Source organism: Panthera tigris, chromosome D1 (genome assembly GCF_018350195.1).
Source record: "Panthera tigris isolate Pti1 chromosome D1, P.tigris_Pti1_mat1.1, whole genome shotgun sequence".
NCBI lineage: Eukaryota > Metazoa > Chordata > Mammalia > Carnivora > Felidae > Panthera > Panthera tigris.
The window spans coordinates 21,833,702-21,962,395 of record NC_056669.1 but is presented as its reverse complement, the minus strand read 5'-3'; the positions used below and the strand labels follow the sequence as shown (position 1 = coordinate 21,962,395).

Here is a 128,694-nt window from a genome sequence, read left to right as displayed (position 1 = left end):
TTCAGATGATGGAAATGTCTAACAGTTTCATTAACTAATGACTGCTGTAGATATCTGGTGGGGGGATAGGCAGTTGCAAAGAACCTAAGCCAAGAATTGAGTGAAAATTTCTACCAAGGGTGATCTATCTCATCGTGGGGCCCAAAAGGGATGACAACTTATATGGTACAATACCAAACTGTCTTACTCAAAAGGAATCAATTTGACTTCTCCTTGGCATACCCCTCTAATAGCGGTCAGTGAGAGCAAGACCAGACATGGACTATTCATTTCCACCTTAAAACAGCTTTAAAACTTTGGGGTGCCTGGGTGGCTCAGTTGGTTAAGCGTCCAACTTTGGCTCAGGTCATGATCTCATGGTCTGTGAGTTCAAGCCTGCGTCTGGCTCTGTGCTCAGAGCCTGGAGCCTGCTTCGGACTCTGTGTCTCTCACTCTCTCTGCCCCTCCCCCCACTTGCATTCTGTCTCTCTCTCAAAAATAAATAAACATAATTTAAAAAACACATAATAAATAAATAAATAAATACATACATAAATATATAAATAAATAAATAAAAATCTAAGTCAACATATTCAAAGTCGTTTGCCTGTCAGAATGGGCCTAGCATGCCAGGAGAGCATTTCCTTTATCTTCCTCAATAATATTTCCAATCTCCCAAATCTTTTTTTCAAAGAAGCATGGAGAAATGCCCCACCAAGATGGGACACAAAACAAATTATGCTCACTACACCTAGTGGGAAATGAAAAGAAATATTTTGCCTCCAAAAACATAACCTAAGTAAACATGGTAAAGTAATACCAGATACCCCCTTTATCACACCTGAAGTGGTTAGGAGAGATGAAAGCAGCAGTTTCTAGCCTCTGCGCCCAGTGGGTAGTCAATAAAGTTGCTGACAATCTCATTCCTGCTATCAAAAAAGGGCTAACTAGGTAAGGGCGAGGCCTAGACAATTAAGTTATGTACTAAAGCAATATACTACAACGGTGCAAGAGGGAGAACACAGAGTTTACTAAAACCAAAGCAACTGGAGCAAGCTGTTTTGGTTGGACTGCCTAGGAAAATGTATCATGCACCAGTTTTTTACTGCCGGAAAACTAGTACGTGAATATCCTCCGCTACTACCATATTCCTGAAGTGGCCTCCATCATATATGTGTTCCATCGCTTGGCACGGATTCTGTGAACCAATAAATTCCTGTCTTGGGAGCAGCACAGCGGGATTGCGCTCCTCTTGCTGCACGTATACCCATACTTTCTTGCTCTTCTTCCACCTGCTCTGCCCCCCTAGTCCGCTGGGACCTATCGAATCTGCATCTACTCTGACAAGGTCGGTGGTGGAGTCGGAGTGGAGGAGAACGAACCTGCCCTACCCTCGCCTCACTGTCCACGAGTAAAACCTACACTAGTGCAAGCTCAGCATGAAGAGCAAATGAAATGGAAACCCTGAGAGTGAGGTCAAAAGTATAAAACGTAATTACTAAGTCCATACAATGTTAAGCACTACAGGAGAGATTAAAGGTCACTTAGTATAACTCTCTTATTTTATAAAAGAGAATACGATAGTCCAGAGAAATTAAATTATTTGTCCCAAATTACAGTAGCAATGAGAAAATAAAATACAAAATAAAATGATGTCCAAAGACCTTTTGGGTAAAGATCAAAAACATTAGGTAAAACTACTAATCACGTAGAAATACTTGGAATTTTTAAAGGACAAAAATGTTCATTCATTTTACAAACATTTACTGAGAGCCCATTATGTGACAGGCATAGTCTTAAGAACCGGGGATGAACCATTGAATAAGCAAAAATCCCTGTCTTTGTGGAGTATACAATCCAGCAGGGAGAGAGAGAAAATAAACATTAAGTAAAATATATAGTATGTCATGCAGAAAGAAGTATTAGGAAAAAAGGTGAAGCAGAGAAAGGGGATAAGGAATACCTGGGTGTGGAGGTGGTCAGGAGGGTTGATTTTAAAATAAGATGGTCAAGGGTGCCTAAGTGGCTCAGTTGGTTAAGCATCCAACTCTTGATTATAGCTCAGGTCATGATCTCACAGTTTGTGAGTTCGAGCCCTGAGTCCAGCTCCACGCGGGCAGTGCAGAGCCTGCTTGAGAGTCTCTCTCTCTCTCAAGAACAAATAAATAAGGATTTAAAAAAAAAAAAAATAAGATGGCCAAGGGTCCAGAAGGCCCTTTAAGAAGATACATTTGAATAAAGACTTAAAGGAGGTAAGGAAGTTAGCCAAATATTACCTGAGGGAGAAGTGTCTCCATGTAGAGCAAACAGCAAATTAAAAAGCCCTAAAGCAAAAGTGTCCCTAGACTGTCCTAAGGAATACAAAGATGAGCAGAATGTGCAAAAACAAAGAGCAGTTGGAGATAAAGACTCAAAAGGGATTAGGACCAGATTTTTTACGGCCTTGTATGACATAATAAGGACTCTGGCTGAAATTTCCCGAATAGCCAAAGGGAACTGTGAGCAGAGGAGTGATACAATCTTACTTTTTCTGAAAGGACTGCTCTGGTTGTGGTACTAAGAACAGTCTGGAAGGGGCAAATATAGAAACAAGATAACCAACTAGGAGACCATCACAATAATTCAGGAATGATGATGACTCAGATCAGGGATGCAGTGGGGCAGATACTGAGAAGTAGTTGTATACTGCATACATTTTCAAGGTAGAGCCAACAAGAAGTTGCATAAGAAAGACACAAGTAAAGGTTGACTCTATGCTTCTCCTTCTTCTTCTTTTTTTTTTTTTTTTTTTTTTTGGCTAAAAAGATGGAGCTGTCATTTGCTGAGATGGAGAAGACTGAAGGAACAGATTTTTTTGTTGTCGTTAGGGGGTATGCATATGTGTGTGTGAAAGGTGGAGACCAGAAGGTTGGTTTTTGGATGTGTTAAGTTTGGTTGCTGTACTGAGAAAGTATACAAAGTACAGGCAGAGAGATTACTTAGGAAACTCTTACAGTAATCCATGAGAGAGATGCTGGTGGTTTGGACCAGGCATCTGGCAGGATAAGGAACATGAACGGGAGATACATTTTGAAGGTAGAGCTGACACAATTTGCTGAGGAAGTGATGAAGGATGAAAATGAGATAAAGACAGAGGCAATGATTTCTTCAAGTTTCTCGGCCTCAATAAATAGATGGGACATGGGAATTGACATGGGAAAGATTGCAGAAGGAGCAAATTTGAGGGAGGCCAACGATGTGGAAATGTCAAGTAAGCAGTTGGAGTTGTTAACAGTTTGATTTCAGTGAGAGGTCTGGACCAGAATATAAATTTGGGAGTATGTAGATAACATTTAAAACCATCAGGGGCGCCTGGGTGGCTCGGTTGGTTAAGCGTCAGACTTCGGCTCGTGTCATGATCTTGCGGTTTGTGAGTTTGAGCCCTGCATCAGGCTCTGTGCTGACAGCTCGGAGCCTGGAGCCTGCTTCCAATTCTGTGTCTCCTTCTATCTCTGCCCCTCCCCCACTTGTGCTCTGTCTCTATCAAAAATAAATAAATGTTGGGGCGCCTGGGTGGCTCAGTCGGTTAAGCGTCCGACTTTGGCTCAGGTCACGATCTCGCGGTCCGTGAGTTCGAGCCCCGCGTCAGGCTCTGGGCTGATGGCTCAGAGCCTGGAGCCTGTTTCCGATTCTGTGTCTCCCTCTCTCTCTGCCCCTCCCCCGTTCATGCTCTGTCTCTCTCTGTCTCAAAAATAAATAAACGTTAAAAAAAAAAATTTTTAAAAATAAATAAATGTAAATTAAAAACAAAAAACAAAAACATCAGACTAGGGGTGCCTGGATGGCTCGGTCGGTTGAGCGTCCAAATTCGGCTCAGGTCATGATCTCACAGCTTGTGGGTTTGAGCCCCTTGTTGGGCTCTGTGCTGACAGCTCAGAGCCTGGAGACTGCTTCCGATTCTGTGTCCCCTCTCTCTGCCCTTCCCCTGCTCGTGCTTGGTCTCTCTCTCTCAAAAATAAACATTAAAAAAAACTTTTTAAAAAACTATCAGACTAAAAGAGATTACCAGAAGAGTAAGTGTAGGTAAAAAAGAAGTCCAGGGACTGAGCCCTGTGACACCCTAATATTCAAAGATGAGGAAAACACAGCAAAAAGAAATGAAGAAGAAATAACCAGTTGAGTTGGAAGAAAAATCAAAAGCTTTGGTGTTGTAGAAGCCAGGTGATAAGAAACTTCAAAAAAAAATGTTTAATTCTGTTGAAAGGTCAAGAGGAAGTATGAGAATGAATGACCATTGGATTTAACAATATGGAAGTCATTGGTGACTCTGAAAAAAGCATCTTCATTGGAGAGATGAAGGCAAATGTCTTGCTAGAATGCATTCAAGAGAGAATGTGAGAACAGGAGGAGGAGGTAGAGACAACTCAAGGAGTTTTGTCAGAAAGAGAAGCAGAGAAGGCTGGTGGTAGGTAAAGGGGAAGGCAGGGCGAAGAAAGATAGGTTTTCTTCTCTCTGGTTGGTTTTAAAGATGGAAAAAATCACAGCAGCTTTATATACTGATAGCAAGACTAGGAGTGAGGAGAAAATTATGATGCAGAAGACAAGGCAGAGAAATGCTGAGGCATTGTTTCCTTAAGTAGGTGGAAGGGAACTGGATCTAGCCACAAGTCAGAGCAGGCCTAAGATAGAATAAAAGTTTATCCATATTAAGAACTAAGATACACAGGGGCGCCTGGGTGGCGCAGTCGGTTAAGCGTCCGACTTCAGCCAGGTCACGATCTCGTGGTCTGTGAGTTCGAGCCCCACATCAGGCTCTGGGCTGATGGCTCGGAACCAGGAGCCTGTTTCCGATTCTGTGTGTCCCTCTCTCTCTGCCCCTCCCCCGTTCATGCTCTGTCTCTCTCTGTCCCAAAAATAAATAAAAAACGTTGAAAAAAAAAAAAAAAAAAAGAACTAAGATACACAGGTAGGTAGGCAGGTAGGTAGGATGGTGGGAACTTGGGGAACCTCCCTTTGACAGCTTGTTTTTCCAGAGATACAGGAAGCATTGTCACCACCTGGTAAGTATGAGGGAAAACCTAGAAGAAATTTGAGGAGAATAAAGAAATAATTATCTAAGAAAGTTCATTCTTACTCAGTTGTTTATTTGAAATGTCTGCCACCTACCCTATTTGAATTAGTGGGTCCAAACTTAATACCCCCCTCCCCTCCCAGAAATCAAAATCTATCTCACTTAGGCTCACTTCTTACATCCAGGTCTCTTCATTTTTATAGGTCCTTCTCATTTAGAAACCTTGTAGAATTTGTCCATCCAACCATGAGTTCACAAACTTATAAATTAGCAAACTCTTAGATTCCAAGCTTCTTTTCAAAGTGCATTCATCCAATTTAAACAGGATTTGCCACACTACCATCAGTAAGGGTTATGAGACTCAGGCTTCCTCCTTGGTAGCTGCTAGCTATCCCAGCATTCTCTAACCCCACAGAAATAAATCATTAACACTGTTTATACATGACCAAATTACAACGCAAAAACATATTCCTGCTCAGGGGAGATTTATGTTCATAGACTGAACCTAGAGGAAGAAGACTGGAAAGTTGCTTAATCTTATGCAAGATTTAATCCCATTATCACTTCACTGTGAACTTGGTGTCAGACACATCAATTCACCTATCTCAGATAACCAAACTAAAAAAAAAAAAAAAAGAAAATAGAATGAACAAGCAAAAAGCTTGTAGTACAAGACCAAATAGGTAAGAACTAATACAACTTATCCTAGCAGTAAAAGGTTGGTCTGACATCTGAAAACCAATTATTGTAATACATTTTATTAAGTAGAGAAAAAAAAGACAAAAAACACACAATAATCCTAATAGATGCAGAAAAACATTTCACAACATTAAATACTTTTTCAGGATAAAAACTAGTAACAAAAGGTAACTTCCTCAAACTAATAAAGGGAATTCAGGGACCCTTTATTAAAAGCTTTTATTAAAACTCACAGCAAACATCACACATAATGATGAAAGACCAAATGTTTTCCCCCTAAGATTAGAAACAAGACAATGATGTCCACTCATCATTCCTATTCAACATGGTACTAGATGTTCTACCCAGGGCAATTAGGCAAGAAAAAGAAATAAAAGGCATCCAGATCAGAGAGGAAAAAAGCAAAACTATCTCTATTTGCAAATGAGGAGATCTTACATATTAAAAAATCCCAAGAAACCCCCCCAAAACTACTAAAAGTAAAAAAGAGTTCAGGAAGGTTGCAGAACACAAGAATAATATACAAAAAATCAATTACATTACTATACACTTGCAATGAACAATCTGCAAATAAAATTAAGAAAATAATTCTATTGAAAATAGCATCAAAAAGAATAAGATACTTTGGAATAAATTTAACAAAGTAAGTACAAATTTTATGCTCTAAAAACTACAGAACATTGTTGAAAGAAGTTAAGACTTAAATGAATGTAAAGATATCTTGTGTTCATGAATCACAAGGTAATTGCTCCAAAAGTGATCTATAGATTCAATGCAATCCCTATTAAAAAAAAATCTCAGCTAGCTTTTTTTGCAGGGGGTAATCTTAAAATTCATATGAAAAATGCAAGCGACTCAGAATAGCAAACCAATCTTGAAAAAGAAGAACAAAGTTGGAAGACTTCCACTTCCCAACTTCATAACATACTAGAAAGCTACATTAATCAAGACAGATTGTACTGGTATAATGATAAACATATAGATTAATGGAATAGAACTCAGTTCAGAAATAAACCCCTACCTTAATGGTCCACTAATTTTTGACAAGAATGTCATATCAATTCAACGGCACAAATGATAATTTTTTTGAACAAATGGAGCTAGGACAACTGGATATCCTCGTTCAAAAAAGTGAAGTTGGACCCAGGTCTAACACCTACACAAAAATTAACTCAAAATAGATCACAGACCGGGGCGCCTAGGTGGCTCAGTTGGTTGAACATCTAACCCTTGGTTTCAGCTCAAGTCACGATCTCACGGTTTCTGAGTCCAAGCCCTGCCATCGGGCTCCATGCTGACAGTGTGGAGGCTCCTTGAAATTCTCTCTCGCCCTCTCTCTGCCTCTCCCCTGCTCACTCCCTCTATCAAAATAAATAAACTTATAAAAAGAAAAACAATAGATCACAGACCTAAATGTAAGAACTAAAACTATAAAACTCTTATTAGAACACACAGGAATAAATCTTTGTGACCTTGGATTAGGTATCGGTTAAAGAAACAAAAGAAAAACAAAAGAAAAAGTTTAAATGAATTTGAGTTCATCAAAATTAAAAACTTCTGTGTGGCAAAGAAAATCATCAAGAAAGTGAAAAAAAAATCTCCAGAATGGGAGAAAACCTTCACTAATCATATGTCTGATAAGAGACCTATATAGAGAATATACTAACACTCATAACTCAATAATCAAAAGATAAATAACCCAAGTACAAATGGACAAAGGATCTAAAAAGACAGTTTTCCAAAGAAGATATACAAATGGCTGATAAGCACGTGAGATGCTCAACATTATTAGCCACCAGGAAAATGCAAATTAAAACCACTGTGAGATACCACTTCACACCCAGTGGGATGGCTATAATCAGAGACAGATAATGACACATGTTGGTAAATGTGAAGAAATCTGAACCCTTATCACCATAGGTAGAAATATAAAATGGTATAGCCAGCCACTTTGGAAAACGGTTTTCAATTCCTCAAAACATTCAACATAGAGCTACCACGTGACCCAGCGTATTCACTCCTAGGTATACACCCAAGAGAAATGAAAACATATGTCCACAGAAAAATCTGTAAGCAAATGTTCATAGCAGCGTTATTCATAATAGCCAATTAGGAGAAAGAGCCCAAAAGTTCATCAAGCGATGAATGCGTAAAATAAAATGTGGTATCCATAGAGTGGAATATTACTGGGCAACAAAATGCAATGAAGTATTATACTGATACATGCTAAAACATGGAAAAAATCTTAAAAACATTATACTAAACATGGGGCGCCTGGGTGGCTCGGTCTGTTGAACATCTGACTTCGGCTCAGGTCATGATCTCACGGTTCGTGAGTTCGAGCCTCGCGTCAAGCCCTGTGCTGACAGCGCTGACAGCTCAGAGCCTGGAGCCTTCTTCAGGTTCTGTGTCTCCCTCTCTTGTTCTCTGCCCCTCCCTCACTCCTGCTGTCTCTCACAAATAAAGAAACGTCAAAAAAAAAAAAAAAAGAAATTATACTAAACAAAGACTCCAGACACAAAAATTATATATTGTATGATTCCATTCTTATGAAAAGTCCGGAACACGTAAATCTATCTATAGAGACAGAAAGCAGATTGGTGATTGCCAAGGGCTGAGGGAGGAGGGAATGGGAAGTGACTGCTAATGGGATGGAATTTTCCTTCTTAAAATTTTTAACTGTGGTAAAAAAACAAAAACAAACAAACAAAAAACTGCACATAATCTAAAGTTTACCATTGTCATTGTTTTTAAGTGTGTGCACGCTGTGTTCAGTCATGTTAAGTAGATTCACACGGTTGTAAAATAGATCTCCAATACTTTTTCATATTGTAAAACCGAAACCCTACGCATTCAACAACTTTGCATTTCCTCCTCCCCCCAGACCCCAGCAATACTATTCTAGTTTCTGTCTTTATGAATTTGACTAAGTTCCTCATATAAGTGGAATCATACTGCATTTTTCTTTTTGTGACTGGTTTACTTCACTCAGCATGTTCGTAGGGCTCATCCATATTATATCATGTGGTAGTACTTCTTTCCTTTCTAAGGCTGAATAATATTCCATTGTACGTATAGACCACATTTTGCTTATCCATTCATCTGTCGACAGACACTTCTTGGGTTGCTTCCACTTCTTGGCCACTGTGAGTAATACTGCCATGAACATGGGTATGCAAATATCTGTTCGAGATCCTGCTTCCAATTATTTCAGATATATACTCAATAGTGGGATTGTTGGATTATGGGGGCATCTCTTTAGAATGACGAAACTATTCTAAAATTTGACAGTGGTGACACTTGCACAATCCTAGAATATACTAAAAACCACTGAACTGCACATTTCAAATGAGTTAATCACATAGTATATGAATTATATCTCAATAAAACTGTTAGAAATACAACTCTTAACGGCTGAATCATGGATACAAATACTTAAAGATTTTGACTGAACTGGATTATTAATCTGGTTAAATAACCAGTCAATCTTGTCATACAGGTAATTTTGACCCTTATTTTTGATGACCTGGCTTGATGTTTAGGAGTTTTTTGAGATGTAACCTATGTGCTTCTTCAACACTGATCATTAGAGAAAGTTGGAAAAAGAAATTCTCAGTACCTTTAATTCAATACTAAACCTTTTCATATTTTGTGTCAGGAAATCAGTGATGAAATAACAAATTCACACTAACTATAGAAATTTTTACTTCATCTGCTCTGTAGATATGCCATTCTTCACATTTTTAAAAGATAGGGAAATAAGGCAGGACCTTTACTCACTTTGACTTCAGATTTACTTTTTGAAATGTCACTCACAATTATTTCACATAGAAGAAGCTCAAAAGACAGAGGGTTTATTTACCTTGTTTTTACAGTACAAAATTATAAAATTATAAAGTACTATGGCCAATGGCACTGAATGGGGAAAGAGGCAATAAGTTTAAAAGCCAGGAGAGAAAAGTCTTGAGGAAAACAAAATGTGCATCAAATTCAGATTCTTCTCATCTCTAATCGCTATATATAACTAGAACAGCTAACAGGAATGTAGATGGCCACTGATGCTCAGAAACCCATTTCATCATCTTTTCTGTTTTATCTAGACATTTCCAGTTTTGTCAAGACTCAAAGAAACAGTTTTAAAAAGGCAATAAATGAGATAATCTCAATGATTTCTCATGATCTCTTCTGATCAGAGCAGAGCTAAGTAAAAAAACCTTACTGGTCTAACTGATCATTTTTTAAAAACAAGAGACTCCGCACAGTTCACGGCAAAAACACAAGCTTGGAAGCCAGCTTTCAATTTCAGCCCCAAGCACAGACTGAAACAATGGTAATGATCTAATTATAGAGACGGTTGTTACGTGGGACAGTCTTTCTTTCTAGATTACATATCTTATACACTTTATCAGTTTTTCCTAAATAATCTCTCAGGGTTGGTTTTAAATGAAGACTGAAATACTAACAGTTGGATTCAGATTCTCATTACACATTTTTCAAAGTCCGTCTGTGTGCAGAAACCAAATTATGCATGGCGACTCGAAGAGCTGAGTTCCCCACAGGGATATCACAGGAGTTGATGACCGAATGTAGTGCCCGGGTATATGCTGCAAATAAAGATTTGCACGGTGATGAAGTCAGTCAGATTCTCCACTACTCTCCCCACTTCCTTCCCATTAGTACTGCTTCTCTACTAAGTCTCATAGGTATTAACTTTGCCTACTCATTGAATACATATTTATCGAGTACTTAGTACATGCCAAGCACTCTGTGAGGACAGAAAAGATAATGAAGAGGATGGACACAGAGATAATTAAGTTTCAGGGTAATACTTTCAAACCAGAGGCATATACAAAATGTTGTCACATAATGAATTTCAGAATGAATGAAAACACATCCGGGAAGAGGGAAAAGATTTCCAGAAGTAGTAACACTTAAGACGGTCTAGGAGGATTAATAAGAGTAAAGGAAAGGCGGCCTTCCGGGCAGAAAAATAGATGGCACAAAAGGTATAAAAGAAAGCGATGTGTACTGGAAGTAGCAAGTCTGATAAGGCTGGAGTGTCACCTGGGGCCAGAGAGAAAATATGCTAAATATGGCATGCATTTCGTACTGTAATGGTGAACCCTAGAGGTTTTAGAAATAGAGGAATGGCATGATAAGATCTGTGTTTTTAAAATTTAACTCACAGAATTGATTAGGAACTTGTATCACACAGACAGGGCAGGGGGAATACAAATACTGGCAGTATTTTTGGTATGCACACGAAGCCTACACAATCTCTACCCTATGTAATAAATAAATATATTTAAGGACAGCCAGGAAACAGAAACATTGGTGACAATAATAAGGACTCTGTTTTTCTCTAGCTGGGATTCCTGAATATAGAGCTGATACTGGTCCTCATTTTCCTCAGTGTCACCTGGCAGAAGTGGCAGTCTAATGTGGATACAGATGGTAATAAGTCTATGTTAAATAACATTAAAGTATTTGGGCAGTAGGGAATGTAACTGGACAGAGGCCTCACTTCGATGGCCCTAAAACACAAGCTCTCATTTCTTCATTCACAGGAGGACCTGGAATCCAAGTCTCCCTACGGTGGAACGGAAATATTTTCCCAGCATAAATGGAGACAAGAAGGTAACAGATTTCAAAAAGGATTTTAACTCACTATAATTATTTTTATTGTCTCAAGAGTTGCTTTGTAAAGGAGTTATAACAGTCACTGACATCTAGTAAACAACCAATGAATGCTAAATTACTACAATCACTACATTTATTGTTTGTTTGTTTGTTTGTTTCATTGCCACCAGGCCCCAACCCTTCCTTTAAGAAGCTTACCTCTAGGGTTTTTATAGAAAATACAATTGTTGGCACAGGTATCAGGATGCGCATCCCAAAAATCAGGACCACAACAGCATAGTGGAGGTAAAGTAATATTATACAGCTGCATTTTCTCCTGGATCTGGGCTCTTAGAGCTTCCGTATATCTATATAAAGATAACAGTAAGATCAGGCAAAGTGAACCACTAGGAAGAGAATGAGCAGGAGTCCTTATTTCACCAGCTTTCACTAGTAAAATTATTTCACATCTCCATGCCTCAACTCTTCCTCTTGTACTGGGAAATAGCACGGGAGGAAATACAGTGCTATTCCGCTAGAGCAGAGCCAGGACTTCATGCAGAACTTTTCAAAATACCTTTGGCATTCCTTCTCTCTCTGTTGTTGTTTTTCTCTGGCTCCTTTTACTTCCTCAAGCTGTAGCTGGGCTATTTTCTCACTCATCTTCTCTCCTGAACATGGCTCTTCGTGGAAGTTCATTCTTAGTATCCTCTGCTCCTCAGCGTAACGTTGCTGCTCTTTCTTTTTTTTAATTCTGAGAATAAAATAACATGGTTAGGAATTTCATAAAATCATTATTTAGAACTAGCTACTAGAACCAAATAACTCAAAGAATTCCCAGAAACAAGGGAGTCAGGAAATCAGTTTAGCACCCCTAGAATAGCCTCAGAAATTCCTGCTGGCTGATTTGAGTTTATCTTATAGCTCACATAAATATGTAACCTCTCAAGTGGCAATGACCATTGGTTACAAATAAAAAAGTGTTTCTGGGGGGGTGCCTGGGTGGCTTAGTCGGTTAAGACACTGCCTCTTGATTTCAGCTCAGGTCATGATCTCACAGGTTTGTGAATTCAAGACCCACACTGGGCTCTGCACTGACAGTGAGGAGCCTGCTTGGGATTCTCTCTCTGTCTCCCTCCCTCTAGGCCCCTCCCTCACTCTTCTCTCTCAAAATAAATAAACTTAAAAAAAAAAGTTTTCCTGTAAGAATCCAATTACAAAAGCATTCTTTCCTTAAACAGCCTAATAAATAGATAGATAAATAAACCAAACAATCAACCAGACAAAATCCAAAAACAATGGCTTTTATGGCTCTCAACATCAGGCACTGAGAAACAGTGATTCTTGACAAATGGCAAACAAATGAAGTGAGCCCTTTAACTGCCCAAGCCTTGAAAGTCTCCAGGCAGTGGCACAGGGGTGGGAGTGTTGAGGTAGAGCCTGGTGGACTGAGTTGAGAAGATACAGCTCACAGTCCAGGGACACAAAGGCAACTAGAGTTCGTGAGACAGAATACCAGAGAGGAGAAAACCCAGAGATCTACAGAGGTCTCCTTCTAATACACAGCAGAGTACTGTGCACATATTGGAAGAGAGAACCTGAGGTTAGGGACAGAATCATCAGAATGACTAATAAGGGAGAGTGCCTTGTGCTCACACAGAGCTGGGAACAGTGCCTGTTCCTGCCACTCAGACATGAAAAACTCATAATGCACAGGGCACTGGGTAGAGTTTTCAGGAAGATCTTACCTCCACAGTGGGGAATAACGATTAGTCCCAAACTGAGCACTGATCCAGACACAATCTAATAAATTATAAAAGCAAAGCTCTAAAGTAATTTAACTGCATCCCAGAACAAAGCTCAGAAAAATGTATATGAATACAAAGATATTCAGCAACCAACAAGGCAAAATTTACAGTGTTTGACATCTAATTCAAGATTACCTGGCATGCAAAGAAGCATGTTTATGTTTTAAAAGAAGCTTATGTTTTCCTAAATATACTCATAATTAAGAGAATAACCAATTAAAACCAACTTAGCACTGAGTTATTAGAATTAGCACAGAAAACCGTTAGTTATTATGACTATATTTTATATGTTCAAAAGTCAGGATATAAAAAGGACAAATCAAACTTCTCAAGATGAAAACTACAATTCCTGAGATGAAAAATGCACTGGAGAACAAGCCTAGATCTAATGGAATCAATAATTAATAACATTTCAAAACCAAAAACACCAAGCCCACATGGGTTCACCAATCACAGAAGAAATTATACCAATTCTCTACAACCTCTTTCAGAGAACAGAAGCAGAAAAAAATATTTCTTAACTCATCCTATGATGCCAGCATTACCCTAATACCAAAACCAGACAAAGATATTACAGGAAAAGACAACTAAAGACCAATATTTTTCATGATCACAGAGACAAAAATCTTCAAAACTATTAGCACATCAAAACTAACAATGTATAAAAAGAATTAGATGCCAAGACCAAGTGAGATTTATCCCAGGAATGCAAGGCTGGTTCAACATGAAAAAAAATCAATTAATGTCATGTATCACATCAAAAGACTAAATAAGAAAAATCACATGACCCTATAAATAAATGGAGAAAAAGCATTTGACAAAATCCAACACCATTTATGACGATACTCTTGGTAAACTAGAAATAAAAGGAACTTCCTAATCTTGATAAAGACTATCTACCAAAAAAACCTACAGCTAACATCACACTCAATGGTGAGAAACTAAACACTTACCCACGAGGATCAGGAACAAGGCAAGACTGTCTCCTCTCACCACTCCTTTTCAACATGGTACTAAAAGTCATAGCTAGTGCAATAAGATAAGAAAGGGAAATAAAAGATATAGAGATTGGGAAGGAAAATAAAACTATCTTTGTTTCCAGATGACATGACAGTCTATGTTCTTCCCAACCTGATCTATAGATTCAATGAAATCCCAATAAAAATCCCAGCAAGTTATTTTATAGATATTGACAAACTGATTCTAAACTTTATATGGAAAAGGCAAAATTCCCAGAATAGCCAACATAATATTGAAGGAGAAAAACAAAGTTGGAAGACAGACACTATTCAACTTCAAGACTTATTATAAAGGTACAGTAATCAAGACAGTGTGGTATTGGTAGAAGAACAGACAATTAGAACAATCGACACAACACAGAGCCCAGAAATAGACCCATCTAAATAGAGTCACTTGATCTCTGACAAAGAAGCAAAGCAATGCAATGGCACAAAGACAGTCTCTTCAACAAATGGTGTGGGAACAACTGAATATCCATATGCAAAAACTCAATCTAGACGTAGAACTTACACTCGTCACAAAATTAACTCATAGAATTAAATATAAAACACAGAACTACAAAGCTCCTAGAAGATAACTTAGGAGAAAATCTATATGATCTTGGATATGGTAATGATTTTTCAGATACAATACCAAAGGCACGATCCATTAAAGAAATAACTGATAAGCTAGGCTCCATTAAAGTCAGAAACTTCTGCTCTGCAAAAGGCATTGTCAAAAGAATGAGAAGTCAAGCCACAGGTTGGGAGAAAATATTTGCAAAAGATATCTGATAAAAGACCATGAACCAAAATATACAAAGAACTCTTAAAACTCAACAATAAGAAACCTGATTTAAAAATGTGCCAAAGACCTGAACAGACACCTCAGCAAAGAATATGCCCAGTTGGCCTTGAACAACACTAGTTTCAACTGCATGGGTCCACTTTGATATGGATTTTTTTTACAGTACAGTACTGTAAATGTATTTTTCTTTCTTATGATTTCCTTAATAACATTTTCTTTTGTCTACTTTAGATATATATACCATATAAAATATGTGTTAATCAACCGTTTATGTTATTGTGAAGGTTTTCAGGCAACAATAAGCTACTAGTAGTTAAGTTTTGGGAGAGTCAAAAGTTACATGTGGGTTTCTGACAGTGTAGCATGTTGCTGCCCCTAACTCCCATTTTGTTCAAAGGTCGTATGATTATGGGATCATGCCTTAGTGATGAGTGAGTGAGTGAATTGTTGGCTGACAACTGACTGACTGACTGACTGACTAAATGGTGAGGTTACCCTTCGGTGAGCATTAACATGGAAGATAAATATTTTCATATCTTCTGCCTGGAAAAAACTATACATTTACCTCTTCCCCAGATCTCCTTGTCACCAACTTTCCAATAATGTTCCTTTCAAGTCCCCTGAGACCATCCAGCCAAATAACTGAGCACAGCCCATGGATCAGCATGGATTCCTGCCTCTATAAGCATAAGAGTTTAGGTTGAGTGAACAGTAATATATCTTAGATGACCAAAACAGAGTCATAATGGCCCTTCAATCGATTCTCAGACTTGAGCCAATTTATAGACCAAGAACCTCTTGAAGTGGAGTCCAGGCTTCCTTGAGGAAGGACCCTGCTACAATGCCAGAATTTTATACTGTTAATCTTTCTCTCAGTCTTCCACAAGGGAACCATGATCTATTATCCAAATGCCAGAGGTCTCTATGAGTCAGACTATTGTGATTATTGCTTTGGCTCAGTTATCCAATTACAGTAACCACATCCCTCTTTTCTTGTTGATTAAGTACCTGCCATTCCAGAGTCCCATTATCCTCATTGCATCAGGAATCCCAATTTGGTGGTTGCAGTTCCTACTGTAATGTTTGACCTACAGAGAAGGGTGACTACAGAACTCTTCAAAATTGCTGAGGCTCCCCTCACAAGTTTTTCACAGTGGTGGTGAAAGGTGTGTCCTCTTGACCACCCTCCCAGAGCTGGTGAACAGGTCTTACATGGTAAGTTCATTCTAACGTACCAGTCTCTCTAAGCTTTCGGGTACCTTCCTCTACAATATGCCAAGGAGGTTCTGGCATTTAACTTCATTTCGTATAGGCCACCTTTGGGTCCATGGTTTAGTCAACTAACCAACATATTAAAGACTCTTCTAACCCCTCAATCTAAAAGACTGAATTTGGAGTCTCTGCTGAGTGGGCACAGACCAATAAATTCTGCCTGATCCAACTTGATATTCCATCTACTATGATCCTATCTTTTTATGACCTATTCTACATGTATTCTCTAGATTTCTATACATATAAATTCTTTTTGGAGTGTAGTGTATCTCCTCATAGGTCATACTTTGTATCTTACTTGGGGACTGCTGGGACTTGAGTCTAGTTATAGGTTGAGAAACTAAGAGTGCTGGCAGGGGTAGCAAATTAATATAGGCCCAAATCAGGGCAGAGGCTATGGGGATGGGTAGCAGGGTCTGATGGTTAATTTTATGCATCAACTTGATTTCACGGACCATGGGGTGCACATTATTCAGGGGACCTCTGTGAAGATGTTTTTGGATGCGATTAACATTTAAATCAGTAGACTACATAAAACAGACTGCCTTCTCTAATGTAGGTGGGCCTTGTCCAATCAGTTGAAGGACTAAATAGAACAAAAAAGGCTGACCCTCCCAATAGTAAGAGGGAACTCCTCCTGACCCTGGATGCTTTGAGCTAAGACATTAGTCACATCCTGCCTTTAGACTAAAACTGAAATAGTGGCTTTTCCTGGGTACTGAGCCTGCCAGCCTTTGTGTGTGTGTATTTTAAGTTTATTTATTTAAAGTAATCTCTATACCCATTGTGGGGCTCGAACTCACGACCCTGAGATCAAGAGCTGCATGCTCTACCAACTGAGTCAGCCAAGCACCCCAAGCCTGCCAGCCTTTGAATGGCAACTATATCATCAGCAATCCTGGTTCTGACTACAACTAAACCATTGATTCTCTTGCATCTCCAGCTTGCAGATCTTGGGACTTGTCAGTCTCAGTAATAATGTGAGCCAAATCCTTACAATAAATCATATGTATACCACACACACACACACACACACACACACACACAAACACACACACACACACACACACACACACACACACACACACATTTTTGGTTCTGTTTCTCTGGACAACCCTAACTAATACAGAGGGAAAGAATGAGAAGGACATTAAGGAGAAAGAATGAATAAGTCTTAGCAACTGATAAAATATAGATTTGGAGGACAGGGGAAAGAGAGAGAAGATGACTCAACCAGAGGATTGTGTGCTTGAGATAAGTGAAGAGGACAAATAGATTTGAAGAAGAAGACAGTGCATCTGACTTACCCAGCCTGAGTTTGAAAGGCATGGGCTACACCCAGGGGTAGATGTACAGGTTCCTGGAGGGAACTTGGGACTTAGTTTTTGGAAAATAGTTCTAGTCATGAGACAACAATGGGAGTCATCTCTACAGAGAGAGTTGAAATTTTAGTGAATGAGACCATGTAGATTATTTCAAAGAACCTAACCAGCTCCAACTCTCTATAATGAGTTTGAATTCTGGGATTATAACTGTCCTGGTTCCAATATTCTTTTTATTTTTAACGTTTATTTATTTTTGGGAGAAAGGCAGAACATGAGCAGGGGAGGGGCAGAGAGAGGCAGACACGGAATCTGAAGCAGGCTCCAGGCTCACAAGCCACGAGATCACAACCTGAGACAATGCTGGATGCTTAACCAACTGAGAGCCACCCGGGCGTCCCTTCAATATTCTTAAAGGTATCTTGGTACCTAAGCCTTTCAAAAATTACAGAGTTTATATTGCTGATTAGTGGTTCAGAGACCACTGCTGGAATCCCTCTCAGAACATCCCTGCTAGATGGTCACCCTGTATCTACTAAAGCCTACAGGGACAGGAAGCTCACTCCTTCACGAAGCAGTCCATTTCTCTTCAGTCTGGAGAATTCTTGAGAGAAGGCCAGAATGAAAAGGGGCTTCAGGGGAAGATTTGCCAGTAAAATAGAGGAAGCAGTAGGTGGACCACTGAGGAACAAAGGTATCAAGGAAATCAAAGAAGAGATCTATCAAGAAGTTACAGGAGAATCAGAACTTAGACTCCTGGAGTTATAGATGAGGAGGCTCCTGATGACTGGAGAGAAGATGATTCCAAACAAGTGGTAGAAACTAAAGTCAGATTCCCAGGGGCTAAAGACAGGTTTGGTGAGAGGAGTTAAGCGTGTTGACTGCTTCTTCAAGTGAGGGCTCTTTTAGGGGACTTTGCATTTCCCCTCTGTCAGCAAGGTGTATTTGAGCCTTTCTTGGTATTTGTAGGTGGAGAACCCACCTCTATTATGAATACTTGACTACATGAATACAATTTAGAGTGTAGGTATAGAAGAATCCACCTTTGAACGATTGCTTTATAAAGTAGGATTCATTTTGCAGATACAATTTTATAATGGCTCATATCCATACACAATTAGGCTGGAGTCATCTATTACTGCGTTACAAATCACCCCTACAACTTAATGGCAGAAAACAACAATAAAGACTTATCCCATTATTTTTGTGAGTCATGAATGTAGACAAGTCACAGTGGGGACAGCTTATCTCTGTTCTATGATATCTGGGGCCTCAACTGAGACTCAAATGCTGAGGAGCTAGAAACATCTAAAGGCTTAACTGACACTGGAAGATCCATTTCCGGACATGACTCATTCATGTGCCTGGCAAGTTCATGTTGGAAGTTGGTTCCTCCTGACATGATCTCCACAGTGTTGCCTGGATGTCCTCACAACAGGAAGTCTCACTTCCCAGAGTGAGCAATTCAAAGGGCCCAACGTGGAAGCTGCAATTTTGTTAATGATCTCACCTGGGGAGCCACACACCAGCAGTCTACAATATCCTATTGGTCACAGGACCAGCCCTCTTCATTGTGTAAGGGGTGAATACCAAGAGAACTGGGTCACTAGGGGCCAGCTTGGAGGCTGGTGGCCACACCTGGCATGACAGAGGTCAGTTAAAGCCAGACCAGAGCAGTACTGACAGAATGCTGAAGGTCAGGCAGCTGGCAGAGGCCCAAGCCTAACTGAGCTGGTTCACTGTCTTGGCTATTCTAGCCATGGGGTCTATAGATGCTGTGCTTGCTCTAACAGATTTTTCATTAGCCCAATCCATTAACCTTCCATAGGTGGAGAGTTTATAATTTCCCAAAAGGGAAGCATCAGCTGGGACCTTCAAACCAAAGCCACACAAAGCCGCTTTGCTGGGCTGGACAAACTCTCTGCTTGACACATGTCTATGGGATGCACATTTTCTGGAAGCACATTTTCTGTGGCTGCTAATGAATTTAGAGCTGAGTGGGAAGGGGGAGTGAAACAACAGCAGGACCTCAGAAATGATTCTCCATTGAGCAAAGCTAGAAAGAAATCTACATTAACATGGTAGATTTGCATGAAAATAGTCTTTTCATTCTTTGTAAGGAGCCATAAATATGGATGTGTGGTGACACGCAAAACTTTGCAGGAGCCAGCAGGAGTTTCCACTATGGTTTCATGCTGGAGCACCTACCTCTTCAGCTATTTTGCTGACCCACAGGAGAACGGAAGGCCTAACATTCTTCCTCCTCACCACCTCCTACATGCCCTGGTGGGAGCTTTCCTGCCCTTTTGCCTTTCCAGGTAGAATGATGTGGCTTAGAACAGCCTAGACAGCTCGTCCTGAATAGAAGGGCAGGGAAAACCAGTGGACAGGATGGAAAGGGAAAGGGTAAACATGTGAGAGATACTGAGGTGCCAGAAGCACAGTGGCCCCACTAGAGAAGCTTCACCTAGAAGGTGCTCTCTCTTCTTCTGGCGCAGAAGCACCTCAACAGGACTGCCCCACTTCTCAGCAGAGCTTGCTAAATCGGAGACCTGCTGCTTCTGAACAGCTAAGTCAAGGTGAAAAGGAAGGGATTTTCCTCCAGGAAAAACAAGGGCTTCTGTTTCCATTACACGGCCTTTGTTATTATCGTGCTGTGTGACCAGGGCAAGTCTCAATCTTTCCACCTGTAGTTTCTTCATCTGTGGATAAGAATAATCTGCTTCTCTGGAGTTTGGATATGTAGTTCAGTGCAGAAGGAATGAGTAATTATTCACCAGACTCTAAAGCACCACTAGGTGAAAGGCTTACTGGGGAAACAGGGCAAAAGTGTTACCTTGCTCTCCAGTAATTTCCTGGGCTTCCTTCAGAGCTGTGTGGCATTAAGACAGGACCACAGACTTGGGGGCCAAATGCCTGGACAAACTGCTTGCCCTGCCTTCCTGTGTGCCTGGAACACACTGCTCCCTAGGAGCATTCTCCCCTGCCACTTTAAAATAAGGGACTTGGCCAGTGGCCCTCTGTACAGTGCTTTCTGGTCTTTCATGGCCTTGAGTTTAAAGGCTGGAATGGCCACATGGTGAACTGTGGAATGTGGACCAGATGGACATGAGTTCTCCCCCACAGGTCTCCAGAAGAGCTCAGAGATTAACCCATCCCGTTTCTTCACCTTTATTGATCACCTGGGGGACCTCGTAAAAAATATCAGTCCCCTGCCTCACCCAGACCAATTGAATAAAGATCTGAGGGCAGGGCCCCGCTTAGGTATAGTTTAAAAAGCTCCCTGGGTGATGCAGATGTGCATCAAAGCTGAAATCACTTAACCCATCATGATTTACAGCTCTCAGCAGAGAGGCTCAGGTCCAGGCACTGGCCCAAACACTCTTATTAGTTAGAAGCAGGGCTGGAAGTGGACCTTAAGGCTTGTGAACCCCAATCCCTGAAAAGTACCTAGAAGTGACTTCTGGAATCTCTATCTCCCCCACCTATGGAAATTCGTGGATTGTCTCAGTGAAAATTATGCCGCATCCTGAAGGTAGCAATGGAGAGACACCTCCAGAGTGGGAGGGCAGTTGGATCACACACTGACTTTCTGAGAGTCACCTTTCCCCTTGGCAATCTCATGAATCACAGGTGCCTAAGACACAAGACGCCTAATTTAAATTTTAGCTTTGCTAAAAGGGAAAATGGATGGGAAGCAGCCACAGAAAGTCACATATGACAAGAAAATCCACCCACTTCAGCTCACCTGTCTTCTGAGGGGGATGCCTGTTGGCTGCCTCCCTGCCTAGGCCCACGTGGTGGAGGCCATTTCCTTTCCCAACAGACCAGAAAGTTCTGCGAGGCCCACTGCAGTCCGTGAGGTCAGAGTCAAGGAGGAAGGCCAGGGATCTTCTATGTGCAAGCTTCCTCTCCTGCTGACATGGTAGAAGGGCCACCCTCCCTCCAGGCCCACATCTCCCCCAGCTGTCCCCTCACTGGTGCCCTCCCAGCTTCAGGAAATGCACTGAAAGTACGTAGCAGAGGGGTGGTTTTGCTATCCTGCTTCATCTTTTCCTGGCTAAGAGACCCAAGATTCAGTCACAACAGAAAGAATTGCTGGACCTGTAGTCGGCAGGTCCGCATTCAGGTTTCGAGTGTTGGATTTGCTTGCCACAAGACCTTGGTCTATTCCTTACTTCCTCTGAGCTTTTGACACCTCAACTTAAAAATAGGGATCTAGAACCCCACTCTACCTCTGAGGGCTGTGACAAAGACCAGTCTCACTGATATATGTGAAAAATCTTTGTAAGCCCTAGAGTCTGCTTGGGCGGGGGCCTTCATTATTAGGGAATTGAGGCTGGGATAAAACTACAAATACTCAAAAGGACTGATTTTTCAGAGAAGTGGAATATTCTGCCCAAACCACTTCAGAGTTGGGAAATAGCTTCAAGAGATCCTTGTCTGGGTCTACAGCAGAACATCCCTGGTATTTATGGGTTCCCTGAGGGCACACAATGGGGCTTACAGAGGGAGGCCTCAGCACAGACCCTGTCCTCTCCTGGATGGGAGAAGCTGTCCTGGAGCCAGAGCCTCCATAAGGAAAGCTACACACTGTATTGCTGCCGAGCAAATGTGATGATCTTCACTACTGTCATTTATTGTGTCTGGTCCACGGAAGATGCCCATAAAAACATTTGTGGAGTGAAGTGACTTCAATATAAGGTAATGCCCATGCTAATCTCATACCCTCTTGATATCTTCAACTTGTCAAGGCAGAATTTATAGATATTATGGAGGATTAAATTAGTTGGAAGTGAAAAAGAAATAACCAAACAAATCTCTCCAAGGAGAATACATATATATCCATTGTGGTTAAGAAGTAGGGATTACAAGTATGTACAATACATACATGACAAAAAGAAATAAGAACATAGGGGCGCCTGGGTGGCTCAGTCGGTTGAGCGTCTGACTTTGGCTCAGGTCATGATCTCATGGCTCGTGGGTTCGAGCCCCGCGACGGGCTCTGTGCCGACAGCTCGGAGCCTGAAGCCTGCTTTGGATCTGTGTCTCCTTCTCTCTCTGCCCCTCCCCGGCTCACGTTCTGTCTCTCTCTCAAAAATAAACAAACATTAAAAAAATTAAAAAAAAAAAAAAGAAATAAAGAAGAACACAACCCAGTTTCATAAAACTTTTTAGTGACAGCTATTAATACGTGCCCCCAAACTATGCTGGGCATTGTAGGCAGAGTATAGAAAGAAATCACCCGCAATGTTACAAGTGAGGTCAAAGACTGCATGGTGACTGAGGAAGGGGGATCAGGAAGGATTTGAGGAGGGGGTGGCATCTGATGCAGGCTGAAAAGGGGAACTGGGAGAACAATCCAACCAGGAAATCATGTGACAAATGGAAATTCTAGGGCATATTATGATTAAGTCACAACAGCTACTGCTTACTGAGCAGTGGCTATGAGTGGGTACCATGCTGAATGCTTTACATACAATGTCTCATTTGCTCCTCATGATACTCCCACGAGGTAGGTATTTTTATTCCCATTCTGCGTATGAAAAAACTGGATTTCAGATGGTCACAAAGCTAGTAAGTGGCAGGAACAGGGCTCAGACACTGATCTGATTCACAGCCCCCTGCCCTCAGTCCTTGATCTTCCGTAGTCCTGCATGAACGGAACGAATTGCTCATAGAGCGGCACACCGGGGGAAAAGACAGGATGAAGACAAATCATGTAATGTTTTGCTTATGGATTCTGAGGTGACTTTACTGAACAAAGAGGCTGGGGAGGGAGGCCACAGAAGGGCAAAGGTGGGGGAAGAACAAGATCAGAATTGTGCATTGAGATCACTCCAGTGGCCACGGGCACAGTGAACTAGAGACCACGTAAGAGCCTATGGCCGTGATCCAGGCTTGGGGTGAGAGAATCATTGCTTGCCATCAAGCTTTGCCACTTGAGAGTGTAATCCTGGGAACAGCAGTTTGAGCTGCTTATCACCTTGAGTTTGTTAGAAATGCAGACTTGTGAGCCCCACCAAGACCTACTGAATCAGAATCTGTATTTTAACATCATACCCAGCTAAAGCTACCGCACACTGAAATCCAACCAGCACTGCCATAAAGGGCAGAAGCTGTGCCTGGCGGGGACCAAAGGGAGGGAGATAGACTCTCCTCCTGGAGGTGCACAGTTTTGGACGGCAGATGCCTTTGGGAATCCGAGGAAAGCCAAGGACCTCACCCCAGAAAAAAGTGCTGCTGCATACCAACATTAGCCTACAACTTTCAGGGCTTCACAGAGCCCTGCAGAGCCTGAGCCACTGCTGGGTCTGTAGGAAATCCCTGAATCTTAATTCATTCATAATTTAGATGGGAAGGAGTGGTAAGGAGTTTACCATTAAAACAAAATTCAAGTCTGAAGCCACAGACAGTCATTTTAGTGAACTCTCTAGAGCCTGGATAAGGCTTTGGTCACTACAGCCAGGGAGGGCCAAGGCTCTGTTTCCATTCCCCCCCCCCACCCTCCACCCCCTTGCATTGTTCTCCAAATCCCCTGGTGATCTGAGCAGATACCCTGGCACTACAAAACAAGGCCTACCCTGGCCTCCTTGAGCTGGACCTGACCTGCCTGTCTGTTTTTCTTTTCTTTAGTCCCAGAAGAGCCAAAATTAGCCTCTCTTTTGTTCATTTTCTTAGGAGCCTCTACATTGTATCTCAGGAAAGGATTATCGTGCTCTGGGGACTCTACCTCACCATGGGATGTTAGGAAGGTGAGGAATGAACAGAAAATGGTCTTTGACAAATTGGTTCAATTCAGACATTCACATGACTTTCCAGGAACTGCCCACCATTGCTTCAGTAAAGCTATTGTTTCAGCTCCCAAATATTAGCCCAATAGGAGGCCAGGGAAAGTTGAGAAGCAGTCAGAGGTTTGAAAACATGACCATGTGAGCAAAGGACTTTTGTTGGCCGTCTTCTGACATTATACTGGAAATGGTGATACCCCAGAGGCTCTTGTCCCATGACTTGAGTTCTTTGTCACTAAGTGAGTCCTTTGGGGGTCAGGAGACACATTAGGGTCACTGCCAGAATGCAGAGAAGTGGGAGTGACTCCTGAGGTGTGGGCTTTGGAGGCCGTAGCATTTGAGCCTGGTTTAATTCTGCAATTACTGACTTCCTTTTACCTATTCTTTTACCTCTCACAATGAGCGCTGCTTGAAAAACAAAACCATGTGCAGTGAGCCGGGGGCAAAGGTGACATGAAAGGTCAGAGCTAAAGGTTTCACACAAAGAATTCAAGGTGTGATCAGGCATTTGCTTTATACAACTTCTCAAAAATTCCAGAGAGCTCCTGCTGACCTCATTCAGGCTTGCTCGGCCTCACCTCCTTGGACATTTGGGAAATGAAGCCAGTGGTGGCAGCAGCACGTGAGAATGTGTTGATGGGAAGAACATTTGCCCCTGGGCTCATGTGGTCACCAGTGACAGAAAGGAGCCATGAGGTGATCAGGGCCCAAGCCTTTCCCTGCTGCCCACCAGCAGCAGCTGTCTCCCCAGCCTGCATTCCCAGGGGTTCACCTCGCTCCCATGGAGAGTTCTGATATAGGGATTCCTACTTTGGACATACATTTTCTTCCATCTGCAAATATGTCCTGCTAGCCACACAGGGCATACAGTATTTGACGAGAGATTTGAGATTTAACTTTGAGAGCTGCACTATGTTCCACCTTCTGATGAGAACTACCTACCCAGGAAACCTCCCCGGTCTCGTACAACTCCCTGCTTAGGCTAACTATAAGGGCAACCTTCTGCCCACTCTGTCCACACCCTCCCCACGGGTCCCTTCCCACTAGGGCATCTCACTAGGATTTGGGACTCCCAGACTTACTGAATCAGCAAGACTTAAGAATCTGTATGATAAGCAGACCACCTCAGTGATTCTGCTGCACACCGGGGAGGGAATCACTGAGTCAGCTGATCTTGAAGGACAGACTTAGCTCCAATACGCTAGATCAAAATATTCCGAGGGATGGCAGCCTCCAGGAAATAAGCCTGCCTCCCAACTTGAAGAGGTGACTTTTACCAACCATTACATCTCAGTCTTCTTGTTTCAGTGATTCTCTACCTTGGCTGGATATTAGAATCAGGCATTGGGTTTAAAAAAATTACACATAATACAGGGGCACCTGGGTGGCTCACTTGGTTAAGCATCAGCTTGGGCTTAGGTCATGATCTCACAGTTTGTGAGCTTGAGCCTCATGTCGTGCTCTGTGCTGTATGGAACCTGCTTGGGATTCTCTCTCTCCCTCTCTGCCTGCCCCTGCCCTACTCATGCACGCATGTGCATGTATCTCTCTCTCAAAACAAATAAACTTAAAAAATTTTTTAAATTATACATAACACAGATTCCAAGCAGAGATTAGATGTGTGGGTTTCACCTTCTCTAAGAAGCAAAACAGCGCCTTAAAATCCCCAACAATGGTTCCACCAGAAGAGTGTGTGTCAGCACCTGGTTATCTAGGGCAATATCCTTAATGAGGGTCAATCACATGGCACCAAGGGGCAAGCAGCCTTTTGAACAAAGTAGGATGTGGGGACCCCAGGAATTACCCTAACGTCCTTTAAAAGACTACCTTCACTGGGGACAGGGCCGTGCCCAGACCCTTTAGGTTCTAAGATGGCCACAGAAGTGCTGTGGACCCCAGGGTGGATCTCTGTGGGGAAGAAGGTGGGAGAATGGAGGTTTTGGCTCCACCAGCTACAGGAGCTGGAACTAGTCCTGACTCAGCACTGCAGGGCCGGCCAGCATCCTGGCAGGAGCCTGCGTACACGAACTGCTGTATTAGGAGACCAAGTCAGGGTACAGTGGGCCACGGGTAGCAAAGGGGGAGGTGGTGGTCCCTTCTCAAAGGGCCACAGCTGGGCCTGAAAGGCTGCTAGGAGCAGCAGGCAAGCACGAGCTGATGACAAGGTAGGACAAGGGCCCAACAGTGACGCTGTAAGGCAGTGAGAGGTCACAGCAGAAGTAATGATAAATGCTAATATTTCTCTGGTGCTATTTGCCCAGCAATGACCTCAGTGCCTTGCACTTATTCATTCATTTAATCACATTTAATAACAGTTCTGTGAGGGAGTCATGACCAGCCCTATTGTAAAAAGAAGGAAACTGAGCTGTGGAGGTTATACAGAGAGTAGCCACCAGGCTGGGAGCCAGGGCAGTCTGGCTCCAGAGCCCACACCAGTAATCACCAGGTAGGCTTTGACGCCCCCATGACGACAGCCATTATTTACTGAGCACTTACTATGTGCTATTACGTTCTCTGTGCTCTTTTAGTCCTCACCACTATCTTATGAGGTGGGAACTGTTTTAATTTCCATTTCACAGATGAGAAAATTGAGGCACAGGGAAGATAAGTAGTGAACTGCTCATCGTCCATTCTATCCCCTCTGGGAACAGAAGCTGGGCTAACCCCACCCACGGCAGTTCCATCACTTTTTTAGAACTTCTAAGCCTTTAGGCTTATCAGAGAACCGAAGCTAGATGAGAATCTTTACTAGGTGATACTGAGCTTCCTGCAATAAAACACGTGCAGTTTTTAGTGAGAACTGGAAAAACAAAGATCATGTGACAATATTTCTACCTCCAAATGTGTAAAAGCAGATCATACCAATTTCAGCAGTCCTGCCCCAAACTTACTAAATCAGAATACATGAAAGGTGGAGCCACGGAATCTGAATTAAAACAACACCAAAAACAAACCACAGGTGATTCTGGTACATAGCCAGGGTTGAGAATTACTGTCTTTATTTCATAGTAATATTTTACAGCCCTCAATGAGCAAGCAGTATTTCCAAAAACCATCTTTAGTTTTCAAATCTTTTTGCTTAGAAAGAAGCTACGTGCAGGAGCTGACCAGAGGAGAGGAGCTGGTTAAGGATGGGGGCAGGGAAGCAAAGCCCATGGGGCTTTAACACTCACATCCACGTGCACTTTGTTCATGCCCTCCCTTCGCCTTCTCCATTTGGAAAATCAACATCTGTTCTTCAAATACAGGCCCAAATGTCATATTCCTCGTGACACTTCCCCTGTCTAGCCTCCCTTCCTCCAGCCTTGCCCCGCCAAAGACTGCCACCCCGTGAGCCCACAGCACAAACCTCTCTAAGAGCACTGCTGATCTCATTCCTTCTCTGTATTCTCCCTGCACCACATTTGCAGGACTGGCAATAATTTACATGCTCCCCCTGGCCCAGCAGATGTCTGGGACATAATAACCTCTTGGAAAGTACTAGATGAATGAATATAAGGGAAAGAAAGAAGGGAAGAGCCGATACAGGGATAAAGAAGACAAAAATGGCCAAAGGGATAACCACAGAGGGAGGATGGCTAGTGAAATCTGATTTAGTGCTGACCCCTTGAGCACATGTGATCCTTGCTCTGAACCATGGGACAGCCAGTCCAGGCACTCACTTGGTCAGCCTGGCACTGTGTGCAGAGTACTGAGAGTCACGTGAGAGCATTTATGATTACACCAGGAATCACTGCTTATTTCTGCTGAGCCTTAAAACAACCTTGTGAGATAAGCAGAGTAGATGTTGATAATCTCATTTTATAGCTGAGAAAACGAAGGCTCAGAAACCTGATAAACATGTCCAAGATCACATGGCTAGGAAGCAGAGCATGGATTAATTCAGATTCACTGCTAGATAAAAGTGGCTCATATTGTTAAGGTTGGAAGAGACCTAGCATATCATCTGATCCAACTCTCTGGTCAATGGCGCATCTTCCCCAGCTGCTCTTCAAGGAGGGGTGATGGAGCTGAGTCAGAGCATGGGGAGCTCTGTGCAACCATTGCAGCTTGGACAGGCCACATGAAAGTTCTCCCTGGCACTGAGTTAAAGTCTTTCTCTGTAGCATATACCTGCCAACTCAACCCCCTCCTCCTGAAGACTAACCAAAGGCACTGCTCCCGTCCCACTCTGCCAGTTCTGCTCTGCTGCCCCTGAGATGCCAAGGCCGATGGGCTGACATCCTGGACTGAGTGGAGGTCCCGCTTCCCTCCTTTGTAGCACTCTGACAGAGAGCTGCCAGTGCTGGCTCAGCCAGGACGCTGACATTCTGGACAGTGTGAGTGTGTCACCACTTGCCTGTGGGGATCTATTTCATCGGTTAAGGCATATCACAAGGGCATCGTCCTCTGCCATTCTTTGTTTGCTCAGGAGAAAATGAGCATCTCAAGGTATCTCAATCCTGCTTCCTCAGAGGTTTAAAGGACTTCACTCACACAACCTCGTAATAAAAATATACTCAAGGCCTAAAAACCATCTAGCTGAGTTGCAAAACTAATTGTTTTGTGCCTACAAAGTAATAATAACAGATATCTCACTGGCCTTTAGGAGTTGAAAGGCCCTTTCGTGGTTTGTTTTCAGTTTTTGTAGCCCATCAAGAATGCAGGCAGGAGAGAAGAAAACTGGTTTTTTGTGAACAAAAATAATGGGAATCAGCCTCACAGCTTACAAGTGTGGGATCAGGACTTACCCCAGGTGCTCTCTGTCCGAGGTCAGTGACTTGGACCCGCATGGCCCACCAGAGCAAACCCTGTGCAGACCAGCCAGCCAGGTGCTGACAGTGCCCAGCACCCACAGACTTCCGCTCAGGCCTGAGTGGTGGCTGCTCCCACTGGGACGGTAGCAGACTTCTGAGCACTGCTTCATTTTGTACTCTCTCATCTCAGTAGGAAAAGGCGATTCAGGAGAAGAACCTTTGTCATGGTGCTCCAGGTTTTCCAGGTGTCTAGCTTTCGAAGCCCTGGTTGATCCCCTGGGTCTGACCATTACTCATATCCATGGAGGCACCTTAGCAGGGCTATCTAAGATATAGGGCCTATTTTTATCTCAGTATCAGACAAACTGAATCTATCCACCCTTTGTGGCCTGACATCCCCCATTCAGCTGGCTCTGAATCCAGCCACACTGGGAAGCTGCTAGAGAAGCAGTCCCTAATAATCCAGCTGCTTCCCTCTTACAAAGCCCTAGGATTTTAGGGACCTCTTCTGGCAAGTGTGGTGGAGAGCCATCTTCATGGTGGAGCTGACGGTGAGAGTCCAAACTATACCTTTGCCCCCAACTTTTTCCTCTGGACAGCTTCAAACCCACAGAAAACCTGAAGGAATAATACAATGAGCATGTGTACTATTCACCTAGATTCACCAGTTCTCATCTCATCACATCTGCTTTATCACTTTCTCTCCATATACATATACAGCCAACCCCTGAACAACACAGGTTTGAACTGCACAGATCCATTTATACATGGATTCTTTTCAATACAGTCCAGTACTATAAATGTATTTTCTCTTCCTTATGATTTCCTTAATAATATTTTCTCTCCTCTAACTTACTGTATTCTAAGAATACAGTATATGATACACAAAACGCACAAAATATGTGCTAATCAACCATTTATGTCACCAGTAAGGCTTCCAGTCAACATTAGGCTATTTGTAGTTAAGTTTGGGGGGAGTCCAAAGTCATATGCAAATTTTCAACTGTGCAGGGCATCAGTATACCTAACCCCTACATTGTTCAAGGGTAAACTGTACAGATGGCAAACAAATATATTTAAAAAATGCAGCATCGTATGCTATGAGGGAAATGCAAAATAAAACAATGAGATACCACGGCACAGCTATTAAAATAGCCAAAATCTAGGGGCGCCTGGGTGGCTCAGTTGGTTAAACATCTGACCTCGACTCAGGTCATGATCTCACAGTTTATGGGTTCAAGCCCCACGCTGGGCTCTATGCTGACAGCTCAGAGCCTGGAACCTGCTTCAGATTCTGTCTCCCTCTCTCTCCGCCCCTCTCCCATCACACTCTCTTTCCTCAAAAATGAATAAACATTAAAAAAAAAAATTAAAAAAAAAAAAAAAAGAATAGCCAAAATCTAGAACACTGTCACACCAAATGCTGACAAGGAGGTGGAGCAAAGAGAACCCTCACTCACTGCTAGCAGGAATACAAAATTGCACAGCCAGCTTACTCTTACCATATAATCTGGCAGTCACACTGCTTGGTATTTACCCAAAGGACTTAAAAACTTATATCCAAACAAAACCTGCACATGGATGTTTATTGCAGCTTTTTTCATAACTGCCAAATCTTGGAAGAAACCAACATGTCCTTCAGTAGATGAACAGATAAATAAACTGTGATATACCCAGACAATGGAATATTGTTCAGTGGTAAAAAGAAATGAGCTACTAAGCCATGAAAAGACACAGAGAAACTTAAATGCATATTACTAATTGAAAGAAGCAATATGAAAAGGCTACATACTGTATGATCCCAACTACAGGTATCCCCAGATTTTCAAAAGTTTGTGTTATTCCACTTTGCTTTTACAAAAGCCTTACATTAACACCTATTTTCACTAACTGAAAGAAATCTGAAGATTTTTGCTTTTACGAAAAATGAAAACAGCGTTCAGTTTTTGTTTTGCAGTGAACCATCACAGAGGGAGCCGGTACCCTCAGCAATGAGAGTGGCACCACGAAGCTCCTTCCTTGGGAACTACACTCAGCAATCTCAGCATCAAGCCACCACCGCTGTGAAGGTTAGCATCTGTGACTCATCTTGATTTATTTTGTATATCCATTAGCATGATGTGTTCTAGAGTCAGAAAAGCTTAGGAGAGATTATTTTTTTGGGTCTAGGAACACTCAAAAATTTTTCTGTATCAATTAATGGTAATTGCTCCTTAGCTTTACACCATTTCAGCTTATGAAAGATCTCGTAGGAATGCTCTACTTTGGGGTAGCAAGGGAAACCTGTGTATGACATTCTGAAAACAGCAAAACAGTGGAGACCGTGAAAAGATCAGTGGTTGCCAGAAGTTAGCAGGGGAGGGCAGGGTAGAAGGATGAATGGACAGAGCATCCAGGATTTCCAGGGCAGTAAAACTACTCTGTATGGTGTTATAAAGATAAATACATGCCGTTATACATTTGTCCCGACCCATAAATGTGCAACACCAACAGTGAACCCTAATGTAAACCGTGGACTTTGGGACTTAAGTTCATCACTTGTAACAAATGTGCCATGCTGGTAGAGTATGCTGATAACTGAGGTGGCTCTGAATGTTGGGGGACAAGGAGTATATGAGAAATTGCTGTACCTTCCTCTCAATTTTGCTGTGAACCTAAAACTGCTCTATAAAAATAATTTTAAAAATACACTGGATGGGATTACCAGCAGGTTAGATGTTACAGAACCAAATCTGAAAGCATAAATGATAGAAATTATTTCAAATAAAGCACAGGAAAAAAATAATCCAAAAAGAAGCAAATAATCCAATTAAAAATGGATAAAAGGCTTGAACAGATTTTTCTCCAAAGATGATCTGTAAATGTCATCAGGCATAGTAAAAGTTGCTCAACATCGCTAATCATTAGGAAATGCAAACCAAAACCTCAGTGAAATATCACCTCACACCCATCAGGATGGGTACGATCAAAAAAACAAAATAAGTGTTGGCGTGGATGTGAGCAATCGGAACCTTTGTGCACTGTTGGCAGGAATGCAAAATGGAGCAACCACTGTGGAACATAGGATGGACATTCTTCAAAAAATTAAAAATAGAACTACCATATGATCTAGGAATCCCACTTCTGAGTATATATCCAAAAGAAGTGAATGCAAGGTATTTGCACACCCATATCTGCAAACCCATATTCACTGTGGCGTTAAGAAGCAACACATGTCCATCTACAGATAAATAGCTAAATAAAATGTGCTATGTATATACAATAGAATATTAATATAATTCAACTTTCAAAAGGAAAGAAATATGGTAACATGGGAATCTTAAGGACATTATGCTAAGTCAAATAAGCCAGTCACAGAAAGACAAATAACATATGATTACACTAATACGAGGGTGTAAAGTAGTCAAATTCATAGAAACAGAAAGTAGAATGGTCAATTACCAGAGGCTATGGGGTGAGGGGGAGTTGTTTAACAGTACAGAGTTTTCTATTTGCAAGATGAAAAAGTTCTGGAGATCTGCTTCATGGCAATGTGAATGTAACATTTATTTATTGACACTACTCAACTGTGCACTTTTTAAAAAGCATGTTAAATAGGGCACCTGGGTGGCTCAGTCGGTTGAGCATCTGACTTCAGCTCAGGTCATGATCTCACAGTTCATGGGTTTGAGCCCCACGTTGGGCTTTGTGCTGACAGCTCAGAGCCTGGAACCTACTTCGGATTCTGTGTCTCCCTCTCTCTGCCCCTCCCCTGCTTGTGCTCTGTCTCTCTCTCTCAAAAATAAATGTTAAAAAAAAATTTTTTAAAGCATGTCATATAAATGAACAAATAAAAGGGAAAAATGAAACAAAGTTGTTCTTAGACCTACAAAAGCTAAAAGAATTCATTGCCAGCATACCAGCAACTACAAGAAATGTTAAAGGTTGCAAAATAATACTTTATCTTTTTTTTTTTTGCAAAATAATACTTTAGGTTATGTATATAACTATTCTTCTGGTGTCTTTAAATAATAGACTTTAAAAAATAATAATGTAGTTTGTACATAAAAGTAAAATGCATGGGGGCTCCTGGGTGGCTCAGTCAGTTAGGCGTCTGACTTTGGCTCAGGTCATGATCTCACGGTTCATGAGTTCGAGCCCCGTATTGGGCTCTGTGTTGACAGCTCGGAGCCTGGAGCCTGCTTCCGATTCTGTGTCTCCTTCTCTCTCTGCCCCTCCCCCGCTCGCACTCTGTCTCTGTATCTCTCAAAAATAAATAAATGTAAAAAAAAAAAAAAAAGTAAAATGCATGATAACAATAGGACAAAGGTTGGGATAGGAGAAATGGAAGTATATTCTTGCAAGATTCTTATACTATGATTTTTATGCTATATGTATAGTAGTATAATATCATTGGAAAGTAGACTGTAGAAAAGCTAGACATGTATACCACAAACCCTAGAATAACCAATAATATAACAAAAAAAAGTTACAGCTAACATGCAAAGGAGATCAAACAGAATTATAAAAACATAAAAGTAATTCAAAAGAAGGCAGAAAAAGAAAAAAAGGGGGGAACAAAAAGCAAATGGCACAAATAGAAAACAAACGGCAATATGATACTCTGATATCAAACCCTGTCAATAATCACATTAAAGGTAAATGATCTGAAACACCCCGATTAAAAGGCAGAAATTGTCAAATCTGACAAAAAGTCAAGAATTAATTATATGCTGCTGACAAGAAATGCACTTTAAATATAAAGGAACAAATTGGTTAAAAAATAAGAGGATGGAAAAAAATACATTGCGCTAGCACTAATTAAAAGAAGGCTGAGTGACTACATTAATATCACACAATGTAGATTTCAGAGAAGACAAAATTCTCAGGGATAATGAAGATCACTTCATAATTATGGAGTCAATTCATTAAAGAGACATAACAACCTCAAACATTTATACATCTTATAACAGAACTTCAAAATATATGAAGCAAAGACTGATGGAACTATAAGGAGATGTGACAAATCCACAGAGATTTCAATACTACTGTCTCAATTACTGATGAAGTAAGTAAGCATAAAAATGGCAAGGACGGGGGTGCCTGGGTGGCTCAGTAGGTTAGGTGTCCAACTCCAGATTTCAGCTTGGGTGGTGATCTCAAAGTGGTTAGATCAAGCCCCATGTGGGACTCTGTGCTGAGTGAGGAGCCTGCTTAAGATTCACTCTCCTTCTGCCCCCTCCCCCAGCTCTCTCACACACTCTCACACACACACACACACACACACACTCTCTCTCTCTCTCTCTCTCTCTCTCTCTCTCAAAATAAATAAACATTAAAAAAAAAGAGAGAAACTTGAAAATCACATATTTGGAAATTTTTTTTAATGTTTATTTTTGAGAGAGAGAGAGAGAGACAGGATGCAAGCAGGGGGAGGGGCAGAGAGAGAGGGAGACACAGAATCTGAAGCAGGCTCCATCCAGGCTCCCAGCTGTCAGCACAGAGCCCAACGCAGGGCTTGAACTCACAAACCATGACATCATGACCTCAGCTGAAATCCAACGGATGCTTAACTGACTGAGCCACCCAGGAGCCCCAAGTATTTGGAAATTAAATAATACACTTCTAAATAACCCACGATCAAAGAGAAACAAAGGAAACATGAGCAAGTATTTGGAACTGAATGGAAATGAATCCATCAGGTGCTGTTAGAGTAGTGAATTATTTATAGGAGAAAAGAAGAAAGGTATCAAATCAACGACCTACTCTTCTACATTAAGAAACCGCCCCCCCCAAAAAGGGAAATTAAGCCTAAAGTAAGCAGAAGAGACTAAATAATAAAGATCAAAACAGAAATCAATAAATTAGGGAACAGAAGAGTGAAAAAAAAATGAAAAAGCTAGGTCTTTGAAAAGTTCTATAAAATTGATATATCTTCAGCCACCTAGATCACACATACAAAAAGAAGGAACAAATTATTAAGATACAAAATAAGAGGAGCAACAGAAGCAACATCACTACAGATTCTGCAGATAGTAAAAGAATGATAGAAGAACACTAAAGACAATGTTATGCCAAAGTGTTTAACAACTTAGATGAAATGACAAATTTGTTAAAAGACACAAACTACTAAAGCTTACTTAAGAAAATAGAGATAGCCTAAATAGCCCTGTATCTATTATCAACAGTGAAAATGTTGTTAATAACCTTTCCACAGGGGCGCCTGGGTGGCTCAGTCGGTTAAGTGGCCGACTTCGGCTCAGGCCATGATCTCGCAGTCCGTGAGTTCTAGCCCCGCGTCGGGCTCTGTGCTGACAGCTCAGAGCCTGGAGCCTGCTTCAGATTCTGTGTCTCCCTCTCTCTGACCCTCCCCTGTTCATGCTCTGTCTCTCCCTGTCTCAAAAATAAATAAACGTTAAAAAAAAAATAACCTTTCCACAATGAAAAGTCTAGAGTCAGATGGGTTCATTGGCAAATTCTACCAAACGTTCAAGATAGAAATAATACCTATTCTGCATAAATTCTTCCAAAACAAAACAAAACAAAACTGGAGAGAATACTTCCCAACCCATTCTATCAGCCTCTGAAATGAAAACTAATCAAAGATATTACAAGGAAAGTATAAGCCAGTATCTCTTAGAACACAGATGTAAATTCTAAACAAAATTCTCAGCAAATCTAATCAAGCAATATATTAAAAGGACTATACATTGGGGTACCTGGCTGGCTCAGTCAGTTGAGCACCTGACTTTGGCTCAGGTCATGATGTTACGGTTTGTGGGTTCGAACCCTGCGTCAGGCTCTGTGCTGACAGCTGGGAGCCTGGATGGAGACTGCTTCAGATTCTGTATCTCCCTCTCTCTCTGCTCCTCCCCCGCTCACACTCTCTCTCTCAAAAATAAATAAACATTAAAAGAAAAAGGATTATACATTATTACCAAGTGAGGTGTACCCCAGAAACACAGGGTTGGTTTAACATTCAACTATCAAACAATGTTATTCCTCATATTAATAAACTAAGAAAGAAAAACTATTATGGTCATCTCACTAGAGAGAAAAAGATTTTTGACGAAATCTAACAGCCATGCCTGATAAAAATTCCTAACAAACTAAATGGCATCCATGAAAAAACGACAGCTGACATGACACTTAATGATGAAAGACTAAATGTTTTCCTGAGATCCAGGATTGTCCACTCTGAGCACGTCTATTCAACATTGTACTGAAGGTTCTAGCCAGTATAATCAGGCAAGAAAGAGAAAGAAAAGCCATCCAGCCAGATTTAAAGAAAGAAATACAAGTGTCTTTGAAGATAACACATGATCACCATGTAAATAAATCCAATGAATTAATAAGTAAGCTTATTAATAAGGTTGCAGGATATAAGATCCATACCCAAAAATCAATTGTGCATTTCCACATACTAGCAACAACAGCAAAAAATCAGAAACAAATAAAATAAACACCATTTACAAAGCCATTACCAAACACCATTACAAAAATATGAAATACTTAGGGACAGATATGATAAAAGACGTGAAAGACCTATACACTAAAAACCATAATTGAGAAAAACTAAAGAAGAGCTAAATAAATGGAACAATATACCTTTGTCACAGGTTGGAAGACTCAGTATCATAACATGTCAATTCTCCCCAAATTATCTATAGATTCAACACAATCAAAAAATCCAAGAAAGCTTTTTGTATGAATTGACAAACTTATTTTAAAATTCATATGGAAATGCAGGGGTGCCTGGATGGCTCAGTTGGTTGAGCATCCGACTTTGGCTCAGGTCATGATTTCACGGTTCGTGGATTTGAGTCCCGCATCAGGCTCTGTGCTGACAGCTCAGAGCCTGCTTCGGATTCTGTGTCTCCCTCTCTCTCTGTTCCACCCCTGCTCACACTCTGTCTCTGTATGTCTCAAAAATAAACAAAGATTAAAATTCATATGGAAATGCAAAGGGCCTAGACGAGCCAAGACAGCTCTGGGGAAAAAAACCAGAGGGCTATCACTATGTGATTTCAAGCATTGTTATAAAACTACACTAATCAAAACTGCATGGTATTTGTACTTAGACAAATAGATCAGCAGAAAAGAAGAGCAAGTCCAGAAATAAACCAACACATATATGGAAAGCTCACTTTTTAAACACCTTTACTAAGATAAAATTTGAATGCCATACAGCTCACCATCACAGTAATATGAGAACCTGTTCATCGCTCCCAAAAGAAATCTTATATTGGAAAGAAACTCTGTATTCGTTAGCAGTCACTCTCCATCCCCTCCTTCCCAGACCTAGCAGAGTCTCTATAGGTTTGCCTGTTCTAGACATTTCATATAACTGGGATCATACAATATGCAGCCTTTGTGACTGGCTTCTTTCACCTGGCATAATGTTTTCAAAGCCCTACATGTTGTAGCCTGAATCAGTGCTTCATTCCTTTTTATTGCTGATATTCCACTGTATAGATATACCACATTTTATTTCTCTATTCATCAGTTTTTGGACACGCAGGCTGCTTCCACTTCCTGGCTATTATGAATAATGCCGCCACGAACACGTGTGCAGGTTTCTGTGTGGATGTGCACTTCCAGTTCTCTTGGTTATATATCCAGGAGTGGAGCTGCTGAGTCATATGGTAAATCTGTTGAACCTTTCGAGGAATTGCTAAACTGTTTTCCAAAAACAACTGTACCAGTTGACATTCCCCACCAACAATGTATGGGAATTCTAATTCCTCCATATTCTTATCAACACTTGTTAGTATTTGCTGTTTTTATAACAGCCATGCTGGTGGGTGTGAGGTTTTGATTTGCATTTCCCAATAACTCTTGAGGTTGAGCATCCTTTTAAGTACTTATTAGCCATTTGTATGTTTGCCTGGGAGAAATGTCTATTTAAATCCTTTTTAATTTAATTGGGATTGTCCTTTTATTACTGAGTTGTAAGAGTTCTTTAAATATTCTGAATACAAGTCCCTTATTAGATATATGATTTGCAAATATTTTCTCCCATTCTGCAGCTGTTTTCTACTTTCTTGATGGTTTTAATTTAATGAAGTACAACTTATTAATTTTCCCTTCCATTTGTTGTACAACGGATTGTTGACATTGGCACAAGGCAATGCAGTGGAGAAAGGATAGCCTTTTTGACAAATTGATATCCACATGCAAAAAATAACTTCACACCATATATGAAAGTGAACTCAAACTAAATTACAAATCTAAATATAAAACCTTAAAGTGATCATCTTTCCAGAAGAAAGCAAAAAAAAAAAAAAAATTATGACCTTGGGTTAGGCAACGATTTCTTAAATATAACACCAAAAACATAATCTATTAAGGAACAAACTGAAAAACAGGTATTCATCAAAATTTATTCTGCTCTTTAAAAGACAGTGTTAAGATAAAAAGACAAACCACAGGACGGGAGAAAATCTTTGCAAAGCATATATCTGATAAAAAAGACTTGTATCTAGATTATACTAAAGAAGTCTTAAAACTCAGTAAGACAACTCAAAAACTTTGGGTTTGAACAGAAATGTTACCAAAAATGATATACAGATGGCAAATAAATACTTGAAAAGATGCTCAACACCTTCAGAGGTATAGGAAATGCAAACTAAAACCACAATGCGATACCATAACACACCTATTCAAATGGTTAAAATAAAAGACTGACTATACCAAATACCAAGTATTGGTGAAGATGTAAAAACTTGAACTCTCTTACACTGCTGGTGGTAAAATTAAATGGCACAACCACTTTGGAAACCAGTATGACAGTTTCTTTAAAAATTTAAATATAAACTTACCATATGATCCAACCATTCTACTCCCAGCTATACTCCCAAGAGAAAAGGTAACATATTTCCAAAGACTTGTACATGAATGTTCATTGCAGTCTTTTTTCTAGTAGCCCTAAACTGGAAACAACCCAAATGTCCATCAAGCTATGAATGGATGGTGTGGTATATCTATAAAATGGAATACTATTGTACAACAAAAAGGAATCAGTCTTGATACTACAACAAGGATGAATCTAAAAATAATTATGCTGAGTAAAAGGAGCTGGGCACAAGAGTACATGTTGTAATGAGGCAGTATAGGAAAAATAAAAGGAATCTAATTCCTATAAAGTCACTGGTCTAAGGCCAGTTAAGTTTTCATATGCTTAAAGACAGATACCTCCTTCTGGGCAAGAGAACAAACAAGCAGTAACAACTGTTAGAGAATAAAGGTTGTTTGAGCAAAAACAAAAGAAACAGTTTACACAGAAGTAACAATTTAGAGTCAGCTTGAGCAAATATTTCTATTTTTCAGGTACCCTAAAGAATGCTGACCATGGAAAAAGGTATCCTATGACTGTCTTGTGACCAAAGAGTGATATCACACTCTTTGGCCCAGGGGCTGGACCAAATGATCCAGGGGCTGAAGGGCACTTCCTCACTCCTAGTCCCCCTGTCCCTGGGAGGAGTGCCTTTATATGCCATGCATAGTACCCCTTCTGAGCAACATTCCTCTTTCTTGTTGGCTACTTTGTATCCAAGCTATCTCCAAACCAAATATTGACAGAAAGCAAAACAGTCGTTGGTTGCCTAGGGAGGTAGAGACAGGGAGCGAAAGAAAAGTGGGGCTACCAGGGGCATGAGTAAACTTTTGGGGATGATAATATGGTCACTATCTTGACTATGATAATGGTTTCATGTATATATATGTCAAAACATCAAAGTTTGTACTTTAAATATGTGCAGTTAATTGAACATTAATTATATTTATTTTTTTAATCCACCTACAAGTAGAGAGGAAATAAGTAGCTCATGGAAAAAAAAATGAAAATCTAAGTAATGAGCTTTTGTTAAAAAAATATAACAGATTCAAGACTAAACCTTATACGCTGATAATGTCAACCGCTAAAAATTAATTTGAAACAAAAGAGCTGTTGTTTTCTGAACAGTAGTATGAGGCCAATTCACACCCATACCTCTTCAATAAAGCATGGACTGCTGAAAAATCTGGGCTTCTATCCATTTGTGGCAGGCTATTTACTCCAGGGGAATGATGGCCTTCCTTTTAGTTAGATTAACACAGGCATATACTAAAACCCAGGAAGTTGTCCTACAAAGGCTGAAAGATCAGGCACTGGAAAAGTACAAGAGACTCAGTAGTTGTATTGTATATGGAACTCAAGTCCATCCAGATTCTGACAGCTAATCAAGGCCACGTCTAGTAGAGTGACAAGACTACTTTAAACAAGGATTTTCTTACAACTGTTCTCCCACACTTGCCATTCTTTGCTAAGCCAAAACTCTAAGTCTAACTTGAATACTCCTCAAAGAGTATAAAACATAAGCATATCTTTTACAGTATGATTCAAACTCAAATGCAATGAGGTGAGAAATCTCATTATTGCAACTTGGGCAGACAGAGATGTTTTCATATCAGTGAAGATGAAGATAAAGGCACGTAAGGTGGTGTAGTAGGAATAGGAGAAAAGGTAATGTGTGTGGAAAGGCCAAGACAGGCACATACTCGTTCACAACTGACTTTAAAATATATGTCAACTTGCTTTCTTAAAACACAATGTGTGAAATAAGCAAGAGAATGACAGGAAAAGATTAAGAGTGCAAAAGTTAAAAGATGAGCCTAAGATCATGAAGGGGCTCTTGGCTAGGGATCTACATTTATAGAGATATTACACCAAAGACAGCCAGTAAAGAGAAGTTGTATTTTGAAGGCATTTATATTTTCTCAGTTCAATAACTCCTTATGTTGTGAAAAAGGCAAGCGGTAAAAGTTAATGTTCAGATAATGAACCAAATTGAGGTTTTCAATGGTAAAATTTAAACGGAGCCAAGTGAATGACAACGGAAAAGAGATTAGCTACTGGTATAATTCTCAAAACCAATTATCCTCTAAGCCAGAAAACTAAGATCTAAGGAAACATGTCAGCATTGTTTTTCAAATGTTGTCTCTTTAGATCTTGGTAATAAGACAGTTACTAGAAATAATGGAATCAGCCCTCACTCCCACCCCAACTATTCCTCACATCAAACGTCTTGTAAGAGTTGTGTAGACTTTCTGGTTCTATTTCCTGACCTCCTCACCTAAACCAATGTAGCTTATAGGCCCATCAATCACTGCATCAAAACAACTTTCTCCAAAGTCAATGGTAGTGGTGGTTTACAGGTCATTTAATCCATCTAGCACATATATCCTCAATGGGAGCAATATCGTACCCAAGGTAGCAAAAACTGATTTGAGAGAGCAAAAAAAATGTTACATATTAAAATAGTCTGTGGCCCTCCAAAAAGTCATAGTACCTAAGTAGAAATACAACATACCTAGGCATTCTTCCTTCACTTCTCACGCTGTAACTTCTCCCCAGGTGACTTTATGCATGCCACCTGCTTCAGTTCCCACCCACTAACACCTGTACCTCATAAAGCTACAGCTCATCATACACAGTTCCTCTGAGATTCAAACCTATTTAACTACCTGCCAATTTGACATCCCCATTTGAATATTTCAAAGGTATTTTCCTGGGGAAAAAATCCACAGCTTTGGTCAGATTCTCAGATTAAGAACTATTGCCATATGGTAATTTCAGAAAGGATCATAAAGTCGAAAATGACAAAGCTAACTTACAAAGTTGACATAAACAGCTATTCTGTAAGTGAGTTCTTATTCTCTGATACCTGTAAGGCCTCTTGTGTAAACAGAACTTTCAGATGATACACAATAGAAACTAAACTAGGTCAGAAATCAACATGTCAATGTATTGGTTGTTTCCAGAGCACTGAAGCAGGCAATGTAATGTACCTAGCTGTAACACCGAAAGTTATTCTGAAACTAGTGTCAGACTTGGAGTAAAAGAGAGTAAGAATACAAAACACTGCAAATTGGTCCGTAAACTTGCTATGCTGAGTGTTGGCCCAACTAAACAAGTATATAGGTCAACACTGACACTTTGAAAAGAATCCTGAAGATAAAGCAGTGTCACAGGCAAACAGCATTTAAAATAGTTTTATCATTCCAACAGTTCAAAAATTCTTGTTGGCCATCCTCCATATTAATAAGGCCACACTACTAACCCTTTACAAAGTTAAACTAAAATACAGACCTGAAACTAAAAATGAGGCCTATCTTTTTGGCTCTATGGTATTTTTCTTCCAGAGCCAGCAATGTGCCAACACCGATATTCTCAAATAAAAGGAATTCTGCTTGTGGATTAAAACACAGGTCTATTTCAGGGGTTAAAGTGGTGCCCTGTTAGAAAAATAACTTCTCAAGGACATGAAAGAAATCTTCCTCTTTGGCACAACAGGATTAAGGTCTAATCTAGCAGGTCTAAATCTTTGCTTGCTGATCCTGTTTTTCTATTCAACCTTTCTGTCTGCTCACTTCCTGATTCTGATAAGTACTCTTCCTTAGTGATTTCTGAAATCATTATTAAAAATAACATAACATTTCCTACTGGATTCTCTAGTTGGATTTCCTTTAAGCACCTCAAACCCAGTATGCCCCAAACTAAACTTATTGTCTCCACATCTACCTCCTTCCAGGCAAATCTGTTTTAGATTTTACCTGGTGGCCTAATTCATAAACTTGGGACTTAACCCTGAATTCTCCTCTGACAAAATTTTATGCACTCTCTCTTATGCTCTTAAAATTGTCTCCTTCTCATTGCCTCCTTGGTTCTGGCTTATTTGAAAGGTGGTGTTACAGACTTCAAAGAGATTGGGTGCCTGAAATCCAATAAATTTGGGACTGAATTCCAGTTCTGCCATTGCTAAGTGTGATCTTAATCTTAGGCAAATTACTTAACCTCATCTTCTTTTCTACAAGATTAAAATAAAAATCAAATTTATCTCATAAGGTTATGGAAACAAGTAAATGAGCTAATGCCTCTAGAACACTCAACACAGTGCTGGGACACATTATAAACACTCAGTGAATGGCAGCTACCACTATCCTGCAGAATTGTATCAATTAAATGAGACCATAATGAATGTAAAGCATTTGACACACAGTAAGGACTTCATATAATAATCCTTTTTAAAAAAACCAATTTCCTCTCTCATCTTCTAAGTGTATTATTTCAATAATCTCCTAACATCTAGTTCTTAATCACCTTATCCATTCTAAATGGCTCCTGCTTTCAGGATAAAATCCAAATCCCTTCTCATGACATACAAAGCTGTTTATGATCTTGTCTTTGTTTTTTAAGACTTACCTCTTGCCATTCTTTTAGCTCCAATCATATCCAACTCAGAAGTGTCATATTTTCTCAAGTCACTGCTTTTACAATGTTATTCCTTTTACCTAAGATTCCCATCTACTCTTTTCTCCAAACCAATTACAATTTTTTTTTAAAGTAAATTTCATGTCCAGTGTGGAGCCCAATGCAGGGCATTTACTCACAACCGAGATCAAGAGTTGAAGGCTTGACTGATTGAGTCACCCACGCACCTCCAACTACACTTCTGTCTCATACTACTGCTTCTAATCCTTCAAGACTCAGCCCAGGAAGCCTTGTGCTACAAACATACCCCCAATTCTGAGTTCAAAACACAGTTGCTGTACCCCCATATATTCTTGCGATTTTTTATTCTAATGATATTAAAAGAACTATTTTATTTTACTTGAGATTTTTATACTTATGTTGGTAAGAGAAATTAGTCTGTAACATTGCTTTATTGTAATGCCTTTGTCAGGTTGGCAGTGAGATTATACTGGCCTCTATAATTATTTGGGAAGTATTCCGGGTTTTCCATTCTCTGGAATAATGTAAAACTTGGTATTATTTTTCCTTAAATACTTGGCAACTAACATTTATCGAGCAGCTACTGTGCCAGATTGAGCACATTCATATGTTACCTCATTTAATTCTCATGGCAACTTCAGGAAGTATATACTGCTATTATCCCTTTCCCACACAGCTGGTAGGTAGCAGAGACGGGACCTGAACACATATCTCCACATGCTCTTAACCACATGCTATACTGTCTTGTAATACTTAATATATGGTATTAAACTATGTAATTCATTTGCCTGCTTCCCTATTCATGAGTGAAATCTATCTAGTAAGATCTTTGTGAAGAGTGGGATGATGTGTTTCATTTGTTGCAACCCCTAAGTCTAGCCATCATGTCTACCAATTAATAGATACTCAATAAATTGCTCCTAAATGAATGAATGAAAACATATTATTTGATTCTTAAAACAACTTATTATCAATTTCTGTCTAGAAAGAAGATATATGTTTATTTTAGAACGCTGCTAAAGTGGTTTTGCCTTTTTTTAAAGCTGTTTTGTCTTTCAGTTAAATCATAACTTCCATGCAAAAAAGGCATGCGTGATTTCATTTCTTCAACAAGGAAGAAGCAAAAAATAATAATTTTTAATTGTTTGCGAATGATTGACAACAGATTTAATTTTCTGATACCATCTGTAAGACAGAGACCTTCATATTTTTTCTGGGGTCAAGAGTATAAATCAAAGAAGGAAAAGATTATCCAGTGAGAAAATGGCAATACAACAAAAGCCTTAAGCAGAAAAGCTTTCAAAGAAGGTCAGCATATAGCTAAAGAAGAATTCCCCACTGACTATGCCATGTGGTAGGCATGTCATAAGAAGATTTAGGTTAGACATAAAACATCCACAGCAGGGATGTCCTGGCTTCAGTTATTTGAACTGAACTAAATTTCTGTTCTTTTGCTTGAAGAGTTGATAAAATGCTTACATACTGGCATTACAGAAATAAAAGGATTTTTGATGTAGATCAGATCATAATTATGGTTAAATGACTAGGTGATAGTAAGACAAATTGAGCCTACATATAAGAATGAACTTCCTGAGAACCAATGTCCTTAGATTCTGAAACTATTATCCAGGAAGATTATATAATTATGGCCCTGATGAACATTAAAAATAGAAAACAATCCTTGAAATATTTAAATAGAATCCTGGCTTAAAGGTTACCCTAGACAACATCATGAGGATTTTTTCAAGCCTCTTCCACCCCAATCCTAAACATGTACAGAAAATTTTTTATCGCAGCAGTTTCTGTCAAGCGGTTTTTAAGACAACAATATTCTAATATATCTTGAGGGGAGAAAAAGCATGTGAGAATACAAACATACTAAAGAACCTATTAAACACCTCAGAGGAAAACCATTCTCACCCATGAATTGCCACATAAAAGTTTCAGAAGTCCTTGTACTCTCTATTACGAAATACACAGGATATTCAGCAGCAAGGGGCCCCTGCAGATATTGTTTAGGCTCTCAAAGTCAAAAATACTAATGAGGGGCGCCTGGGTGGCTCAGTCGGTTAAACGTCCGACTTCATCCAGGTCACGATCTCGCGGTCCGTGAGTTCGAGCCCCGCGTCAGGCTCTGGGCTGATGGCTCGGATCCTGGAGCCTGCTTCCGGTTCTGTGTCTCCTTCTCTCTCTGCCCCTCCCCCCTTCATGCTCTGTCTCTCTCTGTCTCAAAATAAATAAATGTTAGAAAAAAAATTAAAAAAAAAAAAAATACTAATGATAAAAAATTTGAAAAATTAAGAAACATGGAACAGGAGAAAATTATTTTTTTATTTTTAGCATTGAAACACATTTCTCAAACATCTTGGAATGTTTTATTTTAGTCATTTTTTTCATCATCATTGGTTGTGCAAAAAGCTTTGTTTCCATTGGGTCCATGGCTTGGGAAAAGTTCAGGGGTGTTTAAGAAGCTGCCCTGGGGCAGGAGGCAGAGATTTGGGCAGAAGTTCCAAGGACAATCAGACAAGATCGCCATGAAAAAGAAATATTTTCATGTCAAGACAAAACTGCAAGTTTTCCATAATCCACTGCTAAAACAAAGAGGAGAATGGCTTTAAAAAAAGGAAAGAATTAGTTCCAAAGACAGGGGCATGCAAGAGTGCCCCTCAAAGGCCACTGGGCTACTATTTCACTTGGGATTTTACATTTATATTGAGGAGAGAAATTAGTCTGTAATGTTGCTTTCTTGTAATGTCCTTGTCAGGCTAGTATTAACGTTATGCTGGCCTCTACAATTATTCAGGGAGAATTCCCTATTTTCCATTCTCTAGAATAGTTTATGTAAAACTTGGTGTTGTTCTTCCTTTAAATATTTGGCAAGAATCCCCCAGTGAAGACATCTGAGTCTGGACCTGAACATGAATTTTTCTCTTTGGTAAGATTTTTTTTTAAGCTTATTTATTTATTTTTGAAACACACACAATGAGAGAGAGAGAGAGAGAGAGAGAGAGAGAACAAGCAGGGGAAGGGCAGAGAGAGAAGGAGAGAGAGAATCTGACGCAGGCTTCTCACTGCCAGCGTGGAGCCTGACCCAGGGCTCAAACCCATAAACCATGAGATCATGACCTGAGCCAAAATTAAGAGTCAATATTTAACTGACTCAGCCACCCAGGCACCTCTCTTTTTGGTAAGATTTTTAATAACTGATTTACTGTCTTTAAGTGGTATGGAGTGACTCAGATTTCTATTTCTTCTGGCACTGATATTTTTTATTTTTAAAGCAGTTTCTCTTTCATCAAAATGATCCAAATTTTTTAGCATGAAGTTGTTCATAATGTCCTTTTATATCATTTAATGTCTCTAGGCTCTGTAGTAATGGCTCATTTTTCATTCTAATATTGGTAGTGTTGTCTCTCTTTTCTTTTTTACTGATTAGTAAAAGTGGTATGTCCCTGGAAAAACTAAATTTTCAAAGAACTTTTGGCTTTGTTGATTTTCTCAATTGTATATTTGTTTTCCATTTCTGGATGATTTCTGCTCTTTATGACTTCCTTCCCCTTCTTTGATTTGCTATTTTTTCCTAGCTTCTTAAAGATGTAAAGTTAAAACATTGATTTTTACCCTCTTTACTTTTTCTGATAACTGCAATTAAGGCTCTAATATTCCTTCTAAGCACTGTTTTAGCTGCACCTGACAAGTTTTGATCTGTTACATTTTCATTATTCTCTTCACAGCACTTCCTGATAATCTCTATTGTAATTTTATTTTTCACTCAGAATTCCTTTAAAATGTACTGCTCATTGATTTCTAGCTTAACATCACTATAGTCAGAGAACATGTCTGGAAAATAAGCCAGGATACAATCAATCTCGGTAAATGTGCCATGGACACTTAAAAAGAGTATATTCTATCATTGTTCAGTGTTTTTAGGAATACTTTTATTTTCCTTGAGGAAATATTTAGCAGCAAAGAGGATAATTCGTAAGGTAGGTGTATGTTTAACTATATAATATACTAAACAATTTCCAAACACTTTTCCACTTTCACTACCAATACATCAGTTGTAACTTGTCTACATCCTTGCCAATATCTGACACTGTTGATATTGTCTACATTGCTGGAAGGAGCCAAGATGGCAGAACAGCATGGAAGTTTTTTTTGCATCTCTCATCCTTGAAATGCAGCCAGATCAACACTAAACCATCTTGCACACCTAGAAAACTGATTTGAGGATTAACACAATAATCTGCACAACCTGAACCACAGAATTCAGCAGTTACGCAGTGTGGAGAGGTAAACTGGGGACAGAGAAGCCATGGAAAGCAGGGAGCTGTTTTTGCTTGCAGAGAGAGGATGGAGACTGGGGGATATGGAATATGGGAAAAGCACCGCCCCCCGAAAGCAGCTGGATAGAAAGTGGAAGACTGGAAACAGCTGTAAAGGACTGAACAAAAAAGGGAAAAAGGAGATAGGAGTTTAAATTCCATTTAGACTCTAAAAACAGGGGGAGTGCAGAGTCTGACACTCTGCAGCTTGACACCTGGCAGTGCTCTGGTGGGAAAGGCAAATCCCTAGGAGCAGAGAGCGAGGTCCAAGGGGTCCTCGGGCCACATGGGGAAAGGCAGTTCCCCTGCTGGGAGAATACTGGTAGAGGCAACGTGGCCTTCCCACAGGCAAAGGTCCCAGCAGATCTTGGAGAAGGGCCACCACATTCACTGGTGTTGGAACAAGGACATTAAGGGTGAAACCTGGTACCAGATGTGTGTTGTGATTTGCCAAAATCCCTGAAATGCTGCTGCTACACAATCGCAGGAACTTTTACTGGGGCTGGCTGGCACCCAGCCACAGTCTCTGAGCATCAGCAGCAGCATGGTCTCCCGAACATTCCTGGGGCCAGTCAAGCACCCGGCCATTGCTCAGTGAGACCCTCCCCCAGAGAGTTGGAGTGGGTAACAGTTGCAGTTGGGAAACACGGCCCCATCTGAGATAAAATTCTGGATGGAGGTGCCTCCTGGCAGCCTGACGGCTTGGTCACGGACAGTGTAGAAGCAGAGAATGGACTTAAGCTGGAGACAAAGGAGGGATGCTTGATTGCCGGTTGGGGAGTGCACAGAGTCCTGAAACTAGATACTGGGTAGCTGGGTGATGCCATTTTCACCCCTCCTGTGAATGCACATACATACCTACAGCAATACACTCCAGTAAGCTAAGCAACACCATCTAGTAGAGAATGGAGCTATTACACTAAGCCCCGCCCAAATGGGCCAACTGCGCTCTTGACAAACACAAGTCTCTCTGCCTACTTAGTTTACAGACTATAAAATGCTTCATAGTGTGACTACTACAGGAAAACGGTTGTAATTTCAATTTGTTTTCATTCTGTTCGCTGGTACATCTATTCAATTTTTTTTCTTTTTCTCTTCTTATTCATGAATACAGAAAGGGAAAAATTTATTTTTATTTTCCATTTTTATTAAAAATATTTCTTTCATTTTTTTATACAATATTTTTTACTTTCTTGTATCTATCTTAAATTCTATTTTATTTTCATCATTTCATTTTTATTCTACTTTATTGTATTCATTTTTTCCAAATTTTCACATTTTCCTTTTTTTCCTTTTCCTTTTCTTATCTTTCCCTTTTTTCTCTAATCTATCAAGCTTCTTTCAACAACCAGACCAAAACACACCTAATATCTAGCATCCCTTATTTGATTTTTGTGTGTATTGTTTTTTAATTTTTTAATTTTTATTTTTTTTACATTATTCCTTTTCTTACTTCAAAATGACGAAATGAAGGAATTCATCCCAAAAGAAAGGACAGGAAGAAATGACAGCCAGGGACTTAATCAACACAGATATAAGCAAGATGTCTGAACCAGAATTTAGAATCATGATAATAAGAATACTACCTGGGGTTGAAAACAGATTGGAATCGCTTTCTGTGAAGATAAAAGTCAGGATGAAATAAAAAATTCTATAACTGAGCTGTAATCTCAATGGTTGCTACGGCGGCAAGGATAGATGAAGCAGAGCAGTCAATCAGCAATACAGAGGACAAACTTACGGTGAATAATGAAGCAGGGGAAGACTAAGGCAAAAGAGCACGATATAAGAATTAGAGAATTCAGTGACTCATTAAAAAGGAATGACATCAGAATCATAGGGGCCCCAGAAGATGAAGAGAGAGAAAATGGGGTAGGTTTATGTGAGCAAATCATGGTGGAAAACTTTCCTAACCTAGGGAAAGACACAGACATTAAAATCCAGGAAGCACAGAAGACTCCCATTAGATTCAACAAAAACCAACCATCAACAAGGCATATCATAATCAAATTCACAAAATACTCAGCAAGGAAAGAATCAGGAAAGCAGCAGGGAAAAAAAAAAGTATTTAACCTATAAGGGAAGACAGATCAGGTTTGCAGCAGACCTATCCACAGAAACTCGGCAGGCCAGAAAGGACTGGCAGTATATATTCAATGTGCTGAATCAGAAAAATATGCAGCCAAGAATTCCTTATCTAGAAGGCTGTCATTCAAAATAGAAGGAGAGATTAAAAGTTTCCCCAGCAAACAAAAACTAAAGGAGTTTGTGACCACTAAACCAGTCCTATAAGAACTTTCAAGGGGCACTCTCTGAGGGGAGAAAAGATGAAAAAACAAAAACAAACACGAAAACAAACAAAAAAAGACCAAAAGCAACAAAGACTAGAAAGGACCAGAGAACAGAAACTCCAACTCTACAGGCAATATAATGGCAATAAATTCATATCTTTCAGTACTCACTCTAAATGTCAGTGGACTAAACGCTCCAATCAAAAGACACAGGGTAACAGAATGGATAAGAAAACAAGACCCATCTATATGCTGTTTACAAGAGATCCATTTTAGACCGAAAGACACCTTCAGACTGAAAGTAAGGGGATGGAGAACCATCTATCATGCTAATGGTCAACAAAAGAAAGCCAGAGTAGCCATACTTACATCAGGCAATCTAGACTTTAAAATAAGGACTGTATCAAGAGATGGAGAAGGGCATTATATCATAATCAAGGGGTCTATCCACCAAGAAGACCTAACAATTGTAAACATTTATGTGCCAAATGTGAGAGCACCCAAATATATAAGTCAATTAATCACAAACATAAAGAAACTCATTGATAGTAAGACCATAATAGTAGGGAATTTCAACACCCCACTCACAGCAATGGACAGATCATCTAATAAAAAATCAACAAGGAAAGAATGGCTTTTAATGACACACTGGACCAGATGGATTTAACAGATATATTCAGAACATTTCATCCTAAATCAGCGGAATATACATTCTTCTCCAGTGCACATGGAACGTTCTCCAGAATAGACCACATACTGGGTCTCAACAGCCCTCAACAAGTACAGAAAGACTGAGATCATACCGTGCATATTTCAGACCACAACACTACAAAACTTGAAATCAACCACAAGAAAAAATGTGGAAAGATAACAAATACTTGGAGACTAAAGAACATCCTACTAAAGAATAAATGGGCGAACCAAGAAGTTAAAGAGGAAATTAAAAAGTACATGGAAGCCAATGAAAGTGATAACACCACAGCCCAAAACCTCTGGGATGCAGCAAAGGCAGTCATAAGAAGGAAGCATACAGCAATCCAGGCCTTCCTAAAGAAGGAAGAAAGGTCTCAGATACACAACCTACCCTTATACCTTAAAGAGCTGGAAAAAGAACAGCAAATAAAACCCCAAACAAGCATAAGACAGGAAATAATAATTAGAGCAGAAATCTATGCTATCAAAACCAAAAAAAACAGAACAGATTAATGAAACCAGGAGCTGGTTCTTTGAAAGAATTAACAAAATTGATGAACTACTAGCCAGTTTGATCAAAAAGAAAAAGGAAAGGACCCAAATAAATAAAATCACGAATGATAAAGGAGAGATCACAACCAACACTGAAGAAATACAGACAATAATAAGAGAATATTACGAGCAATTGTACGCCAATAAAATGGGCAATCTGGAAGAAATGGACAAATTCCTAGAAACATATAAACTACCAAAACTGAAACAGGAAGAAATAGAAAATTAGAACAGACCCATAACCAGCAAACATATTGAATTAGTTATCAAAAATCTCCCAAAAAACAAGAGTCCAAGGCCAGATGGCTTTCCAGTGGAATTCTACCAAACATTTAAAGAAGAGTTAACACCAATTCTTTTGAAGCTGTCCCAAAAAATAGAAATGGAAGGAAAACTTCAAACCTCATTCTTTAAAGCCAGCATTACCTTGATTCCAAAAGCAAAGACTCCACTAAAAAGGAGAACTACAGACCAATTTCCCTGATGAACATGGATGCAAAAATCCTCAACAAGATACTAGCCAACTGGATTCCACAATACATTAAAAGAATTACTCACCACGACCAAATGGAATTATAGCCGGGATGCAGAGCTAGCTCAATATCCACAAAACAATCAATGTGATATATCACATCAATCAAAGAAAGGACAAGAACCACATGATCCTCTCAATAGATGCAGAGAAAGCATTTGACAAAATATCCTTTCTTGATAAAAACCCTCAAGAAAGTAGGGATAGAAGGATCAAACCTCAAAATCATAAAAGCCATATGTGAAAGACCCACCACTACTATCATTCTCAGTGGGGAAAAACTGAGAGCTTTCCCCCTAAAGTCAGTATCACAACAGGGATATCCACTCTTGCCACTGTTATTCAACACAATATTGTAAGTCTTAGCCTCAGCAACCAGACAACACAAAGGAATAAAACTATACATTGAAAACTATAGAAAGCTTATGAAAGAAATTGAAGACACACAACAAAAAAGGAAAAATATTCCATGTTCCTGGATTAGAAGAACATTGTTAAAATGCCAATACTACCCAAAGCAATCTACATATTCAATGCAATCCTTATAAAAATAACACCAGCATTCTTCACAGAACTAGAACAAACAATCCTAAAACTTGTATGGAACCAGAAAAGACCCCGAATACCCAAAGCAATCTTGAAAAAGAAAACCGAAGCTGGAGGCATCACAATCCCAGACTTCAAGATGTATTACCAAGCTGTAATCATTAAGACAGTATGGTACTAGCACAAAAACAGACACTCAGATCAATGGAACAGAATAGAGAACCCAGAAATGGACCCACAAACATATGGCCAACTAATCTTTGACAAAGCAGGAAAGAATATCCAATGAAATAAAGACAGTCTCTTCAGCAAATGGTACTGAGAAAACTGAACACCAACACGCAGAAAAATGAACCTAGACCATTTTCTTACACCATACATAAAAATAAACTCAAAATGGATGAAGGACCTAAACGTAAGACAGGAAGCCATAAAAATCTTAAAGGAGAAAGCAGGCAAAAACCTCTTTGACCTCGGGCTCAGCAACTTCTTATTTAACATGTCTCCAGAGGCAGGGGAAACGAAAAAAAATAAACGAAAGCGAAAACGAAAAAAAAAAAGTCCTGAACTACCAGGACCTCATCAAGATAAAAAGCTTCTGCACAGCAAAGGAAACAATCAGCAAAACTAAAAGGCAACCGACAGAATGGGAGAAGACATTTGCAAATGACATATCAGATAAAGGGTTAGTATTCAAAATCTATAAAGAATTTATGAAACTCAACACCCAAAAAAACAAATAATCCAGAGAAGAAATGGGCAAAAGACATGAATAGACACTTCTCCAAAGAAGACATCCAGATGGATAACAGACACATGAAAAAATGCTCAACATCATTCATCATCAGGTTAATACAAATCAAAACCACAATGAGATACCACCTCACACCTGTCAGAATGGCTAACATTAACAACTCAGGCAACATATGTTGGCGAGGATGTGGAGAAAGAGGATCTCTTTCTCTGGTAAGATCTCTTTCTCTGCTGGTGGGAATGCAAACTGGTGCAGACACTCTGGAAAACAGTATGGAGGTTCCTCAAAAAATTAAAAATAGAACTACCCTACAACCCAGCAATTGCACTACTAGGTTATTTATCCAAGGGGTACACATGTGCTGTTTTCAAGGGGCACGTGCACCCCAATGTTTACAGCAGCACTATCGACAAAAGCCAAAGTATGGAAAGAGCCCAAATGTCTACTGACAGATGAATGGATAAAGAAGATGTGGTATATATATACAATGGAGTATTACTCGGCAATCAAAAAGAATGAGATCTTGCCATTTGCAACTACGTGGATGGAACTAGAGGGTATTATGATAAGCAAAATTAGTCAGAGAAAGACAGATATATGAATTCACTCATATGAGACATTTAAGATACAAAACAGATGAACGTAAGGGAAGGGAAGCAAAAATAATATAAAAACAGGGAGGGGGACAAAACATAAGAGACTCTTAAATATAGAGAATAGAAGCTTGCTGGAGGGGTTGTGGGAGGGGGGATGGGCTAAATGGGTAAGGGGCATTAAGGAATCTACTCCTGAAATCATTGTTGCACTATATGCTAACTACCTTGGATATAAATTTAAAAATTAATTAATTAATTAATTAATTTTAAAAATACAACCACAAAAAATAATTGGATTTTATATGTATTAGCAACTATTAATAAATACATTTCTTGGTTTAAACTTAAGAAAAATACTGTCTACATCCTTACCAATATCTGATATCCCCTTCCCCCTCCTCCTTCTTCAAGCTATTCCACTAAGTATGAAGTGGTATCTCATTGTGTATCTACTGAGTTACCATTTTAAGATTCTATTTGTCAATTCCAGACTTTCTATTTTATTCTATTTTATAGATTCCAATCTCTGGTGAAATTCTCCATATCTTCATCTATTTTTTTCATCTTTTCCTTTATTTACTTGAGTATAGTAATCAACTGTTTTAAAGTCCTTGTCTGCTAATACCAATATCTGTTTCATCTGTGAGTCTGCTTCTGTTGTCTTTTTCCTCTTGGCTTTTGGTCATCTGGTCCTATCTCTTGATATGCCTAAAAATTTCTGATTGAACACTGACTGTTGTTTTGAAACAAATTTAGAAGGACGCCTGGGTGGTTCAGTCTTAGGTTAAGCGTCTGACTTCATCTCACAATTTGTGAGTTTGAGCCCCACATCAGGCTCTATGCTGACAGCTCAGAGCCCAGAGCCTGCTTCGCATTTTGTGTCTCCCTGTCTCTCTGCCCCTCTTCTGCTCATGGTGTGTGTGTGTGTGTGTGTGTGTGTGTGTGAAAAATAAATAGACATTAAAAACAAATTTTAAACAAATTTAGAAACACCAAATGATATTATCTATGATCAAAAAAAGTTCACTCTTTGCTAGGCAAAGAAGGCAGGGTACAACACCTTAATCCAATCAGACACTCTGCAGAATCAAGGCAGATTTACAGTTTAATTAAGGTTTATCCTACAGTTGGTTAGACCATCTTGTTAGTGTATAACTCTCCATATTCCTGTAGAAGTCTTCAGTCTCTTTTTGACTGAAAGTCTGGTATATTCACTGGGTCCTAACTCCCCTACCTCGTGCTGGTGGGTCTATAATCTGTGAGATTATAGAAAATTTCTGTTTTCCAGAAGTTTTCAACTTAGACCTTCAGCCTTCTTTATTGCACAAATTTAGACATTGTCTTAAGGAGAAAACTGATAGAGTGTTTGAAGGCTCCTCAAAGTCTGAATTTTGTTAGTTCAGCACCTGAAAACCAACAAAAGTTCCCCTTGAATCTCTGTCTCCCAGAAATAGCTGTTTTTGGTCTCAATTCATGTTGAAACACATACTAAAAATTCCTAAAGAAATCTTTAGTTCTCATTGCTGCCAGAACTCTAGTTCTTTTTTTTTTCCCAAATGTGTATAGGTCAGCCCTCCCTTAATAGTCCAGAGGCTTCTCAATGTCCCAAATTGAACTTGCTAGCTTTTTTTTCAAATCTAGTTCTTCTTTGGGAATTCCCTACCTATGTTAATGGTACTACCCTTCCATTCAGTTATCCAAGAATAAAGTTAGAAACTACCCTTGATTCCTCTCAACACCAAACTCAATTAGTCATCAAGTCATATGGATTCTATTTTTTAAATTTTATTAAATATATGACTCCCTGTTCCCAATGTCCCCATCATCTCCTACCTGAACTACTAAAATAACTTATTAACTAGACTCTTTGCCTTAGTTTTCTGTCTTCTCCAGACCATTCTGTACTCTGCTGCCAGAGTAATCCTAAAATTATAAATCTGATCCTAAGACTTATGCCTTAAAATTTTTCAGCAGCCTTCTGAAAGCCCCTCTGCCACTTCACTGCCACCAATTTAGCCACCCCAAGTTTCCACACTGTCTCCCACACATACCTTATACTTTTACATGAAGTTTCATGATGATCTATCAAATTCCAATTCATGCTTCAAGACCCAGCTTGGGTATTAACTCATCTATATACAAACCTCCCTAGCCTGTCCCTGCCTTCTCATGTAGCATTATAACTATTATTTTCATCTCCTTTTCTTTATTTGTCTGGCCTTCCTTGGTGTTCATCCTATTTACCTTCATCATCATCATCATCATCATCACTACCACCACAATAGTAATATATATTATTTACTATGATTTTATTAAATGCCAAATACAATGTTAAGTATTTTACATATATTTCTCCATTTAATTCTATCAACAACCTAGGAGACAGGTATTATAATCCTCATTTTATAATTAAAAACACTGAGTCTTGGAGGTTAAGAAACATGCTGAAGGTTACACAACTAATAAGTTGCATATTCAAACCTAAGACTATTTGATTCAAAACCTGTGCTATGAACCACTACCCTGCCACATACACATTTAATATTCTTGGCATATAGTCAGCACCTGGCATGTGCCAGGCTCTCAATAAATGTTTGTTTGTTGAAAAATTCCAAAAAAATTACATATGAAAGCCCTTCTAAATTATAAAACTCTGTATGAATACTATTATTTGCTACCACTCTCAGTTTATGTTGATTTTTCTACTTTACCATCCTTATCTGCTTCCCCAATAAACACACATTTATCCACCTAGGCCCAAGTGAAATGTAATAATTTCTCTAACTTTCCAGATGGAATCAGTAATCCCTCTTCTGTGTTCTCAGGGACTCTGTGCCTACTCCTTCTATTGTAATAATTATACTACTTATTTGTATACAATTATTCCCCCATTCACCTTAGATTATGAATTTCTCAAGCAAAGGAACCACTTTTTATTTATCTTTGTATTGCCTATGCCTAGGACAGTCCCATGATATGAAAGTGCCAGATTAATGTTTGCTGAATAAATGCAGAATCACTCTCAGACCAGCTGGATAAGAAGTGAAGTCCTTGCTTTGGAAATCACATTTTTCCCCCTCAGCTTTATTGAGAGATAATTGATAAACACATTGTGTAAATTTAAGGTGTACAATATGTATTAATGATTTCATATACATATATAGTGTGAACTGATTACCACAATATTAGTTAACACTTTCATCACTTCACAGTTACTGTGTGTTTGTGTGGGCATGATGAAAAAATTTAATATCTACTCTCTTAGCAAATTTCCAGTATGCAGTACAGTGCTGTAATGATAGTCACCACACTGTACATTATTAGGTCACCGGAACTCCTTTATCCTATAACTGAAAGTTTACAGCCTTTCACCAACATCCCATTGCCCCCATCCCCCAGGTCCTGGCAAACACCAATCTATCTCTGTTTCTATGAGTTCATTTTTTTAGATTTCACATATAAGTGATATCATAAAGTATTTCTTTCTCTGATTTATTTCATTTAGCATGATGCCTTCAAGGTTCATTTATGTTGTCACAAACGGCAGTATTTCCCTTTTTCATTGCTGAATAATATTCCATTATACATGTGCCATTTTCTTTATTCATTCATCTGCTGACAGACACTTAGGTTGCTTCCATGTTCTAGCTATTGTGAATAATGCTGAAATGGATATGGGGGTACAGACACCTCTTCCTTCAGATATAGACCCAGAAGTGGGATTGCCAGACCATATGTAGTTCTATTTTTTAATATTTTGAGGAACTTCCATTTTGTTTTCCATTGTGACTGCCCCAATTTATATTCCCACCAACAGTGTACAAGGGTTCCCTTTTCCCCACATCCTCGCCAGCACTTATCTCTTGTGTTTTTGATATAATAGCCATTCAAACAGGTGTGAGGTGATATCTCATTATGGTTTTGATTTGCATTTCCCTGATGATTAGTGATGTTGAGCACCTTTTCATATATTTATTGGTCATTTGTACGTCTTCTTGGAAAAAATGTCTATTCAGGTCCTTTGACCATTTTTTAATTGGGTTGTTTTTTTCCTATTTAACTGTAGAACTTCCCTATATATTTTAGATATGTACATCTGACCAGATATATACTTTTCAAATATTCTCTCCTATTCCACAGGTTGCCTTTTCATTTTGTTGATTGTCTCCTTTGCTGTGCTGAAGTTGTTTAGTTTGATACAGTCCAACTTGATTCTTTTTGCTTTGTTGCTTATACTTACAACGTCATATTCAAAAATCATTGCCAAGGGGCAACTGGGTGACTCAGTCAGTTGAGTGTTCAACTTCAGCTCAGGTCAATATCTCATGGTTTGTTGAGTTCAAGTCCCACACTGGGTTGCTGCTGTCAGCCTGTCAGTGCACAGCCCGCTTCAGATCCTCTGTCACCCTCTCTCTTCCCCTCCCCTGCTTGCACTCTCCCAAAAATAAAATAAGTATTTTTAAAAAGAAATCATTGCCAAGACCAATGTCAGAGCGCCTACCCCTATGTTTTCTTCTATGAGTTTTATAGTTTCAGGTTTTATGTTCAAGCCTTTAATCCATTTTGAGTTGATTTGTGAAGGTGTAAGTTGATTTGTGAAGGTGAAAACTGGAGCCACTTTTCATTCTTTTGCATGTGGATATCCAGTTTTCCCAACACCATTTATTGAAAAGACTATCCATTCCCCATTGTATATTCATGACTGCTCTGCTGTAAATTATTTCTGGGCTCTTTATTCTGTCCCTGTATCTCTGTATTTGTTTTATGTCACTACCATCTGTTTTGATTACTATAGTTTTGTAATATAGCTTGAGATCAGGAAGTGTAATGCCTCCAGCTTTGTTCTCCTTTCTCAAGATTTCTTTCACTATTTGGGGTCTTTCATGGTTCCATACAGAGTTTAGAATTTAGGACTGTCTTTCCCATTTCTGTCTTTAGAACTTTGATAAGAACTGCTTTAACTTTGTATACTGCTTTAGATAGTATGAACATTTTAAACAATATTAATTCTTCTAATTTATGAGCTTGGAATATCTTTCTATTTATTTGCATCTTCTTCAATTTCTTTCATCAATGTTTTAATTTTCGTGTATAGATCTTTCACTTCCTTGGTCAAATTTTTTCCTAAGTATTTTTTATTCTTTTTGATGTTTTTGCAAATAGGACTTTTTTCTTAATTTCTGTGATAGTTCATTGTTAATATACAGAAACTCAACTGATTTTTGTAAACTGATTTTGTATCTTGCAAAATACGGTATTACGGAGTTCATTTACTAGTTCTAACAAGTTTTAGGTGTTGTCTTTAGGGTTTTCCATACATAATATGTCATCTGCAAATAGAGTTTGATTATTCCTTTCCAATTTGGATGACTTTTATTTCTTCTTCTTATCTAACTGCTCTGGCTAGGACTTCTGGTACTAAACTGAATATAAGTGGGGAGAGTGGGCATCCTTGTCTTGTTCATGATCTTAAAGGATTTCAGCTTTTTTATTGAGTATGACGTTTAGCTGTAGGCTTATCATATAGGATACATTCCCTCTATACCAATTTATTGAGAGTTTCTTTTATCATGAATGGATGTTGAATTTTGTCAAATGCTGTTCTTGCATCTATTGAGATGATCACATGATTTTTATCGTTCATTCTGTTAATGCAGTGTATCATACTGATTGATCTGTGGTTTCTGAACCATTCTTGCATCGTTGGAGTAGATCCCACTTGTTCCTGATATATGACCCTTTTAATGTACTGTTGAGTTCAGTTTGTTAATATTTTGTTGAAACTTTTCACATCAATACTCATCAGGATGACCTGTACTTTTCTTTTCGTGTAGCAACTTTGTCTGGTTTTGCTCTCAGGGTAATGCTGGCTTCATGATGAATCAAAATGTGCTCCCTTCTCTTCAGTTTTTTTGGAAGAGTTTAAGAAGACCTAGCATTAATTCTTCCTTAAATGTTTAGTAGATTCACCAATGAAGCCATCTGGTCCCGAACTTTTGTTTTGGGGAAGTTCTTGATTGCTGATTCAATCTTCTTATTTGCAGTTGGTCTGTTCAGATTTTCTATTTATTTATGTTTCAGCCTTGATAGGTTGCATGTTTCTAGAAATTTATCCATCTTTTTCTACGTTGTCCAATTTGTTGGCATATAAGTGTTCACAGTAGTCTCTTATGATCCTTTGTGTTTCTGTGGTATCAGCTGTAATGTCTCCTCTTTTGTTTATAATTTTACTGATTTGAGTCCTCATTTTTTTCTTGGTTAATCTAGCTAAGCATTTTCTTTCTTTTTTTTTAACGTTTATTCATTTTTGAGAGAGAAAGGGAGAGAGAGAGAGAGAGAGAGAGAGAGAGACAGGAAGGGAGCGAGCGGGGGAGGGGCAGAGAGAGACAGAAAGAGACAGAGAGAGACAGAATCTGAAACAGGCTCCAGGCTCTGAGATATCAGCACAGAGCCTGATGCAGGGCTTGAACTCACAAACTGTGAGATCATGACCGGAGCTGAAGTCAGACACCAAACTGACTGAGCCACCCAGGTGCCTCTAACTAAGTATTTTCAATTTTGTTTGTCTTTTCAAAAAACCAACTCTTAGTAACATTGATCTTTTGTATTTTTTCCTATTCTGCTCTAATCTTTATTATTTCCTTCCTTCTACTATCTTTGGGCTTACTTTGCTTATCTTTATCTAGTTTCTTGAGGTGTAAGATTAGGTTGTCGTTTTGAGATCATTTCTCTTTGAAGGCATTTTTAGCTATAAACTTTCCTTTTAGAATTGCTTTTGCTGCATACCATAAGATTTAGTATGTTGTATTTCCATTTTTGTTTGTCTAAACATTTTATTTCCCTTTTGATTTCTTCTTTGACCCATCGGTTATTCAGGATTGTGTTAATTTTCATATATTTGTGAATCTTCCAATTTTCCTCATTACTGATTTCTACCTTCATACCAATGTGTTTGGAAAAGATACCTGATATAATTTCAATCTTCTTGAATTTGTTAAGACTTGTGTTATGGCCTACGTGGCATATGATCTATCCTGAAGAATGGTCTGTGTGTTCTTGAGAACACACAGTCTGTTGCTGTTAGATAGAATGTTCTGCATATGTCTGTTAAGTCCATTTGGACTATAGTGTTGTTCAAAACCAGTTTCCTTATTAATTTTCTGCCTGAATGATCTATCCATTGTTTAAAGGAGGGTACTAAAGTCTCCCACTATTATTGTATTGGTGTTTATTTCTCCTTTCAATTCTGTTATTATTTGCTTTCTGTTTAGGTACTCTGATGTTGGGTGCGTAAATATTTTTAATTGTTATATCATATTGATGAATTTACATAAGAACCTTCTTTGTCTATTGTGACCCTTTTCAACTTAAAATCTATTTTGTCTTCTATAAGGATAGACACCCCCACTCTATTTTGGTGACCACTGACTGCATGGAATATCTTTTTCCATCCCTTCACTTTCAGCCTATATGTGTCCTTAAAGCTAAAGTGAGTCTCTCATAGGCATCATTTCTCTTTTAAGACAGTGTGGTATTGGCAAAAGAATTGACAAATAGGTCAGTGGAACAGAAAAGAGAGCCCAGAAATAGACCGGTATAAAGTTAACTGATCTCTGACAAAGGAGCAAAAGCAATACAGGGAAGCAGAGATAGTCTTTTCAACAAATGGTATAGGAACAACTGAATGTCCATGTGCAGAAAAATGAACCCAGACACAGATCTTACATCCCTTATAAAAATTAACTCAAAATGGATTATCAAGCTAAATGTAAAACACACAATGACAAAATTCTTAGGAGATAACACAAAAGAAAATCTAGGTGACTTTGAGTATGGCAAATAATTTTATATATATATATATTTTTCTGTTTTTTGAGAGAGAGAGAGAAAGTGCACGCGAGAGAGCACTGTCAGTACATAGCCCAACACAGGGCTCGATCTGATGAACCATGAGATCATGACCTGAGCTGAAATCAAGAGTCAAATGCTTATCTGACTGAGCCACCCAGGTACCCCAATTTTTTAGATACAATACCTAAGGCATGATAGATGAAAAAAAAATAATTATAAGCTGGAGTTCATTAAAATTAAAATCTTCTGCTCTCCAAAAGACAGTATCAAAAGAATGAGACTTAAAGCCACAGATGAGGAGAAAATATTTGTAAAAGACACATTTGATAAAGGATTATTATCCAAAACAAAGAACCCTTAAAACTCCAGAATAAGAAAACAAATAGTCCAATTAAAAAGTGAGCCAAAAACCTAAACAGATACCTCACCAAAGAAAATGTACAGATGGCTAATAAGCATATGAAAAGGTGCTCCACATCATAGGTCATCAGCAAACTGCACATTAAAACAACAAGGTACTGCTACACAACTGTTAGAATGGCTGACAACCAAAACACTAACAAACCAAATGCTGGAGAGGATGTGGAACAACAGAAACTTTCATTCATTGTTGACAGAAATGCAAAATGGTACAGCCACTTTGGAATAAAGTTTGGCAGTTTCTTTCAAAACTAAACATACTCTTACCATATGATCCAGCAAGCATACTTCTTGGTATTTACCCAAAGGAGGTGAAAACTTACACCTAAATGAATCCTGCACATGAACATGTAGAGCAGCTTTATTTATAACTTCCGTATCTTTGAAGAAGCCAAGAAGTCCTTCAGAAGCTGAATGGATAAACTCTGGTACATCCAGACAATAGAATATTACTCAGTGCTACAAAGAAATGAGCTGTCAAGCTATGAAAGGTATTAGAGGAAGCTTAAATGAATATTACTAAGTGAAAGGTAGCTAATTTGAGAAGGCTACATATTGTATCCCACCTATATAACATTCTGGGAAAAACAATGGAGACAGTAAAAATATCATTGGTTACCATGGGCTGGGGAAGAGAAAGATGAAGAGGTGAAGCACAAAGCATTTTAGGGCAGTAAGACTATTCTGTATGACATCTGTATGACATCATATGTCATTTATTTGGATACAAGTCATTACACATTTGTCAAAATATATAAGAATGTATACAACACTAAGAGTGCATCCTAGTGTAAAATATGGATTATGATGTGTCAGTGGAAGTTTATCAGTTGTAACAACTGTACTACCATGCTATAGGATGTTGAGAGTGGAGAAGGCAGTCCATGTGTACAGGCAAAGGAGGTAAAATAAAACTCTCTGTACTTTCTGCTTAATTTTGCTGTAAACTTAAGATTGTTCCAAAAAAAAAAAAATTCCACCAAAAAAAAAAAAAAAAAAAACCATAGCTCTTAACCAACTTTTCATACTTCTTTCCAGATCAAAAACACTTGTTTCTACTATGCCTAATGATTTCTAAAACCCAGTTTTCAAAATCATCTTAACTGGCAATTGAAGGCTCATAATAAGGATCAAAGAACTTACTTTTCAGCTTTCTTTTGATGTTCTTTTTGCCTTTGTTGTTCTTTTACTTGTTCTCTTTCAATATCCATGAAAAGTCGTCTGTATCGCAGGTATTGCTTTTGACGCTAAAGGAAAGAAGTTAAAATTTCTTAAGATTCTGCTCTCAGAGGACTTCCCAAGGAAGGAAAATTTCCTTGTGCCATAGACAAGAAAACTACATATTACAAAAGTTACATGGAATTAAGTCCTTAATTTCTTTTTTTTTTTTAAGTTTATTTGTTTATTTTGAGAAGGAGAGAGGGAGAGCACATGTACATGTGCACATGCATGAAGGAGGGGTGGAGAGACAGGGAGAGAGAGAATGCCAAGCAGGCTGTGCTCAGGACAGAGCCTGACACAGAGCTCGATCCCACAACCACAAGATCATGACCTGAGCCAATATCAAGAGTCAGACACTTAACCGATTGAGCCACGCATGAGCCCAGTCCTTAATTTCTATTTATGGTGACCTAGGATAATATCACATACAGCAAGAGCTTTATATTCTCAAGCACATGGCTATTAGATATTACAGACAAATCAGAGAAAGAAGTATTGATTTTTGCCCTTAGTATAGTCCTTGGTCAACAGCACTTGAGGAAATGATTGTATAGGACATGATAAGATTTGGTACTATATTTACTCTGTGTTCCCAAGTTATTAAGTACCATAGAAAGCCAAAGAAAGAATGTGAGAGGTATTTTATGAAAGAAAAATAGTCACTTTAACTTTTCAAAATTAAAACCATATCACAAAAGTATACTCGAAACCAAGCCTAATACAGTGGAAAGAGGGAAGAAGGACTGGGAATATCTGAGCATCATACTTTTAAAGGGAACAAGTATAATAAAAGCAGTGCTACTGCCCTGTGTGTGACCTGTTCATACTTCTGGGTTTATACATTCTCTTTTAAGGACAGAAGCTACTCAAAGGGCACTAGTGCACACACAGACGTGGTTTTGCCCTTTGAGCAGCTGATGTCCTTTCGGTAAAAATTATGAGAGTCTAATAGCCAGTTCTTAATATTGAGGATACGTCACAATTATCAGTGGTGTTCTTTAAAAACACAGATGCCCCAAACCTACCTTTTCAGATACTGATCAGTATATCTGGTTTGGGTCAAGACATTTGTATTTTAAAAAAAGCTCCACATCTGATTCTAGCACATGGACAGTGTTAAAAACTGCTGGTTTAAACTAACATTAGACTGAGAAGGGAAAAAAGGAAGTCATAAGTTAAAACTCTTCCTTTAGGTCATTGTAACAAATATAGACTAATGGGAAAAATTCACTAGGATCAGATCTCTGATTTTACATCAAGGTTATCTTAAATCCTAGGGGCTTAGAAGAAAAGTTCAACACATTATAAAGAGTCGAGTAACTTCTTTGCCTTTATCCATGGAACTTGTAGTATTAGCTCTAAATGTGTAAGTACACAATAAATTGTTCCCAATTTCACACTATTATAGTAGAAAAGCTGGTGTCCAAAAGCAATTATCATTACATACCTCTTTCTTGTCTTCTTCTTGATCTACTCCAGACTGAAGTGCTGGTGGAATTTGGAATTCGGTGTTCAATCTTGACTGATATTCACCATACACCTGCTAGAAGTCCAGTCACACAAAGTGAAAAAACTGCCCAAAGCTAGCCCTGCACGTGCTTTTGCTATTTTCATCTATTGATTCTTTTCTCCTGCAACCCTGCGCTCTATTGGATAAAAACAAACAAAAACTCAATAAAATAAAATAAATTAAAAAAGAATGAAAGAAGCAGAGTCAGAAGGAAATAAACCAAACAAAAAACAATAAACCAAAGAAAATGATTCAGGTCAAAAACATGGATGAATTAGTAACAAATCAAAATGTTCAGAATGAAAGTTCTTCTAACGTGATCGCTCGAAATCACTCTATTATGCATGTGCTTGGGATTGAATCCAGGATATAAAGCCAGATCCCTTATTATCTTAAATCTGTAATCAATTTCTATTTATACAACTCTTTGGTGGGTGTGAGCCCAGAGAAGAAGGGCCTGAAAATGTTATAACATGGAATGGAGGAATTGACATGGAAGGGAGGAAACTGAAGCTAAAGTTCCCCCAAATTACTATAAAAGCCTTATGATATAACCTGGTATACCTGCTTTGACACTGTATGAGTCAAATTATGATCTCTAACTTTCAGAAATTAAAGTCATTTTAATATTACTTTTTCTTAGCTTAGAAGTTATTTATCTTTTAGCAAAGTTTCAGGATAGAAGATCAGTATTGTATTTCTATTACTTGCAATGAACAATCTGAAAATGAAATTAATGGAAAAATCCACTTAAAATACCATCAAAAACTTACTTAAAATAAATTTAACAGAGGAACTGTAAGTTTTATACTCTGAAACCTAAAAACATTGTTGGAAGAAATTTAAAAAGATCTAAATGAATAGAAAGACATCTCCTGCTCATGGATTGGAAGACTTAATATTGTTAAGATGGCAGTACTCTCCAAATTGATCAACAGATTTAACGCAATCTCCATCAAAATTTCAGATGACTTCTTTGCAGATGTTGGCAGGATGATCCTAAAATTCATATGAAAATGCAAGGGACCCAGAGTTGCTAAGATGGCTTTGAAACAGAAGAACAAAGTTGGAGCAATTACTCTTCCCAATTTCAAAACTTAACACAAAGCTACGGTAATCAAGATAGTGTGGTACTGCCATAAGAACAGATTTATGGGAAAAAAAAAAAAGAAAAGAACAGACTTATAGATGAATGGAACAGAGCTGACAGTTCAGAAAGAAACCATTATGTTTACAAACAACAGATTTTTATCAAGAGTACAAAGAGAAATCAATGGGTAAGAAGAGTCATTTCGACAAATGATGTTGGGAGAACTGGATATCCACATGCAAAAGAATACCTTATACCACATGTGAAAATTAACTCAGAGCAGATCACAGACCTAAATGTAAGAGATATAAAATTCTTAGAGGAACACACTGGAATAAATCTTCATGATCCTGGATTAGGTTATGGTTTCTTAGATATGACATTAAAAGCACAAGCCACAAAGAAAAAAAAACAACTAACTTAAACTTCTTCAAAACTTAAAACTTTTGTGCTACAAAGGAAACCATCAAGAAAACAAAAAGCCTACAAAATGGGAGAAAACATTTGTAAATCATATAATAAGGGGCTTATATGTAGGATACATTAGGAACTCACAAAACTCAATGATCAAAAGATAAGTAACTCAATTACAAATTGGACAGATAATCTAATAAGGAGTTTTGTAAAAAAAAATATCCAAATAGCGAATACACATGTGAAAAGATGCTCACCATTAACCATCAGAAAAATGTAAATCAAAACGACAATGAGATACCACTTCACACCCATTAAGAGAGCTATAATTAAAAAGACAGATAATAAGTATTAGTGAGAATGTGAAGCAATTGGACCCCTCATGCACTGTTGGAGGGAATGAAAAATAGTGCAGCCACTTTGGAAAAGAGTTCGGTGGTTCTTCAAAAGGTTAAGCATAGAGTCCCAGCAATTCCACATACAGGTACCCTCAAGAGAAATGAAAACACATCCACAAAAAAACTTGTATGCAAATGTTCACAGCAACATTATTCATAACAGCTAAGAAGTAGAGACAATTCAAATATTCATCAGCTGATGAGTGGATAAATAAAATGTGCTCTATGCATAAAATGTAATATTACCCAATGAATAGGAATACAGTACTACTACATGCTACAAGTCAGGGAACTCTGCAAATGTTACACTTAAGTGAAAAAAGCCAGTCACCAAAGACCATGGGTGATCATGGATTCCATGATCCCACTTATATGAAATGTCCAGAACAGGCAATCTCTAGACAGAGAAAGGGGTTACTGGTTGCCTAGGGCTGGGGGTGAGAGTGAGAGGAAAAAGGAATTGGCTGCTAATGGATAAGGACTTTTTGGGTATGATGAAAATGTTCTAAAATTCATGGTGGCAAAGTTTGCACAACCCTTAGAATATACTAAAAACACTGAATTGTATACTTTATTTTTTTTTCTTTTTTTTTTTTAATTTTTTTTAACATTTATTTATTTTTGAGACAGAGAGAGACAGAGCATGAACGGGGGAGGGTCAGAGAGAGAGGGAGACACAGGATCTGAAACAGGCTCCAGGCTCTGAGCCATCAGCACAGAGCCTGACGCGGGGCTTGAACTCACGAACCACGAGATCATGACCTGAGCCGAAGTCAGACGCCTAACCGACTGAGCCACCCAGGCGCCCCTGAATTGTATACTTTAGATTAATTATATGGTATGTGAATTACACTCATTTCTCAAAATCCCACACACCTTATCTGTGAATTTGCCTATTCACTAAAATTTGTTTGTAATCCCAAAATTAACACTTGCAATGCTTTTATGGTCATCTGCAGACATGTACAGAGCTGTGAAAAATTTGAGTCACCAGATGTGCATGTTGCCAGCTAAGGTCAAACAAGGTGATGCTTTTTGTTCTTTTTGTTTCAGCCTTCATACTGTAAACAAGTATTCTTTTCAAGGTCTATTTAGTGCCCAGGTTTTTGCATTTTTGTGCATTTTGTTGGTGATTTTGCTGTTTAAAATGGTTCCCAAGCACAATGCTGAAGTACTATCCAGTATTCCTGAGCATAAGAAGGCTGTGATGTGCCTTATGGAGAAAATACATGTATTAGATAAGCGTCATTCAGGAATGGGCTATAGTGTTATTGGCCCTGAGTCCAATGTTAATGAGTCAACACCATATATTAAATAAGGTATCTCTGAACAGAAATTCACATAAAATAAAGTTAGGTATTGATCAGTGACCAAAATGTTATGATCAGAAGCTCACAAAAACCTAACTCTGTTATCTTCCCTAGCAACATTGGCTCAGCATTCACCAATTCAGTGTGTGTGGCAACTTTATATAACTATCATAACAAGAATCGATTATATTATTTCATTCAAGCTCTTATGTTTAAAGCTATTTATCTATTTGTTATAGATAAAATCTGAAAATTATACACAACAGTGGCTGATGGTAGTCATCTCTGGAATTTTTGGTTATTTTTTCTTTTTGTTTATTTGTGTTTACTTTTGCTACAATAAAAATGGAAACATTTTCTGCTTTCAAAACAGTAAGAAAAACTGGACTTCCAGCACTGGGCAAAGAGTAAGCTCACTATGGACCTCTCTGTCTCTCTAATTTTGTCTCTGTTTCTAATTAAGAACTCCAGGAAATGTGGCCCATGGTATCGGGGGAGAGTATAGGGGGCTCATTCTTCTTATCCTGAAGAAGAATGAGCTAGAAAAGTGGATTCCTTAAATCTGTGTATGAATTGGCATACACCCCCAAATCACCCCTAAGCTGGGCATGCATGGGATGGACCTAAAGGAGTATAATGAAGGCTCTGAGAATCAAACATTAAAGACCCTATTCACAGGAAGTGAGAAAGAACTTATAGTATAAGTTTAAACCAGGTTGATTGCCTACTAGAACAAAGAAACAAATAACATTCTTCAGAGGATTTCATCAGTAGCCAGAGTCTCACAGTATAATATTCAAAATTGGATCCAGAAGAAAAGATGGCAGAAGAATCCAGAATATGGTCCAAAGACAGTTAACTCTTCTTCTGAGATAGCAGGAATAGGTAAGAATGGCAAGAAAGCAAATGACTGAGGGAGTAATTGCGTGATGGCTTCTATTTTCTTCATGACAAGTCTGAGAGTATGGGGACACAGTAAGAACTTAAGAAGTATTTAAGGTTTACAGTTGTAAGTGTGGCCCATAGGAAGAGGGAGCTGACAAAATGCTAAGCGGCACAAGGGACCCAGCTGTGACTCTAAGCCCTAAGTATGAATGTGTTCTAAATCTACACTATTGAAATGTTTTTTTCCAATAAGGCAGGATTATTTTGGGAGCCTAAAAAGGTAAAGGACGGATCCAGGGGTGAGGATTTTCAGGGCTTGTATGGCAGAAGGACATGAAGAAGAGGTTCTGACCACTTGGCAGCACCCTCGATCAAATGATCAGGGTTAGGTACCCCTCTTTTGTGTTCAGTTAATGCCCTCTGCACCTTCTACCTTCAGTCATGTTACTTAGTGATCATCTGCTTAGGTGTCAGTCTCTCTTCTTTAGACTGTCTGAAATCTGAGTTCTGATTCACAATTGTGTCTTTGATATTTAGTGCTTAACCAATGGCTAACACCTAACAAAGTGATAAATAAATGTTTGATTGATTAACTAATTCATTCAAAACATATTTAGCAAGAGATCATCAGGTACCAGGCACCATATTCTAAAGGCTGTCCATATATTGGTAAAAAAAACAGGTGTGGTACCTCTCCTCATAAAGCTTACACACCAGTGGAAAACATGTTAAATGAATAAATAATTACAAATTGTTTTGTGTACTGAGAAGGAAAGAGAATGCAAGGATAGAAAAAACAGAAGGGAGACCTATTTTTGACAAGGTGGTCGGGATAGTTTTTTTTAAGGAGCTTTTATTTTTTTTAACATTTTCATTTACTTTTGAGAGATAGAGGGAGACAAAGCATGAGCAGGGGAGGGGAAGAGAGAGAGGGAGACACAGAATCCAAAGCAGGCTCCAGGCTCTGAGCCGTCAGCACACAGCCCAAAATGGGGCTCGAACCCACAAACCGTGAGATCATGACCTGAGCCGAAGTTGGACGCTTAACTGACTGAGCCACCCAGGCGCCCCTCTAAGGAGATAACTTTTAAGCTGAAGCCTCAAGGAAGAGAAGGGACCAGCTTTGTGAAGAAAAAAAGAGATGGCTATCCAGATAAAGGAAAAAAACATATGCAACAGACCTGAGGTAGGAAAGAACCTGGCATACTTCAGAATACATGACAGTGTAGAATAAAACATGACAGCATCCCTCTAGGCCAACTTCATGGATCCAAACTAAAAATTACAAAAGAGCTGCTAAAAGTTTAGTCCTGAAAACCTCAGCCCAAATCCTACTTTCTGCCTTTCTGCTCCTTTTCTTCTTGTTCTCTTAAAAAGGCCAAAAGGAAATGTCTTTTTATCTGTTTTATATATCCTAACAACACCAGGTGCCTGAAGGCTCTGTTGTTAAAATAACATACAACCACAAGATAGAAATTATCCAGACAGTGGTAAATTCTAGTGGGAATAAACTAGACTTCACGAAACCATGGAAAAATCTTAGTAGGCCAGAATATTGTAACATTTTCTTGAAAAACTATAGATCTTAACTCAGTACATCAAAGCTTAGCTTATATATATAAACCCTAACAAGCTCTAGCCTGAACTCTGAACAGTTTATTTCTTGGTGATCCCATCTTATGCTCTCCCAACTTACTGACAGAGATCTAGGCCTGATCAATGGGTAGAAGATTCTCCTGCCCCTTCTCCCTCAGAAACCACTCATTTCTTCCCCTCTCACACCAGAAACAACACCTCTTCTAAAAGAATGTATATATAAAATATAGCTTTTCCAACAGGCAACAAGTGCCCCTGACAATACCCAAGGTTTCAGTGAGAGCAGTAATCTTATGTCAGGATACGTTCTACACACTATGAAATAAAACAAGAATCTGCTTTTTGCTCACCCTGAGCACTTGCAGCCCAGTCCTGTCTAAATTCCATTACTCATACTCCACCTGTCTTCTGCTGGAAGCCTCTCTCTGGTGCTTGGGTGGAAGTTGCTGATGGCCATCCAGAAACAAATCCTCTTGCCATCTTTCTGCTGTCCCAACAGACGGCTGCTGCCTGAAGCATAAGGTCTAAAACATACAAAAGCACTCACCAAAGCATGCGAGCAGTTAAATAATGCTAGTAAAAGTACTGTAGGCTGCAGTGATAGCCCTGACGTACTCCATGCAGGTCAGAATAATCTGATACGTTATGCATATGAGCATGCATTACACTTCCTGCCACTATTATGGATCTTAACTGTATTCACGAAGCAATCATCCATAAGCTTCTTCATCCATAAAACAAGGATAATAGTATCTATCTCCCCAGGTTATTGTCAAAATGAGAAACGAGACAATGGACACAAAGTTCTAGAACTATTTTAATTATGGAAAGTGCTTAATGACCGTAAGCTGCTTTTCATAATATTATTGGCAATATTATTGACAGTATGAGTAAGAGAGAATACCACCAGCAGCAGCTGCAGCACTGTTGTTAGAAGCAAAGCTCTGGCAAGCCCAGATCAAACTCTAATTTACTTTCTGCTGTTTACTTTTTATTATACTCTCCTCTACCTGTTCTCTGGCAGAACGTGGATCCTGGATATCATGTAAAACATATTCACAGCACTCTGGAAATAACTCCTTTCTCCATCTCTCATCTGTCAAATTATGTAAGGCCTGCCCATAGCTCCTGTGCTAAAAGACAACGTAAACACTGAATATCAATTGCCTAAGCAGGAGCATCATGACGGGGCAATAGTAAAAGCTTCAGTAAAGAGGCCTGAAGCAGTTTCAACAGGTCAGAATGGTGTGATACATCACAGAACAAGAGGACATCACAGCTTTGCCCGTTAATACTGACCTTAACACTAAATCCCTAAACAGTTACTATATTGCCCTATTAAACTTGAGCCAAAACCTAAGCAATTTATTCTCTGCTACTTATTCCTCACTATACTCTGCTCTGCTTATTCCCTGAGAGAGGCTAGGTCTTAAACACTGGGTGAAACATACCGATGGCACTCCAGAAACAATTCTTCTTTCAATCTCCCATTTCTCAAAAGAGGCAGGTTGCTTGAGACACTTGTTCTAAAGGAAAAACAAAATATAAAACTGTGTAAGCAGAAATGATTTTAGACATCACTGACAAATCCAAAATAATGATACTAGCAGAGGATAATATAACAGAACTGGTGTGTACGTGTGCTTCCATCTGTTAGTACAAAATTCCCAAACATAAATCAAAGTAGGAAAGAAAATAGTATAATGCATCCCAAGATACCCATCCCCCAACTTCAATAATTAGTAACGTTTTTTTCCATCTATCTCTTTTGCCACTTTTTTTCCTGGACTATTTGAAAGCAAATCCCAGATTATTCTGGTACCTTTTTTTTTTTTTTTTTTTTTTTTTTTTTTTTTTTTTTGCATGGGGTATCCCCTTATTCAACAAATGGAAGCAGATAAGGCAACAAAGCAGTATTTTTATAATGTTGCTAACATTTTCCCAAGGTACAGCCAGAACACAAGCTTGTGTCATTTCCACAAGTACTCCTACTCAATGTCCCCAGTAACTGCATGCACAAACACTAGAGGTTCAGGAAGTTCTGAGGTGGCAAACAGCTTGTTTTGCCCTTCATCATAACTGGTTTGCAAACTGGATGCCTGGTTTTGGTGTACTGCCTCAGTTGGTCAAGAGTAGAAGCCCTTCAGTATTTATGAGACTAAATGCAGAAAGCCAAATAAGCCTCCAGGATATGAGTTTACAAAGAACAATTTACTGTTAACCAATCAATATTACATAAACCCTGTCTCTTGGTTAACCCCAATGACAGAGGTATGCTTTCTCACCTGGACAGACTTTAGGTCTGGCACATTTCAAAATAACTGAAGATGTTATGCTCTTATCTTCCCTCCAGCAGCTTTATTTCTATGTAGCCTACATGCAAACTAGCTTGATAAGCTCCAACCCCAATTTTAAGTAATTTCGTCTCTGTTACTATTTCAGGAAGGAGATAGTCCTCCCACTGTTTTTGCTCTACATGTTCTCTAGGAGAGGCTCAGTCCTGGCTTTAGGTTTAACATACTGATAGTACTCCAGAGGCAATTCATCACTCACTCTCTCTGCTCTCATAAAAGATGGCAGTTCCTTGAGAAACATGTTCTAAAGGAATAAAAACAGAAAACAAATCATCTGACCAGGGCAATGTGCTAATCTAATATTGTAGGCTTTGGTGAGAACTCCAGGGAAATGGTACCAGGTGAGGATATTCTGATACATTTGGACTTGAATAAGGATGTAACACGTTTAGCTCAACGCTGTAGACCTGAATTTGTAATCCTAAGCCATGAACAGAAGAGTCTGACAAACCCCTCATGTTTAGTAATTTAGGATCTGCCACTTTTTCCTGCACTATTCACGCAGGGACAGTATGTTTATGGTAATACTGTGGGCTTCAGCAGAAGTTGTAGCATCATCTTAGTAAACTGAAATGGTCTGATTCTACACTAAGAATATGAATGTGATTTATCAACCTTCCAAATGACAGAACTGATTTGACCGGATACATTCACTAGACCAGGGTCTTTTGCACCTGATTCTATACTTCACATTACCAATTATTGAGAATGTATAAAACCCAGTTACTTTATCTCCTGTTTATTTCCTTTTTATTCTGCTCTACCTGATCTCTGATGAAGGTATAGTCCTGGAGTTTAGGAGGCAGGTACTGATAACTTGCCAGGGAAAAGCCTTCTCTCCCTTTCTCACTTGACATATCAGAATATGACTCCTTGAAGCGTACTTTCTAAAAGAAAACAAAAACATTAATTATAAATTGCCCAGTGGAAGTAATATGCTAGTAATACTACAGACTTTATTGAAAGCCTTACAGTAATTGTTTAAACTCAAGATAATGTGAAATATGGAATAAAACAGAAAGCCATGATTTTTGTCATTTTTGAAGTCTAGCTGAAAACAACCATTGCAAGTTCCAAACTAAACCCAGAACAATTCAGCTCCTGCTGGTCTCTCTCCTTTTTCTATTCTACCTTGTCCCTGATGGAGGTCTGATCTTGACTGCTGTGTAGAAGATCCTGATGGACATCCAGAGGAAACGCCTCTCTCCCTCTCCTGTCTGTCAAAATTGATGCTGGCTGCTTCAAATTTGCCTTCTAAAAAAAGAACAAACACAAAATATCAATTGTTCATTTAAGAAAGACAAGTTAACCAATAATACTTTAGGCTGTGGTGAGAATTCTGGAATGAACTGAGGTCAGAATATAACTTAACATGGTATGGAATAAAAGAAAACATTATATACTCTATTCCATACACATCCAGTTATGACCCTATATAATTACTTCCTGTTGATCCCTTTCTTCTTATTTTCGGTCTAACTGATCTCTGGTAGAGGGCCGGCGCTGGAACCTAAATAGTAAAAGATAACTGTTGGCACACTTGTGGGCCATGCCTTTTTCCATCTTTCAGGTGTCAAAGCAGATAATGGCTGCCAGAATATTTTCCCTAATATGAAGATTTAAAAAAAAAAAAAAGTAAATTGTCCAGACAGGGGTAATATGCTGTTAATACTTTAACACTTAATGAGAACCCTAGACTTTTGAGAAATTAATGAGAAGACTACTTTTTCCAACTATGACTCTCCAAATCAGCTGCAATTGAGTCCTTCCAAACCCCACTCCAAAATTTAACTGGCTATTTTTTCTTCTTATATCTCCTTTCCACTCTATTTTACCTGATCTCTGGGTGGAAAATCCTGTGCTCTGGGGAGAACACACAGGTCTCTGAATAGAAAATGCTGGTGTTGGTCTCTGGGTAGAAAATCCTGGTCCTGAAATTTGGACTGAATATTCTGGTCTTCGGAGAGAACATGCTGGTCCTGACATTTGGGTAGAATATTCTGGTCTTTGGGTAGAAAAACCTGGTTTTTAGGTAGAAAGTCCTGGTCCTGACATCTGAGTAGAACATTCTGGTCTGTGGGAAGAACACACTGTTCTTTGGGTGGCAAATCTTGGACTTCAGATACAATACTCCCATCTTCTAGTTCAATATTCTGGGCTTCTGGCATAATATCCTGAGTTTCTGTCTTAACATCCTGGGCATCAGGTTCAGTGGCCTGGGCTTCAGGTTCAACAGCCTGGGGTTCAGACTCAATGGTCTGGGCTTCAGGCTCAACGGTCTGGATTTCAGGCTCAATGGCCTGGGCTTCAGGCTCAGTGGCTTGGCCTTCCACTTCAACAACCTGGGTGTTGACCTTTGGCTCAATACTCTTAGCTTCTAGCTCAACACTCTGGACTCCTGTCAAATCACCCTGGATTTTCAGCAGATCACCTTGGGCTTCTGGAAGATAATCCTGGGCTTCTGGCAGAATATCCTGAAGGCCTTGAAGATCTAACTGCTTTTGCTCTTCCTCTTTCATCACAGCAAATAATGGATTTTTGAATTGTGCTTTCTAAAAGTGAACATAAACATCAAATATAGAATGCCAGGTAGTAGCAACACTCTAGGTTTTCCATAAGACTCCTAAAATAATCTCAAAAAGATATAGTGGTCAAACAAATTACTATAATAAAATGGAAATCAGGATCTTTGCTCAACTTAACAAAACCAAAATCTATAATCCCAAACCAGTACAACAATACTGGCATCCCTAGTCCAAATCACAATTAGTTTAATTTCTATCATACTATCTCCTTTTACTCAGCTTTACCTGAACTCTGCTGAAAGGTTTGTCCCTGTCTTCAGAAAGGAGATCCTGTTGGTCTCCCCAAAACAAATTTTCTCTCCCTTTTTTATCTATCAAAATAGATGAAGATTCCTCAGAGTCAGGTTCCTACAAAACACACAATCAAAATGAAAAAAGAAATATCTATTACAGGTAGAAACAATGTAATTACAATAAAATCCTAGGCTTCAGCACACTTTTAATATAATTTAGGAAGTAGGTCAATATAATCAAATATTATAAAAACAAGATATTACAAAAGAAGTATAAACTATATACTGAGAACTATAAAACACTGTTGAACAGAATTTAAAAATATCTAAATAAGTGGAAAAGCATCCCATGTTCATGGATCTCCGAAGACAATATTAAGACATCAATAAACCCTCACATTTACAGTCAACTGATTTTGAACAAGAGTGCCAAGAAAATTCAATGGAGAAAGAATAGTTTTTCAACAAATGGTACTGGGACAAGTGGTTATTCATATGCAAAAAGAATTAACTTAAAACACTTCCTTACACCACATATAAAAATTCACTCAAAATAGATCATGTAAGAACTAAAATTATAAAATTCTTAGGAGAACACATGGTAGAAAATATTGATGACTTGAAATTAAGCAATGGTTGGGGTGCCTGGGTGGCTCAGCCAGTTAAGTGTCTGGCTCTTGACTTCAGCTCAGGTCATGATCTCACAGTTTGTGGGTTCAAGTCCTGTAGTGGGGAGCCTTCTTGGGATTTTCTCTCTCCCCCTCTCTCTGCCCCTCCCATGCTCACGCACCCTATGTGTATGTGTGTGTGTGTGTCTCAAAACAAATAAATAGACAAACTTAAAAAAAAAAAGATTAAGCAATGGTTTATTAGGTATTAAATCAAAAGCATGCAACAAAAGAAAAAATAGATAAATTGAACTACACCAAAAGAAAAAATTTTGTACAAATGATAGCATTAAGAAAGTGAAATGTGACAATCTATAGAATGGGAGAAAATATTTGTAAATCATATATCTCATAAGGGACATGTATCCAGAATATATAAAGAACTCTTATAACTCAATAATGAAAAAACAAATAACTCAATCAAAAAATGGACACCACCACATTAGAATAGACACTTTCTCCACAAGACATATAAATGGGGCAATAAGCACATGAAAAGATACTCAAGATCATAAGTCATCAGGAAAACACAAATCAAAAGTACAGTGAGATATCACTTCATACCACTAAGATGGCAATAATCAAAAAGATGGACAATAGTAAGTATTGGAGAGGATGTGGAGAAATTGGAACCCACATATATTGCTAATGAAAAACAGCTTGGCAGTTTCTAAAAAGGTTAAACATAGAGTGACCCTATAACCTCCAAATTCCACTACTAAAAAAAAGAATGCCCACACAAAGACATGTACACAAGTGTCTGTAGCACAGTTATTCATAAAAGCCAAGAGGTCCATCAACTGATGAATGGATATACCAAATGTGATATAGCTATAAAAGGAATATTATTCAGCAATAAAAAAGGAATGAAGTACTGACACATTCTACAATAAACTTTGAAAACATTAGGCAAAGCAAAAGAAGCCAGGTCACAAAAGACCATATATTATATATATGATTCCACTTATATGAAATGTCTAGAATAAGCAAATCTATAGAGACAGAAAGTAGATTAGTTGCTTAGGACTGGGGGTAGGGAAAGGGAGGGAACAGAAAGTGATGGCTAATGAGAATAGGGTTTCTTTTAGGGTTAAGGAAGTGTTATAAAGATTAGATTATGTTGACATTTGCACAAACCTGTGAATACACTAAAAATAACTGAAATGTATACTTTAAGTGGGTAAATAGTATAGTATATAAATTATATCTCAATACAACTGTTAGGAAAAAACACTACTGGTAAATAGTATAGTATATAAATTATATCTCAATAAAACTGTTAGAAAAAAAACACTACTGGACATTAGAATTTTAATCCTTAAACCCAACCTTAATTAGCTGTGGATGGCTCTAACAAGCCATTTTTCCTCCCTCTACTCTACATTTCCCTCCCTGATTTTCTATAAATTTCTGGTAATGCAAAGTAGTTAAAAGTCCAAAGGCCTTGATGGAACTTAAAGAGCAACTGTTCTTTTGTTCCTATATTTATCTTGAGGGATGATGGTTCCCTACAAAATGCTTTCTTAAAAAAACAAAAAAGAAAGAAAGAAAGAAAGAAAGAAAGAAAGAAAGAAAGAAAGAAAGAAAGAAAAAATGATACAGAAATAAATGGTCTAGAGAAAGTAATATGCTTATGATACTGGGTTGAGTTTTTGTGAAAGATCTGGAGTAATTTTAACAGATTAGGGTGGTTTAACATAGAATAAAGAAAAACAAGTAGTTAGTTCTACCTCAGATTTACAAATAAATCACTCACACATCAAACATATGGAAGGAAATATGCTGGTAGGAGAATATATTAACTTTATAAATGACCACTTGTTCCTATACCAGCCAGTAACAATTTTAGGAGGCTTATGATTTTGTCTTAGTGACCCAACAGTGGGCAAGCAAGTATATCTTCTAACTGTACCTCCAAATCTGGAAGAACAAAAACAACCAGACAGATTCTAAGGTCAGTAAAAATAAGTCTAACAAGGAAATGAAACAAGAGTTCAACCAGGTTACAGATTGTGTCCTTTCTGACTGGCAGATTTCCACTTCACAAAACTGAGGGGGTAGAAAACTATTCAGAATTGAGGGAACAACCACATACATGATATAAGAAATGTGAAAATTTTCACTAATTTCTTAGATCATTCTCATTTCTATGGAGATATGTTTCCAATGTTCTAGCTGAAAAATACACATGTATTCTTTGGAAGCAATAAGCAGAAAGTCTGAATACATCATCATCATCATCATCATCATCATGAATTACATTTAAATGGCATCTTTGACATATAAAACTGGTTTATAGAAGGATGTTACCTCAGACTTAATCCTTCTCCCTCTATTGGATAAGTATTTATTTCAGTACTTTTTCTGGAAAAGCATCAATTGAAAGGTTTGAACATATTCCACACAACATAAAATATCAGTCTCTAGGATCTGATAACCCTTTTTTTCTGGTTTGCTAGAATGTGTCCAATCACTTCATTCTAATACTACTCTGAAGTCAGTACTGGCACAAACTACAGTCGCCAAATCCATAGTATGAAAACCGTCCAAAAACCAAGCCACTGAGAAGTTTGGTACAAAAGAAATTCTATCTTGAGAGTCCTAACAAGACAATGCTACAAAAGGGTAACCATACTAAACGTACCTGGGATGGAATGTCTTTTGTGATACACACCATATATTTATATATTTAACTATAAATATCTTACTATCACTGAAGAGGGAAACATAGATTAGTATTCTACAAATTACAAATACATAAAAGACAAATGTTTTTGATGGTTGTGTTGAGATACTTAAGAAAAAATACAAAAACATTTTTATATATATTTATATATATACCCATTTCTTTCCAAACACACACACACACACACACACACACACACACACACACACACACACACACACGTATATACATAATCTAGGAAGCAAAACTAAGAAAGAACTAAGAGACAGAGGTGATGAGGGCCACAAAAAAAATAGAGAGAGAAAAAAGATGAGATGGTCCATTTTACTAGATGCTTTCTATCAAAACTTGATATTCATGCCAAAATTAAGTACACACAGGAAAATACATGAGTTTATTTTTAGGATCCAAATCTGTGAACACTGAAATAAACAGCCACAGAACAATATCATTTTACAAGTATAGCCTTAAATATCCTTTTAAGTCTAGCTCTGCATCTATGTTCCAATTATTCACTCTAACCTTGTATTTTGAATCAAAAGAATTTCTTTTTAAATAATAACAGTATTGGGGCTCCTGGGTGGCTCAGTCGGTTAAGCGTCCGACTTCAGCTCAGGTCATGATCCCACAGTTCATGAGTTCAGGCCCCGCATCAGGCTCTGTGCCGACAGCTCAGAGCCTGGAGCCTGCTTTGGATTCTGTGTCCCTCTCTTGCTCTGCCCCTCCCCTGCTCATGCTCTGTCTCTCCCTCTCTCTCAAGAATAAACATTAAAAAAAAAAATTTTAGGGGCGCCTGGGTGGCTCAGTCGGTTGAGCGGCTGACTTCGGCTCAGGTCATGATCTCACGGTCCGTGAGTTCGAGCCCCACGTCAGGCTCTGTGCTGACAGCTCAGAGCCTGGAGCCCGTTTCAGATTCTGTGTCTCCCTCTCTCTGACCCTCCCCCGTTCATGCTCTGTCTCTCTCTGTCTCAAAAATAAATAAACGTTAAAAAAAAAAAAAAAAAAAAAAAAAATTAAAAAAAAAAATTTTAAATAACAGTACTGATTTTTTCCTAACTAGAAAGTAAAATATATACTTTATGGAAAATTTTTTAAATAGGGAAAACCAAGAGAAGAAAATAAAAATCACCTGTACTAACACTAACCATAAATAATCAGTATTAACCTCTTGGTCCATTTCTTTCCAGGCTTTTGTCTCTGCACATAGTATTCTCTTCCCATCGCTTTATCTTTATTTTTTTATTGTTTGAAAAATATTCTACATTTATTTGCTTATTATTTGCTTCCCTGCTAGCACAGATGCTCCTGGAGGGATCTTTGTCTATCTTTTTTTTTCCTGCTTCTAGAACAATGCCTGGTAACGACAGACATTCTATAAACATTGGCTGCATAATTTTTTTTTAATTTAGAATATATTGTATATAATTTTGTATCCTACTTTTTTCACTTAATTTTGTATCACAGACACTTCTGTCTTTAGATATTCTTTGAAAGCATATTTTTTTACAATAGCTATATATGGATACACCATAATTTTTTAACCATTCCCTACCATTGGATATTTCAGGTCATTTCCAATTATTTTTACAGTTCTAAATAATGTTGAGATGTAAATAAATATTTATGTGTACTTTTTACAACAATTTATTAGAAATTAATTTACCTCTTGGTGGGGAAAGGTTTTTCTTCTACCATCTGGAAACACTGACACATTTTTGTTGTTCACAGTCTTAAATGATGCCAGTCGGTGACGAGCCTGTTTCATGGTTTGACTAAGCTGCCAGGGAAAGGGAAAAAAGAGCAAACAAAAACAGGCTAAAGTTTTAATACCAAATTCACTAAGTGTTCCAACAGGAAAACAGGCCCCTATTATTAAAAAATGCCAGACCTAAGACAAGAGGATTACCTGCAAAGGAGACTGTGGTTTGCTGACAGTACTTTTACAACATGACTTTCATTATTCTAAAATACTGTTATTTCATAACTTGATTTAAGGGCTGTTATTCAAATCATTTTTCAACAACATATGCTTTGTATTAAGAATGTACACAAAATATCAGAACCTAAAAGTTTTAATTAATAATTTTAGAAATTATGAGCAAATACATTCTTTACCTCCTATCCATCTTCTCAATAAGGAGTTATTTCTTCGACTAGTCTTTGCATGCCTAATCACTTTCATCACTCCTTGCTAGAGGACTCCATTCCTAGTCCCTCTAAAATCCTTTTTTCCTGTTTACAAGAATCCCTTCTTCACCCCTAACATTTGAAACCTGTAGCTATTCAAAGTCTTTTCTCAAACCCCCCTTCTTCCAGGAAGTCTTTCTAAGTTAACTCAGAACACAAACTCCAACATCTCAACAGAACCCATTTGTTTCAAGTACTCTAAGTAACAGCTGATAATGAGTATTAATATTAAATACATTGACTTTGTGTTCATTCCCTACATCTACCAGGTCATTTCAGTAAGCACCTGTTTTGATCTCTTTTTCAGAAGAGCATAGCCTATTTTATTTTTCACAAATCTGCACAGAATGTTCCCTTAAAGAAAATACAGAAATGAACAAAGTACCATGTTTTAGGCTAAGCACTACATCATGTAGAAGAAAAGCATATCCCTATACTACAAAGTAAAATTAAGGCAAAGTCAGGACCAGTTCCAACCAATCCAGTAAAAGTTAATGATATCAATTCTCCCTGGAAAGTAAATCATGACTATGATTTACAGATATAAATAACAAACACTTTGGTTTTTACTAATGGTGAGCTAGGGATAAAAACACTCTCACTACCGGTGCAGTTTCCCTACAGCATATCACCTGTTTTGTCCTTGCTTCTAAAGGTCTACACCTCTCACCAGAGAAATCAGCTTGAAACATTACTCTTTATTTTACTAAGAGGGGACTTATTTTTTTAAGAAAAATTTTTTTAATGTTTATTTTTGAGAGAGAGAGACAGAGAGACAGAGAGCAAGCCAGGGAGGGGCAGAGAGAGAGGGAAACACAGAATCAGAAGCAGGCTCCAAGCTCTGAGCCGTCAGCACAGAGCCCGATGCGGGGCTCAAACTCACGAACCGTGAGATCATGACCTGAGCCTAAGTCGGTTGCTTAACCGACTGAGCCATCCAGGCACCCCTAAGAGGAGGACTTCTAAATTTGGTTAGCAGAATGGCTAAAGGGATCAAGATAGAGGTAATCATACTATAAAAAGAGATATATGTACAGTTAAAGTTATAAAAAATACAGAGCCACAAATGTGCCTGCTTTTACTCATTGCCAAGTATAGTAGATGTTATTGCCCTGCACAATGTGACCAAGGATTCAAAATAGCTGTTGTAACAGATTTAAAATAAGGATACATAATCTACATCTCCCAACAAGTCCAAACCTCTATTAGAGTCACAGATTGATTTTAGTCCCTTAAGCAGGATATTTCAACTGGTCCAGCAGTTGGAATATACGTTATAGTCTTTCCATTTCTCTGTCATTACCATAACCCTTCATCAAACCTCAACCCGAAAGCCCTTTCAAGGACCAGCTATGAGGACTGTAATAGGCTGACTAATGGACACTCAAAGACACCAGGTCCTGATCCCTGAAACCTATAAACGTTACTTTATAAGAAAAAAGGGGCTTTGCAGATATTATTAAATTAAGGATCTTAAGATGAGGAGATAATCCTGGACTATCCATATGGGCCCTAAATGCCATCCCAACTGTCCTTATGAGAGAGATGGCAGAGGAAGATGTGGCATACAGAAAAGAAGAAGGTGATGTAAAGACAGAAGCAGTGATTGGTACAATGTAACCACAAGGAAAGGAAAGCCAGCAGACACCAAAAACTAGAAGAGTCGAGGAACAAATTTTCTCCTAGAATCTGTGGAAGAGACCCTGCTGATACCTTCATTTTGGCTCACTGAAACTGATTTTGGACTTCTGGCCTCGAGAACTTCAAGAGAATTAATTTGTCATTTCAAGTCGCTAAGTTTGAGGTAATTTGTTAACAGCAGACAAAAACGAATACAAGGACCAAAGTCAATGTTCATAAGCATTAAACAAAAATATAGAAAATAGGGGAATTTTACAAATCAAATTATTAAATGGGCCTCCCAAGCTATAGGCTCACCAATAACCTAGATCTTGCATAAAAAGGCAGGCTGGGATAATGAAGATTCCTTATCTTACATGATGAACTAGGAAGTATGAGAAATCAGACACAGGAACTGAACCTAAAAGGTCCGAAGCTGGAGAAAAGAGGCTAAAGGAGCCATAAGTATGCCTAAGTTTCAGAGCTGTGATGATGAGAATACCAGTAGTAGAAAAATTAAGCAAATAAGAGAGAAGCATATGTGTAGAGACAGGGAACACTCCCACTTTGCCTGGAACTGTCCAGGTTTAGCACTGAAGGTCTCATGTCCTCAGACAATAAGGAAGGTGGGTCACCCTATGAGAACAACTGAATCAATCAAGTTATTGATTAAATACTAGTTGTGAAAATCAAAGAACCTATGCTGTTGTGATCACTGGAGCTACCTCAGAGCCAGAAAAACTCCTCTGACTCCTTAAGGGAGTTTCTGATTCTGCCATTATCATCCCATGCATGTTCTTGAAATAAATGAAGTCTTGCAGCCAAAGAGCCTAACTCAAACAATAGTTTTCCAATGATAGATTAAGAAAACTTATCAGGTTATTTCACATTGCTTAAATCTTTCTTAATTACCAAAATTAATTGGTATTTCCAGGGTTGAAAAAGCTGGAAAGCCTGCATTACAAAGAGAGAATAAAAATAAAAAACAAGATAATAAAAGATTCAGTGAGAAATAAAAAGCTGAGATATCCCATGCTAGAAAATAGTGGTAAACTTAATAGTGTATTTAAAAAAAATTATTACATGGTGAGAATGAAACAATGATCAGCTGTTCATTGATTCCCAACCAAAATGAAGTTATCAAGGGACACAATAGAAACTCAATCCCTAGAGATAAATATCAGTCTGAACAAAAGCAGGGGGCTAGGCTAGTTCTATTTTATGGGAACACTTGAAATTTCTTCCAGTTTTATGATTATAGTGGCTAACTTTAGGTACCCAATCTTATCTATTTCAGAACAAGTAGGTAATACCAAGTATTATAAGTGAAGGCTGGGGTGGGGGTACAGAATAAGAGAGGTCCCAGCAAAATCACATGTTGGGGTACAGGGCCACATCCAGTTTTGAAGGCCATATTTGAAAAGAGCATATTTGAAAAACTAAATAGCATCCAGAAGAAATCAACCAAGATTATAATGACTGAAAGCATTAGGAATGTAAGAATCAAAAGAGAAAAATGGGGGGCGCCTGGGAGGCTCAGTTGGTTAAGCATCTGACTCTTGATTTTGGCTCAGGTCACAATCTCACAGTCATGAGATCAAGCCCTGTGTTGGGCTCCACGCTGGTCATTGAGCCTGCTTAAGATTCTCTCTCTCCCTCTCCTTCTCCCCTTCCCCCATGTGCACACACATGTGCGCGCGCGCACTCTCTCTCTTCCCCCAAAAAAGAAAAAAAGAGACAGAAATGATAGCTATAATCAAATATAACCAAATACCTGAAGTGTCTTAGAGATGACCATGGTATTTTATTTTCTATTACTTGAGAGTGCAAAACTAGGCCCAATGGGTAAAAATTATAGGAACATTTTGACTTAGTATATTGATAAAATACTTGTAATAATTTCAAGACTTCTAAAAATGAATAGCCTAAAAAGTGGTCAGTTGCTCAACAGTGGCAGTGTTCTAGCAGAAACTAGAGACAATATAAAAAGAATTCTTTAGAGAAAGAAAGGTTAGACTAGATAATGTCTTCTCTTTTCTAACATTTAATTAAAAATGTAAATAAATTCAGGGGCACTTGGGTGGCTCAGTTGGTTGAGCATCCGACCCTTGATTTCAGCTCAGGTCATGATCTCACAGTTCATGAGTTTGAGCCCCACAAACTCTGTGCTGATAGCACAGAGCCTGCTTGGTATTCTCTGTATCCCTCTTTCTCTCTCTGCCTCTCTCTCAACAACAACAACAAAAAAGATCAACTTTTTAAAAAAGATTTTAAAAAATGTAAATAAATTCAAACATATTGGAAATGTCAAACATATAGTAGACAGAAGCTATAATGAATCCCACATACACACCCAAACAGTTTTAACATTATCAATTCCTGGCCCATCTTATTTTATCTATAATGCCTTACTTCACTTCACCCTTATATTACTTTGAAGTATACCCCAGATATCAAATCATTTCATCCTTAAGTATTTCAATATGTCAGATGAACTTTTAAAACCCTCCAGCTCCAGGATTCTATGGTTCTATCACTCCGTGGCACACGAAAACTGAAAAGTCCACCAATATTCAGAAAGTGAATTATATTCACCATTTACTCAACCACTTCTAGATAAATCAAGGGAGTTAGTGCTTGAACAATGCCTCACTGTCTAGTTCTTAGTGACATCTAGTGGATAAAAACTGCAACAGAGGAGTGACTGGGTGGCTCAATGTCAAATTCTTGGTTCCTCTCAGATCATGATCTCATGTCTTGAGTTCAAGCTCTGCGTTGGGCTCTCTGCTGAGCCTGCTTGGAATTCTCTCTTTCTCTCTGCCTCTCCCATGCATTCGCACATTCTCATTCTCTCTCTCTCACTCTCTCAAAAATAACTTTTAAAAAATTTTAAAAAGGGGTGCCTGGGTGGCTCGGTTGGTTGAGTGTTTGACTTTGGCTCAGGTCATGATCTCACGGTCCGTGAGTTCAAGCCCCGCGTCGGGCTCTGTGCTGACAGCTCACAGCCTGGAGCCTGTTTCAAATTCTGTGTCTCCCTCTCTCTCTGCCCCTCCCCTGTTCATGCTCTGTCTCTCTCTGTCTCAAAAATAAATAGACGTTAAAAAAATTTAAAAAAAATTTTAAAAAAACTGCAACAGAAACAGTAAGATTAAAAAGCATCTAATGTCAAGATGCTATTTGGGCAAAAGTTTATAGGCTTAAAGTAGTTTAGGTCACTGAACATTCTTTAGTAGTTCATCTTTTAAGAAAAAAACGGTATAAATTTTTTTTTAGTTTTGTAACATTTCAGGCTTTTCATAACCTGATTTCGTCCTATGTAACCTCAATTTTCTGTCATCCTCCTCTATAAACTATCAGTCAGAAAGGTTCCATCACTTATTCCCAAATATACCAAGCTCATTATACATTCTACACTCTTAACTGTTCCTCCTATCTCAAAATTCTCTTCAATTCACCAATTCAATTCACCTTACCAATTGAAAATATACAACTCAATTCCACCTCTTCCAGGAAATATTTCCTTGGAATTGAAAAATTTTTGAAATTCCCTAGTGCAACTTTATCACCAAATATAGCAAATATCTCTATATTATTATCTAATAGATTGGGGTCTACCAGCTTTACATCTCTACTTGGAAATGTAAACCCCCATAAAGGGTCCCATTTCACATTTCATTCGTTCAATGTTTAAGAAACACAGTATATTCAAATATCTGTGAACTGATGTGTTCTACTTATATACTATACAGATGAAGTAAAATCCTCACTACGGTGGGATTATAGCCACAAGCACCACGAAGGCAACAACCGTGTCTGTTTTCATCAATGTTCTATCCCTTATACTTTATGAAGTGCCTAATTCAATAAATATTTGCTCAACAGATTGTTCATAACCTTAAAAAAGGAAACAAAAATGATTTTTAAAATGACTACTACAAACCAAGCAATGGCAAGAAAAAGTCATAGTTTGGGCAAAGAAAAAAAATTTTTTAAGTATTTCAATATAATATATGCTTATAAAGCTTTCCCTAATTATGCTAACAACTATACAATCCCTTCATACTTATGACCAAGCACGTCAGCAGTTACGAAATTTTTATTTTTGCATAATCATCATTTTCTACACTTTTGCTCTCCTCTCACTATCCCTAGAAATACATTTTAAATAAGATGAAGTATAATTCCTACAGCAGAGTTGAAGAATATGGTATCGAGTGGACAAAAGGCTCAGGTACACTAAGGAGAGTTGAGTGCACGGTCTCAAGTGATTTCAGCGGATGAACCTACTCATGGTGATTAATTTTTAAATAACAGATAATCAATTACTTAGGATATGTTACTTTTTTTTTTAATTCTATGTCAAGAGTTTACTATGTTATTACTTGACCTATAGATCTATTTATTGTGATTATCAGACTAAAGGACAGAAATGAGGAAAAAGACAAAAATAATGAATGAAGTGCCCCGTATATGTACTGTACCTTTTTGCAATAGACGTTAGGAATCAGTTCTGTCCAGATACCATAAACAATAACTTACCCATAACACAATTCCAGTACAATTGGGAAAAAAATCTATGTTCTTTAACTTAAAGCTGTTTCTCATAAGTTTTTAACTCTAGAGTTTGGCAGCTTCCTTTAGATGATTCTAAATTGTCTTACCAAAAATAAATAAATTTAGAATATGTATAAAAAATAAACATCATTCCACTATTCCCCACTTTACAAAAGTAAAAAAAAGAAGGTAATTAAAAGTGAAGTTGAGTAGGATACCTCCTAATCTCTACTTCATATTATAGATATGGCATGTATCTAAAGAAAATCAGGCATAAAATGGTATGTACTTACAGCCTGGGCTTGTTGTTGGAGTAATTCATTCTGATTCTCTCTATCTTCTAGTCCATCCCCCAGCACCTGGGAAGGAGGTAACCTAGCACTTCCAATTGCAGCATTCAAGTTCTTTGGAAAAACACTTGTTCTTTTAGGAGTTAAATGTGCTGGATCTGAGGACTGCATGGCTATAGAGCCTTCTTTTTCTGCCTACACAAAGGAAGAAAGAGTGAGATTCTTCTAGTGAGATTCTACTCCGGGCCAGTACAATCAAATAATGCCTATAAGTGGCCCAAAAGACTTTAAATCAGGGTAAAGGATAGAAAGAGGAAAGCTTTAGCAAGCAATGAAACTAATATTTACCAGGCATCCCTAACGTGCTAATAATTTACCTATCAAATTCTCCTAACAACACTGTGAGACAAATATCATAGCCTCATTTTATAGATAAAGAAACTACAGTCCAGAGAAGTAATAGGCCCAAGGTGACATAGCTAGCAAGCAGCAAAGCCAAAATTCAAACCCAAATCCAAAATTCTGACATTGTTTTTGATTATTTGGTGAAAACAAAAAAATGAGTCAGAACAACATAAGAATAAAATATGGTTTCTCTTTTGAACTTACTGCTTCATAAGATCTCTGAAGCTGATGCTTTTTTCGCAACCTGATTTGTTGATTTACTCGGCGTTTGACTTGTCTCTGAAAATGCTTCAGAGCTTCTTGTTTTTTTCTTAGTTGTTCCTTTAGTTCTTCTTCAATCATATATGCTGAAGTCTTGAAAGATGAAAGAAAATAAACTTAAATGTCAGCAGTTTTGCCTGTTAGGACTGTTTTAAGCACAAAGCTGTCAAGGTACAATCCCAACAAAATAATTCAGTTCTATAATCCAAAATTCCCAGTATAGTAAGGAAATCACAGGAGTTCAGAAGCTGATAATCTAGACATAGCTACTGAGTACCAAGAACTCAAACCAAATCAAAAACTAAAAATTGGAATTTTTGTACTCAAATCAAATCTTAATTTTTCATTGAATTGACAACTAAAGTTGCCTTCATTAATTCTTAATGAACCAATTCAAACCTATCTTGTTACACATTTTCTAAAATGAATAAAACAGTCCAGATACACCAAATTGCTCACCGCTCACCAAACATGTCCTATTATAAAATGCCTTCACACTCAGATTTATGCTCCATTTTTAACCTTCCTGTCATCTCCATCTAGTAAAGTAAAGGTGGTACTCATTCTTTAAGACCATCTAATAACCAACCACCTTCCATAATTGGTTCTTCCTCTGAGCTTCCTATGCTATAGTACCTCTCATTCTTATTAACATTGAGTGTAATACTTCTCAACTCCCCCATTAGATTAGGTACACTGTGAGGGCAGGAAATGTATTTATCCTCTTTTGTTTCTCCTACAGTATATGACACAGAGCCTTGAATATAAAGGCACTCAATATTTGTGTAATGCTCAATTCTAAAACACATTCTAAACGATCTAGAACATTTTATCCCATTTGAGTCCCTAATCAGTATTCACTTCCTCTGAATGCTTTGAATAACAACCACAGGCATAATTAAAAGCAGTTACTTTTTTTTTTAGAGAGAGAGAGAGAGAGAGAGCACAAGCAGGAAAAGGGAGGAGAGGGAGAGAGAGAATCTTAAGCAGGCTCAATGCTCAGCACAGAACCCAACTCGGGGCTTGAACCCACAACCCTGGGATCATGACTTGAACTGAAACCAAGAGTCAAACGCTCAACCAATGAGCCACCCAGGTGCCCCAAGCAGTTATTATTATTAAAGATCTATTACAAGACAAGCACTTTAACCACATTATATCACTAAATCCCTAAAACTACCTCCAATAGAAGGTATTCTTATTCTTTATATTAAAGATGAGGAAATTGGGGCTCAGAAAGATTCATCTTTAGCCCAAGATCCTACAGCTGGCAAGCAGCAGAGCTACAAGTCTCTCTGACTCCAATACTTATGCCCTATACTGTTACTGCTTGTCTCTTGACTATGTCTCTCTTTCATAAGGGATCTTCAAATAAATAAAATCATACTCCTATCCAGCCCTTCTTCTAACACAGTGATTCCAAATTCTAATTCAGAAAAGTGCCTCAAATATTTCATAAGGCAATCATTAACTCTCAAAATGAAAAGAATTTAAATTCCAATAAAAATTACATTTTCCAAGAAGTCTATCCCATATTCTACACAAGTATATACCATAGGAATAGAGTGTACAAAACAAATATCAAAGAACAATTGGGTAAAATAATTCCAAAGGAGAGATATATGTAGTAAAGACTGAACAACTGACCAAAATTAACTCAGGCTCCAGAAAATTAAAGCCATCCTGCCTCTTTTATGTCCATTGTCTGTCTGCCCCCTTTTACCCCCATGCTGAGATTATTGAACATCTTATTAGTGTATGACTGATTCCAAATTGTGAATCTCAACTGTAAACCAAAGGTAAGAGTATACCATATTTTAGAAATATATTTTGCTCAGCAAACACCATTTTTATAAGGCAATCAGAACCCAAGAACATTGTCTCAGATTCTGGGACATTAAGAGATTCCCAGAGTCAAATAAATTTGAGAAATACTGGCTTAAGCAAAAATAGATATTGTTTCAATTGTACAACTAATTCCTCATAGACATAGACTTTTTGTACCCTAAGGACTATCCAAGGGGACAATATAGAAAGAAGTGTTTCTCGCAACAAACAAAGAACATTTTTGGATAATTCACGTATGATGAAACTTATGTTTAGTATTCACAGTAGTCTCCAAAGATGATCTCCCCTTCTCCCCACAGTGAATCAAGCCTCCCAGTATCAATGCTCTTGTGTAATAATCTCCCATACTGATTGTAGTCTGGCTCTGTATATATCCAACAGAATGAGGCAGAAGCATTGGCTCCATGACTTCTCAAGCAAGGTCTTAAAGCAACTTCCACCTACAGCTCTTGGAGTGCTTGCCCTAGGGGAAACGAGCCACCATATAAGAGTTCTACCCTGAGACCACCATGCTGAAAGGAAGCCCAAACTAGCCAGGTAGAGAAACCATGCGGAAAGAGAAAGCAACCAAGCAAGCCCGCAGCCATTCTAGTCATCCTAGCCCAGTGCCAGACATGTGAGTGAGAAAGCCACCCTGGACATCACAGCCCAGTAGATGGCCAGATGAAGAGGAAACAAGAAATCCAACCAATAGCCAGAATCCAGTAGAGTTGTCCCAGACATCTCCAGCTATTTCAGCTGTCTCAACCGAGAGGCTTCAGACACCGTGTTGTAGACGAGCCATCCTCACTGTGCCCTGTTCTAAATCCTGACACACGGTATAATTTGCTTTATGCCACTAACATCTAGGGCAGTTTGCTATACAACAACAGATAATCAGATAAATTATAAAATAATGCGACAGCCATATATGCTGATAGAATACCAGTGTCCTTTGATGCTAATTTAATTAGTGGAAGGGGAGGTCTGAAGCTATGGTATTCTTAGGAATCTCAATGGTTCCTTGAAACTTTGAAACAAAAATGATTAAGAGTTTCCCTTTAAAATAAGCATGTATTAGGTCTACCACACTTTAAAAGTAACTATTCAGCATTTATTCTGAGCTGACAGAAGCTGCATCTGTCAATAAGAGTGGATGCCCCAGACTATACACACTAAATTGGTAGAGTTCTAGGAAATGCTTGATCAAATTGCCGTTGACTGGTACTGATCAAAATTTTTTAAGTGAGGGAAAGGAGACATATATTTTCCAAGACTAATATTTTGAGTTAAAGTTTGGGAACATGAGACTAAATTCTTTTTAACATAGAAAAAGAAAATTCTGGTGGTTTTTAGGCATTTTGATGCTACATTACAAAGATGCCAGGGCGCCTGGGTGGCTCAGGCGGTCAAGTGTCCGACTTCAGCTCAGGTCATGATCTCACGGTTCGTGGGTTCCAGCCCCGAGTCAGGCTCTGTGCTGACAGGTCAGAGCCTGGAGCCTGCCTCGGATTCTGTGTCTCCCTACTCTCTGTTCCTCCCCTGCTCTCACTCTGTCTCTCTCACTCTCTTAAAAATAAATAAAGATTAAAAAGAAACAAAGATGCCATAATTTGAGCAATGAAAACGAGGTGTCAATAACTTAAATACCAAAATACCTTTGTACCAAACCTTCTTAACTCTTCTGGGGTGTTTCTTACACTTATCCCTTTTCATTCCTACTTCAACCACCCTTTTTTAAAGCTTTCCCTTTCTATTCCTTATCATGAAACAAGTCCTGATGCCATACTTCATGGCTAAATTGTTACAATTATATCCTAATTCGTCCCCCAGAAGCCAATCTATATCTCACCTCAAAAAATTTTTGAAGCAATTAACCTAGTCAAAACATTGTTTTACCATATTTGTCTGTAAATATTACACAATGCATGAAGTCAATCCCTTATCCAAGATTTCCCTACAGCTGTGGTTCCCAACAGCTCCTATTTTCCACAATCCCACTACACATCCTCTCCAATCAATCTAATCTACCCTTAGAATCCTGAATATACCTCCCTCACTTCCTACTCTCCCCATTCTCCTTAATTGGAGAACCTTCCTCCTTCTTTGATTACCTAATTTCTTCATTAAGCTTGCCTGTATCACATCAACCCAAAGTCCTACCTTTCTTCCTTAAGTATCATAGCACTTAATCATATACTACTTAGACACTTCAAATCCTTTCTGGAAATAGGCAGAAGAGGAATAAATGAATATATATGAACATACATATAAAAAAATAAAATGAATATATGAAATTGCTTTGTTATTTAAGATTTACTTTAAACATGTCTCATTTCTTCTCTGAGATCAAGGACCACTCATATTTTTCGTCTCATGTTCAGCATTTTGTCTATATGTGCAGAATACCCTCACACAATTTGTGCATTCCATAAATACTTACCAAGTGCTTATATTTATCAGGCACTAAGACAAAGTTGGGGATGGTAAAAAATGAGATTTTTTTTTTCCCTTGTGCTCTGGAAGCTCACACTCCATCAGGAAAAGTAGACATGCATGCAACTTACTATAAATATAATGTGGTAAGTGCCACAATAAAATTCCAACAAATAGCTAAGGGGCACAGTTTGGTGAAAGACTATCAAAAACCTTCTTACAAAATTGTCCTCCTGCGCTAATTAGTACATATGAGAGTTATTATGGAAACAGGCGCACATGTAAACTTTGCAAAAGTTTCCCTTCACCTGAAATGCGCTTCCCTACGATCTATACTTACAGCATTTTCATTTCTTAAGGACTAACATAGGCTATATTTCCACACTCATTCATTCCACAAATATGTCCTTAAGACTTACTACATGACAGGACAGGAATGAACAAAATATAAAGGTCCACGTCTTCCTGGAGTTTATAGTTAAAACTTCCTCAGGATCTCAGTCAGAATTAATCTCTTCTTTCCTTATTCTCTTACTGTATCTGAATCTTACAGAATCTCTATCACACACTTACCATAACTCTAAACAATCAATTCATGTTAAATTAAGTGCGGCAACTGTCATCCCTACTAGCTGCAGGGTGTCCAGAAGATACAGACAGTGCGTATGTCTTGTGCACAACAAGCAATCAAGAGTTTGTGAAATACAGTTTTGGCAAATACATGTTTGTTCTACAATCCTAAGGCAAGAACATAACTATTTATAAAAGGACATCCCCCAGACAGTTCATCTTTATCTAAGCACCAGGGATTAGAGGCTAATATGAAGAAGAAAAAACAAAAAACAAAAAAACAGAAACAAACAAACGAACAAAAACAGGGGACGAACCCCACCACATCTGCATCAAACTGACACTCACATATGCTGGGACTTCCGAACTATCTGGCAAGGCAGGTTCCACCCAGGCCCCAACTGGCACTATAGCCTGGTTCCTTTCGGCCAGCACTGCCAACACGTCCTTGCTCTTCAGGGGGTTTAAAGCCAGGGGCAACCTTGCGGCATTTCGAGGCTTCTTGAGGGGGGCCATCCTTCCTGGCATGTGACCCCTGGATAGGAGAAAGGAGAAGCTTAAAATCTTCAAGCGACTGCGTTAAAAGCTCAATCTCCTAATCCATCAGCCACAGGCTCCTAGAAAGGAGAGAAACCTGGGAGGAGGCAGTAAGTAGCCTGACAGACAGTCGAAGAACAAGAATTCTGGAGAAGGAAATGGGAACAAATGAAAAGCGTTAAGTTTTAAAGACTGCCTTGTGCAAGGAATGGGGATGGGAGGGGAGAGAAAAGGGATCTACTGAGGGAACGAAGACTGTGCCCACTGGTGGCACCGCGAGGAAAGGGAGGAACGACCGTAGCAGCCAGAGAGGAAGGGGGCTGGTAGGGTCGGGTGGGAACCTGGGTCTGAGGCTGAGTCCAAATAACTGCTATCCGGTTATGGAGGGAAGCGATGAATGCCGGGGAGTCCCGAGCCAGATAAAAGCCTGTTTCTTAGGCCTCGGGGGTCCCACTCCTGCTGAGATAGCACCGACCAAGCACCGGTGCACAGGTCGCCACACATTCAAACTACTCGGGATTCCTAGGTAACCGCCTCCAGCAAACCGCCACTTTCGGGAGGGCCGCCGGGCCCCGCCCAGTCCGGCCCCGCCCTTCGGTGGCCATGTATCGGCCCCTTCCGGTCTTTCATTCCCTCCCCGGGGATGGGAAAGCGTAAGGGGCGGGACTTCGAGCTCCGCGGCAACGTCACTTCCGCTTCATGTCTCATTCAGGGGGCGGGGTTTGTGAAGGCGCGAGGAGCGGGGCGGGGACGAGTGGTTTCGCGGAGCTGCTGAGTGATGCGACAGTTAAGGTGTGTAAGGCCCCTGGTGCAGAGATGGAGACCAGCACAAAACCTGCGGGAAAAGGTTACGTTGAACTGAAGAGCGCTGACTCAGAGGGCCAGGGGTCCCAATAGAGGGAAGCAGGGGAAAAGAATGGAAAAAACTGGGTCTGACAGAGCTTTCCAACAGGAACAAACTAAACTAACAGTAAATCATACCCATCCTGTGTACACATCATTACGTTTATAAGGCTATTTAATACATACATATTCTTATATTTGAACAGCGCAGCTTCGTCACCCTCTCTGCTCCAAGCTCTACTATAATTCTGGGGCACTTCATTACGTGAAGTACCCATTCATTCGTTCATTTAACATATCATTGAAAGCTTTTTGTATATCAGTACTGTTCTGGGCACTGGAAATATATAGCAGTGAAGAAAACAAATATCCCTTGTTCGTGGAATTTGTAATATGATGAGAAGTAACCGAATAAACACATGAGTAAGTAAATGTGCCTGAGGCTGATGAATACTGGAGAGGAAGAGCAGAGAAAGAAGGTGAACAGTGTACTGGAGGGGAAGTGAAATTTTAGATAGTATGCCTTCACTGAGGTACTTTTGAGCAAAGGCTCCAATGCAAACCTCCATGAGATAATGGAACAAGCTACTGTGATCTTCAAAGGAGAGTTAAGTGTTCCAGGTAGAGGGAACAGCAAGTACAATCACTCCAAAGTGGGTATCTGGCTGTGAAACAGCAAGGAGGCTAGCGTGACTGGTACAGAGTGAGATGGGGAGAGTGTTGATATAGCAAGTCAAAAGTTAGGGGGTGGGCAATTATATAAAGCATTGTAAGCCATGGAAAGGCATTGAGATGGGGAACCACTGGAGGGTTTGAGCAAAGGAATGCCATAATGTGACTCAATTGTTTTTTCTTTAAATCACTGTGGGCACCATATTGAGAATAGACTGAGTGTGGCAGAAGTATAAGCAGTAGGCCAATTAAGAGGCTATTCCAGTAATCCCAATAGGAGATTATGATGTCTTGGATCAGGGAAGTAGTGGTAAAGATGGTGAGAAGTAGTTGGATTCTGAATATACTTGGGAGGCAGAACTTTCAGGACCTGTTGAAAGTTGGGATATGGAGCGTGTGTGTGAGAGAGAGAGAAGAGTCAAGAAAAATTCTAGTGATTTCATCCTGAGCAATTGACAGGATGGAGTTGCCATTTTACTCAGCTGGGGAAAATGGTGGAAGGAGTAGGTTTGGGAGAAAGATCAGGAGTTCAGTTTAAGTTGTGTTTAGTTGACATCTAAGATATGATAGAAGTATGGTAGAAGTATGATAGAAGTTATCTGCAGTTCATAGGAGAGTTCTGGACTAGAAATATAAACTTGGGAGTTGTTAGCTTATAAATTTAAAGCCAGGAGATGAAATGAAATCATCAAGGGAGTGAATTATAGACAGATAAGAAAAGAGATCTAAGGACTGAGCCGTGGAGTATCCTAACAATAAAGAGGCTAAGAAGGGGAGAGGAATGCAGAAAGAGGGAAGGATCAGCTAGTAAGCTAAGGAAGAAAACCAAGAATGTGTGATAGCTTGAAATCCAAGTGGAGGAAATGTTTTATTGAAGAGAACAGACCATCATGTTAAATCCTGCTGATAGCTCAAATTGGATAACTAAGAATTGACTATTGGGTTTAACAATGTGGTCATTGATAACTTTTAAAAGAGCAGTGTTTTTGGAGTAGTTGGAGAGTATAAGCCTGATGGAGTAGACTTAAAAGAGAAGGGAAGGAGGATTTGGAGACAGCAATTTTAGACAACCTTTTCAATGGGTTTTGTTGTAAAGGGACATAGAGAAATGGGTAGCTGAAAGGAAAGATAGAATCACAAGATGATTCTTTAAAATCACAGCACACATTTTTTTGTTGTTGGGAATTATCCAGTAGATAGGAGAAAGCTGACAATGCAGGAGAGAGATGGGAAATGTTTGCATCTGAGTCCTTAAGTGGGCAAGAGGGAATGGCCTTAGATAGCAGGAGGAAAAGTTCACTATAACAATAGCAGGGAAAGCAGACTATATACTGGTAATTGGGTAAGATAGTGGTGGGAGTTGGGGAAGTTCTCTTCTAACTGTTCCATTTTCTCTGTAAAATAGTATTGTAGTCAGCCTACAAGATAGCCTCTGATGTTCTCCACCTCCTGGTGTTCACACCCTCTGTAGTCCCCTTTTACACTGTACCAGGGTTGGTCTGGTGACCAATGGAATATGGCAGAAGTAATGATATATCACATCAGAGATTAGGATGTAAAGATGCTGTATTATGTCTCTCTCTTTCTCTCACTTGTTCCCACTCTCTCTCAGATCACTTGCTCTGAGGCCATTTATGTCACAAGCAGCTCTATAAAAAGGCCCACATGGCAAAGTACTTCTGCCAGCAGCCCTGTGAATGATTGTGAAAGTGGATCCTTCAGCCCCAATCAAATATTCAGAGACTATTGTCTTGGCCAACAACTTGACAGCAATCTCATAAAAGACCTCGAGCCAGACTATGCACCCAGAAACTGTGTGAGATAATGTTTGTTGTTTTAATATGCTAAATTTGGATTAGAAAGTGATAACTAACACAGATAGGAAGCAAGTTCATCGATTAATAGTATAGAGGAAGAAATGTTGGAGGTCTGAAGAAGGAAAATAAAGTACAAAATAGTTGTCCAGAAAAGTAAAATCAGAGACCTGTACAATTGCTAGATGGCTGTGAGGACCCGTGTGAGATTCATGATTATGAATTTAAAGTGAGACCAGTCAGCATTGTTGATTGTTTTTCTTCAATTGAATGGTTACAGGCAACAGTAGTAGAAAAATTAATTTTAACCAGGGTTGAGGTTTTACCAAAGTATTACTATCAGGCAAGAAATGAAGATTAGGGAGTTGAAGAGAGTTGAAGATTAGTGCAAGGAAGTAATTAAATGACTGACCATGGAACTTAAAATAGGTAATGTGGAACAGGAGGACAAGTGGGATGTAAGGGGCACTGTAAAGTTAGTAGGATCAAGAGATTAAAGGCTCCAGTGGAGATCTAAGGTTTGTTAAAGCAGGATACTGGAAAGAATGCACCGAAAAGGTAAGAGGGGGGATGCTTGAAACTGAGAGTATGGAGACACTGCAGATTGGTCCTGTCAAAGTCTATGGTGGAACCAAGAGGAAGATTAAAAAACAAGATCACTGGGGAAGAAGTCATAGAACTTCTAGTTGCTTCTAGTCAAGCACTGGTTGAAATGTTCCCAAGGTTATCAAAATCACCAAAATATATGACAAGGATAGTGTTGGTGAGAAACAGGAACAACAGTCTTCAGGGAATTTTGAGAAAAGACCCGGAGGTTAGTAGACAAGAATAACTTGGAAAGCAGTGAGTGGTATGGCCTAACAACATTAGATTCAAAGTGAGGGGCGAAGCTAAGGAAAAGGAGGCAGAATGGTTTATAAATAACCAAGTAGCAAGAAGGTAACCTGTTCCACCTCCACCCAGATGGGCAAGGAACAGAAAAAAAGCCACCCCTTGGGGCACCTGGGTGGTTCAGTCAATAGGGCATGCAACTCTTGATCTTGGGGTTGTAGGTTCAATTCTCACGCTGGGTGTAGAGATCACTTAAAAATAAAATCTTAGGGGCACCTGGGTGGCTCTGTCAGTTAAGCATCTGACTGTTGGTTTCAGCTCAGGTCACGATTTCACGGTTTCATGTATTTGGCCATACTTGGGATTCTCTCTCCCTCTCTGCCCTTCCCACACTTGTGCTGTCTCTCCCAAAATAAATAAATAAACTTAAAAAAAAAAATTTTAAAGAAAACAGCCATTTCCCTGAGAGGGCCAGAGCGAGATTGATGTGTATTCCTACACACACACACACACACACACACACACACAGCCTTCAACACTGGGGAGAGTGTGATTAGGTAGCTCCTTGCTCTCTCTAACTCTCTCTCTACCTCAAGGTCTATGCATCCCGCCAGCAGTTGTGCCAGTGGTTTCATATGAATCTGTACTCTTGTGATGTCCACGGAGCTCACATCTTGAGCTCTGCTCCCATTTTCTGACCTTTTTACGTGGTTTATCTTCTCAATGGCTGGAGTTCATTTCTCAGCAAAGGGATCTGTTTGCTCGGGAACATCTGTTTTCTTCAGAAACTTAAAAGAATGAGTGTTTCTGGCACCAGAGTCTTGAGGTCCTATACCCCAGAACTCACCAGAGCTGAATTATCTCTGATGTATATGGCTGGGGGATCCCTGGCCATCTCTGCACAAAACCCTGAGTCACTGGGTCCTTGGCAACAGTCCACTCCACACAGAACCAATTGTTTGATGAGCAGTAAGAGGCAATTTGCTGTTTGTTTGCCACTGTGCTATTTGTGCCTGACTGACCCACACCGGTAACAAATCAGAAAACTTGATCACCAGTTAGTCCAAAGAGCCTACCTCAAAGAGATGGGAAACCTGCCTATTCCACTCTCATGGGGTCTGGATGGGATCTGGATGGGATCTAGGTGTTGGGAACTCAACCCCAGGCAGCTGAATCATGCCCACTTTCACTCTCTTGCCCAAACTTGAGTTGGATTTCCCCAGAACTAACCAATGTTCTGGGCTATTTCCTGAAAGTAGACCATAGGACTGTCCTTCTTTGATCTTCCTCCTCCTTAGCCACCTCTCCAAATAACCTTCCTAACTGGTATATAATCTGTGAGGGTCCTTCTGCTTGCCTACACAGACCAGGTTTTTGTAGCAACAATTCATTGTAAATGGCACCAGTAGCAGATCACTCAGTTGTCTCAATAGCATCTGCCATACTGATCTTTGCAAAAGATTCTCTAATTTTATCATGGATACAGAAGTCTTTTCTCCTTTCTCTTGATGAGTGATTTAAAAAAATTAACATAGCAGTCTCAGCGTCTCTCCACGGTATCAAATACTCTTCTAGGATGGACACAGGGATGCACTTCCCAGATCCCGCTTCAAGGAAGGACTTGCTGGCTCAGCTTTGGGGAATGTTGTCATTTTTCCAGCTGTCAGCTCCTTCAGGGACTGCTTTGGCTCCAGATTGTTGCCCTGCCTTCCCGTTGAGAAACAGCCATATCCAGTGACTGACCGATATGGGGATATAAAGGCCCAGAGGTTTCTGCCTAAGTTGGAACAACTCTGATGGGTCATCATTTCAGCTCCAGAGCTCCCTGTGGGGTCAGCTGAGGCTGCCTGGCCCGCGTCACGGCTTGACTTCTCCCTTGCCCACTCCTAGTCCATCCTCCTTTCCACAGGTGTCCATCTCAAGCACACTCCCTGATAAACATCCTGGACAGGAAATTCTGTCACAGAGTCTACTTCCTGGAGAACCCAACTCTGACACCCTCTGAGGGTTGTTAGGCCTCAGACACCAAAGCCCTGGCAGCTCTCAGACCATCTAAGTCCTAGTGCTAAAACCCATAGACTTCTGATCATTATTCTTTTCTTTTTCATCAAAGACACCTGCGATATTTCAAGGATAGGGTCTAACCACAGTTAAAGTCCTTCTTCCTATTCCCTGTTGACACGTTCTAGCCTCTGGATTAAGCTAACTCTCAAGACTTTCTCTAGATAGCCTCTAGACTTTGTAAATATGTGAGCTAATGAAGCTCTTTATTGTTAATGCCAATTTGCATTAGGTCTTATACTGTTGGTAACATAAAGAGCCCTGAGATACGCAAAATAGAGGGAGTCAGTTGGTCAAGAGAGGAGAACAGAGCAGATAAGCAGAAAGATTTAGAGTTACCTACAAAAATTGATTCCAGAAACTGCCCCAGTGTTTGAGCTCTCCTATTCCAGATCCATGCAATATGCCTCTCCTCTGATGGCAACTTCACGGGGATATCTGTTCTGTGTAGCCAGAGAAGTTTCACTAAGGACACTGCTTTAACATAAAGCAGATTTGGCCAAAATGAGTTTAATCTATCTATAAATTTTTATCTGTATTATCCACCATACTTTTGACTGTTTTAGAAAATGTACTCCTAAAATATAAAGGTTGCAATCATTAAACATACTTTAAAAATATGTCGCAGGTTCTTAAAGTATGTCAAAAGAAGAATTTTAAATATGTTTTCTAGAATAAGTAGCAAAGGACTCAAGGTAACTATTTGGAGAAAAACCAAGCCATTGATTTTTGTGTGTTGTTTTGATTGTTAATAATTCACTATTAATAGTCACATTTTCTGCATCCCAAACTTCTAGGGACAGCACATTAGCAGTCTAGAGAACAGAGCTTTGGATACAAACTTGGATTTATATTCTAGCTCGGCAATTGACTGTCTGTGGTCAAATCACATAATCTGAGTCTTTGTTTCTTCATTTGTAAAATGGGAGCAATCAGGATTTTTCTGTGAGAATTCAGTAATATATATGAAATACATGATATGTAATAGGTTTTCAATAAATGCTTATTTTTTTATTTTTTTTATTTTATTTTTTTTAGGAATCAAGATAGAAGTCATCTCTTCTACCTTTAGAAGATTTTGATTTGTCTGCACAAGCCTCCCTTCTATTTTGAAGTAGGTAATAGACTGCCCCACCTCTGACTGTGAGGTTAGGCACATGGCCAAGCTGGGGTGGTATTCTATTCTGGTTATAATGATTGATCCAGAGCTGTGCATGTGACACAGGCTAAACCAACCACAGTCCTTCACCAAGATTTTTTTAAAACTAGCTTCATCTAAAATATCTCTGGATGACAAGAAGCACGGTCCCATATGTTAACCACTAGCTACATGTGGCTATTTAATTTTAAACTATTTAAAATTAGATAAAATGTATAATTCATATAATTATAAAATTTATAATTCATACAATTCAGTCCCACTAGCCACAATGTAAAGTACTGAATAGCCATGTGTGACTGTTAGCTACTATACTTCATAATGCAGATACAGAACATTTCCATCATCACAGAAAGTTATGTTGGACAGCATTGATAATCTATAGAATCTAGCAACCATCAAAAACTATAAGAAGGTTTGAGAAAATGAAGCTGATACCAAGAGCTAAGCAAGGGATGAGTAATAACCAAAATGGCTTTTAAGTATCTTAATTCCAATTATTCCAGCTCCCTACAAGATTTTGTTACACAGTACAAGAAATTTTTCCCTTTTTGCCTCAAATAGTTCACATTGAACTATCACAGCCAAAAAGTCTTGACAAATCAAGACAGCAAACCAGATGCAGAATCCTGGAGGGCTAACTTGGGCAAAGAACTCTGAATAAGACAAAGCTGAACCCTACAAGTACCGCAACAAGGGGTGAAAACTTTGGCCTGTCTTCAAGGTCACCTTCCCTATAAGGGGTCCTCTTTTAAGAAAATTTGTTTCTCCCCCCGTTTCGTGTAACATAATCCATCTTAGTGGCCTTGGACTCACTATTGGGGACCCAATCATTCTCTTGCTGATTAGGCTTTGTTTTTTTAGGTCCTGTTGTCTGCCTTTGTTATGCCCAGAATTCGTGATCCCCAAATACCGCCAGGGAGCTGAGTCCGATGTAAAAGCAAAAGAGCCTTTATTCGAGCTAGCTCGAGCTCAATCCCCTACCTGCACCGACACAGTGGTGAGAAACCGGGGAGAGAGAGCGAGTTTCAAAAGGACAAAGGTTTTATTGGGGCCTAGGGGCAGTTGGTGAGGTAATGGCTATGGCCTCAGCCGATTGGCTGGGGAAGGGTCCTGGGGAAGGGTCCGAGTCCTGTTAGGCAGGTGAGGGGGGGGTTACTCAAGGGGAGGAGGTGTGGTCAAGGTGAAGGACACAGAACAAGATGGAGTCGGCCGGCGTAGGCCCGCCCTTTCACCTTATCCTTCTTTGTTTCACATCTTGTGTCAGAGCCTTCTTTTATTCTACTGACTTTTTACATCGGTGGGCAACCTCTTCCCGGAGTATAGTGTATATAAACACTAGACCAAGAAGCACAGGCTGAGTCTGGACCTTGCCAACTTACAAAACATGTGACTTTGAACAGGCCTCCTTGATCTTCATGATGATCTTTAGGGAAAAAAAAATACCTGCCACAAAGGGTTGATATTAGATTAAATAAAATAATAATTTAAAAGGCAATTTGCAAGAGGCAATGCAAATGTATTAGCAATTATACTTGCTTACAGATTGAAATGTATCTCTCCCAACTATATTTAAGCACCTATATTGTGCTTAAATTGTGTCTTCCTTTCCTTTCGAATGCGCCGCCTTTCCTCTTATGCCACATCCCACTCCTCCTATTAACGTCTAGAACATGGAGTGCTCTTCACACAGTACGGAATTATTAGATGCTGGCTAGCTGATTTGCATTTCTGTGCCTCCCCCACTGGGAGGAGGGAGAGTGGGGGAGGGAGAGAGAGGGAGTGTGACAGCAAATTCTTCCCTGGGGGCAGGACAATGGTTGTTGGGAAGACACCATTTGAGGATCTAGAAGGGAAACAATGAAGCTTTTCATGAGTTGGGGGGGATTGTGGCTCCCCCAGGATTTTTCAACCTGTTTTTATTTAAGTACTGAAGCTTTACAAGAACAGAACTCCAGAGATGTCCTCTAGAATGTCCTCACTACATCTTAAATAGGTCTGCAAAAGCATGATCTTTACAACACTTTAATGCCAATTAATTTCCCTCCTTTGTTCCTCTGGAGAGTTGCTGAATAGGGCGCGTTCAGCAGCCAGGGACACAAGCCTGAGTTCCTCCCAGTTTCTGAGGGGGCGGGAATTCTATTCAGAAGTCAAATATTTACTCTCAGCATAAAAGGCATTGATGTTTTTCCGTTTGCCAGCATGGAAACAGGCGCATCTCCTCTCTGCCTTACTGAAATTCACCCAGGACCCCTTGCTGTCCCAAGATCATATACTTCTCCCAACACACACCCCACTTTTTTGAGATACCCTATGTCTGCAGAGGGCTTTTCCTCTGAGGGACTCCTTGCTTTCGAACCGTTCAGGATGAAGGCCCTGAAAAGGGCAGGAAGAGCCTTTTGACCCAGTCTCCACTTTCTATTTGACGTTTCTCAGAAGTAACCTGGAGTAAGGCTACCTAGGAGAACTTTAAATAGGAAAAGGAAAGACAAAATGTCCTTTGCCGGTGGGGGGTGGGGGGGGTGGTGGTACATTTCTTGCTGTCCAGATCCCCAAAAAGCTTGTTTTGTTCAAAGGGAGCTAGCTAATCTGTCTCTTGTTCAGTGGTTGCTAGAGCAGCTAGGCCCTGCCTCCTTTGAATACAAAGCCTCACACAAATTCCTTGTTTCCCAGGCAATGCACTGCAGTTCTACAAATTCTCTGGCTGATGTTGGCATCCTGATTCCTCCCTCTCTCTCTGTTCTGGCAAATTGAATTTATGTCAGGGACAACTCCAGCACCATTCACATATAGGTTTATGGAACCAAGAATCAAAAACAGCTTCAGCAATAATAGAGGGTGTCAGGGGTGGACAGAGAGGGCCACCTTATGCTCCGGAGCTTAGCCAGAGAGTTGGTGCTGGGGGGTAAAAGATTAGACCAGGACGAAGACTCCAGCACAGGGGAAGTGGATTCCTATTGCTGAGTTAGGGAGGTGGTCAGAAGCCTCAGCTTTATTGGTGACCAGCCTGCAGCTCTAATCCAAGCTCTGCCACTGAGTAGCTACAGGACCTCAGCAAGTTGCTAACTTCTTGGAATTTTAGATTTTCTTGTTTGCAAAGTGGGGTTATCTTGTCTACCTAAAAGGGATATTAGGAGAATTAAAGGAACAAATAGATACACTATGCCTGACAGAGTACAATGAGGAGTAGTTTACACACACACACACACACACACACACACACACACACACTCACAAACACACCTATATTAGTTTTTCATGCTGTATAACAAATAGCAACAAATTTAGCAGCTTAAAACAATATATACTTGTTAGCTTACAGTTCCTGTGGGTCAGGAGTGCAGGCTTCACTGGCGCATCTGCTCGAGGTCTCACCAGACTTCAGTTCAGGGGTTGGCTGGCCAGCATTCCTCTCCGAAGCTTGGGGTCCGCTTCCGGACTTCCGTGGTTGTTGGGAGAATTCAGCTCCTTGTGACTGCAGGGCTGAGATCCCAGGTTTCTGGCCACCTTTTGGCAGAGGATCGCCCTCGGCTCTGAGAGGCCACTGGCAGTTCCTTTCCACCTGGCCTTTGCCCACCACACTGTTTACAACTTCAAAGCCAGCAGGACAATCCGTGTCTGGTCTGCTGAGCCTGAGTCTTCAACAACATAACCTAATCAAGGGAGTGGCTATTTTACTGCCTTTTGCCATACTCCATCAGCTAGAAGCACACACGTTCTGCATTTGTGTAGTGAACTTTTCTGGAAGTTTCGAAGAAGTCAAAGGAAGAAGAGTTTCACAGTGTAGCTGTGCGAGCTGTTTTTTTTTTTCTTCAGCACCCCCCCCACCCCGCCCAGCAAGTGGCTCTCTCGTCCCTTCTGTCCCTTCTTTCCTTGACTTCTCTCCTCTCTGCCCATCCCTTCCCCAAATTCCTGTTTATTTCTAAAGCACAGCAGTTTACCTTTTTGTTCCTTGACTTTTTATGCTTAAGACCTTACCTTCTACTCCATGTGATGTATTTAAATCTTTTCCTTGCTAAAGAAAATTCCCTCTCTAAGAGGGGTTTTGGTTCCATTTATTTGTTGATAGATTCTTTTTCATTCTGCTACTGAAGATTATTTACAATCTAGTGGAAGAACAGATATGGCTCAATTAATGCCAGGAAGTGAATGGAGAGAAAGAGAGGAGAAGGCTAAATATAAAAACCACCACTGGTATTATGGTATTAATCAAGCCAGAACCTCTCCAGTAGTATCATCAGTGCCAGCACAATCTTCCTGGATTCTGGAGACAAAGAAACAGGCCAGATGGGTGGAGACATTTTTAAATCTAATGGTCGAATTGTTAAAATTGGTACTTATATACCAATTTGTGTGTGTGTGTGTGTGTGTGTGTGTGTGTGTGTGTGTGTGTGTTTTACCTCTTCTTGCCTCTACTATAAAGTAACATTAGGAGTCCTGGGTTGATCATTACATAACAGGGCAAGTTACTTATCTTCTCTGTCTCTCAATTCCCTCATCTAAGAAATGAAGAAGTGGGACAAGGTAAATCTCAGATGTCTCTTGCTGTGGAGTAAATCTACTGTTCTGCCATTCCTGCTAGACCTTCAGTTCTTTGAAGGTGGAGCTCATATTTACACTTCCCAATTCCCCAGCCAGGAATTGTATTTCCTTCTCCCCCTATTTCCCATAGAGGTCTGTGTAGGGTGCTGACTTATTCAAAATCACTAAGTAACTGCTTCCTGTCCTGGGGATGGAATACTTGTGAGTTTAAGTAGGCAGGTGTGCGTGTGTGTGCGTGTGTGTGTGCGTGTGTGCGTGCTGGGGGCTCCATTCTGAGCCTTGGGGGCCCTATCCAGGTGCTCAGCACAGAGGTGTGAGTACAGCAGGCCAGGGCTGTCATGGGTGCAGGGATGAGGAGTTGGGATCCCAGACCCCCAGAGAAGGGGCCAGATGAGGAGCGGCCAGAAGCAAGTCTGTGTAGCAGAGCCAAGAGGACTGGGCCATGCTGCTCGGAAGAGGACAATGCCTCTGGAAATTCATCTATTGGAAGTGCTCAGAGGAGAGAGGGGCACAGGTCTTGGCTAAGCAAGGGCATTACTGTCAATCGGTCCATCAACATCATTTGTTTGAGCAGCCACATTAAGCAGAGCTCAGAATTGGGCCCTGCAAGGAGACTCATAAGAATGAAGAGTTATAGTCCCCGCACTGGAGAAGCTCCCAGGCTAATGAGGATATGGCCACAGTAACATTTTCTGATCTAAGAGTGGGGCATGAAGACTGACAAGTATTAATGGACTTAGAGTTGAAGAGACGTAATATTTATGATCAGGATATCCTTATGAAGTTTATCATCAGTAGTAAGATGAGACAGACATACCCATAGAACATATGGAAGGAGAAAACTAGGTAAGCCAGGACAGGTGGCATAAATGTTACATTATGTATGAGAATAAGTTGGCTTGACTGTTATCTTATGTCTCTGTAACCCAATTTCTTATCAGTACCGCCCCCCAAAAGTGAATCCCAGTTATTTCTGGGAATTCACAAAGAGGTGCTTTATCTGTGCTCACAAACTAGTCTATTGTCTTGCAGTCATTATTTGGTGCCCTCTGTGCACTCACTCCCCTGCCCCAGCTCCCCCTTCACGGCCATCCTCTATTGCATCCAGTTGCTTAAGGTGCCCCCCTCAAATTCTCATCCATGCAATATTCAGCAACTGTTTGCAGAGAACCTACTCTGCGCCCTGCCCTGTATTAGGCAGTAGGTCTACAGAGACCAGTAAGCCATAGTTCTTCAATAAGAGAGCTCTCTGTTTTAAGGGAGAAAGGTACATAAGCAGATACCATAAGCTTCTGTAGGCCTATTCATTTTAAAAAGACCTGAAGCAAGGGGCACCCACATGGCTCAGTGGGTTAAACATCCAACTCTTGACTTTAGCTCGGGTCATGATCTCACAGTTCATGAGTTTGAGCCCTGCATCGGGCTGCTCGCTGAAAGTGTAAAGCCTGCTTGGGATATTCTCTCTCTCTCTCTCTGTCTCCCTCTCTCTCTCTCTCTCTCTGCCCACATATGTGAGCTTTCCCTCTCTCTCAAAATAAATAAACTTAAGAAAAAAAAAAAGACCTGTAGCAGGATTGCAAGGGTGCTGGTTGGACACTCGGCCACAAAGCAACTGCAGTGTCTTCGTGCCCTTACAGCTGCTGTCACCTGCCACAGAAGCCACTCACAGCCCCCCAGGCAGCAGGGAAAAGCTAACTATTAGTCTATCCTGGTAAACTCACTCTGACCCGACTATTTCAACATTCTCTTGAAGTGTCTCCGTCACTGCTTAGACAACTCTGGCAACTGCTCATTCAATCTGTTTAGGTTCCTCCCCCAACCCAGCTCATCTCGAAGGAACGTTGGGGTGAGTGTAGGTGGTATGGCTTAGGTGACCTCGTGACAAGAGGGGAGATGGTGTCTGTAGGCCTGTGTGGCATTCTCAGGACCCCTGCTGGTCCCTGCACCCCTCGAGGTTGCTCCCTGGTGTGATGAGCTACATGCTGACCCCACACCAGCAGCTGTTGCCGGTTCTTTGCCTCTTGGCACTTCTGAGCCCCCTCGGGGGAACTTGTGGGCACTTTGGGGCACTCGCATATTCCATGGGTATAAGGAGCCTGAGGTTCCCCCCTAGGGCAAGAGAAGGGAGGATGTTGAGAAGTTAGATCCCACTTAGGTCTCCTGCTATCACAATTTCCTTTCCATCGTCCTTCAGGCTAAAAAAGGCAGACTCCAGCCTTTCTATTTCCTGAACATAATATCCTGCTTTTACTCTTAGACAATAAATAGCCTTTTGTCCTTTACAAAGACTGGCTCACAAGCCTTTTGTCTCACTACTGACTCTAAAATACTATTTTAGGGACACCTGGGTGGCTCAGTCGGTTGGTTAAACATCTGACTTCGTCTCAGGTCATGATCTCGTGGTTTGTGGGTTCAAGCCCTGTGTTGGGCTCTGTGCCAACAGCTCAGAGCCTGGAGCCTGCTTCAGATTCTGTGTCTCCCTCTCTCTCTGCCCCTCCCCCACTTGTATTTTGTCTGTCTCTCTCTCTCTGCCTCTCAAAAATAAACAAACATTAAAATTTTTAAATAAATAAATAAAACACTATTTTAGATGTCAGAAACTGGATATTGACTTTCTCCTTCTCATTGTATGTCTGCCAAAACAAAACTAACTTTACCAGAGGCAGACAGGTGCCTTGAGCTGTATAGGGGAAAGTCATAGGCACAGAGATGCAAAATGAAAACAAGAGTCTCATTTACGTATTTCAGAATATTTTTTGGAGTTCCTCTGTAGAGTTAAAAATCAATGCTTCCCTCTTCTACTCTGCACCCTTAGGCTCAGCTGAGCCATGCAATGAGTCTTCAGTTCTAGAAACCTGACCTACTCAGGCTTTCTCCAGGATGTAACAAGGATATTTCCAAAGGTAGCCACCACATTTACACAACTAAGACCCGGCTTATAAACCAAGAGGAAAGCTGTAACTTTGGTCTTCTCAAAATGTAAAGATCACTACAGGAATGAAAAAGAAGAGGCAGGTTTACTTTTTAAGTTTAAAATGTTATCTCTCTAACAATTTCCAAGGTACCCCACTATACTAAACTGTCATCAGTCCTCCCAACAATTCCTATAAGGAAGTTACTTTTTCCCCAATTTTTAGATGTGAAATTGGAGGCTTAACCAGACTGTGAGCCCTTCCCAAGATCTCAGTTAGTAAGCATACATTCCAGTGACAGTGCCCGTGAGAAGGTGTGGACACAGCCATGAGGGGTGAGGTGGAGCTAAGGGTGCTTTTCCTCATCACAGCCTCAAGACAAAAGGAGATATCGAGGCTGTGAAGCTGGTAACAGAACCCCAGGATGCTGGCTGTTAGAGTATTACCTTTATCTGTGCTCTGACATGTTCTAGAAAAGTGGCTGGAGGCAGGGGAATGAACAGAATGGCTTCTGGAAAGAGGTCCCCAGCATCTATGTGATTCTGTGATAGGAGAGAGAATCCCAAGCAGGACCAGGACAGGTATGAAAATAATAGAATTCAAGTCATTTTCCAATCTTCTCCCTTTGGGGTGGAACAGGGGTTTTCCATTCTTCAGCAGTTCTCTGGGATCTCTCTTTCTCCCAGCTTTTTAAAAGCTCCTCTCCCTCCCTTTTCAGAGCTTATTGGAGGTCTGTCCCTGGCACCCACCCTCCTTCGCAGGAACAAGGAGCGTGAGGTGGAGACAGGATAGGTTGGGACACAAGATCCAGTTCAGAGTGTGTCCCAGCCCAGTCCCCTCACGGAGCCCAGATCCTCATCTCCCCCTGGTAGTGGGGCTCAGCTCAAGCAGGCAAAGAACGGATGGGACCCATCAGATTAGAACCCACATTGGAGATTATATCCTAAGCAGATACCCCATTCTGAACTGGGGATGTAGCGCTTTGAAACTAGAAAATGCCAGGTCTGAAAGAGAGGAAAGAACAAGTCCAGCAATACACAGGGCTCTGTGTATTCAGAGGGAAGTTGGCAGAGTTGTGTTCGGGCAGAGAAACTCCGAGTGGTACAAAGGGACGTGCCCAGAGTGGAGAAATCATGCTAATTGTCTGCACCAGAGCTGGAGAACGCCACCCAAAATGAAGAGAGAAAGGGGAGCCCTGTCCAGAGCCTTCAGTGCCCTGAGCCTCACCCCTTTTGTCTACCTTCTTCTGATCCAGACAGGTAGGAGACCAGAAGGGTAAGAAACGGTCTGGAGAGGGGACCCGGTACTTTCAAAAGAGAGGGAGGGGGAGTTAAAGGGCAGAATGACTTTAGGTTGGGAGGAGGGGAGAGAGCTCAGCTGCCGCCCCGTGGGAAGCATCTCAGTGAATTCAGGCATTAGTGTTGAATGTATTTCTTCATTCTGTGTGCCTCCCGCCCAGCCCCTGCGCCCCTCCCCCAAAAGGCTGCATGACTTTGGAGCTCCCACGGCATTCAGTACATTAGATAGAGGGCAGTGAGCCATTTCTTATGGGATGTCTTGTTGGCGTGGGCCAGTCAGGCATTCTTTCCAAGGGATCATGATGGGCTTGGAGGGGTGGGGGAGATCTGGGGTTTGTGCCTCCCCAACCCCCACCCTGGCTTCTCTGAGCACAAAACAGCAAGGGAGATGAAATAAGCTTTGGAGATAATGAGCCTTTTGGTTTTTGGAAATAACACCAATCCATCCATAATTCACCCCATGCCCTAGACACCTACCTTCTGTACTGCCCCCTACCAACTCCTTAGAGAATTGATCTTACTTTAAATAGATGTGTTTCTGTGTGTGTGTGTGTGTGTGTGTGTGTGTGTGTGTGTATGCATGTGCGCACATGCACACACACATGCACTATTCCAGAGAGCCTAGAAATTCACAGTTTGGTGAAGCAAACAGATGCAGAGATCATTTTAATAAAATGCAGAAAGTACTATGAGTCAGATACACAAAGGATGTCCAGGATCAGAGAGAGGTCACCTACTCCATCCAGAAAGCTGGTGCTAGAGGTGCAGGGTGGGGTGGGGGAACATCAGGGGAGGTTTCCTGGGAGTGTCTGGACTAAATTTTAAAGGATGAGAAAAAGAGGTAGGTGTGAGAGTGTGCATTATAGTTGGAGAAGTGGGTAAAGGTCAACATTTTAGAATAGCATCCTGTGTTTAGTAGGAGCCCAGTCATTCACCACTGCTAAAGAGGAAAATGTGAATCAGGCGAGAGCCTTGGAAACCATACTAAGATCCCTGGAATATAATCTATAAACAGTGGAGGAGGGGAAGGGGTATTGGGCGGTTGGTAATCAGGACTGGCAGGACCAGATTTGTATTTCAGATAGCTCACTCTACAGGGAGACATTGGAGAAGAAACCAGAGGCAAACATGAGAGGAAAGGAAGCCTGTATCCATTTGCTAGGGCCGCTGTCATAGAGAATCACAAACTGGGTAGCTTAAACAACAGAAATGTATAGTATCACAGTTCTGCAGGCTGAAAGTCTGAGATAAGGTCACAGGCTCTTCGGGGCTCTAGGGAAGGATCTATTCCAGGCCTCTCTGCTCGCTTCAGGTAGTTCCTTGGCTGGTGCCAACATAACCTGTTTTCACAGGACATTCCCCCTGTGCTTGTGTCTGTGTCCAAACTTCCACTTTTTATCAGGACATGAGTCATGTTGGATTAAGGGCCCAGCCTACCCCAGGATGACCGCAGCTTAGCAATAATCCCATTGCCAAAGAAGGTCACACTCAATATACTGAGGTTAGGACTTCAATATATGGATTCAGGAGTGGACACAATTTAACCCATGACAAGGCTATTGCAATAGTTCAAGAGAGAAATCACATGAGCTGGAAATAGAATAAAAAGAGGGAGAAGCAGGCACATGGAGATAATATTTTGGAGGGAAAGTCAGGACCTAGTGATCGACAGGAAGTAGGAGGATCCAGAAAGGGAGGTAGGATTTCTGTGTGAAACTTGAACCGATCACTGGGATGGGGTCTGAAGTGTGATAATGAGTCCTGACCAGGTTGAGGTTGAAATGCCTAAGAGACATTTGTGGGGAAATGTTGAAAAGCCTGAAGTAGGGGTGGGGACAGGGGAGAGAGGTGAAGAGAGACAGGTGAAGCTCTCAGCCTATAGGTGAGATCCAAAACAGTGAGAATGGGTCATATCGCCTAGGGGGAGAAAATGGGCTAAACGTGGAGCACTGAGTAACCCCAGATTTGTAGGAGGTAGAGGGGGAAAAGGCCGGCTGAGGAGACCAAGAAGGAACACGCAAGAGGGACAGAGGGGAAACTAAAAGACTGTGGTGTCCAGAAAGGGAGTTGGAGTTTTTCGGATAGCATCAAAAGTGTCAAAGAGGTCCAGTATATCAAGGGCCAATTATATCTGCAACTATTATTATCATTATCATTATTATTATTATTATTATTATTATTATATTACAATTCAAAGAGTTTGTTGGATACAGAAATTCAGAGGCTAACTCTTAGCCTTAGTGAGAGCGGTCTAGTGGAAATTACAAGGTCAAAGGTAGGCAGTCAGTGGATTGGGAACACGAAGTGCTCAATGTAATATACCAATCGGAGTTCTCCCTAAATGCTTTCAGGAATGGTAAGGAAACCGTTCATCAAATGGTAAGGAAAAAAATTATAGAAAGATCTTGTCAGTCAGCATGACCAAGGGAAAACAAAAAGTAACAAAGTCTCTTCTGTGTGGGAGCATGTTACTGAGTATATGCGGCAAAAAACATTCTAAATATAAATTATGCTAATAGGATGAGATTTATGACCTATGGTGGGTAAAGAGGTAAAGAAGTACAGGGTCAGGCCACTGTACTGCTGTGGACTCAAGAACAATAAAGAGCTGGGATTCCATAAAGAATTTCTGCCATCCTCACTATATTAGTTAGGAAGATACTAGCATCTGTAATGAATCCCAAAATTTACGTTCCTGGCACTAGCCATGTAATAGTACAGTGTGGTTCTAGACTAGGCCTGGGATGAGGAAGTGCTCTGATTCCTGAAGCTTTTTCAGGGACCAAGCTGATAAAGCTCTCTGTCAGCTTCCAGTAGTCACCCCGAGGTTTATCTCCATTTCTTTCAGGCAGAGAATTTTTTTTTTTTTAAAGGAAAAACATTTTTCTAAACTAGCCTAGAACTGGTACCTATCACTTCCACTGGTTCTACTGGCTGGAACTTGGTCACATGGCCATACCTACCTGCAAAGAAGACTGGGAAATGTAGTTTTTTAAGATTGACGCTTAAAGGGGGCAAGTAATAGTCTTTAATGCTTTGTCCCTAATAGGGACAAATGAGGCTTTCCTAAACTGATCACAGCCCAAGTCATGAAACATTCAAGCAAGGTTTTTCTAGAGGCTGACATATAAACATAAACATGGCATGCCATAAATCTACATAATCTGATTTGCAAAATTTTCCTCTCCCAGATCCTAGAACTATTCCATCCTCCAGGGACCCAATGGGAAGAAGTCCCCTACCTGGGTTCCACCCGTTTAGCCTTAAGATCACCTTCACATTGTAGGTGCTGTCCTTTTCTTCTAACAGAGATATGCACAGAAATGCATTGAGTGTAAGGATATGTTGATAAACCTTTAAAAAGTGAATGAACCCATGTAATCAGCCTCCAAGATCAAGAAATAGAATATTTCAGCATCTCAGAAGCACCTCCCCCAATACTTCAGTTACTATTGCCCTCCCCCAGGGATACAGTGATATCCTAACTTCTAATACTGATTAATTTTTCATGTCTTTGAACTTCATATAAACTGAATCATATGCCTGCATTCTTTTGTATCTGGCTTCTTTGGCTGAACTCCAAATTTGTTGTTGTTGTTTTTGAAGGGGGGTGGGGGGACCAGAGGGTCCAAAGTGGGCTCGAACTTATGAACTGTGACATCAAGACCTGAGGTAAAGACTGATGCTTAAGCAACTAAGCCACCCAGGCACCCCACAATTTGTAAGATTCATTCATGTTGTTGTTGAAATTATAATTTGTTTGGTCTCAGTGCTGTATGGTACTCCATTGTATGCATACACCACAATTTATTTATCTATTCGGGGCGCCTGGGTAGCTCAGTGGGTTAAGCATCCAACTCTTGATTTCAGCTCAGGTCATGATCTCACGGTTCATGAGACGGAGCCCCTCTGTGCTGACAGTGAGGAGCCTGCTTGGGATTCTCTCTCTCCCTCTCTCTCTGCCCCTCCCCTGCTTGCACACAAGCATGAGCGTGCTCTCTCGAAATAAATAAGTAAACATTAAAAAATTATCTATTAAACTTTTATAGACACTTTGGTTGTTTCTAGTTTGGGGCTTTGTCAATATAGTTGCTAAGATATTCTAGTGCCTGTCTTTTGGTGAACAGATGTACACATTTCTTTGGGGATACACCAAGGAGTTGAATTGTTGAGTTATATGTGGTTAGCCTTAGTAAATATGGTCAAACAATTTTCAGAAGGGATTATGTCCATCTACATTCCCACCAGCAGTGTAACAGAGCTCCAGATACCCCACATCTTCACCAACAACTGTGTTTTCTTTTTCATGTTAGTCATCCTAATGAGTAGGCGGTGGTATCAAATTATAGTTTCAAATTGCATTCCCATGATTATTAATAAAGTTGTATCTTTTTCATACCATTATTTGCCATTTGGAGATCCTTTTTTGTGAAGTACCTCTTCTAAGTCTTTTGCCCATTTTCTACTAAGTTTTCTGGATTTTTAAAAAATTATCGATTTGTAGGAGTTTAAGAAATATATTTTGGATATGAGTCCCCTAAAGGGTATATGCATTGCAAATATCTCTCGCTCTGCAGCTTGCCTCTTCACTCTCTTAATGGCGTCTTTTGATGAACAGAAGCTCTTAATTTCACTGTGTCCAATGTATCTTTTTTCTCTTATGGGTACCACTTTTGTGTCCTGTTTAAGAAATCTGTGTCTGCCCTCAAGTCACAGAGATATTCTCCTATGTTTTCTTTTCTTTTTTTAATGTTTATTTATTTTTGAGAGAGGGAGGAGACAGAACATGAGCAGGGGAGGGGCCAAGTGAGAGAGACACACACAGAATGTGAAGCAGGCTCCAGACTCTGAGCTGTCAGTGCAGAGCCTGATGCAGGGCTCAAACTCACAGACTGTGAGATCACAACCTGAGCCGAAGTTGGATGCTTAGCCCACTGAGCCACCTAGACACCCCCTCCTATGTTTTCTTTTAAAAAAACACATTGTTTTACCTTTTGCATTTAGATCTGCAATCCATCTAGGATTGATATTTGTGTAAGGTGTGAGGTAAGGGTCACAATTCATTTCTTTCCTACATGGTCCAGCGCCACTTATTAAAAAGATAATCCTTTTCCCAGTGCACTGCAATGTCACCTTTGTCATTAGCCAAGTGATCATATATGTTTATTTTGGGCCTCTCTATCCTATTCCATTGATCTATTTGTCTATTCTTGTGCCACTATTACAAAGTAAACCTCCTGCGATTTTTATTGGTATTGTGGTAAACCTGTAAGTCGGTTTGGGAGAACTGACAGCTTAACAATAGTGCTAGTTCTGATCTAAAATAGGATAAATCTCCATGTGGCATCTTAATACCTAATAGCTAGGTATACGTTACTGGACATCTATACTCTTTGAGCACAGATAAAAGGTATATGGACCCCTCTCTTCCTGGATCCCAAGGGCCTTCTTCACAATTTCTGTTTCCTGGCTTTCCCCTACGTTCCTGAGTGGTTGACACTTAAAATGATTTCACACTCTTGTAGGCCCTTGGAGGGCTCAACAGATACCAGTGTAAGAACACAACACAGGAACCTCAACATGTATGCAATCAGTGGTACACCTCTAAGGAGCAGAGGAGGGGGTTGTTTTCAGAGCATCGTTCGTTAGGAAGAATATGAAAAACCGAAAGCAGAAAGCAAAAAGTTTTCCATTTAGAAAATCATGCTGTGTGCTGTCTTTGGATTATTGTATTATTGTAGTTCTGGTCCCTGCACCTCAAAAAAGAAATAATAGAATTGGAGAAAGCCCAGAGAAGTGTGTTTATGATGGTCAAAGGGACTTCCTTGTGGTGACAGACACAAACGAGACAAAAAAACAAACACACACACACACACACACAAAGTCTATAACTAGAGTCAATGTTGTTAGTGAGTATGAATTAGGTGTATAAAGACCAAATCCTAGAATACATGTTTGGCATTGTTTCATCGACACTTCTAAAAGGAAAATTCAAGGCAAATACTGGTAAGAGAAAAATTTTGTTGTTTTTTTAAAAAAATTTTTTAACGTTTTATTTATTTTTGAGACAGGGAGAGACAGAGCATGAACAGGGGAGGGTCAGAGAGAGGGAGACACAGTATCTGAAACAGGCTCCAGGCTCTGAGCTGTCAGCACAGAGCCCGATGCAGGGCTCGAACTCACGGACTGCGAGATCATGACCTGAGCCAAAGTTGGCCACTTAACCGACCGAGCCACCCAGGCGCCCCAAGAGAAAAATTTTGGCAAGCATAAAGGAGCACATAAAGATCAGCAGATGATGGTTGCCTTAAAGGGAGAGGCTATGAAGGGAACCCAAAGCTACTGGCAGGTACATTCTCATGCTTTAAAGCTTGACATTCCTTGGTGTCACAGCTGGTCAAAATCCCACTTGAGAGGGGCCACCCATCTGACCCAGCATGGCATCATTTAAGTTGACAGGTAAATCTTGCTGTGATGTCAATTTCCTTTTGTTCAGCCTCCAGTGGGAACAGAGACTTTCTACATAATGATGCCTCAGAGACTCAAGCACCATGATTAAGTTAATCGCTTCTCAAGGTTGAATAGCCCTAGTCTCTTTTATTTCCACTGTGGATCCTAGTTGTTAGCCATTTCCTCATTTCTGTGTCCTGCTTTGGCATCCATCCCAGTTCACTGTGTCCCCTGTTAAGTTGTGGAACCCTGAACTTAATACCGACTCCAATTTTGGCTAGAGTTTTGGGAAACAGTGTTTGCTCAGCAAAATACTCTCTTTGTCAGCTTCCGAGAAAGACTGCTCCATTCACTTCTGAACATGTGTACAAACACCCCTGCAATTCGTGGGCATACCCATGTTCCTGCACATGAGGAAGGCGCCCACCTACAGGAGGGGGAAGCCTAGGGCAATCCATATGTTATAGGTTTTCCAATGTTTTTATGCAGAAGAATCAAGTTTAAACTGGCAGAAAGAACTGACCTGAGCTGGGAAGACATCACAAAAGGACCACGAGGACCTTGTACGGAATAGGAGAGATATAAGACAAGGGAAGCTCAAGGGAGGGCCAGAGAAGAACGAAGGAAGAGAGAATCCCTTTCACTTCTCTTTGGGGCTTGGACTATCACTTCTCAGCTTCCTAGAAGGAGGAAATGAGAACCCTCAAGGTTTGGTGGTTGGGGTGGCTAAGCCCCAAGATGCCTCTGCATATACCACCCTCACGTGCAAACCCCACTGCTGCAGACTATGTCCTGAATAGATGTTCCCCAACTATTTGATCACCACCACCCTGGCCTTTAATGAAACTCAATGACTCTTTTCAGGGCCACCTCAAGTCACACATACCAAAGTCTATTTGCCTCTTCAGGTTAATCCGAAAGCTTGCTTTTCCAAATCAAGCCAAGCCTGGGACCTAGCAGTTGCTAGGTAAGAAATCTTAAGAAATTAACAGTTGGAAGAAATCCTGAGGATTCTGTGGTTAAATGGATTTCAATCTGATACAGACAGCCAGAGGGATTCCTAGTAGCACCCCAAGTTATTGGGGAGGACAAGAGTCTAGTCTCCACCACCTCTTCTTCCAAATTGATGAGCCAGAACTAGATTTCATTTGTTTTCATCTTCATACATGGTTCTATGGGAGCAAATATATCTTTTTTTAAATGTTTATTTATTTTGAGAGAGACAGAGTGTGAGTGGGGGAGGGGCAGAGAGAGAGGGAGAGAGAGAATCTCAAGCAGGCGCCATTCTGTCAGCACAGACAGAGCCTGATGCGGGGCTCGATCCCACAACCCATGAGATCATGACCTGAGCTGAAATCAAGAGTCAGATGCTTAACTGACTGAGCCACCTAGGCGCCCTACCAAATATCTTTAATAAAAAATATTTGAGGGGCACCTGGGTGGCTTAGCCAGTTTAGCATCACACTAGATCTCAGCTCAGGTCTTGATCTCAGGGTTGTGAGTTCAAGCCCCGCCTTGGAGGGGGGCTTATTCAAGCCACATGGAGCCTACTTAAAAAAAATTTTGACAATATTTGATTTGGCCATTCTACTTCCCCCAAATCAAAAATCCTCTCAATAACAAGCATATGATATTCATACATATGGCAGCTTTAATCATTCTAGGACTTAAGGTTTCATGATTCAACCTTCATACTTAAGGTTTCCTGATTCTAACAGACCTGGCAGGTATGGGATCATAGAATGTCAGAGATGAGAAGGCCCCTTGTGATCATCTGGCCCCAAAACCTTATTATGCAGAGGAGGAAACTGAGGCATAGAGAGGTGAAAGAACAACAATTGGCCTTTCCTTGACCCCTTCCAAAGATGATGAGCTTGCTACTTAACAAAGCATTTGTTCCAAAAATTGACTAAATACGTTTATTAAATTTGCTTCAATCTCCTCAATTCATCTTTTAGTTTAATTCCCTTTTGGTTCGGTCTGGGTCCTCTAAGCACAAGGAGAAGAATAAGGAAAGGAAAGGTACAATTTGCTTCCCCAAATCTAAACAGCAGTAGTAGCAGAGTGGGAAACTGGAGAGAAAGAAAGAGGGAACTTCAGGGGTGTGTTACCATCAAAGAGAGCAGCTGGGGGTGCAGAGAGACTGAGAACCTGACATGTATGTGTCTGTTTAGCTAAACTCAGCCCCGCTCCCAACTGACATCCCTCCCAAAAGAAGACCCTCTTTTGGGTGGTTGTGTTGCTCTGCAAGGCCATGTAACACCAATGAATGGCGTCTGTTCAGGTTCCAAAGCTTCTAAGAGGTCTCTGAAATATGAGATATGTCTCTAGATGGGGCAACCATTAGACAAGATAGTAAAATCCCAGAATTTCAGGGCTGGAACAAATGAATGAGACATCAAGATTACCACTTATTTCACCTCTCTGAGTCCCGAACAGGTAAGTGACTTTTCCCAGGTCCAAAGTCAACAGTAAGGGCCCAAGTCTCTGATGCTCACTCTTGTGTTCTCTCCACTACACAATAATAACTGATGTATGTGTTGTGCTCTTCCGTTGTGCACTTGATAAGGCAGTCGTTCTTGTTCTTGTTTGCATCCTGAGTTTCTAAACAAGAAGAATGAGGCCTAGAATGATGGCTTGCCCAGGTCCACACAGCCTGTCAGTGGCGGAGCCCAATCTCATAAGGCCTTTTGATTCCAAACTCTTTGTTCTACCCATCCCAAATGCCTCTTCTATAGGGGTTGCAAGTCGGGCTGGCGTCTGGGTGTATTTCAAAACCTCAGTTGCAGGACTATTCGCCCCCAGGCAGGTCAAGTGAAGTGTTACATGCAGCAGGGGCAAGGAGAGGGGGAGACTCTTGGTACGAATGAAGAATGGTCTAGTTGTCTTCTGGCCCCTAAACTTCCCCTTTATTGGCACTGTCTTGTGACATACTCCTTTCTTTATGAATCTGTATTCCCATGCTTCTCCATTCTCTACTTTCCCAATCCCCAATCAAGAAGAAAATCTGACAAATTCACCCTGAGATCTGTGTTTGTCTGTTTTGCTCACTGATCTATCGCGAAGACACGGAATAGTACTCAGTAAACGTTTCTGTGAACAGAGCACATAGCGCGTGCGTTGGCCACAGGTCCTCCTCGAGAGGAGGCAATGGAGAAAACTGCCAGAGGTAGAGAGCCAGGGAGAAGAAGGACTTAGGGCAAGGGCTGGGTGTGAGGGGTGATGGAGAATCAGAAGGGCCAGAACTGTAGTTGAGAGGCATGGCACCAAAGGTAAGAAGGAAGGACTGCCAGGGAGTGAAGGGCCCAGAGGGTGAGGCACAAAGACATCAGAGGACCTAAGGGAGGGAGCAGGAGTAGGGAGCCACGGGCCTGACACTGCCATCTCCCCATGGGCGTCTGTTCACAGAGCCCCTGGAGGGGGTGAACATCACCAGCCCGGTGCGCCTGATCCATGGCACGGTGGGGAAGTCAGCCCTGCTTTCCGTGCAGTACAGCAGCACCAGCAGTGACAAGCCCGTCGTGAAGTGGCAGCTGAAGCGGGACAAGCCAGTGACTGTGGTACAGTCCATCGGCACAGAGGTCATTGGCACCTTACGGCCTGACTACCGAGACCGCATCCGCCTCTTTGAAAACGGCTCCCTGCTTCTCAGTGACCTGCAGCTGGCCGATGAGGGCACCTATGAAGTTGAGATCTCCATCACGGATGACACGTTCACCGGGGAGAAGACGATCAACCTCACTGTAGATGGTAAAGTGCTCTGACAGGGAAGGGGGCGGGGCTGGTGCCTGGGACTGGGGCAGGGTCTGCCCTGTACACTGGCCAGACCCTGGGAATCACAACACAGAAGCCACCGGGGAGCTGAGAGAGAGACCACTGGACACCAGAAGTTGGCAGATAGGCCACAGTGAACGTGTGTAGCGTGTTTACTACGTACCAGAAACTATTCTGTGTTTTGAAATATACTGACTCATTTAATGCTTATAATAAGGTAGGGATAGTTAATATCATTATTCCCATTTTGTAGATGAGGAAATTGAGGCACGAAGAGGTTGAGTAACTTGCCCAAAGTCACACAGCTAGCACATGATAGAACCACTATTTGAACCCAGACATTTGGACCTAGGTTTCACTCAACTGAAATATGTTTCAGGCTGGGCCAGTTTACGACATCTTGAAAGGGCATTTGAGAAGAAGGAAGGGAAGGCCCATGAGGGCGGGGACCATGGCTATCTTGTTCAGCATTGTACCCTCTGCACTTAGTAGGTGCTCAGCAAATACTTGGTAAAGAAATGAATGAATGAACGAACGGATGGGTGGGTGATGGGGAAAGATGGGACCGAAGATCCCTGAAGGGCCTCTGAGACCACAAATTGAGTTGTGATATATTAGAAGGCGGGAGGTAAGAAGGGGAAGGGAAAAGCTGTCTGGCCCATGGCTCACAGCCTCTCTCACCCCCGGGACTCAGTGCCCATTTCCAGGCCACAGGTGTTAGTGGCTTCGACCACTGTGCTGGAGCTCAGCGAGGCCTTCACCCTGAACTGCTCACACGAGAACGGCACCAAGCCCAGCTACACCTGGCTGAAGGATGGCAAACCCCTCCTCAATGACTCGAGAATGCTCCTGTCCCCTGACCACAAGGTGCTCACCATCACCCGCGTGCTCATGGAGGACGACGACCTGTACAGCTGTGTGGTGGAGAACCCCATTAGCCAGGGCCGCAGCCTGCCCATCAAGATCACCGTATACAGTGAGTCTCCCTGCCCGCCTGCCCCTAGGACTCAAAACCCCGAGAGGCAAGTGCTATGAGGGACTGAGGACATCCCAGACAGAGTGCCCCTGGATGGGGAAAGGCAGAGGTGGGCCAACTTTCCATGGAGGACAGCAACAGTGGGCAGTGGGTTCAGTGAGTTCTGCCATGGGCCAGCCATGCTGCTTGGGGCTCCTTTTCTCTTCCTTCCGCTGCAGGAGCTCTGCTCACCATACTTGCGGCCCCTCTGAAGTCTCCCTCGCCTCTCTGCCTCTCTCTCTCCCTAGGAAGAAGTTCCCTCTACATCATCTTGTCCACAGGAGGCATCTTCCTCCTTGTGACCTTGGTGACAGTCTGTGCCTGCTGGAAACCCTCCAAAAAGTCTGGGTAACTCTCCAAGCTCCACACCCTGACACCCTAATCCTTCAATCTGTCCCCACCCCGAGCTCTGTTCTTTTCTTAGTCTCGTAAATACTTATCCTCCCAGGACCCTGCGCCTCTTCCCGGGAGATCCATCTTACCATTCCATGTGTTGCGTATGGAACGAACGACATCATGTGCTCACCACCCCCGACAGCCCGGTGCTGTAATAACGGTCACACTTGCAGGGCACCTTTTGTGGGCCAGGCACCAAGGTTGTGGGCAGTGAACTGCCTTTTAAGTATGATCATCTGCAGTTTACAGATAATAACACCCAGACTCAGATGTGTTAAGTGACTTGCCCTCAATGCTAGCCACAGACGCAGGATGCAAGCCTAGATGTGACTCATTCCAAAGCCTATGGACTATTGCTGCGCCCACTGTGCCCAGCCCATCTCCCTGTTACAAGGACTCTCCTACTGCCACCAGATTCCTCTAGGGACCCTGCCCCCAGGCCCTCTCCTGCTCATGCTCAACAGCTCTGTTCAGAAGCTGGTGGGTTGATTTGCAGGAAGAAGAGGAAGCTGGAGAAGCAAAACTCCCTGGAATATATGGATCAGAATGATGACCGTCTGAAACCAGAAGGTGAGCTCCCAGCCACCCACTCACCCATCCCATCGCCACTCAGATCAGTGGGCTGCTGGGAAAAGGCAGAACTGGGCCACAAGGAAGCCAGCTCTGCAGGGCCCCTTCCTCCACCAACTGCACGAAGACTGCAGAGCAGGGAGAGGTGCGGCCAAGGTAGGACCCCAGGTATTCTGGATCCTTTGGTGGAGGTTGTGTTGGGGCCTTGACTGGCCACTTGGGGAGCAAAGAGTACAGGTGCTGGCTGGTGGCAAGGGCTCTGTACCTGGGCCAGCCACCCCCATTCTTCACCCTGTGCAGCAGATACCCTCCCACGAAGTGGCGAGCAGGAGCGGAAGAACCCCATGGCACTGTATATCCTGAAGGACAAGGTGAGCGGCTTCCTGCTGGTGCCCCACAAACACACAGTGAGCCCTGCCACGTTCTGCTGCTGGGTAGTCATACCATGCTCGTGTCTCTTTCCAGCGCTCAGACTAACCCTGAGAAATATTTGCCTCACCCGCACTTTAGGGATTAGAAAACTAAGGCCTACAGAGGTGAAATGACTTGCCCAGGATCGAACAAGTAAATACACATAAGTGGCAGATCTAGGCTTCAAACCTAGGTCTCTGGACACCAACTCTGGTGATTTCCCCCACTATACTACAACTAAGTCTGTCCCAGGCTGTCCAAGCCAAGCGGAAGAAGACAATAAGGGGACAAAGCAGTCAAGTTAGTGCATTTGAACATTTCCTGAGCACTTACTTACCAGGCACTATGCTAAGGGGTCTGTATTGCAAGAAAAACCAGACGTATGTCTGCCGCCTTCCACGAGGTGGGAGTGTGGAGGGAGCCGTGCCCGCCTCGGTATTCCCAGCGCCCTCGAGGGGACGCTCACCCCGCGGCGCGTGTCCTTGCAGGACTCCCCGGAGCCCGAGGAGAACCCTGCCCCGGAGCCTCGGAGCGCCACCGAGCCCGGCCCGCCAGGCTATTCCGTGTCGCCGGCGGTACCCGGCCGCTCGCCAGGGCTGCCCATCCGCTCGGCCCGCCGCTACCCGCGATCTCCGGCGCGCTCCCCCGCCACGGGCCGGACGCACACGTCGCCGCCCCGGGCCCCGGGCTCGCCCGGCCGCTCGCGCAGCGCCTCGCGCACACTGCGGACTGCGGGCGTGCACCTGATCCGCGAGCAAGACGAGGCCAGCCCGGTGGAGATCAGCGCCTGAGCCGCCTCGGCACCCCCGGGGGGTGGGGGGGGGGGAGCCCGGCAAAGCGGCCGGGGCCCGGGGGAAGGCGGGGGAAGGCGGCCGCCGCCGCTGCCGCGAGGGGCCAGGGGATGTCCCCGCGGGGACGAGTCTCGCGTGTGGGCGAGTGTGAGCATGCGCGGGTGGGGGACGCGGTGGGGCAGGGAGGAGTGGCTCTAGTGGTGAAACTGGGTCGCGTCTGCTCCTGTTTCACCAGCTGTGTTCTTAGTGGGTATGGGTTGTGCCCTCTTAGGACCATATAGATTATTAAATTTCTGGCCCAATCCCCCAAGGGTCTTATGAAAACTAACATCAGTAACCTAACTCCCGTGACTATCCAGTGCCCTTCCTAGGGAGCTCTAAGCTTCCACCCAACCTTCCTTCCCTCTGAATGAACGCCTGGTTCCCTAGGACACTTTTTTGGCAAGCTCAGATTAGTGAGGCCACTTGCCCAAGAGGAACAACTGTCCTAAACTAAGGGGAAATCAGATGCCGGTTACTGGGTGTACAGAGAGGACTGTTCTGAGCATCCGGGGAATCACTGTGAAGGCAGTGCCTCGGAGCACCCTTCTCTGGACACCTGGTACCTGGGGACTTACCAGTTTGGTGAGGCAGGAGTCAAGTACATTGCTTTGGCCCCTGACCTGAACCCTAGCAAGGGCAAAGGATTCAAGCCCCTGCCCCGTGCTTGTGCTTGGCCTCCTCCCAAAGCCTCCCTCTGGGTATACCAAGAATTCTTTCCTCCTTTAGCCTCTATTCCTATAGAGAAAGGGGTTCTCCCTCCCCTGGCCCACAAAGCTACATCAAGTGAAGAACTTTTTAAAAACCCTCACACCTATGCCTTCTCCCTGGCTTCCTTACAAAACAAGCCTTTCAAACAATCATTGTCCCTGGGGAAGGTCCCTGGTCTTCCTTCAGCTGTAAGAGAATAAGGTTCCAGTCTGCAGAGTAATGGTGGGGGAGGGGAGGAGGAGGAGGTTTACTGCTCCCCAGGATGGCAGGGAGACAAGATCCAACCCTTGGCCTCCAGCCTCCCACCTGCCCTGCTCCCAAATGCTTAGATCCCAGGAGACAGAACAAGGGCAGACTCCCTAAGCACACAAACATAGAATACAGAGAGGCTGGGCCGCTGTGTCACCGGGCCATGCCCATGTTACTGAACTCTTGAACAGTTTGCAAGACAGACAGTAATCTACTGTGCAAGGAGTGAGGGCAATTAAAACACTGAAAGAGAAGGAGGGCCTCTGTGTTCTAACCTCTCTTCCGTGATGCCTTTGGGGCCCTTGCATCCCCGGCCCCTCTCCAACCTCCTGAGCTCCAGCCCTGACTCTCCGCTATCTCACAGAGACCCCCCTGTTCCCTGCCCCGCCCCTCCACACTGGGGCAGGTTTTGTGCCAACCCCAAGGGCAACAACATTTCTAATCGGCCCCCTTCACCCTGACCTCCACAGCATGCCCCTCCCAGCTCCCTCCCTGTCCCCATAGCCAGGACTGCTCCCCTCACTCTCCCAGGTGCCTCATCCAGAATGAGGTCATGCCTGGAGGGGAGAGTTGCTCAGGCAGGTGGAAGACGGAGGACTTGGAGAAGGGGTGCAGGCTGCTCAGCCTTGCGAGGCGGGGTTGGAGTGAGGGAGATGAGAGCATGCTGCACCCCCTGCCCTGGTGCTGAACCCCTGACGGGCTGGCTTCCCAGGCTCAAGCCAAATCTGCCTTAAATCCGGGGTGGGGGGGGTAAGTAAGGAAGTGGTTTTGGTTTGGTTTGCTTTGGTTTTGATCTTCATCTTTGTATTACCAGCATCTAGCAGAGTGCCTGGCACATCCTGGATGCTCAATAAACTTTTAATGAAATGGAATGGCAACTTTATTGCTCTTGAGTGAGGAGAACAAAGCAGACAGCTTAAAAATACCAGTCCTTTCCCTTTTCCCTTTTCTTCTCATTTTCCATCGTCATTCTTCAGCCTCTTTGCAAATCCCAAATTGTCCGCTTCACAGCCATCACTCACTCACCATGTATTCATTCATTCATTCATTCATTCACTCATTCATTCCAGTGCTCTTTCATTTATTCAACAAACATTTGTTAACCTACCATGCACTAGGCCCTGTGCTAGACGTTGGGGAAACAGTGTAACTATGCCATGACCCCTACCCAGAAGATAGTCCCATGGAGTAAGCAGATCAGACAATACAGTGTAAAAAATGCATGCCAGAGATAGACACAGTGTCATCTGACACCATGTAAAAGCATCATCCAACTTAGATTAGAGGTATCAGCAAAGGTATCTTGGAAGAGAAGGTCTGAACTTAGTCTTAGATTAGTTGATCAGGTGAAAAACAGGATGAAAGGACACATTCCAGGGAGAAGGGGCAGCATGTATAAAAATTTGGAAGTAGAAGGTAAGTCCAGACTACTTAGCACTTATTAAGTGTGGATTACCTAGGGGAAAAGGTTTATTTTAGCACTATAATGGAAGACTAGACTTGGGCCAGTGGCCGGGTGAGAGGGCTGAGTCTGAGACTCCTGGATTAAGTTGGTATCATAGAAGGGAGTCCTAAACTTCTTTTTATTTTTTAATTTTTTTACATGTTTATTTATTTTTGAGAGAGCAGTGTGTGTGTGTGTGTGTGTGTGTGTGTGTGTGTAGGAGAGGGGCAGAGGGAGACAGACACAGAATCTGAAACAGGCTCCAGACTCTGAGGTGTCAGCACAGAGCCTGATGCAGGCCTCGGACTCACAAGCCATGAGATCATGACCTGAGCCAAAGCCAGATGCTTCACCAACTGAACCACCCAGATGCCCCCACAAGCTTCTAAAATAAAAATGCAAATCCTTTTTGGAGAAAAGCATCTCCTAAAATTTTCAGAGTTTAAGACCAGTCAAAGATGAGTTGATCATGAAAGTCCATTAGAAGGAAACGAATCACCATGAGTGGGAGTCAGCAGTTATAAGAAGCAGATTTAGAACCCTAAGACCTTCAGATATTGAAATTATCAGGTATAGAATTTAAATAATTAAAGGGGCGCCTGGGTGGCTCAGTCGGTTAGGCGTCCTACTTCAGCTCAGGTCATGATCTCGCGGTTTGTGGGTTCAAGCCCCTCATTGGGCTCTGTGCTGACAGATCAGAGCCTGGAACCTGCTTCACTTTCTGTGTCTCCCTCTCTCTCTGCCCCTCCCCAGCTTGGACCCTGTCTCTGTGTCTGTCTCAAAAATAAATAAACACTAAAAAAAATATTCGAATTTAAATAATTATGAAATGCCAGAAGAAATGAAAGACAAAATTACAGAAATGAACGATCAATAAGAGACTGTCAAAAGCAACCAAAGTTGAACAGGAACAAAATGGAACTTTTATAAATAAAAATAAAATGTATTGAAATAAAAATGTAAATGAGGAAATTAAACAGCACATTACATACAGCTGAAGAGAGTTCGATTGGAAGATGTTTCTGAAGAAATGTAAGAGTAAGGCACAGACCAACAAGGGGATGAAAAATATGAAAAAGAGAATAAGGGATGTGACACACAGAATGAAAAGATCGAACATCTATTTCATCAAGAGCTCAAGGTGGAGAATAGAGAGATGGAGGAGAAACTATTTTAAGAGTAATGACTGAAGTTTTTGTAGAACTCATGGTAAGTGGAAATATATAGGAAGGTTAACACAGAGCATATGTAAAAAGGTTTCCACACCTCCATAAAATGTAGTAAAACCAGAGCACACCAAAGACAAAGAGAAGATATTAAAAGCATCCAGAGAGGGAAAGACGGATCTTGTATGTTTAGACAACAACCATAATAGAAAGCCTTGGAAAGTGGAGTAGGACCTTCAAAATCATGGACACGAGTACCAACCCAGAAGATCGTACCTTGCCAAGCAATCTTCCAAATATGAGGGTAAAATAAAGATATTACCAGATGAACAAAAACTACAGTTTACCATCAACACTATAACAACTCCTCAAGGACATCTTTTGGGAAGAGGGAAAAGCAAGGTTTGAGAGACAAACGATCATGAGTAGAAAGGTAGGCAAATCTAAACAGTGCCTTATAAAATGATAGTAGTAGTATCTAACTTGTACTTTCCAAAACCTAACAAATAAAACACAGGGAGGGGCGCCTGGGTGGCTTGGTCGGTTAAGCGTCTGACTTCGGCTCAGGTCATGATCTCACGGTCCGTGAGTTCGAGCCCCGCGTCGGGCTCTGTGCTAACAGCTCAGAGCCTGGAGCCTGCTTCCGATTCTGTGTCTCCCTCTCTCTCTCTGACCCTCCCCCATTCATGCTCTGTCTCTCTTTGTCTCAAAAATAAATAAACGTTAAAAAAAAAAACACACAGGGAAATAATAGCATGCAAATTGGGAGGGGGTTATCAGCATGAAACTATTGCAAGGTCCTGGAATTCTTTGGGGAAGGGAAGATGGTTAAGATATTAAACTTCAGACTTGATTAAATATTCAGGGGAATCTTATCAGAGTAACCACCGAAAGAATAAAATGAGAGAATTGGTATAATTTCCAAACCAGTAAAGGGAAAATAGAATAAAGAAACAATCACAAACACAATCAATTTTTTAAGCCAAGAAAAAAGAAAAAAAAAATTGACACAGAAAAAGTGAGACAATAGAAAGCCAAAAATAAGGTGGTAGAAACAAGGCTAAATTATAAATAAATTGTAAATGGCCCAAATTCATCAGTTAAAATACAATCTGTTGGATTATATTTTTAATAATTCAGCTATCTGCCATTTAAATGAAATATACCCAAAACAAAGATTTGGAAAAGTTGAAAATAAAGTAATGGAAAAAGATATACCAGGCATATAGCAAGTGAAAGGAAGCTGGGGTAGCTATTAACATAAGACAAATGGACTTTGGAACAAAAAGCCTAATTAGTAGGTTGACCTTACATCCTATTTGCCTGTGACAGTCCTGGCTTACTCCCATTATCCTAGCAACAACTAGTATGCTCTTTGACTCCCAAAAGTATCCCAATTAAATAGATGGACTCCTTTAGTATTAGTCCTTAATAAGGTGCTTTGAATTTGAATGCAAATCATTTATTTCAGGAAATACCAGTAGAGTAGTAAGGAAGTAGATCAGGAAAGACATCAAAGTCAGTAAAGGACATGTTATCAAACCAGTTAATACTGTGGGAAACTAGAGCTCAATACTATGGGGAATCCTGAACGAATAGTTTGAAATCAGATTTTAGGTAAACAAACTTTAGGATAATCCCAACTGAGAGGCAAGGTAATGGGGGTATTGATCCCCCAAATCCTCATCCATCATTCACTTAGGATAGAAGGCCCTCTTTTCGGGCCTTACCTCTTAGTGCTTCCAACTTGCCCTGCATGTGTCCAAATATGGTCCCCAAATAGAGCTCCATGTATTCACAGAAAGCAGCCTTCAGTGTAGAGGTAAATGCTGAGGAATTATAAATGGAGCCTCAATAGTGTTTGCTACAGAGGGTAACTATATAATATTAAATGATTTACTTCACCAAAAAAATTTTTTAATTGAGTCATGTATATCTAATTAATTAACCTCAAAATATATGAAATATATACATATACACCACATTTTCTTTATCCACTCATCCATTGATGAGTGA

At 40.4% G+C, this 128,694-nt stretch overlaps 2 protein-coding genes and 1 long non-coding RNA gene across 10 annotated transcripts; 2 read left to right on the top strand and 1 right to left on the bottom strand.

Moving 5' to 3' along the window:
* Positions 1–9,561: 9,561 nt before the first annotated feature.
* On the bottom strand, positions 9,562–94,152 carry CCDC15 (coiled-coil domain containing 15). Of its 7 annotated transcripts, XM_042957974.1 has the most exons (16): positions 93,872–94,152; positions 93,342–93,528; positions 88,104–88,253; positions 87,498–87,689; positions 80,507–80,620; positions 75,482–75,604; positions 74,507–75,223; positions 73,803–73,925; positions 73,436–73,558; positions 71,769–71,843; positions 70,719–70,841; positions 64,562–64,654; positions 63,037–63,140; positions 11,925–12,101; positions 11,567–11,715; positions 9,562–10,332 (listed from the first exon to the last, which is right to left on the bottom strand). In XM_042957974.1, the coding sequence occupies exons 2-16, from the start codon at positions 93,519–93,521 to the stop codon at positions 10,211–10,213; spliced, it is 2,565 nt and encodes an 854-aa protein (XP_042813908.1). In that variant the 5' UTR covers positions 93,522–93,528; positions 93,872–94,152; the 3' UTR covers positions 9,562–10,210. The 7 variants fall into 7 exon arrangements, with proteins under 7 accessions (XP_042813908.1, XP_042813902.1, XP_042813903.1 ...); XM_042957968.1 differs by lacking the exons at positions 9,562–10,332; positions 11,567–11,715; positions 11,925–12,101 and adding exons at positions 54,730–55,028; positions 71,328–71,450 and having other exon boundaries at positions 64,562–64,657; XM_042957969.1 differs by lacking the exons at positions 9,562–10,332; positions 11,567–11,715; positions 11,925–12,101 and adding exons at positions 54,730–55,028; positions 71,328–71,450.
* A 116-nt stretch (positions 94,153–94,268) lies between these two features.
* Positions 94,269–101,816, top strand: LOC122231053. Of its 2 annotated transcripts, XR_006208166.1 has the most exons (4): positions 94,269–94,322; positions 96,658–96,861; positions 100,790–100,865; positions 101,775–101,816. It is a non-coding gene; the product is annotated as an uncharacterized LOC122231053 (long non-coding RNA). The 2 variants fall into 2 exon arrangements; XR_006208167.1 differs by lacking the exon at positions 96,658–96,861 and having other exon boundaries at positions 94,275–94,322.
* Positions 101,817–109,423: 7,607 nt separating this feature from the next.
* Positions 109,424–123,069, top strand: HEPACAM (hepatic and glial cell adhesion molecule). The gene is made up of 7 exons (XM_042957975.1): positions 109,424–109,623; positions 119,521–119,862; positions 120,581–120,862; positions 121,150–121,249; positions 121,794–121,867; positions 122,168–122,238; positions 122,767–123,069. Exons 1-7 carry the CDS (start codon positions 109,539–109,541, stop codon positions 123,067–123,069), a joined length of 1,257 nt encoding a protein of 418 aa, XP_042813909.1. The 5' UTR covers positions 109,424–109,538.
* The last annotated feature ends 5,625 nt before the right edge of the window (positions 123,070–128,694 follow it).

Coding starts and splice junctions, on each gene's coding strand:
- HEPACAM (XM_042957975.1), top strand. CDS start 109,539: ATGAAGAGAGAAAGGGGAGCCCTGTCCAGAGCCTTCAGTGCCCTGAGC. Junction 119,863..120,580: donor GATCAACCTCACTGTAGATG/GTAAAGTGCTCT, acceptor CCCGGGACTCAG/TGCCCATTTCCAGGCCACAG. Junction 120,863..121,149: donor CATCAAGATCACCGTATACA/GTGAGTCTCCCT, acceptor CTCTCTCCCTAG/GAAGAAGTTCCCTCTACATC.
- CCDC15 (XM_042957974.1), bottom strand. CDS start 93,521: ATGCCAGGAAGGATGGCCCCCCTCAAGAAGCCTCGAAATGCCGCAAGG. Junction 12,102..63,036: donor CATCAAAAGAAAGCTGAAAA/GTAAGTTCTTTG, acceptor TTTTATTCTCAG/AATTAAAAAAAAGAAAGAGC. Junction 10,333..11,566: donor TTTCTATAAAAACCCTAGAG/GTAAGCTTCTTA, acceptor CTTTATTTGCAG/CATATACCCGGGCACTACAT.